Raw genomic sequence first — 142,359 nt, 5'->3', positions numbered from 1 at the left:
TTAACAAGAGTGTACACAATCTTACCCTGCTGAACCCATGGCACAGATAACCTTGTATTTGGAAAACTAGTTGTGTCTTGCTAACCGGAGACTTTACATCTGAAAAGAAGATAAATTAGATGTACTTCCTGTTTTTAAAGGGGTGAGCTTTGTGGAAGAGAGAAAGAAGGTGAATGCCACGTTTTGACAGGTAAGATTCACTTTACTGTTGTCAGTTGTCTTATTTTCAGCTTCCGAACTTAATGTTCTTCCTTTATGAATGCACTTCCTTTATGAATGCAGGTGTAACGAGTTAAACATTTCAAAGTAACAGAGAGACATGAGCACTAAGAGGTTACATACCTTTATTTTTGAAGAATGCACGCTCAGCTAAAGGTGACCTTGAGATTAGCTAATTTAGAGCACCCAAGCAACACTTTCACACATCACCCCTAGCCATGAGGGCAGCCTCTAACAGAAACCCAAAGATATGCCCTGCCCAGGGTCACTGATAAGACTATATGGGCTAATGCATACACAAGCCTTTTCAGGGCTTGTGGCTCTCAATGTGACTGAATTCTATTGTGAGAGAAGTCCTCATGTGCCCATTCACATCAAAAAGTAGTTAACTTCCATCGAATACCAGTTGGAAAGGGGGGTTCCCAAAATACTGTTGCTCCCTGGTCCTCAGAGAGCAGTGGCCCAGGGAGCAGCAGTAAAAAGGATGTTTTATTTCATGAGAACCGAGAGGAGCCGGCTGCACATGGCTCACACAGCGCACGAATACCAAGTGTTTCCCTGCAGCAGGGCCTTCCCCCGCCCGCAGGAGCGCTGCCAGCCGTAGCTCCAAGCTCGCTGTGACTCAGGCCTGGCAGCCGCATGGCTGTACGCGCACTCCTCGGTGGGGTTGGTCGCTTTGCCCGCAGCGTTAAACCATTCCCATCTTTGCTACCTCAGTGAGCCGCTGGGGTCTGTGAGCAGCTCCAGGCTCCAGAATGCGGCTGCCCGGCCAAGCAGGGCCGCTTCCCCTCGGCAGCACGGCCCGCTCCCCTGGCAGAGGTGGGGGGGGCACCTGAGGGGAGAAGCGGGTCGAGGCTCCCCCTGTGCCGCAGCACGCCCGGTGCCGGTCCCTTGCCGCCCACCGACAGCCATTTCGCGGCGCCGCGGGGCCGGTGCCTGCGGGCTACCACGGCAAACGGGCACCTGCCCGGCCGGCACTCGCTGCGGTCGGCCCGCACGCCCGAGGAGTACTCGGAGGAAGGGTCCGGCCGGCGGCGCCCCGTGGGCCCGCAGCGGCTGCGCTGTGGCACGGAGCTGCCTCCATCTTGTGATGGCCGCCGCCCCTCACACAGGGCCTCAAGCCCGCGAGCTGCGCTCGCGACCACCCATCCCCTGGCGGCGCGTGCGCAGAGGCGGCACTAGGGGGGCGTGCCACGGCCCGTGGGTCTCGCGAGAGCACCCGGACTATATCTGGGAGTGGGCGGGCACGGGGCTTCCTTTAGTGCGCGTCCGCCCGCAGCGCCGCAGCACGTCGTGGTCATCCCGCGCGAGCAGGCCGAGAACATGGAGGATAGCGCCATGGATATGGAGAGCATGGGCCCCCTGCGGCCTCAGACCTTCCTTTTCGGTAACGGCTCGCACAGGTTCCGCACTCCCGGAGTCAGTCGGCACCGCCGCTCCGCTCCTTCAGGCCTTGGGGTCGGGCGGGGGCCGGTGAGGGGCAGCGGCTCGCGCGGGCCTTGGGCCGCACCTCAGTGGCGTGGGGGTGGGGGAGGGAGAGGCGGGAAGGGCTTTGTCGGGGGAGGGGGCGCACGGAGGGAGCGGCCGCGTTCGGCGCGCGCACCACGTGGCGCACCGCGTGGCGCTCCGCTCGCACGTGGCGCGGCCCTGCCCGGCCCTGCCCCGCTTTTGTTAACGGTGCCGCCGCCGCTGCCCGCCCGTTCCTAAGGACACAGCCGCGCTCGGAGCTCCGGACGCTGCGCGAGCACATGGCGGGGTGGGGGTGTGGGAGCACGTGGAGGGTGGTTGGCCCGTGGCGCGACGCGCTTGCCTCCTGCTCCCGGGGGTGGCGCTTCTCGGGCAGCGCTGGACGTGAGTGGGCTTCGAAGCACCGCGTTAGGAACTGCGCTGTCGCAGCAGGCCGCGGGCGCGCCAGGGGTTTTCCGCACCCCGCGTGTTTCTCTGCTCGGATGTTAGGGGCGCCGTTAGTGGGTTTTCTGTGCAAGTACAAAGCCTCGAACCAGCGTGGTGTAAAATACTTAGCGGTTAGCAAATACCCTTGTCAAAACCGCAGGCATATAAGTAAATGTTCTTTTCATAGGTTGCGAGCTTAAAGCAGATAAGGATTATCAGTTCAAAGTAGATGATGAAGAAAATGAGCATCAGTTGTCTCTGAGAACGGCAAGTATCATTAAAAGTTTTTAGATACACACTAATGTTTTGTTGCTCACAGCAACGAATGCAAGGCTGGAAGGGTTTAAAAAAGAATTCAGAGTAGGTTAATAAAAGTATACTAAATGTAATTAAAGGCCAAAATTTATACTTATCTCAAATGCAATAGTTCAGATGCTACAGTAGCAAGGGATAGAGGGTACATTTATAAGAATAATACATGGCCATGTCTTATTACACTTTATTATAAACTTTATTTTGACCATGTATTTCCAGACAGAATTCCAGTGTTTTTTTTAGTAAGCACCTAGTAACTAAATCTGAATGGGGGAGAGACATTGTGTTTTAATTTGTTGTCACTGGTTTTGTTCTCTCTGCAGTTGTAACTGGGAAGTACTGTCTTGTCATACAGATAATTCTAATTCATCTAAGACTCCCTTCTGAGCAGGGTACTCCTGGAAATCAGGATTTGTACACAGAGAGTTAAATGTGTTGGGGCATCTAATCTTTCTGCTGCCACACAAGACACAATATTTCAAGGCCTTTGTTCTGGGCTGAGCATGTAGCAGGAATATATGTCCCAACTTCACAGGCAAGGAATTTGAGTTGTAGCATCTCTATGGCTTATTACTTGGTTTTAAGTACAAAGAGATACCAAAAAAGTATTATTTGGTTTTATTTAAATACAAAGAATTCCCAGATACTGGGAAATGAAAATCTTGTAATTGTGGATTACTTCATGCAGCAGAATTGTTTCCTACAGGAGACTTGCATAATAACACTCTCCATACATGCTCACAGTGACACTTATAATGCTTTGAATTGTAGGCATTATGGTTTTGTGAATCATGTGTCTTCAGTCCTTAAATTTTATGGCAATTGCAGCCTGGGTTTGACAGTGACTAATTAGTTCTTAATTAGAATTCCTTTTACGGGAAGAATATAACGGTAAAGCATGTATAGGGTAAGTTTATTTGGCTTGTTCTCATACGTGAATGTTTTAAAGACAAATGATATACAGGAGAAATGGTGATTGAAGTAACAAATAGCAAGCTAGCAATGTCCAAGAGACTTGGAAGGTCTTAGACAATAGCTGTAAACAGAAAACATGTTGGCCAGTACAAAAGATAAAGTGTGAAAGTAGCAAATGCCTGGTTACTGGTCTGTACACCTGATAGAAAGCTAGCTATGTAAAGACTGACACATCTCAGTTAAGGTACAGATGTGGTGATGGACTTGGGTACGAGGTACAGGAGGTGGGATATTAAAGTGAAAGGGGAGGAGGATTGATGCATGTAGAGTTAAAAGGGGCATGAGGCTTTCTGCAGATGTCCTACTAGTGATAGCTGAGAACTTAAGAGGGATGGTCACTGCTTCATTACCTATTTATTGCCAGTGTGCATTCCTCCATTGTAGAAATTAAAGCACAGGAATGGATGCTTGCCAGACAGAGTAAATAAATTACTAATAACTGCTATACTATTGCTTAAACTGATGCAAGTTATAGGAGTAACTGCAGGTGGAGGGCATGTTCCTTAGTTCTTATCCCAGTGGGTAGTCCTGCTAGCTGCATGGTTTGGTGATGTGGCTAACCCGTTTGAGATGTGAGACCAGCGCAGCAGTTTCACCTCTTTAAATTTACAGTAACAAATCTTATTGGGAACAGTGAATCCTGTATCCCATTTCTCAGTCTTCAGTCTGATACATTAGTCGTGGATCATAATATATAGCCTGCCTTAAACTTAACTCTTGGAGAATGGAAATTAAAGTTGTATGCTTCTGCCTGGAGCGTTTATACCCACATACTCCACAGAGGGCTGAAAGCTTTATTTTTCTGGGGCACTGGTCTTGGGAAATAATTGTTGTACTTCAAGGTTCTTGGTTTTCACATCTCTTGCATGTAACCCTGATGCAGATGCCAGAGGTTCACAGAACTGGAATTTCAGGCTTGTCCCATGTCTCACTAATTTGCCTCCCTGCAGCTATGATTTTTGACTTGTACTCTATGTAAGGAATCCAGGCACCTGTGTTCTGAAATGCTCTGGGAGAGCAGTTGTCAGTCTTTGGTGCAGAAGGCATATGCATATATGATGGTACTGAACTGAGCAGTTAAGGTCTAACTCCCCATTGAATGTCAAGAAAGCAGAAAGTACATAGTGTGAAGTGAAGCAATTGGCAGGTGTAACATAGCAGGAAGAGGAAGGATAAAGGCTGTGATTCTGTAGTAGTGTGGTTACAGTTTCCCTTCTTCTAGGCATGTGGTTGTACTTCCTGATTTGGGCCAGATTCAGTGCTGAATAGACTTGTCACTGACTCCATTTCAGGCAGTAATTTAGTAGCAGAATGTTACTTTCAGCCCTCCTCAGAACATTTGCCTTAAGTTGCGCCTTGCAAGTGCTGGTGTTAACAAGGAAAGAGGAGAAGCAGCAATTAGAGTTTTAGAGGATTTCAGAATACTTTGTAGGATTCTCAGAATGTATGCTGTTCTTCACAGGTTACTTTAGGGGCCGGAGCCAAAGATGAATTGCATGTTGTAGAAGCAGAAGCATTGGATTATGAGGGCAATCCTATTAAAGTGGTACTGGCATCTCTGAAAATGTCAGTGCAGCCCACGGTAAGTACAGGAATGTGGAAAAAACTCATAAAATTGGTCTCAGGTGAGGAAGACTGCTTAGAAAAGGTTTTGGTTGGCTGAATTAACTAAATATGGGGGGGCTTATGCCTAGGAGACTTAGCCTAATCATCTGGAGGTGATAGGCTTTTGTTCAAATCATGCTGCTTTTAAGGAACTGACAGTCATTACACATGTCATCTCTATATATACAAATGTATGCATTTGCAAGCAGGTTACATCTATAGCCTGTGTTGCTTTCTTTGAGCCTGGGATAAGAAAAATCTAGTTTTTTTGCAGGTGCCAAACTCTTAAGGTATTCTAAAGGTAACTGCTACCCTTTCTTGATTTTTAAGGGCCTGCTTGTTATTCCTGCCATCTGGAATGTAATTTGAATCACTGTTGCTGATGTTGTACAAATGGAACTGCACAATGTTGGGGGCAGGTGTGAGGGATAATGTTCAAATTGGTATTGCTGTCAAGTGGAGTAGAAAAAATTGTGGATTGGTTTGGATTTGAAAGGTGGGCTTTAATTATGGTAAGAGATGAGAGTGTAGTGAACCCCGTTGTGTCTTACCTTGATTTTTGACTAAGCAGTTCTGGAATATTCCGACAGATGGAAATATGGAGTAAGTGTATTTGCCTTGGAATTTGCAGGTGTTGGTGCTCTTGGTTACATTTGAATTGATTCTCTGTAAGAACACTTTGCCTTTAATGTTTGAATAAAAATAATGCCTTTTTTTTTTTTCCTGTAGGTTTCATTAGGTGGCTTCGAGATCACACCCCCAGTGGTCTTGAGGTTGAAATGTGGTTCAGGGCCTGTTTATGTCAGTGGACAACATCTCGTTGGTATGTATTGCTCTGATTACTAATCTCTGGCCTTGCTGCCTCTCAACACAGACAGAACTTGTATCTGCTGTCTCAAGCACTACTCTTTCTAATACTGACCCTGTGAATCTTCTAATTCACTGTCCTCAGAGGCATGAAGTAAGGGTAGGGCCACAGAATTCTGAGAAGTGCTTGCATACCTATTCTTGCCTCTGGTTTTATGTGCATAAGGGTTGTTTGTCAGCCTTGCAGTCTGAGTTCTACTTTTCCTCCTTAGAAGTGGGTGCTAGTGTCTCACAGCAGAAAGCTGTGAGCTTTCTGCTTACCACTTCAGAATGTGAGAAGACTGCCCACAAAATAGTTTTGAGTTTATACTAAAAACTATACCAGGACTACCCTTCTTCACAGAATTGTCTTTAAAACTGATCTTTCTTTCCAGAAGTTATCCTAAATGTGTCTCCTTAGAAATGGAGATCTTATTCTGTAGTTTTTCTGTGAGGAAGGTTAATAGGCAGTGTATGTATGGTTGTTCACACATTTGGATTTCAGTGCTGTAGTATCTACATATAGTCAACTAAAAAATATTCTGACCTCAGTGGTTAGTTCACTGCTAGAAAGCTTTCTCCTATCAATCAGTTCAGCACCTCAGTAAGGCCATGCCAATTTAATTGATAGTGGTACTCCTCTGTTTGTTTCTTGGTAGCAATTTTACTTTAACTGTTTTTAAATGGGTGAGGTTTTTATGCATTGGCGTACTTTTATCAGCATTAGAGGAGGAACCAGAATCAGACGATGAGGAAGATGATACAAAAATTGTGAACACTTCGACAAAGAGACCAGCAAGTGGAGGAGGAGCTAAAACACCACAGGTATGTGCATGTATGTGTGTGCATATAAATACATACACACTTTCAGTCAGCTTGTCTGAAGAATTTTCTGCCTCTACTAGTAAGCTGTGTACCGCAAGAGGTTTGAAAGGTTCATGTACTTAGAGCATGCTGTAAATTTGTCAGTAGCTTTTGACTTGGCATCTGTAACATGTTGGGTTTTCCCTAAATTGATAGAAGACAGTTTTGTACCTATGCCACAAATTGTTTTGCATCGAGGTTGCTGTTTATTAAGGCAGTGATACTGATATTTAAACATACTTAATCTTTTCAAAGAAAAAAGCAAAATTATCAGAAGATGATGAGGATGACGACGAAGATGAGGATGATGATGATGAGTATGTATTCTTGTTTTGAAAATCTATTTTGAGATATGGGGTTAACTGCTTTGGAATGGTTTGTGACTGGATGTTAAGTGGACAAGCTGCTTTCCTTTTTTTAATCTTTGGTGCAAAAAAGCAGGATTGTCTCAAGTTTGTCTCTTCACTGCAATTTAGTTATTCAAATATGCAATACTGGGTTATAAAATTCAGTATTGTATAGCTTATTAACTTCGAAGTGAATAGAGGATTGCTTTAGTAGTACAGGTCCCGAGATACACACCTTTGGTATTCAAGCAGAAGGTAGTGAATGCATTTAACATCTTGAACAGTAGAATTTGGCCTAACCTTGCCATGTGTTAATGCAAGGTATAAGGTAGACTTTGGGAGGTTACTTGCTTCCTTCATGAGTAAAATGTTGTGGGGGAGGGGGAAGTCTAATTCCCAACGTGGTTAAAGCTGTATGAATTTTCAGTTATGGTGACTGCCTTTCTAATTCTAGTGATGAGGATGACTTAGAGGATGATGAGGAAGAAATGAAAACACCAATGAAGAAAGTAAGTGGTGCATATGTATATACATATACAAACACACTGTGACCCTCCTCACCCATGAAGAAATAAACAGCCTGTTTAATGAATTTGAAAGGTAGTGATAACAGTAGGTGTACTTACTGTTTGCAGCTAAGTTTGTTCAGACAGACAGAGCAAGTGCTTAACTTACTGCTGGGTGCTAATTAACTGTCCTGATGGAGTCATCTTCAAGGATTCATATGAAGACCCCTAAAGCAGAAGGGAGGGAGGGGAAGATGTGTGTGTTTGACAGTTAACTGTTCAGGTTTGAATTCTGCATTTGTTGTAATGCAGAAGCTAATTGATGTGTCCTGCTTTGTGCAGTGTTTTGTTTAATAATGGACTGCGTATCAATACAAGAGATGATGGAAATGAGGCAGATGGTTCTTTAAATCAGTGCGTTTAAGCACAGCTATTTGGAATGTGTGAATGGAATGCTTTTGCTTTAGTTTAGGGTGTGTATTTTCCTTAGAAATTATGGTAAGGCTTTAGAACACTTCATTGTGAATATTACACTCATTTGATGGTAGCTGTTGGACAGTAAACAATCCTGTTCACATGTGAGTTGGGCTTTGCCATTTCAGTTAGTCCTGCATACTGTGAAAAGGTTCTTAGCAACCTAACTTTAAATAATAAAAGGGTATAAATGTGTGAGCCTGCTGCAAAAGGTTCACCTCAGGCAGCCAAGTGATAGAATGTGAAGTTTAATCAGCCCTGGAGTGCCATCTGGTGGCAAAATGAGCTCTAAGGCAACCTGCAGGGATAGAGATAGCAATTTTTAACTTCATGCTTTGGTTTCAATGTGTATGTTCATACCTGCTGTTAAGAATTTAACATTTTACTTCATTATGTGCTTCTTTCTTCTAGAAAATTTTATAGGTGACATTCCCACATTAGTTCTAAGACTTGGTAAAGACAAGTCTGGACTGCAGATTTCCTGCCACCTTACCAAATAATAGTGTGGCTGAATGAAATGGTCCCTCTATTTATATAGAAATAGAAGAATCAATACTCAAATATATATGTAGCACTGCCAACACATATCCTGGATAATGTTTCTGTATAAAATGTCAAATGAGGTAATGGTTGTGTTACAAAAAGCATGTATCACTGAGTCGGACTGTAAACTGCAGTGCCATCTAGAATTAGTCTTAATGTAATATCTGTCCCCAAAAGTCATACATGTGTATTATATATACATGTATATAATTGTATGTAATACAAGTATACATGTTAATGTATAAGTAAAGATGTAATATAAAGAAAATGTAGTGGAGGTCCCACATAACAAAACTTGATCTTGGTTATGTTGTGTTGTGCTCTACCCAGAGTATTTTGAGTTAATGTAGCATATGTGCTTTTTGCTTAAATAATGGATGCTGATCATGTTGCATGGGCAATGAGAATGTTTTTTTGTTTGAGGCTAAATAATACGTGCATTGTCACTAGGTCCCGATTGGTATTTTACCAAGCTAACGTACACTGGCAGTTTTTCATGGCTAGTGAACCTACATGCTTTCTTTTCAGCCTGTCCGTGAGGCTCCAGGAAAAAATATGCAGAAAGCAAAGCAAAATGGAAAAGACTCTAAGCCGTCCACACCAGCATCTAAGTCAAAAGTGAGTGAAGACAAATGAGTAAAATAAATGTTTCTTCTAGTGTGGAAGCTAGTTCTCTTGTCTAATGGTAAATTTAAATAATATACTAATGGTAAGTTAGGTTTTTTTGAATCTTAATATGAAACCTGCTGGGGGTACTGTTCAATTGCTTTGTGTTCCTCTGTGAAACCCTTCAGTGATCAATATGTAATTACAACAGCCAAGATGAGAAATCAGACGTGATCTCTTCTTGAGTATTGGAGATCCCATAATGTAAAATATTGTACATCCTGCTTGTACAGGAGGATCACTGCCAGCTGTGTTGGTGCTGCAGTACAGCACAAGGAGGCTACTGCTAATAAGGGACTTAATTGATCCATTTTAGAGCTAACAATTCTCTTGTTCAGTTACTTTGTAGTTGTTGAGCTTCCTTGCGCAGCTTTGTCCTGCTGCGTGTACGCAGGTATGCATGCCAGGAAAGTAGATGTAGAAACTTGTGTGGGGTGGATGACAGGACAGCATCTGGAAAACAGTGCAGATTTCTGCCTTTTTTAAAGCATGACCTAGTCCAGCTGCAGTTGTGGAGGAAACTCAAAGTGACTGAATGCTTTGGCTATTTTTTGTTTCATTTCTGTTGGGAGAAGGAGCTGTGTAGGCATCAGACCAGAAGCATAAGATGCTAGCTGTGGTAACTGTATTAACTTCAGACTTAGTGTTGTTCTTGTTTCCAAGAAGTGTGATGGGAAACACAAATTTAATTTCTGTGACTTCTTGAAGCTATCTGAAGTATCTGTGTGATGGCTATATAATTTCTACAGTAGCTTTTAACACTCTTATCATTGGAACTTGATCTTGTATACTAAGTAGCTTTACTTGCTAGTTCCTAACAAAATGAATAATTTTCAGACTCCAGATTCCAAGAAGGATAAATCTCTAACTCCAAAAACACCAAAAGTCCCTCTGTCGTTAGAGGAGATTAAAGCAAAAATGCAAGCGTCTGTAGACAAGGTGAGTTTTTTGATACTTCCTGCTTCCCAGCCTTACTTTTGCACTCCACAGATCAGAAAAATTGGATGTTTTTAAGAAATGGTTGCATGTTACGGATTGCTGTGCTTTTATACAGAGTATGTTGATGTTGAAGCTCAGAGAAAACTCACCAAGGACAAAAGGAAGTCTCTGGACTCTAAACAAAACCATGTTGTTTTTGCATTCCTCCAGTAGTGGTGAGGGGTAATTTGGTGGTTTTTAGGGAGCTGTCTCGGATAAACTTTAAAGGGGGGAAAAAGCCCAAACAACCCAAAAATCAAAGCAGTAAGTCTTAGGGGGTGACATTTGTCCTAAGGGTGACGTAACTAGTGTACGCATTTTATTTTAGGCAACTAGAGTAAAGCAGTTGTTCATGTGCCTGCAGTAATAGCATGATGTTGAAGTAATACCCAGCTTGGCTATCCAGATGTCCAGATGCTTGTAAGGCTTTATAACTTCCAGAAGGGGGAGATAGGTGCTCATGATACGCATTAATGAATCAATGAAGAATGAAAGCATTTGCTCTCTGATGTGGAGTTGTAGGGATAATTGAGCCTCCCTTCAAAGGATGTTTCAACTTTTGAAGGTCACAAAGGCAGTCCCTTGGCTTCTGGTTGTTATCAGCTTGAACTAGCACTTCTTGGTTATACAAATGAGTTCTCTTCTTATAAGAGTTACTGAAATATAAAAAAGAAAGTTGTGTTTTAGTTACAGGCTGGTTTGGTAAAAAGTGTAGCAGGCAATAGCAATTCTTTCCCTTCAGCCAAGTCTGGAAGCCTTTGTGCTAGGAGCACAGTGGAATATACATCTATACTGCAGAATAAGTAGTAGTGAGGACCTGGCATCCAGATTACCAATTCTGGTTTTACTTCACCTAGCTCAGGAATGCGCTTACAGATCATAATTTCATTTGTGACTGAACCAGGTTCTTTATTGGAAACTTTTGTAGCTAATGTCAGTGCTGTGAAGAATTCTGGCTTGCTGTTTGGTCTGAGATCAGCTTTTCTCCCTTACAGTGGCAATTAAATAATCTAAAAAGCTAGACTTATTTTAGATTATACTTAGATTCTTAATGTTTTGTGGCAGTTTTGACCCAGGAATGCAAAATAACACAAGAAGTGTTTCAGTACAGAGTGGATGTAGAGTGAGCAATGACAGATTGTGATCTGGATCAAAATGCATATCCCTGAATTACAAACCTGACAGTGATGGTAGTATAGTTCTGTTAGGTTAGGCTAACCTCTTGGATCTAGTGGAGGCTAGAGTGGTTTTTTGTGACTTGGAGGAGCCACAGTTTATGTTTCTGCGGTATAAGCAGAAGTGGCTGAGCTGCTCTCAGTAGACGGATGTCCCTATGGAGGGAATTGCAGCCCAGATAACTGGCAAGTAGCTTTAGAATATACTTCGTGGTGTTGAAGAGGAAGAGTGTTTTTACAGGAAAGTGTTTTGTAAGCACAAATATGTAGAAGCAATGGCAAGCAGCTTAATTCAGTGTTTACCAAGATGGTTCCATGGCATATCTCAGTAAGTTGAAAGGTTTATGTGTTGCCATATACAGTAGCACTGCTAGCTGCCAGCCAGCAAGTTAGCAGCTTTGAAAAGCATCAGTTTAGTAGAGTGGAACTGCTGTATTATGTACTAAGTAGATATCAACAAGCTAATATAAAAGCATAAGTACGTAAGAATCCAAAGGTAAGACATTGTCCAAATCCAAGCTTTTTGGTTGCAGCTTCAAGTATTTCTAATATAGCTTTGAATATGAAACCGCTGTTTTCTTAATGTGCCAACTAGTACCTAAGTGTTGTATCATAGTTGGCTAGGTGTATTTCAACTGATGCACCTGGAAAATGGGAAAAAACACTTCTCGTGGGCCATGTGAAAGCAAAATGGTGCCTTTTAAAAGAGCATGCTGTTATTTTGCCTGGATACATGAGATCTGAAGATAAGCTTAGTAGGTCCATGAATCATTACTGAACCTGCTTTCTACTTTTTGAGTATGTACAAAGACAGTTACAGAGACAGAGGCAAATGTCTCTAGAACAGTTCTTTTAATCCATAGAACTGTTTATTAGTCTTAAAAGGTAGGTGGGAAATTGCTTCATGTTCTACTTTATAGAGGTGAAGTCAAAAACCATCCTCTGAAGGGTAGTGGTGTCTTAAGTTGCTGTGGTAGGAATCCATAAATATGGAATTTGTTCTGGTTTATCTGGACAGCGTATGGATGTTGACTACAAACAAGGTTAATTTAAGTGGTGAATGCTGGAGCATGAGCAAAGATGCTTGTACAGCCATTTTAGTGTGTAGGCAGTCACTACTTCTCACTCTGAGAGATAACTGGGTATTGCAAGGAATCAAATTTCTTAAAATGGGTTAAAGGCAGGTTGGTTTGAAACGTTGCAAGGTAAATTCAGTAAGATTCCATATGCATTACAGAGGGTTTAAGCTTCAGAATGACCTGCATATGCTAAAGCTTGTGTGTATTTTTCAAAATAGGGTACTACCCTTCCCAAGCTGGAACCCAAATTTGCCAACTATGTGAAGAATTGCTTCAGGACAGAGGACCAGAAGGTAACTGCATTTATTGGAACTCGATAAAGTCCAAAAACTTTTATAACCTTAGGGATTCTTTTCCACTTCTTAATCTTTACAAGCTTTGGACTGCTTCAAAGGGTTACAAACCACGAACAATACTTCAAATTAAATAAATGGGAATGGTTTTAAGGGTTTAGTTGGCTAAGATGGGAAAGCTAATATTTTATTACATTTTTCCAGCTTTTATATGGTTGGTAAATTATCTCTTGCTTACTAAACCCACATAATTTTCCTTCTGGCACCCTATTGGCTAAGGAAATGAGCTGTGGTTTTCCTTGCTGCTGAATTTGGCCACCTAGGCCAGTCTGTTGTTCAGCCTTTTGTTAGGCAGGGTGTCTGGGAGGGGGAACTATTGCGATTGAGATTATGGCTTTCTTGCTTCTTTTCCTCCCAAAGTCAACTGAACTCTTGTAAGAGGGCAAGCCAAAAGGTGGTATCAGGAAGCAAGTTTCTGAATTACTTATTACTCAACATATACTAGGCTGAAATGTGTCTTGGATTTCCCCTGTCAAAATTCCTGTAAGTTAAAACTTTCTTCCAGTGACAGAATTCCTTATGCTTTCCTGCTTCCCTCAGTGGTTCAGAGTAAACTTGTCTGATAGACAAATTGATAGGTTCTTGAAAGAATGTTTCAAAGCAGTTTGCCTCAGCTACTGGAGCTGCTCTGACATTCACCAGGGTAGGCAGAGTTCAGCCAATGTTTGCCTAGCTGGTCCACACCCATCCTCTCGCTTACCTTTGCTGAATTCAGACTAAGGTGACTTACAGTGAATAACGGTCTTGTAGCAGAAGGACCTAACATCTTGCTTTCAGCTTGATTTTTCTCTGAAAGGAATGCATTTTGTTGTCATTTAATGCCAGTGTTTTGTGGAGTAAGTGGAGATAGTAAACTGAAAATAATAAGAAAAATGGATTTAAATTTATTTCTGTGCACTTCCAGGTCATTCAAGCTCTCTGGCAGTGGAGACAGACTCTGTAAGAAAAGAAAACAGTTTTGACAGTTCGTTAAAATCTGCCGTCTTACTCCTGTAACCGTTATTTGGCTGTTCTTTTTACAAATGCTCAAAGAGCTTTCCCTACTGTGTCTGATAAATGTCATCCAGATTACCTTGCCAAGAATGTGTTGTCCAAAATGCCTGTTTAGTTTTTAAAGATGGGACTCCACCCTCAGCTTCATGTTAAGTATGTATGGAATGTTTTGATAAGGCACGGTGGTGGTGGTGGTGGTCAGACAAATGGAAATGGTGGGGAGACTAAATGTATGTGGAAAATAAAATAAAATTTTAGTATTTTAATAAAGTACTATCGTTTCTTTTTTTATGGGTTGGGGGCAGGCTGCACACTGAACCCAGAAGATGACAGGGCTTTAAAGTTCTCATAGGAACTACTGCTAAGTAGCTGAGCTACTGCTTTTTACCAAGTACACATCAGATACTCTAATTTATGTTGTCAACTTCAAAAACAGCTCCAGTTCCATGAGCTTTACAACTAAAGAGCAGATGATTGGTGAGAAGACTTAAGTGGTAAGTTGGGCTTTATTCTTGTCTGGAAGTGACCACTAATTATATAATTGCCTAAACCAGCCTTTCCTGCATCTCAGTTTCTGACCAGCATCATTGCTCTTTAGTTTATGGTTTATTTTAACAAGTGAGTTTGTGGGGCTTGTGAGTCTGCTTGTAAAATGTAATACTGCTGATTTGGGAGTTGCTGGCTGTGGTGTTCCTCTGAGGGGCTGCAGTCTGAAGTTCCTGCTTAATGGCTTCTGTGAGTGTTTTGTGAAGGAGAGAATCAGCTTGAGTGGTGTAGGGTGTGCCTAAAGAGCTTGCTGAGGAAGACCTGTGCCAATGGATAAATTCCTGGGAATAAGGAGGAGCTAAACAGCAAATCCCAAAAGCATAGATGGGCAGGTAGTCCTCAGTTCCTTTGGTCTTTATTACCTACCAGTGATAAAACCAGAGCTGAAACAAGTGTTTGGATCATTCTGGTTGTTATACATAGTTTGGATCATTTGATTGTCATACAGAGTAGATGACTAAGGTATTACGGGCTCACCCAGAGGAGGAAGGATGCATGTCATGCCTGGTAGTGAACCAGCCTCAAGGCTCTTTTCTAAAATGCCGTATCATTTCAAATGCTTGAATGCCATGTCTGTGCGCAGTGACTGCAGTAATGGGGTGACAAAGGATGCTTAACATGAAACAAATTAAGTGGTTGTATGGTAAAAATACCTGTTTCTGTAGATGAGGTTCTGGGCATGATGGAATCACATGCAAATCTCCAGAAGCAAATACGTTTTGGAAAAATAAAGCCAAGCAGAGTGCATGGTGGAGAAGTGAAACACAGTGCAAGTAGTCTAGTGTCAAAGATTAATTTAAGCTTGAGTATAATTGCTGCATGTGAAATGGCTGAATATAAGGGTTTGAAATGCCTATTTCTGTGGGGTTATGTCAATAGATGATGTCACATGCACAAGTGAGAGCAAATTTCCCTGGTGAAATAGAGCTAACGGCACAGACAGACTTATTTAAGCAAAATTGCCCTCAATTTTGGCTGAAACAAGTGAAAATTGTACAGTAATTTCAGTAAGAGGCTCTCCAGCCAATAAAGTATTCTGAGTACTAGACTTTTAGGAAAACCAGGGCTGTTGTCTGTGGGTCACTGACCAAAGTGGGCCTCTGGGGCACAGCTGCCCTTGGCATAAGGCTTGCAGAGGAAAGGTGGAGCCTGTAAGGGGCAGTTCTAAAGAAAAAGGTTCATGTGCTGTAGCCAAGGCATAATCACAGAATCATGGACTGGTTTGGGTTGAAGGGTCCTTAAAGCTCATCCAGTTCCACCCCCTGTCATGGGCAGGGACACCTTCCACTGGAGCAGCTTGCTCCAAGCCCCTGTGTCCAACCTGGCCTTGAACACTGCCAGGGATGGGGCAGCCACAGCTTCTCTGGGCACCCTGTGCCAGCGCCTCAGCACCCTCACAGGGAAGAGCTTCTGCCTGAGAGCTCATCTCAGTCTCCCCTCTGGCAGGTTCAAGCCATTCCCCTTGGCCTGTCCCTGCAGGCGCTTGTCTGAAGCCCATCTCTAGGTTTCCTGGAGCCCATTTAGGCACTGGAAGCTGCTCTAAGGTCTCCCTGGAGCCTTCTTCAGGCAGAACAGCCCTAGCTCTCAGCCTGTCAGTACTACAAGTCAAAATTGTCAAGCTGCTGTGAAGCATGAGGCATCTTTGAGGCGTCTGCATCATGGCATTAAAACAACTCTTGGTCCTGGCTACCTTGCTGTGTTTTCTGGTTTTCATTCTTGGAGCTGTGAGAAGCAATCCGTGTGTTGATCCGCTGCCCTGCTCTCAGCGCTGTGGTGGTCTGCCCGTCCCTCCTGGAGCCAACCTCGCTGCCTCTGCCAGTCGTGTCACCAGACACTTTGCTCCTGTTGGTGCTGATGACTTAATGTGGGGCTGCTGGGCCATGCAGCCACATCCTTAGGCTACATCTGCCAATTCTTCTTCTTCTTTGAATAGAGTGTAAGAGATAGAATTAAAGAAGTTCTCAGTTAAAGCTCAGATGTGAAAATACCTGTTGAGGATCCTAAATACCGGTGTTCATCATTGAAGTACTGTTCTTGATGTTCTACAGAGCTGAAATATGTTTTTACCATAGCAAAATGGCACGATTGCAATAAAGCTTTAATGTTTGATAGGTATATTAGGGGTTAGAAGCCTGTGTTGTCCTGGTGTTTGAGGATGGCTTAGAGATCATGGAGGTATGTAATCACATGCATTGATGCAAATACAGGCTTTCTCAATCTACCTTCCCTTTGCAGGAGGGTAAAACACCTCTCCATGTTTCTGTCCCTTCTGATTTCCCTATGAATTTCCCCTTCTGTCTGTCTTGTTGTAGGACTCTTCTGTTCCTTCCTTTTCCATGCTTTGTTTCCTCCATGAGTTGTTTCCTTCAGTACCTGGTGGTGCCCACAACAGAGGGAAGGCTGCAAGCTGAGCAGGCCTGCACAGGGTGTGCAGCAGCACTGTCTTCTGCTGTGCAGCACTGGCTGCGGATAAAGCTGCTTCATAGGGGTCTACTTAGTTTCCAGGTTTCTGGGTTCAGAGGAAGTGATAACAGAGGATACTGTCCTGCAGGAAAAGATGCTTTTCCAGTTTCAGGTCTTGGCTTATTCCTTGGGTGTTAAAGAAAGGTGCTTCTGGTCATCTTGGGCCTGTCTCGGCGTTCTGTTCACTCCTGTGAATCAAACCAGCTTGCTAAAATGGTGTCTCTGAGCCCAAGCAAGCACTATGATCAGTATGGCACTGTGTTGTTTTGCCTGAGCTCAGCAGTTGTTGCAGCCTTTGGAGGGGAACCACTGGAGCACAGCTGGCAGAAGAGTGGAAGGGAATGTGTGTGGGCTGAGGTAACGGAAAACAGGGCCAGGATGGGTGGTGGTTCTGGGCTTCTTGCCACCCAGACAGTCCCTCGGGGTCTAAGTTCATGCTGGAACATGCTCTCTGTCCTCTCCTTCTTTAGTAACCTTGCCCAGATACCCAAAGCTATGTCCTGTCTCCTTCCCGTGTGCTGTTATTAATGGCCAAGCTCTTCCAACCTTTCCTTCCCTCTTTCTATGTGGAGCAAGCACATAGATCCTTATTCTTCTTGCCGTTTACCCAAAGGGGAATTGAAGACTGGATCCTACTTACAAAATGTCATAGAAAAGGCTGCAAATGAATTGGGTGGTTTGGAGCTAAGCATTGGATGGGGCGCCTTTATTCCCTGGCCTTGTCTAATGGGCAGTAGGTCCTGGCAAGCAGCAGCAAGTGAAATGGGTTGTGTTGAGTGAGGCTTGGAGGTTTTGTGATTTGGCATTTATTAAGTGTTGCTTTCTCTGAGTCCTGGCTCTCGTAAGGTGAATGAGGAGAGCAGAGCTTGGGCCCAGGAGTAACAGTGCAGGACTTTGAGCTGTGTCCTTCCCTTTGCAGACAGTGGAGGAGATCCCCTGCTCTTGGCTCCCTGTTTGTTTCTTTTGTATGCGTTCACAAGTCCAGGAGCAATTCCATGTTGTGTCGGATCAGCTCTTCAGTGACTGTTGGGTTGTCTTATGTAAGTGGAATTTAAGCCATGCCTAATTGAGACCAAATAAATTGATCGAGTATATCAAATGTTAAGATGATAGAATTGCCATGGAGATCACTGGGCTATTCTAATTGTATGGATGCATGGCCTGTGGTCAGTTGTATGGGGATGACTGCTCTTTAATTTCTACAGAAACCTTTTCTTCTCCCCTCTCACCACTTCTATCAGCTCTCCCTAACCAACGTACAAGAGCCTTTATAGGAAAAGGATCTTGGGAGAAAACAACAAGAATGAATAAAAAGAAGATATAAAGGTGTTTGAGGGTCAAAAGTGAGAATGAGAAAAATGATGATGCTCAGCAGGGGACCTCTAAGAATGCCCACCACTTCCAGAGGAGCCCATGAGGGCAGTGATACGCTGCTGCCCAGAGGCTTGGCCAGCGAAGGGAATGGAGATGGGCATACTTAGAACAGCAAGTGGCAAAAGGAGGGGACATAATTAGGCCAGTCAAAATAGAGTTGATATGCTTGGTTCATCTTAGACTGTTTGGTTTGTGCTGGTAGTAGAAACAGTCTTTTTCTTAAGGCAATTTAGTTAGAAGGCCCTACAGTTGTACTCACCTAATTGCTGGGGCCCGAAGCCTGCCGAGCCCCATCCAGTTCTGTTGAATTCTCTGGTATTTAAGGGAAAATACGTTCCTCTTGAATGAGGATAGACATTTTCAAAGCTATTTTCAAATAGAGCCCTAGGGCTTTTAATTGATTTTTTTAAATGAGAAATAACTGCAGAGAGCTGAAGGCGTCTTGTAACTCGTTGAGGTACTTGGCATTTCACTGCTGTAGCCACCTTTATCCCTTCCTGGTTTGTGTAACTTTTCCCATTACTCCTTACATTTGTCCCGAAGCTTATAATTGTGGTATTTTCCCAAGAACATCCTTGATGAGATGTTTCTGGTGACACAGATCGTGCTATACTGAGGCAATGCGTATTATCCCAGCACTGCTTTGAGTGTTGTTTCCCAAAGTACCTGCTGCTTTAGTTGTTCCCTGTGTGTAAATCCTTGTGTGTGGATGCTGAGAACAGTAGACAGCTACAGCTAGTAGGTGAAGCTCTCAATGCAGTTGTAAGGCCTCCTCTGCCTTTTAGGATAGTCTTCCCTGTCCTTTAACTCTTTTCCCCATAGTTCTAAGCATTTCCTTCAAATTTTCCACATGGGAGTAGGTTTTAACTAAATGACCTCCCCATAGCTGAGGGCAATAGTGTGTTATGAAATCACCATACTGAAGGGGACGTGGCCCTGGTGATCTCCACAGACCAAAGGACAGGGAGATTTGGGATCTTGGTTTCTTTCTCAGGGTCTCAAACTAGGAAAGATGCTTCTGCTTATTCCCACGAGCTTTATAGTTCTGGATGGTCCCTTCCAATCCATTCCTAGTTTTATATCTTGCCACAGCCTTCTCCTTGTTGATTTGGTCCTTTACTGCTTCTCTGTGTTCTGACCCTTAGTTCCTCTTCCTGTCTTTTCTCCCCAGTACTGTGGTGAGCAGTCTGTACTCTTGGTCTCTCGAAAAGGTTTGGACACCATGGTGCTCCATGAATCCTTCTGTGTTGCTTAGCAAAGTGTCCCTGGGAGCACATCAGAGGCTGCTGCCCTCGCTTGGATCACAGTGGAGAATGCTGCTGATAACAAACCCAGCCCTGCTGCTGTACAACCCTGCTGCCAGGGTACCCAGAGCAAGGCAGGGGCAGTGGGCAGGAGCCCACAGCATGGTGTGGGAAGGGATCAGACATCTCAGAGAGGAGGAGGCTCCACAGGCAGGGGTTGAGATGGTAGCTTACTGGAGACAGCTTAATTCAGGAGACCTCAGTCAAAGAGGTTTATGTTTAAGAGCTGTTGAGCTGAAAAGCCCCAGGTTAAGGAAATACTAACTTCTGAAGATTAACAGCTTGGATTTTTTTTATTTTTTTATTTTTTTAGAGAAAAATGAAACCATGGAGGAATACAAATCCAAGAAGCCAAGCCCTAGGATTTAATGCAGTGCAAAGGCTGGAAAGTGGAATTTCCTACTTGTTTGTGTAGGGTTGACTGCAGAGGTTTGCCTCTTGCCTTGATTGAGGAGCATTCAAGCAGCTACCATGTGATTTCAGAGGGGAGCTGCCGGGTGGTAGGACCAAGGAAAGCCCGTGGGCATCCTCCCTGTGCAGGACACCAGAGCAGGGGTGGCCAGGCCAGGGGACATGGGGTGACAGCATAGGCTGGCTGAGGGGCCTTGGGCTACCCAGCAGAGCGACATGTTGAGCTAGGTAGGTCCATCGATCTCTTCCTTGGCTTAAGATGTTCATCATTTTCAGGGATTTCATTTTCCGTGTTCCTCTGCTGATAAAGTGCTGAGATTTGTTTAGTGAGCATGCTGTCAGAGAAATCAGTTTCAGTTCCTGAACCCCACTGAAATTCAGTCAGTGTTTCAGTGCAGAAAAACCTTTGCAAACCCTGAAATCGTGGCTGCTGGATAGGAGGCTTTGTTAGCTGTTGGGGTTTTCCCCTTACAAAGTAATGATTCACATCAGAGTAAAGGCTGTGTGCTGAGTTCTCCCTTTGTATGGGGCTGTGAGATGTGCATCTGCTCTGGAGCTGGAAGAGACACTGCTCTTGCCTCCATTCCTGAGGAGCTGGGGAAGGGCTGTTGGCTGCAGAAGCTCTTGGGAGCGTCCCTGCTCTCTGGAGCTGGGACAGTCTCTTGCAGTGCTGTGCTGGCTGGAGGGGTTAGGGTTAGGGTTAGGGTTTCCCAGTTCCCTCTGTCCTCCCAGGGCTTGGTGCTCTTCCTTCTCCCAGCTCCCTCCCAGGCAGCAGAAGGCTGTCCCAGCTTGTTACCCCTCTAAATGCTACAGCATGCAAGCTGCCATGCTTGATAGACTATCATTTGTATTTCTTACTTTATAGCGTTCCATTATTCTGACAGTTTATGTTTGGTTGTATTTGACATGCATTATGTGATTCTTTGCTCTTCATTCTCCAAGGCAGCAGTTCCTGGTGGCCAAAAGAAGCCTCCCCTGGCTCATGGCAGGGAAAACACCAGCAGAGCTGGACTGATCATGCATCCATATGTATGCTCTCACTATTGAGGGGCTTCAGTTTATTTCTCACAGCTATCCTCTCCTTAATGCTGGACAACAGACGTATTGTCTTTATCTAGGCTCCAGAGACCTTCACCTCTTTCCACTTTGGGTTTCTTAGCAGATATTAAATAGCAAATGCTTCTTGCTAAAAAGAAGTCACCACAGGAACTGGTGCTTCTGTATCTGCAGGATTAACATCTCTAATTCTTTGTGCCATTCGACTGGCTGGCATGACGTGGTGTGCCAATCATGTTCCAGGTTGGCATCTGATTTGTAGGGCTTATAAAGCCAGCTCAACGGTCACAAGTGAAAAACTCAGTGAGCATAGGTCACCCAGCAGGAAAAGCACTGGTTTGGGTTTTCCTTTTGGTGTGTTGGAGGAAGGCTCTGTTATGCATGTTCTGATTTAATGTTCCAAATGCTTGGTGTGGGAATTTGGCATGTCAGTTTTCGCTGTATTTATGCCTTTGTTGAGCATTTCAGTTCATTTCTTATGCCTCCATGCGTTGTCAAAGCCGGGCAACCAGCAGGGTAACTGCAGACACATCTTGGGGCTGTGCTGATCTCCCTGGCTTTTCGTCTGTCTCAGGCTTGGTGAAATCCCCGTGTAAAAGCTTACAATGTATGGTTTGGGTTGCTTTTGTTCCTTCTCATATGGTTTGTTTATGTCCAGGGGGAAATTCCAGCCAGCTAAATCTAAATTCCATCTGAAGGTAACCAATAAATGAGCCTTCCCTGTGCTTTTGGTATGCAGTGACATCTGTGAGCTTCAGGGGTTGAGCACCAGCACCCAGCACCTTTCCAGCCTTGCAGCTGCTGTGTGATGCCCTGTAGTGAAGCAGCGTGCTGGGAACCAGCCATGTCTGCTAAGCACCAAATGGCTAAACACGAAGTCATCACATGCTGCTCTTGCCTTCAGACCACGCTGATGCAGGAGGATGGAGCTGCTGCCTTCTGCTGCTGCCTGGGCAAGGCAGGGTGAGCACTGCAGGGTGGTTTGCACTGTGGGGAGCTGCAGAGGGCTTGCAAAGTGCTTGCAGGATTTTCATTCAATTTAGATATACAAATATCTAAATATGTGTGCTTTATGGTTCCAGCACTTCAAACCAGGCCTTTAGCCTGGTGATTTGTGGCTGGCTGATTCCAAATCCTGACTGCTCTTCATGTTCCTTCTGCAAGGTTGTGGCTGAATGTCATGGTGCTAAGGCTTAACTGCTGTCCTCCCAGGTGTCACTTCAGGGTGGTTTTAAGGTGGCTCTTCGGGCAAACAGCAGTAACTGCAAAGCATCCCCTCCCTCCCTGCTGGTCCAGGCTAATGGCAAAGTCTTTCTAAAATCCCTTCTGACCTTGAGATGGAGTTGCCTTTTTGTGTGTAAGCTGGATGAAGACAAAATACACATCACAGCCCTTCTGAAAGCTGAAATGTAGAAATCTTCGTACATTAATTTTCGGTAAGAGCTGCCTATTGAAACAACTCAAGGATGGAGATGCAGAAGATGACAAGAGCAAACAGCACACCAGTTTGGCTGAGATGTAGAGCTGAACTTGTCTTTGTAAAATGTCAGCCCAGGTTTTTTCTTATTCCTTTAAATCTGAGTTCCAAAGCAGAAGGGGCCCTGGTGGCACGGTGTGCTAGATGCAATGGGGTTGTATGCTGTGCTGGCCTTTGCTGCCAGCTTCTCATTCACATCTCAAAGCGACATCCAGTGGGTGGGAAGGTTTCCTGCTTAAGCATGCTGCTAAGTCCTTGGGCCCTGTGAATGGCTTTCATGCTCTGTAAAATAGCCTTTCATTGGGTGCTATGGACTGCTGGAGAAGGGCAAGGGAAACCCATTGCACCAGGGGCACCTTCACAGCCCCACAAATGAAATCTAGTGTTGCTTTGATTTGAGCTGCTGAAGAGCAGTCACTAATCCAACCAGCCACCGAGGCAGTGTCTTAATAACATGGTCTTAATTCAGGCATTTGCATGGGTGAGTGCATGGTAGTAGTAACCTTGGGACAGCCCAGGGAGCACCCGGCACTGCAGAGACACTACCTGTCCTGTATCTTGCTTAATAAAATGTCATGAACATCAGGCTCTGGGGACCATGCTGTACTGGTCTTCGTGCCCAGAGCATGCTGCGTGAAAAATAAACAGCTTAAAATCAGGTGTTCATTTTCCAGTGGGAGTTAGCCGTGCTGGCTGGGTTTATATACCTGCTGCCCAGTTTCTATACTGGCCATGACGTGCTGTGGTATGGAATACCCCTTTGGCTAGTTTGGGTCAGGTGTCCTGTCTCTGCTTCCTCCTGGCTTCTTGTGCCCCTTCTCCCTGGCAGAGCGTGAGATGGAAAAGTCCTTGATCAGAGTAAGCATTACTTAGCAATAACTAAAACCAGGAGTGTGTTATCAGGGTACACTGTGCACCAGTATCTACTATAGCCTTTTACTCCTGTGGGACTGATGTGCCAGGCCATCTGATCCACACAGTCAAGTAACCCTGATTGTTCCTCTCCTCTGTCTGGCTGGAGGCAGGGCCCCTCTAGTAGTGATCATAAGATCACTGGGAATCTGGTCAAATAGCAGAGCTCATCAGAGAAGCAATAGGCATGGATGAAGAGTTGTTAATATTATGTATACACATATATTCATAACACTATGCAGCTAACTGGTGTTTCTGTTTTCCCACAGGCATGTGTGAGCTGCCTCACTTATTTTCTGTGCTTAGCTGTGTTCTTCAAGGCTGATAGCCTGAGATTCACTTAATATTGGTATTGTTCTCTGGGTAACTCTTGTGGTTTTAAAGATCAAAGAGCTTTGTCAGGCTATTGAGGCACAAACTGTGGATCTAGTTTAACAAAATAACTTGTGTGCGATTGCAAGTGAAATGTTTTCATCACTGGGAAAAGGAAAACCCAACCTGCCCTCTTTAAGCCCCTTCCTGGCAATTCTCCCCCTCTGGGTGCCTTTTGCTGAGTGCAGATCCAGTCCCTTTGGCAGCTGGAGGCCGAGGCAGTGCGAGGCAGCCGTGCTGCCGGCACATGGCACAGACTGGGCTAGCATTGCCTGTGGGGAGTTTTTCCATGCGTAGCTCACAGCTCTGCTGTAGCTGCTGTGATTGTCCCTGTTGTTGGGGAACTGAAGTGACAAGTGTTCGCAGCAGCTTCACAAATCACTTTTCTCCCAGGCCCTGCAGTCCTGGGCCAGCCCAGGTGTTGGACAACGACATCAGTCACTATGTGACTTTTCTTGGAGGTGGGAGACGGGGCTTCTGTGATGCAAAGCCCTGAAGTGGTGGGACAGGTGCTTGTGGACGCTGTAGGGGTTTCCATCCCTTTCCCACTGCATCACTAATGGCACTTTTTATAAGAGCAAGTAATGACAGGACAAGGGGAATGGCTTTAAAATGACAGAGGGGAGACTGAGCTGAGCTCTTAGGCAGAAGCTCTTCCCTGTGAGGGTGCTGAGGCGCTGGCACAGGGTGCCCAGAGAAGCTGTGGCTGCCCCATCCCTGGCAGTGTTCAAGGCCAGGTTGGACACAGGGGCTTGGAGCAAGCTGCTCCAGTGGAAGGTGTCCCTGCCCGTGGCAGGGGTTGGAACTGGATGAGCTTTAAGGTCCCTTCCAGCCCAAATTGTTCCAGAGTTCTATGACGATTCTATGATTCCTACATCAGGCTGGTCTTACAGTAGAAAAGCATGAACTCCCCTTGAGATACTGTTTGCATCACTGGGGTGCATGGATGTAAAACATGGTCGTACTTAAAGACTCCAAAGTCCCTGGGACGAGACCAAATGTTGGTAATGTAAAGCAGCTGGTGAGCTCAGGGTGTTGAAGGCTCTGCTCATGTGGGAGAGAGGGGAAGGTTGTCTGTGGGATGCTTTGAATTTGAAAACCTCACCAGTACATCCTGATTTCCGTATTATGGTTGCTGAGTGTTGTCTGTTCTTGTGGAAAGGGAAAAATTGGTGCTTTAAACTGGCAGTGTCATGGGTATGAGAGGCTGAGCTTCGTGGCTTGACAGGATGAACCTAACGGTAACAGCGCAGCAGGTTGGCATCATCACAGCAAGTTCCAGGTACCTGTTTTTTGTGTGGATCCTGATTCCTCAGGGATAACTGTGGGGATGGGAAGAGAGAAAGGTGACATGGGCTGTTGGTGCAGCAGGAGAAATCTGGTTTCAGCTGAGGACATTCTTGGTCCGGTGTGGCCTGGCAGGCACTGGCTGTCTGTGGGAGGCTTGATGGCCTTTCCAGGAGCTCACGCGACCTTCCCACAGCCACCCTCTGCCACCTTCCCCATCAGCACATGGCTTATGGCAGATTGATTTTACAGCCCTGCATCCGCGTCTAAGGAAGAGGTAAAGTGGAATAAAAACACCTGAGGAAGGCCAGAGAAACCCATCAGGGCCCTGCTCCTGCACTGGGGGTGCTCCTGAGGCAGCTCAGGTGAATTGTCTGATCGCTCTTTCAGTGGTCAGGAGAGGTGAGAAGGAGCAATCAAAGCCCATGCTTGCAGATGGCTAGGAGCAGCTGTGAATGTTAGGGAGGAATTACTGCATTCTGGCTTTGCAGAAGTTCTGTGCACACTGTGCAGGGTCTCCTCAGCTGGCAGACACTGGGATATACTGGACTATACTGGTGCCTTTCCTGTGGGTGACTGAGCAGCGCCCAACAACATGAGGTGGCGTAGGCTGGGTTCCTCCTCACCCACCCTGCTTTGAGGAAGAGAGCCACTGATGGTGAGTAGGAATATACTGAATGTTTTCACATCTAAGCTAAACGCTCTCGTCCTCCAAGTCCCCAAAATTCTGTTGGTACTGATTCTGTGCAGGTGTCTTGGTGAGCTCAACTTGCAGGGCTCAGGGTGGTGGCTCTTGGCCATACTTGGAAACTGCTTTCAGCTGTGGCATGGTGCTGTGGGACCCCTGTGACAATAGGGACATGTGGTGCCAATGGTGTCAGTGCCATCGGCAATGGACAGCGTTTTGGACTTCTTTTTTTCACAGAATCGTAGAATCAGCTAGGTTGGAAAAGACCTTTAAGGTCATCAAGTCCAACCTTTACCAAGGCTTTTGACTTGTGGATGCATAAGCCCTGAAGTGTGAAGTCCATGAGATATACCCATGCATATCAATATATTGAGGTTTTATGAGAACTTGCCTTGGTCACTTGCTTTCCAAACTTCTTAATGTTTCTGTGCCTCTTGGGCCTGAAACTGAGGCCTGAAACCCACTGTGATTTGGTGCCTGATGGGTCCCCAGTGCTGAACTCGAGGGATTAAAGATGCTGTGTGATTTGTGCCTGGGAGCGAGTGTGGAGCAGCAGGTCCCAAACTCTCTGTTAATCAAGTGGACAGTTGGGAAAGCTTGGCATTATGAGCTATGGTTATGTTCTCACTTAATAAGGTGTTAACTGACGTTAGGCTCTCTTCGGAGAGTTAGGCTATGCGTGGATGTTAGCAGTGCCTGGCGTTTTGTCTGCTATAAACCAGCTCTCGGAGACGGGACAGGAGTTACCGCGCGTTCCCAGCGTGCCAATGTTTGCCTTTGCCTGAAAAATGAATCAAGACCTGAGCAGGGGACCCCGCTCGGCTTCCGCGGCTGCCCGAGCTCCCGGCCCTGCCGAGCCCAGCCCAGCCGAGCCGTGCCGGGGTGCGCGGCGGCGGCGCGGCCGCTGGAGGGCAGGCGAGCCGTGCCGGAGCGGGCAGCGCCGCCGGGGAAGCGCCGAGTACCTGACCCCGGTGTCAATATCCCGCCGTGGGAGCGGTGCCGGGCTCATGGACCCGGACGGGCGCGGCCCGGCCGTACCCGAGCAACGCCGGGTGTCCCGACCCGGAGCGGGGCAGAGCCGGGGCTGGCGGGACCCCGCTGCCGCCCGCCTGGGACGCGCCGGGGACGGGACGTGCTCCTGCTCCTCGGAGGTAAGAGAGCACCGGCGCGGTGGCTGGCACGGAGCGGGCAGGGGCAGAGCGGCAGCCCCCGGTGTGCTGTGGGGGTGATGTGTGTGTGTTTCCCGTGGCGCTTCGGGCGGCAGCGGCACTGCCCGCTCCGTCGTGGCTCCCCCGCGCCCCCCCCCCCTCTTATTCTTTATTCTCTCGCTGTTTCCCAAGCCCCGGTGCCGGTCGCCCTGCGCTCCCGCCCATCCCTCCGCGCAGCCGGTGCCCGCCCCGTCCCGCCTCCCGCTCCGCGCCCCGCGCATCGCCATGCCGCCCGCGCGGAGCGGCGGGGCGCGGAGCGGGCGCGTGGCCGCCGAGACGCTTCATCCGCCTCGCAGGGCCGGGCCGGGGGGGCGGCGGGGGGGGGGGCACTTGCTGATGGTCGGAAGTTACTGACAATAAGCACCTTCATCCCCCCCAAAGGCGGAGAGAGAGAGAGGGAGAGGAGGAGGAGGAGGAGGAGGAGGAGAGACAGGGGGAGAGGAGAGCTGATGCCTAAGCGAGTCACTCGGAGGAGGCAAAGCGGGCGGTACCACAACTTCTCGGCGGCGCGGAGCTGCGCGGAACGGCGAGGAGCAGCGCGGAGCGGAGCTCGCCGGCCGGATCGCTCCCATGTCAGGGCGGCGGTGGGGGACTGCACTCCGCTAGCGTGAAGCCACTGACCTCCCCCTCTCCTCGCCCAGCGATGTATTCACTGCTCTCCGCCTGCACTTGCCTGTAAGGACTATGGCATATTTTGAAATATTTTTTATTATTTTTTATTGCTTTTATTTTTTATTAAACTCTCATTTTGGAGGCTCCGGTTGCGTTTTCCTTGCAATCAGGTGGTAATGGGGACTCGAGCCTTTCTATAAGCAGAGCATCGCTTTGCCGCCTTTAAAACATTACAAACAAAAACAAAGCTTAAAAAAAAATAATCAACTTTAACCATTTTACCGCATCATTTGATCTTTTGTTGCCTTTTTTGTTTTTTCTCCTCTCCAGATGTTTACATTTCCTGCTGCTGTGCTTTCAGGTACAGGTACGTGTCCTTTCTGTCCTCTTTCGCTTTTGGTTGTAAAATAGAAACAAAGGCGGCGTGCTGACCTCGGAGTGCCAGCCAGGTTTTTGCGAGGGCTTTCACTTGTTTCTCTCTCTAGTTTTTATAGCCGCATTAAACCGATCCCCGCGGCAGATGCTGGAGCGTCGCGCGGGGCTGCCCGTCTCGCCTTGCTGCCGCTGGGTGCCCGCTTGTGCCGAGGCACCGCTACGGGCCGCGGGCTGGGGCGCAGCCGGGTGCGACCGGTAGTGGGATCCTCTGGAGTGCATTAGCGTGGCTAATGATGTGAGAGGGAGTGCTGGACTCTCCTCCTTGCACAATGTTGATGGATGCACTTGCCTTGGAAGAGCAGGCGCTCTCCTGCTCGCCCTCTTTTTTTCCCCTTTGCTTCCTTTTTCTCATCCCCCCCCCCCCCCCCTTTCCTAAGGAACTTACTCCCAAAAACCGATACTTTGAAAAACACGAGTTTCCTAAGCCAGAAGAAGCAGGCTGCATGCTTCCCTCCCCATTATTCAGTAGAAAGCCGTCCAAGTTAGCTCCTGCCTTTGATCCTGCCTCGGCAGGAATGAAGCCGTTGGAGGAACACCCTGAGCGGCGAGGCTCTGCAGCCCCGGCGCCTGCCGGACGGGGACGGTGTCTGGGGGTGCAGGGTGGACGCTGCCCCCTGACACCTCCTGGGATGCGGGTTTTAGCCGGGTATCCCGGAGCAGACCCACCTGCGGACCAGGCAGAGCAGGTGCCGCTGTTCCAGGGGCTCCTGCCCATCATCCATCCCATGGGGCTGGGGACCACTCATGCACCCCTCAGTCCCATGCTGTGCTTTGGCTGGGATTGCACCTGCTTGTCCCTGCAGATACCCAACAGAAGTGAGGGATGGTGCTGGGTGAGCATCAGCAGCACAGCCTGGGCAATTGCAGCCGCAGCCTCCAAGGGAGCTCCCATTGCTCTGGCCAGGCTAAATCCCAAACCAGCCCCATCCCCAGCTCTTCCACCCCTTAAAAATAAAAAATTCCCAGTCACAGCTTTTTTTCTCATCCCCTCTGAAAACTGCAGCTGGAGCCTAGCACCAGCAGAGCCTCCTCGCGAGGAGAGGATCCACAGCTGTAAATTACCCTGCGGTTGGAAGGTGTTTGCTCTGTTTCTCCGGTGCGTTTTCAGCTGGGTGTTTTGGGGTTTTCTGTGGGTTTTTTTCCAAGCCCAAGGAATCCCAGGCTGTGCCGGGCTCGCAGCGACGGCACCTTTGCAGCGGGGAGACATTTTTGTGCTCTTGTGCGGTAACTGAAGTTAATCAGCCTCCAGCCCCCTCCCTCTCCCCCTCCCTTTGGTGCTTTTAGTGAATCAGAAAAAGTTTGGCTGGCTGCCTGGAAAGCACTTGCTAAAATCTGATCTCTTACTTCAGCAGCCTTAAAACAAAGTTATTGGCATTTATACAGTTGGAGCTTGCAGGCTTCCAAAGCAATAAAATAATAAGAAAGGGGGGGAAGAAAAGCTCTGCTCTCTGGTGCTATTAGAACCATACTTGCTCCATTCCGTGCTGATCTTGCAGCGTTTGGCGGGGTGTGAGGCAGGGATTCACTGCAGGATTGTGTCCTGGGCCGTGGTGGGTCTCGCTGGGTGTCACACCGAGAGGCGAGCTCTCTCGGCGATTAGCGTTGGGAGCCAAAACATTAGATTAGTCATACTCAAGGGCCTTCGAGTGAGTGTTTACAGTATTAATGGTAGATGAAAAGATGTGAATGCTGTAAGTTTTTATTGCCCGTTTTGTTACACTTTCTTTCTGGATTTATTCACAGGATTACATGTTTTGAGCCTGAATGGGAGCAAGGGATTATAGGATTTCTTTTATAATGATCAGTTTGGGTAGGAGTTAGCCTTTCGTGAACTGGAGTAAATTAATGCATCACTTAGGTTTAATATTTATTTAGGCTAAAGGAAGTTGTTTAGTTTTGCTTAAAGGGCTCTGTGTTGTATTGGGGGAATTTAAGAGTGCCTGTAATGGATTATATTCTAAGGCTGCCTTTCACCCTCCCATGCAAGCCATGATCAGCGGTCGTTCCACATGTACCGTTAGAATTACACTCCTCTGCAGTTGACTGTTACCCTGCGACTCTGCATGCAAAGGTAAAAACCGCTCCAGTCTGCACTGGGGCTGGAGGTATCCTGGGCAAAATGCCATAGCTTGGGCATTTTGGGTGCCTTCTGTGAGTTACTCATGGTTGAAGGCTGTGCTGCGTTGATGTGGAGCTGCCTTCAGTTATGTGGTGCGGAGGCTCTGCTGCTGGCTAGAAGCTTTCTTGTAGACCCGGAGCCCGCCTCTGCAGGTGACCCAGTTGGGTGCAGCATCACCAGTAGACAAGGCTGTGAATGAGGTGGTCTCCTCCAGGGACTTGCATGGGGTGAGATTTCCACTGAGGGATACCAGCAGGAATAGCGTGTAGTGGGTTGCAGGGGAGCGCTGCTGGAGCATTGGCATCTGCGTGCTGGCATGGCCATGAGAGCAGCCCTGAGGAGGACAGCTCCTTCTCTGGTCACTTCCCCTGTGTCTCCAAATCGTTTTCTTCTCTTGTATCCTGGGAAGTTCTGCTGCTGCAGTCCCAAAGGCAGCAGGGGCGCTGGATATCTTTGGGGACACTAGAGGGATTGTTTGCACAGGTTGTTCTTAGCAATGCTTTTGCTCGTTAGTTATCTCTCTTCTATCACTGATCTTGAGCATCCTTCAGTTTAATTCTCCCGCTGCCTTTTCACACTTCTGGAAGGAATCTGTTCTCCTGCTTTTTCCCTCCTAGTGTCCCAGAGCAGTTTCAGGTTTGTCTTTGGAGTCAGTCTTCACATGGGCAAGAAACCCCATGGGAAAGTACCTTTTGTGGATGGTGTGAATTTCCTGTGCTGTGTGCCATCTCTGGCAGCCCCTATGGCTGTTAGGACACTGGGATCATGGACATGGGACCTCAAGAGCACAGAGGTCCCTCTTTGCTGGGGCTGGAGGCAGCTTTGGTGTAGGCTGAACAGTAGGATGCAGGGGTTGGGGTGCTGGCGTGGTTTGCAGGAGCTTCCAGCTCTTCTGCCCAGGGCTACCTGCAGCGCATCATGAGCTGGGCTATGGGGTGATGCTGGCATGGGTTGCACCAGCCACACCGTAGAGTGGAGACTGATGCTGCCTCAGCCTCTTCTCTGCCCTGATAAACCTCAGTGTTTTCTTCTACATGAAGTGTGTCTGTCTTAGATTATGAAAAGGTCCCTGACAGGGCCAAATCCTTTGCTTTTATGGCTCTTGTAGGTTAAGATCTAGCTTTGGAATCTGATCTAGAAGCAAACAGGAGGTCAGAAGAGTGCATAAGGCAGCACTGGGCTATTTTCACATCTGCCGGTGTTGTGTAAGAGGCAGGCTGCTGCGTGCCATGCCAATAGCAACTTGTGTTTCTCCTAAGCTCCTGTGCAGCGACAGACAGTTATTGTTTGGGGCTTTGTAAAGTGAGACACAGAGCAGCGGTGCTTCCACGTGCTCAGTGAGCCAGAGCCCGCGGTCTGGCGAAGCAGCGCGCAGCACATGTCGGAGGCGTGAGCCTGCTGAGCCCTCCCTCCCGCTCCCCGTCTGCTCCTCTGCAGCCTCCCCGGGGCCACTGGACGGGGACACTGCTGTGGAGAAACCACAGGCCATGAGCCCTGGCCCTTACCACGGCTGGCTCCTGGCTGCCTGTAATGTGGCTGTGAGGTGGTGCTGGAGCCCAAGGGTCCGTGCTCACCCTGCCCTCGCCCTCCTGGCAGTGGTGCTGGTGGCCGGTACCCAAGGCAGGGTGGATCGCATGGCCCCAGCAGGGTTATTCTCATGCTTACCCTCCCTGCAGATGGGCATCCTCCTGCCTTCGCCCTCCTTGGGTGTGACATCTGACCTGAGATGGTGGCCAAGACTGCATCTGCTGCCAGGAATGGAGGTTCTGGGGCTTAAGCATCACTGCATCACTCCTAAAGCCCATGCTGTGGGATAGGGCAGGGGCACTTAGATGTCATGTGCTGCTCCTCATAGCAAACCCCTTCATGCTGAGGCTCAGTGGGGTCCCTGTGACCTGCAGCTCCCAGGCTGGGAGATCCTATGCTTGGCATCTCCCCTCAGCCTGGGCTGGGACCACCCTTCAGCTCCATGAAGGTGTCTGACCCCCCTCCTCCATGACAACATCCCAAGTGAGTTCCACTTTCCAGCCTTGTCTCGCTGTGGTTCCTGCTGTGCTGCTGTACCTGCCCAAGCTTACTCACCCTGCACTCGTGTGGGGCTGTGAACGCGCAAGGTGTGGGAGTGATGCTGTGAAGGACAAAATGTGGCAAAGGTGGCCTGGGAAAGGCTTGAGGAGTTTTCTGTTGATTTTTCCATCACAGCCAGCTCTTTATTATTAGGCAGTGAGAAGATAAGAGAAACTGCATAAGCAAAGCCTGATTTAATTAGAGGAGGATGAGCTCAGTGGTTTTGATGAAGTGCATAACCCCATCACGGGCTGGAGTTGATGAGCTGGTCCATGGCTCTGGGTCTGTGCTGCTGCCAGATTTGCTGTGGTGGAGGCAGTGCCTGCTTGCGTGGCTCCACAGGGGCTTGGTTGAGCTTAAAATCACTTGTTCCTGTTTCAACCCCTCTTCCTCTCCAGAACAACCATGCTGTTTGCCACGAGGGAGTTTTATTCCCCCTCTGCTGACTCATTGTCCCAGTGCATGAAGTGTTGTGTCCTGAAGCTGCCCTCGCTCCCTGCTTCTGTCTCCTGCTCTTTGGAGAGCCCAGGCTCATGGAGGAAGAGGAGACACGTTGGAGCGGTTGCCTGGATGGGGAAGTGGCACAGTGCTGATGCCCACTCTGGTTCTCCTATGGGAGAAATAAGACTGAGGTTAGCACAGGGTGAGTGCAGGTGTGGGTCTGGCTGCCAGGGGTGGGGTGCACAGCCCATGCCCCCCACAGCGTCTGTCCCTGCCTGTCCTGGGCACATGCTGCCTTTGCTTCCCACGGTCCCCAGCTCTTGAACACGCTGTGACAGGCCCGCTGCCAGGAAACCCCTCCAACACATGTTTAGCAGGAAGATTTGCAGGGACAAAGCTGGTTTTCAGATTCCCATCCCAGCAAAGCAGAAACGAACATGAACTCCTTTGGCATTTGGGGTCTTGGCATTTTCAGGGTGTGCTGTGGCAATGGCCAGCAGAGCAGAGCTGATGCTTGGAGGCTTCGACCCACATGCATTGCAGTTTGCATTTTCAAAGCTTTAGAGATGTACAAGATGCTTCAGAGAGGCAGAGAAGGACTTGGGGATTGTTGAGGAGAGCATGCAGAAGGGCACAGTAGGTGCAGGGCTCGGATTTCTGCTGTTTTAGATAGCTGGATGCATCGTGGGGTTTACATTTAATTACTGTTTAGCTTTCCTTATTGCCCATGGCATGTCCAAGCCTGGATGGAGGTGGGTGATGCTGGGTTTGGAGCAGTGCTGGGTTTCACAGGAGGGATGCCCACTCAAACCCTATTTGTTTTTTGCTTGTGGAGCAGCTTGGCTGTAGCACACTGAGGTGGGGAAGAGAAGAGCAGAAAGCATGAAGGGTTGATGCTCCCACAGCCCTGCGTGTGCGTTTAGGACATGGTGATGCAGCCGATGGTGGGCCCTTTGCTGAGGGGCCATTGGGGGCTCAGGGAAGAGGAACGGTGTCAGGGGGGACTCGGGTGGCCACTCAGAGGATCTGATTTTGCTGTAAGCTGATAGTGCTGAGCCGGGCAGCCTCCAGTGGATCCCTCCCTCTGCTGCGGGAGCCTGAGTTCGAGAGAAAGACTCCCCTGGGGCTGCAAATCATGGTTTTGGATCTGTGAAGCTACTTTCTGGATCCTTGGGAGTATTTTTACAGGTCTCTTCCTTTTCTCAAGCGCTGGGAAAACCCCTGTCACGCTTTCCTTCCCTCCTCAGTGAGATTTCACTTTGTTTTTTCCTGGATATGGACACTTTAGGTACCAGTTGTGATAACAGCAGGTGAAAAATGGGTTCAGTGTGATTTAAACAGGGAAAAAAACAAAGGAGTGGCTGCTGCTGGTGCCCAGGCAGAGCTGTGTGAGGATGGATACTTGCTGCCAGGGCCTTTGCTTAGAGCAAACTGCTCCTGTCCTCGAAGGCTGGGGTTGGTCACAACATGGATGCTGGGGGGTGGAAGCCTTGAGCACAGGGAGACACCTAAATACCCTCCTGCCTGTGGATGAGTGGACAGGAGCCCCAGATACTTTTGAGAGAGATGCTCTGCTGCAAAGCGTGACCTTCCTGTGCTCTGCTACTGAGACCAGGGCGGCTTCCAAGTGGGGATTGCAGAATTATGCAGAGCTGCGCATTAGGCTGCCTACCTGGTATGTCGCTTCTGTGTGCTGGTACCTCTCCAGATGTCCATGGAGGATTAAGCATGCAGCGAAGCAGCTGGAGGGAAAGTAAGAAAAAAAAAGAAACCCCGAAATAGAAAAGACTGTCTGGCTCTGCCAAAGTATTTTCCTATTGGCATTCAGCAACCTCGCCATAGCATGAAGAGAAAGAAAGGGGAACAGAGAGAGGAAGGAGGAGGCTTAGCCTGTCATGGTCTGCGTGTTTCCCTTTGTGCTTGCTCCTCGCCGTGCTGGGGGCTGCGGTGGGTGGGAGCCGATGTGCCAATCTTCCCAGCTTGGCCAGGGCAGGCAGCAGGGCTCGTGCCCCTGCGCTGGGCTCTCCTCCTTGCTGTGACACGGGGCCGGGCTCCTTGGGCAGTGCTTCTGCACCTCCCTGCCTCTTTGCCCACACAAACAGCTGGATTTCAAGCTAAACCACAGGGCAATGCTTTCCACGTAGCAGCAGCACATCCTCCCCAGGCACAGCACCGTGCCCATTGCCAAACTCCACTTACACCGTGCTTGCAGCACACAGTTGCTTTTTCATGAGGTTATCAGCTTTATCCTGCTGCAGTCAGTGGAAAATGGGTTGTGCTGCTGGGAAATCTGAAATGCCTTCACCTTAGGGTGCAGCAACAGCGTCTGACAGCACCCTCCCGTGTGCAGCTCCTATCTCAGTGTGGTGCTCCTGCTTCACAGCTGTGTTTGAGTGTGTGCCTGCTGGCCGTGCTGGCTGCAGTGAACTTTGCTTTGGAGGGAAGCTGGGATCTGAGGTGGAGATCACAGCTCCTCCCTTGGGGGGCAGAAGAAATGGGATAAAAGCTGGGTGGTGAGGAGCAGGTCCTACTCACCTGTGATGGTGGGAGATGAGGCAGAGCCCAGCCCTTGGGGTGGAAGTGCTCTCCCAGGTTCAGCAGGGCAGACATGGGGTGGTGGGCCACAGTCGTGACCAGGCTGCAGGGCTGGATCCTGCATTCAGTGGTGGGACAGCACCAAGGGGAAGCAGAGTAGCAAGGAGCTGGGTGTGCCCTGTGGTTCCTCTGTTAATGTTCCATCATCCGAATCACACTGGGACTCATGAATTCTAAACCTCACTGAAGGTCCCAGGGGACTGCATATTGCATGGATACACAGCAATTAGTAACGGGTTGCACTTCCTACAAGGTATTTCCAGTATTCCTTATTCCTCCCAGTTCCTTCTCCTGCTGCATATTTCAGATCCCTTTCTTTCCTGCTAAAATACTATCTTTGGCAGCAGTTTTAAGGACAGCTTGTTAAAAAGCTGTTGTATCTTTTGGAATACCCTGAGCTACTCTTCTGCAGCAATCCAGAATTAACAGAAAGCGCAGAGCAGTGGCAAGCCTGGTACATAACTGGGCTTGCAGCATGTATGCTGGGGGCCCATGGGCATGGCTGGTGGGATATGAAGCCCCAGGAATGTAACTTAGAAAATGGAATGAAGGATAATATTGATAGAAGGGCATCTTGCTGCTGCTTTGTTAATGCATTTGAAGAGAGGGATCGTCTGGAAAGCCGGCACAGCAGTGCTGTGATGGCATGGGTTCCCTCATTGCAGGTGGGACTGGGGTCACCAACCCTGGGTGGTCACTAATGCGCTGCTCCTTGGGCTTCTCCTATCACATCTGAACTGATAGCAGTACTTCTTCTCCCAGGCTGGATTCAAACGATAGGCAGAATTTGATTCAGTTATCCAAATGCACAAGCTAACGGCAAGCGCGGTGCCTACTCTGCTTCCATCCATGATTTCCAACTATAAACTAAAAGCTGATTTTGACCCCCTTAAGCTGCCAAGCCCTAAGGTTACAACCCTGTCTGAGTAGCGTCAGTCCCTCGGTGTGGGGCTGTACTGTAAGATTGCACAGTGCAGAGCAGTATTGATTATCTGTAGAATAAATTGTGATGTATGTAGTGCAGGTTTCTGACCCCATGGTCGCGACCTTGCTGTGATTGGGGAGACTTCCGACCAGCTGAGATCAGAATAGCAAACAGCCCCCCAGCAATCAATAGAGAAACCAGCAGGTCTGGTGGCTGGGGCCTTTTACAGGAGTGATGTTTGATCCCATGTACCCACAGCGTTTTTATCCTGGGGAACAGGCAGTTCTACAAACTCCCCATGAAATTAGATGTGGGACTGTGTGTTGGGTGCTCGGCTGTGCAAGAAGCCAGCCTGAGCATGGGGCAGCCAGGGACAAATAACTTTGCAGTGCAAAAGGGGTGAGCACGTTGTCGTGTTGGGGTTTTCAATGGGCAGCAGAGCTGGTACACCTTGGGTGGAAGGGAGGAGTGAAGGCACATGGCCAGCCCAGCACTGTCTGCAGAGCAGGCACCGAGGGTCCACCCTGGTTATGTTGTGTATTTATTTTGGGTTCAAAATAGCATTATCTCAGCCCCCAGAAGAGAACTCTTCTCCCTGTAAGCCAAACTGGCTCAACTGTCGCAAAACTGATAGCTAGATTGCAGGGCTGAGTGATTGGAGGTGTGCAGATTCCTGCAGATGTGGATCTGGTGAGCCTCAGTGCTTTGCTGTGGTTATCCCCCTAAACCTGCCACCAAAGCACGCCAAAGTGGGGGCTGATGGGACTGGGCTTCTCTGAGGCACCTCATCATGACCATCATCCTCACCCTGACTCTGCTGGTGCGGGCATCGTGGTGGTGCCTCCAGCTCCTCGGTCGGCTGTGCTGCATTTGCTGGTTTGGAGAGGGAGCAAATAAATGGGAATAGTATGCCAGGGAGGCAGAGGGCTTGCTCTTGTGCTGTTTATGTTGAAGGAGTAGGTAATATGAATTTAATTGCTGTTTGAATTTAGCGAACAAGAAAATGGAATTTATTTACTCAGTTTTCATTTCTTTCTGGGAGCCTGATTTCCCCAGTGTGCACCATCACCGTGCATGCCAAGAAGCTGAAGAACACCAGGTTAAGTTGTGGGGTTTCGCTGCGGAAGAAAATCTGTGCTAACTCTGACACAGGGCCAGCAAGGCAGAGCTTTCAAAGCTGCTCTATTAGCTAGGTGGTGGGGAGCTACAGCCATTCCCACACCAAACAGGGAACTGTTCCTACTGTTTCATGGGCACTGTTGGTGTGTTGGGGCCTCTGACTTGCTCTAACAGGTCCCTTGCAAAAGGATGCTCAGAGAGCAAGGAGTGGGGAGCCACAGTGTTTTACAGCATCCCGGTGCTGTAGGCATGAATGCCTGCCCTTCAAAGAAGGGGCTGTTGGGGGAACTCTGGCTTCATGTCACGAGGTCTCCTGTCTGTGTTTGCCCACAGCTCGCCTGAATTTCCCCCAGCAGCATTTTTTCCTACTGATGGTGCATAGTGATGGATGCAGCAAAGCGTGTCAGGCTCCCCCTGGTATCCACAAGCAGCACAGGGATGCAGCAGCCACACCTTGGAAGGTGCCTTTGCAATTGTAACTCCTCTTTTTCTTGTTCCTCCTCTATTTAAAATGTTTCAAAAAGGATTCATCTTCCAACACTTGAAAATTGTTCCCTGCAAATGGAAAACCTGTGATTGAATTAATTAAATCCAACTTTCCCCTAACTCAACAAAGCAGAAAGATAAGAAATACTATTTATTCTGTATTTGCAGCGTAGAGATCTCCAGGCAGAAGCACAACTAGGAGAGATCAGTACAAATGTTCTATTAGAAAGCAAACGGTGCTTGTCATTTCTGGCCCTGGGCTCACATGTTTGTTATATCGGATCCTGAAGGCAGATTGACAGTTTGCTTTGGATTAAATTCAACACACAGTTTATGCCATACTTTTGATAAGGCTCAATATTAATCTGGTTCTTTTTTTGTGTGCGGTCTTCAGTACACGAGCAGCAGAATTGTCTCTTCCTAGGGACATTTTTACAGTGAAATCATTGAGGAATTTATTTCTGGAGGGAAGATGAAATTACTGATTTGAGAACCTCTCAAGGTGGCAAGTAAATTTGAAATCCATTGACTGCAGGCAGTCAGCTGGACATGACCTATGCAAGTTTGGAGCTATTTCATTAACTGACACGGAGTTTTCTTTAAATATCTTTTCTCTAAATATCTTTGGAAAGGCAGCAGAGGAGGAGACTGGCTCATGCAGAGGGACCAGAGCAGGTTCCTCCTTCCATCAGCATCAGCTTGCAGTTCTGGTCGGCTGGGAATGGAGGTGATCACTGTTTGCACTTGTACATGCTTGGTTTTCCTCATGGGAATAATGGGCATTGCCACTATCTGCTGGTTCTCTGAACAACCTCTTTTGGTGTGTCCCAGAGATGAGCTTTTAGGTACGTTAACCCATGAGGTTCTGACAGTTATCTGTGTAGTATATATTTATTCTGTTTATCAATGGACTTCACTCTCCAAAGCTGGTGTCTTTTGTCACTGCTCTGTTCCCAAGAAAGCAAGCAGGGAGAAAAGGTAGAAGAACTGAGAATGGGGAGGACCAAAGGAGAAGAGCAAAGGAGGAATTACTTGTTGCCTTTGAACTCTGTGGCTCAGCAGTTGTGTTCCTGGAAACCTGGCTGCAAGGCTTTGCTGTAGGATGCAGTGATCCGCGGTGGCTAATGTTGGGGCTATATCCACCTCCAATGCAAATGTGGTTGTTTCATCAGGGGTGAAGTTGGTCTCAAAGCTTGCCTTTGGTGCTTGAAGGTAATCAGTGCTGGCAGGACCTGTTGGGTGCTCGTATGCTGCTGGAAATGGGTGCTGGAGAAGCTCTGATTTGATGGTGATGCTGAAAGCAGATGAGATCCTTATCCCAACTACATATTAACTTCATAGAGAGTGAAGTTAATGGAGCTGGAGATAAACATTGCCTGGGTCTGCATTCATTTGAAGCTGCCTCCAGCAGCGAGTCGCACCCAGTGAGGTGCTTAGGCAAGCTCTCCTCTGAGTGATGGAGCTCCTGAGGCACGTGTCTTGGGGTGAAGCCCTTGGGTTCTCCGCAAGACGGTGGCATGTTCCCTGCATCCATCCATGCTGGGTGAGCCTCAAACGGAAAACGTGTGTTTGCACAATTAGTGTGGCCCCTTCCTTCCCTGGGAGCAGAATGGTTTATTGATTTCTTTGGCCCACTCGCCCCCACCCATTCAGCAATAATGACCCTTCCACCCCAACCCTAAATCATCCCAGCCTGCCTCACCCATAAGCCCTCTAATCTTTTTGGGTTGTTGTTGGTATTTATGCTCGTGGAGGTTTATGATCTGTCGGCGCTGGCTGCTGAAATGCTTTATTTATCCATGCGCTGGGCCACACAGGGAGCGTCCTTATTCTGGTATCATGTTCAGGATGCTGTAGTTAAGGTTTGTGTCAGCACTTCCATGCACAAACCTTGTTATTCAGGGGTTTTGCAACTCTGTGGAAAAGAAAACCAGCGACCTGGCACGGCGAGGGGAGGCTCGGAGGCACAACATGAAAGCCCAGCAACCCACTGCCCATTTAGGGATTATTAGATGGGCAACCTCTCTCCTGGAGGAAAATAGCCAGAAACATCCGCCTCCTTTGGTTTGATTTTGTAAGAAGAAAAGCCCTCTTTTGTGGGCTTGTATTGGTGTCAGATGGGGAAAACACAGTGAGGTAGGACACAGGCTGGAATCCTCTCTGGATACTTGAAAAATAAACATCTGGAGGAAAACTGCCTTCTGCTCTGAAGAAATGGTGTGGAGGGTTTGGGGAGGGCAGTGGCTGCTCCCTGCAGCCTCACTTCACCCGGCCGGCCCGGCACCGAACAGTAGGCAATGGGGTATATAAACCTGATTTATTGCCCTGTTAGTGCAGGAGCTTGTGGGCTTATAAATTACTTGGAGATTTCTCGATAATAGAGGGAGTGTGGTATAAACAGGAGAGATAATAGGGCTTGAGAATGTATTTCAAAGAACTTTTAGGGAAGGAAAGGTTTTGTGGCTGTTGGCAGGTATGGGATGATGGCTGGCTGTGGTGGACAAGCCTTTACAGACCAGCCCAGCTGGGATGTTTTGTTATTGCTCCCTCTTAATGGCTGATGGGTTCTGTGGGTGCTCCGTGGAGCAGGCTGGAGTACAGCTGATAAGTCACTGAAAATGCCCGCAGAGCCCGTTAGCCCAACACAGCACGGTTTTCATGGGGGCAGCTTGTTTAAACAGGATTGCTCAGCCCCTTGTGTCTGCAAGCAGGAGCAGGCAGAGGTGAAGCACTCTCTGGCTTCCCTGGAAAGGGGACAGTGTGGCAGCAGGGGTTTTGTAAAGGGAAACAGGTAGTGCTGGACCCTTCTGTTAGCAGGTACCAAGCCTGTGTGACTGACAGCCCTAAATCACTGCTCCAAAACCATTCTTCTCATCTCCTGGATGGAGCTGGGAGGTGTCGCAGCTTCTCTGAGGGCTTGTGAGAGTGCCAGGCTTGATGAGGAGCATCTCGACACCCTTGGAGGTGTTGCAGCTGGCCACACATTTTCTTCAGTAAATGGGAACTTTTAAGCCATTTAACATCTTGGTCTTACTTGGGGATGTCTTTGGTGTGAAATCCTGCTTTACTGATTGCTCCTGGAAGCTCTGTAGTGTGTTACTGTGCAGCATCTCAGACCGTGGCTTTGAGGTAGGGCCACCCTGGAAATAGGATAGGAAACAGAAAGGTTGCTTTTAACAAGACTTAAATTGAGTTTTGCTAAATAAAAGTGGGTCTTCCCAAGTAAGTTGATGTGAAGAGATTTGATTAAAGTACGTGGCATGTTTTCAAATAGAAATGGGCTCTGTCCATGTCCCACATCAGCAGGGCTCCTGTGGTGATGTATGTGGGGTTCGGAGGATGTCCAGAGAACTCCATCCTGCCTTATAATTCATTAAACAGTTTTTTCAAGGCAAGCAAGACATAAGGCAAGATCACAAAAAAATGCCTCCCTTGCAGAGACGAAGGAAATTCTGCACCTTACGTTTCAAATAACTGATCAAATTACTGATGGAAATCATCTCTGGAAAGCCATGTTCCAGAAATAACTTGCAAGGCTTTTGTAAATAAAGATGTTCCTCATGTACATGGGAAGAAACTATGCAGGAACAACTCTTAACGCTGCAGGTGCTCAGTCCTGGTTGCCTGGGGAGAGGAAAAGGAAACTTGTCAGCAATGTGTTGGCGAAGTCTGCAGCTGAAATGGGGAAAAGCTGCTTGAAGGACAAGTGGTGACCATCTCCATGGCTGTGGTTTCACAATTGCCATTTGTTTCTAGGTAGTTTGCTGGCCTACGCCGCTTTTCACCCAGGCTGCTCTTCCTCAGTGCTGTTGGGCTTTGTCTTTACCAAGTCCCAGTGGGTTCGGAGAGCTTGGTGGCTTGCTCCTGGGAGCTGGTCTCCTGTTGGGTTGTGCTGTGCTCTTGTGCTGGCTCCCTGCTCTCTCCTCCTCAGGAGCTTCCAACATCATTTCCAAACCTAAGCCTTTCTTGTGACACAGCAATGCTGGGCATCTCTGAGCTCCTGCGTGAACAGGGCAGACAAATCTTATATCCCCTCTGTTCCTTGTCTGTGAATTCTGGGGTTTGATGCAGCTCTGTACATAGCTCTTTAAACAGTGCTTTTTTCCTGGCTTTTCCAACAGCAACCTAAGTCAGAGCTTGTCTGATAGGCTATTTGGATATGGTGGGTGAAGCCCAAGGACAGAGAACATGTCATTACATATTAGCAGCATCACTGACGAGAGGGAACTGGAAAGAGAAAAGAGATGCCCAGTGGTGGTTGGTATTTTATTGGGGGTTCAGACCTGAGGAGAAGTCCCTGTCTCTGGACCATAGGCTGAAGTTTGCAGAGGTCTTCATATGCAGCTCCTCTTCCTGTTTTGACACTAAAAGCTTTGGATCAGCCTGGCTGTTGGGGCAGGTCCAGAGTGACCCCTCTCAGTGCTGCCATGTGCCAGCCACATTCAGCACCACCAGCCCTGCTGCCTTTATTTCACTGGGTGAGGATGAAGGGCCCAGGAAGGCCGTCCCCCAGGCTGGGCATCCCCATCGAGTGTTGTAATTAGTCTCTGACAAAGAGATCAGTCCAGAGAGACAGGAGTTTTCCCTCTCAGTAACTAATACTCGCAGGCTGGCATTCAGGAGACAGGAAACCATTGAGGCTGCTGTATATTTCCCAGTTTCCAGTGATGCTTTGGTAGTTTCTGTAACATGGATTTGATACTTGTCCTGAACCTGCAAACATCTCCCTTCAGAGTGGCGCTGCTGGAGGTGGTGGGAGTAAAGAAGATGTTCAGCTGAATGATGGAGAAGACAAACTTTAAATGTAGGAGGAGAGGGTGCAAGGCATGGGAGGTATTTTGGGTGTCAATCTGCTAATGTCAGGCAGTCCTAAAAGCAAGCATGAAAAAACTGGAGGCACACTAGAGGGAATGAACACCAAGCAGAAGTGAGGTACTGGCAGTACAACCATTCCCAGTGGAATGACTCCTGCAATTTCAGTAAACCCCCGGATTGGCCTCCAGTTACTGTTAGATGGACCAACTTCCCTGTCCTTGGTCACAACCATTTTCTTATATTACAGCACTGTGCAGAGGCTGCCAAATCATGGGATGAGTGAGCAGTGACACCTGACGAGGTCCTGTCTCCTTGGCCACCATTCCTGTGTAGGGTCACTAGGTGTTATCTTGCCAGAATAAGCAGGAGTGGGACTGTTTGGAGCTTAGTAAAAGGTTTCCAGGGAGGAAACTATAGAGGAAAAAGCGGCACAGGATAATTTGACAGGGTCTCCAGGCAGCTCTGCTGAACCAGCCATGTGCTTCTGGAGAAGCCACCTTTCACATCAGATCAGTGCTTGGGAGCTGCTGCCCAGGGAGGCAGTTGTTGAGCCACATCTCTCTCTTCATTGCAGATGCAATGGGAAAAGGTGTTTTGGAAATCGTGTCCTGAGCTCGTGTGCGCTGCTCGGCAGTTGCCATGTTTTACCCTAGAGGGAGTTGCTTTTCTGCAGTGGGAGCAGGGATCTGTGTGTTCCTTGGACGAAGTCAGGGGACCGGGATGAAAGGAGCTACCAGGGTAAACATCGGATCACTGCTGCGGTGCTGCCGCTGCAGATGTTTATTTCTCTTATGGGGAGATTGGTCTCTGATCTTCTGTCTCCTCCTGACAGCGGTGTTTGCATGAGTATCACTTGGGTTTCCCATGTCTTGTGCTTTTGCTTCTGTTTTTATGGAGGTCCCAGCTGGGCTGGTATTAAGGAGAAGAGCTGGCGATGTCACCTGGGAGATGATGGGCCCGTGCCTTAAAACCAGCCTTGTAAGCCCTAGGTCTGAATCCTGAATCCTGGCCTTTTCCCAGGATTTGGAAAACGTCTGACTGTTTCAGTGGAGTGGGCTTGGGATTTCTGCTCTGCTCTAGTGCCGTGGCCAAATGGGTTTGCTGCTGGAGCATCTGCCCTGGGAGGAAGCTGCTGCTGTGGAGGGAAGCAGAGAAAATCTCCAGAGTGCTTTGAACCTGGCAGGTTTTCCAGTGATCAGGCTCAGGTCTCATTTGAAGAGACCAACAAATTGCTGGGAAGTATTTTTAGTGGGGTGCTGCAGCTTTTTTCCCAAGAGCACCCCGCTGGGACAACTGCCCTTGTCTCTGCTGCGACCCAGCTGGTGTGGCCAGGCTGGGCTCCTCCACCACTGCATGTGAAAGGGGGTAATGGGGACAACCCATGGGCTCAGCAGTACCCTGTGACGAGTGGGGTAGGGGAGGGGCAGCCCCTCACCCTGGTTTGTCATCCTTGCAGGTCTCCCTATGCTTTATGCAAAGGCTTTTACATTGTTCTAGGAGCATCCTGGAAGATGCTGCTGGGTCTGCTTTGAAAGGGGTGTACTCTGCAGCTCATTGTGCAGATGATGTGAGTTCAGACACGAGTTACTGTGCTGCTGCCTGGTCCAGGACCAGGCTTGCTCCTCATATGTTTTGGGTTGGAGAAACTTTACAGTTCCCTGTGGAGGTTTTGTTTCTTGAATGCCTGTTTCAGCTGCTAAAAAACTAATCAACAACTACTTACAACCATTTGAATTGCTGAATGGTTTTAATTCCTGTGCATCAGGGCAGTTTGGTTCAGAAGGAGCATTCCCTCCATTAAGAAAAGCTATTTGGTTAAGGAGGTAGAGACAGCTGCAGCATGCTGAACTCCCTGAATCCAACTGCTGGCATTGTGATCCATGGTCCCAGAGAGGTTGATTGGGGCTGTTCTCTTTGCAGCGATACCTGTGCTGCGAGGAGGGACACAGGCATGAAACTACTTCTGAAAACTGCTTATGCCCTGGTGCTGGCAGGAGGGAGTGGTGCCAGGGGCACAGAGCCATGCAGGGATCCTGAGCCACACACAGCCCCAGTGAAGCCTGAAGGATGTTGCCACTGGTCAGCAGAGCACGTGGGGAATTAATGAATATTGAAACCTCCCTCTGAGCAGAGAGTGCCCCCCTCGGGAATGAGGCAGTTATTCTGGGTTTTGTTTTACCCTCGTTGAACTCAATGGTGTTGGAAATAACTGTGGTGAAGCAGCGACTATGGGAGCGTAGCTCTTCCCCAGCAAAACCACCTGGGGAGAAGCCATGGCAGGAGATTTCAGCCATAACAGGGAGAATTTTGGAAAGCTTAGGCTTATGGAAGCAGTGATTTTTGTAGCTCAGGACTGTTGTGAAAGCAATTGTAGTGTAACACATCCTCCATAGCTGACCCTGTCTTCTCCCTGTGGGTTACGTGTCTTGGGATGGGTTTGATCTGGGTGGTAGGATGTGTCCAGAGCAATGTACAGTTCGGTCTCAGTCCTGGGGAGATACCAGGGTTTCTGCTGACACCAAGGTTTGAGTTGCTGTGATCACAAGCTGTCCGTGTGGTTACAAAGTGATGCTGTTCAGGCAATATTTGACACCAAAGAGGATGAGACCTGAGCTGAGGTTGGGAAGTGGCAGATGGGGCAGTGCCTGGAGGGGATGTGGGGGCTTCATCCTGTCCCTGGATGACTCCACCACGATCTAAGTTGAGTGGCAGAGCTAAATGAGCAGTTGGGTGACACGTGATCAGCTTATTCCTACATTTCTTCCAATAAAATTAGTGCAGAAGTAAACAGAACATTGTACATTTTGGAACACCAGGTGCTGAACATGGGAACAAATTTGGAGCCCTGAAACCCAGCCTATCCAGCTTCTGTCTGGGAGTTTATTTACAGCTATGGCATTAACCCTTGCAAATTCTTGCAGCCCAGGCTGCACAAAGATGCCCCATGGAAGCCTAAGGTGACCTCATGAACACCATGGAACCGTATTTCAGTAAGCAAGGGAGGAATCTGTTTGTTGAGCTGTTTGGTTTTACTTAAATATCCTCTATTTTCTTCCTCTAACTTCTCTTTTTGAAACTCTCTTTATTCTGGAATCATTACATTATTTCCTAAAAATATGGTTTCGCTAAGACAGAGTTGAATATTCTGAAATGGATAAGCAGTGGATCTTGTGGGACAGAGTTGTAGCACTCAAACAAAGCTGACTGCTCTGCACCAGTGTGGGCTCCAAGTCTCCCTGCATTCGTACCTCTTCCTGAGATACAGTCAGGTAGATAAACAACAACTTTGAGTCAGGATTGCTCAGGTCATCTTAAACTGCTATCATGGATGTCCCATAAGACGTTTTAAAGCTCTGCCCAGATGTGTCCCAGTTTGGGAACAGCAGAAAGGACAACCACAGTTAAGTGACAAATGTGCATTTCAGCGCGTCCATCTGCTACATGGAGGATCTCAGTTTTCCCCTTGAGACCTCAGTCAACTGATGGTGGTCAGCCAATGGCTGGAGCTGCAGAACCAAGCACCCGCAGACCTCTTTGGGTGCATGAGGGCATGCAGCGACCCTTCAAAATGATCCTGGGGCAAACTAGGTTCCAAAGCTGGAGTGGTCACATCTGCGTGGTGTCAGGTCGGACCTTCCTTCCAGGCTGACCTCCCTCACGAGCCCTGGCAGCAGCTTTGGAAGGCAGCGTTTTGCCAGTCACAGTGGAAGTCAGAAGGACCACCCAGTTCTGATAAGGGCAATTGAGAAAGGAAGGGGAAGATTGTGAAAAGAGGGGCAAAGGGGCACAAAGGGAAGAAAAAAACCCCACTGCTGAACAAAAATGAAGATCAAGACCGCTGTTAAACACACTGCCTGCGAGGGAGGTCTCCACCGTGCCTTTTCTAATCTAGAGCCAGCAAGGATTGTATTAACAGCTTCAACGCAATGGAACAAATTAATCCCTGATGTAATTGAAATCGGTGAGGTCTCACAATAGGTGAGTTTGACCCAGTGGGATAGAAATAGAACAAGTATTGGAATGAAGGAGTGAAATGAAGTCACACTGTTCAGCCATTGGTATTTCATTCCTAGAAACAAAGGCCAGACAAATGCAGAGAATACATGGCTCTGCTGGGCATGGTTGAAAGCTGCTCAATAATATCAAGCTTTGAAGGGATATTTCTGTGTGGAGAGGAAGTATACAGCAGAGATATAACAAGCATTAAAAAGAAAGACAAAGAAAGAAAGGAAGAAAGAAAAAGCCCTGCTTGCTCGTTGCCTGATTGATAGCTGTGGTAACAAATGCCAGCCCTGAGTTTAAAAATAACAACATATCACAACTGGAGAAAAATATGAAAAATAATTAAGGTCTGAGTTATATTTCTGGATAATCAAAACTGTCAAGAGCTCGTGGCAAGGGGGAGCATCCTGCAGATACCCCTGCATTGGAGAGGCATGGGGCTGGTTTGCTTTCTTTAGTACAGGTAGCAGGAGCTCGTTCCATGGGGAGATGGTGTCCTTTGGCACTGGGAGGTGGCTCATCTTGGCTGCTACATCCCTGCTGCACCAGGGCACAAGCAGACTCCTGTGGGGGGAAGGTGATGGCACAGGGGTGGGCTCCCCTTGCTGCTCTCACTCGTGGTAATTGTATTAATAATGTGACCTGGGGGCTGCAGCCAGTGACCTTGCTCTGAATCAGTGAGAAGGGGCAGATGCAGGTGGAGATGTGGTGGACAGGGTGTTGGAGCTGCTCAGGAGAGCTGCACTGCAGCACCTCAGCATCATGCTCTGTACCGGCTGGAGCACTCACTGCACGCGCTTTCTCTTTCTCTGCCTGCGCGTGAGCATGGCTGGGGCTTTAAAAGTCACTAATGAAGGCTGAAACCCTACTCTTCCCCAGACTGAGCCATTTCCCAGGGTGGAACAAGTTAAAATGTCACCATCTCACAAATGGTGCGTTTTCATAGTTCTGGCTATGGCTTACTCCATCATCAAAAGGAGAAATTTGGTTTTATCGAAGGCGGCGTCATCTTTCTCTAGAAAATGGCCAAATACTGACTGATGGGCCATAAAACATTTGTTTCCTCAAGCTCTCAGGTTCCAGGTTTTTGGCACTTGCTCCCGTCTTCCTTGTGGTTTCATACCAGGCTCAGTAACGCTGCTGTCTGTGCTCTGAGGGTTGATGGACTCATTGCGTTAGGAGAGATGGATAGCAGTGGTACATGGCTTGGAAAGCTGATGGGGTCTCGGGGAGGTGCTGGGCAGTTTGGCTGAGCACTAGCTGTATTCCACAGGGGTTTCAGAGGGAATGGAGATTTGGGGCTGCCAAGGAGGTTTAATGTGTGCCTCTCTGAATGCAGCAGGCAGCTCTCCGGACAAGAGGAGTTCCTCTTGCAGAGCAGCTTTTAGATCCAAGTATGTGTCACCTCGCTGAGCTGTATGTCCCCTTTCCTAAGCCCTGGAAATGTCTTCTCTTTGGGTCTCGTTTAACATTTCTGAAATCCAAAGGGATGGGCAGGCTCGACCCCTCATCACCCCGTTTCCTTCTTTCCATTTCCATCCCTACACACACTTCACTTAGAGTGCATTAAACAAAGAGCAAACATCCTTGAATTTCACATAATGCAGCAAATTGAAAACGCTCAAGCCAAAGAAGTGAGTGGCTCAGTTTCAGAGTATATCTGTGCAGGAGTGAGGGGAGCTCTGGGTTTCTCTCCAGGATGGGCTGATGTCTCCATGCCAAAGGGAGAGCTTGGCACCCATCCTTGGTGTGGGCAGGAGCAACTCTGTGATGAGGGTAGATGCAGGAGGGAAGGTGGAGGTGGAGGTGGTCTGGTGCTTGGCTTTCTTTCCCAGCATGGTGAAATGGATGTTGGGAAGAGAGTGGAAAAAGGAAATAGCCTGAATGCATCACAAGGAAAAACACACAGAGGAAAAGTATGCAAGCTGAAGGACATTGTTGGTACATGAACAAATAAAGGCGAACTGGATGTAAATATATGAGGTAGAAAATTAGGGAAGTGTTTCTGAAACAATCTTTTTCTAAGAAAGCAAAGACAAAAGATGGTTCATGACTCAATTTATGAATGGGCTATAAACTGCTACAGCTCTCATGGAGCAAGATCTTTTGGCATCTGGGTTTTAAATAGGACATTTGTGCTTCTCTGATGAAATATTTTTTCCCACTGAAAAAAAACCCAAACCCAAACGCCCCAAAACTGAAAAAGCATTTAAAGTGAAACACTTTGTAAATGCCATTTATGGAGTCTCAGGCCTACATCATTTTGAAGAACTGCTTCCATGGTGCACCCACTGCATTGCCCTTTCTCACAGTGCATCCTGGAGGATACAGAGTCAGCATCCAAGGTGATGCTTCCCAAGGATTGAGAGTGCAACTTAGCTTTTTGGATATTTATTTTTCAAGAAAAAAAAAAGTTTCTGTTGATTGCAAGAAGAAACAAACCCCAAAGAAAAGGTCTAAGTTCTGTTATTTCAAAAGGCTTAGTTACACTTGTGCAGTTCTGGCACTGCCATGCCTTAGACTCTCTCCAGTTGGATGCACAGAGATTCATTCCAAAGTGCCCTCTCCCTTCTCTCCAGGTTCCTGCTGTGCATCTGAATATGGAGGCACTTTGCGTTAGGTACATTTCCAAATGTGCTTCTAAGCCCAAAGAAGTGAATATGTCAGAGCAGTGTGCATACACTTCAATATGGCTTTGAACTAGGCTATGTAACCTGAAGGTAACAGTATCCTGGCGATGGATTGACTTTGCAGTTAAGAGGAGGAAAAAGCAGCAAGTAAGGAATGCATTGTGTTTCACAGTATGTCGAGGATGGATGTCATGGTGAGGTAGCAAATCCTGCTGTAATTGGCATAGAGGAATTTTGCCAAAGTCATGGAAGCAAAGTGGTTTGTTACTTGCCTTTGCGGACTTGAGAGAGATCTGTCTTGGATATCCTCTTGTTGACCTTATTGAGTTAACTTTCATGTGTTTAGAAGGTCATGGAGAAAATCATTAATATTAGGTTGATTTGATGGCTGAAAGGTAATAAGTATTTCCTGCTTATCAGATGGGGTTTGAAAGGACTTTGAATAGCTTGATTTGTTTATCTTACGCAATTGTTACGGCCCTCAGCAAGAGGGATTTTGTATTCCGAGTTCAGTTTGGGGAATGACATATGGTTTGCTCTCTGATGAGGCTTGGAGGCTCTGTAGGATAAATAGCAAAAAAATCAGGAAATTCTGAAGTCCAGCTCCCAGCTAACTTGGCCATGCTATGGGCTTTGGACATCTCATGCTGTAACGCTTTATGACATGAACAATAACAGATTAACATCCCCTTTTACTGGAAAACTTAAAATAGAAGAGTTGAAGTGTGTAGAGGCGGGTTGGATGGAAAGCCAAATCCTATAAACGTGGCTTGGCACCATGAGGGTTTCATTGACCTTGGCGAGGTGTGATTGCTTTCCGTTCACAACAAGGCATCGGTGTTTGCAGAGATGTGGCACAAGCTTGTGTAGGACTAACATCGCAGTGCTGCTGTCAGAGGCTTTTGCTGTTCTTGGGCGTTTCTTGGACTACTTAATGGTGAAGCCGTAGGCTGCATCAGCAAAATGATCTTTCCCTTGCTCTCCACCTGGGATTTCACAAATAGGAGAGTCGTTCTTTAAGATGAAGGGTCACTGTAAAGATGTTTAGAATGAAATCCACTCATTGTTTCAGAATCATTCAGCAAAAAAGAAAAGCACTTGAAAATCTTCCAGGTGGGCTGTGTCTGAAGACAGATGTCATTTCAGGTTTCTGTGGCTGTTTGGAAAGGAGGTAGGACTAAATGCTCCTACCTTGAATGATTGGACAAGTACAGTGGGGGATGGGAGAGCTGTTTCTTCTCAGGAGTGAGGCATTTCTGATGCTTTAGCTGCTTGAGGTGCTGCTTGTTTCTAAAGGGATTTTATTCACTCCCTTGCCTAGATCCGTATTGCCATCTATATATGTATGATGTCTGTGCAGCTGTATGTTATCCCTGAAAGACATAATGACAAATAAGTAAAATGGTGAGGAACTGTTTGGAAATGAAAAAAGAGCAAAAATAAAAATGAAACCAAATTTGATGCTCTGTTTTAACAATTGGGATTTTGTAGAGCATAAACTGTTGGCAAAGAACGAGATGGAGTTAAATGAAACCTACTATCCTGAGATGCTGAAGTGGTCCTGCATAGAGGGTGACCCATACCAGTTGGATATATTTGCAAAATAGTCCACAGTATAACCCCAAATCCCACCAAAATGCTGGAGGAGATAGGGTGATGCAGGAAATCCTTTTCCTATCCCTGGGAAGCATCCCACAGGGTATGTTGCTGGTTCGGAGCTAGAAGGTGCAAGCTGCTGTTCATGTCAGGGACCTGTTGTGTTGAACTCAAGATACAGGATCTTTAGCTTTTGCTATGTACAGTATGGACGTGTCGATGATCAGAATGAAAGACCAAAAAACCCCAGGTTGTCATTTTGTGTATCATGTTTTTGTATGCAGTAATAATATATTAATAGTGGGAAAAGAGAGGTTTTCTATTGCTTTGGTGAACAGAATTGGAAGCCTTGAAGTTTTCATGTGGGAATGGGACTAAAGATACCTCTGCATTTGTTTTTGTGTGGTTGTGATTGTTATGGAAATGCATTTGGGGGTGGAATGACTTGGTTTTAGGTGACCTTCTTCAGTGAGTGTTACCAAAGGAGGCATATGTTAACAATTTTTCTTGAGATTTGTGAAAGGGAGTCTCTCTTATGGTATATACCTGGACTTTCTTATCTCAGCAAAGTTAAGTGCTTGAGGGAATAGTCTTTAGGGCAGGGATACTGTGAGAATGGATTTCAACGATGATCAAGTAGGTTTTATCTCATGAAATCGACACTGCATGAAATTTTATTTTAGAGTATTGATGCTCTGCTGCGGGCTAGATGCAGCCCAGGCTGGCACAGCTAATTCACCTTGGCCACACTCCAGCAGAGCATCCTGTTTCAGCAGAGTTGATAAGTCTGAGCTTATCTTTAAGGAGCAGCTAAATCCTGGTGGTTTCACTGCTGCTCTGAACCATGGCTTCTTGACCAGGGGATGGGTCAGCTGCAAGAGCTTGTAGCACATTCCTCCTTCAGGATTTCTTTCCCCAGGTTAGAGCTGGGCCTGTTGCTGGGGAAGTGGTGAAGTCGCACACCCTTGGGCTGACTTTATTTGTGGGGTTTGTGTTCCCTCTGATCCCTGCATATCCGATTACTGCTGGGCTTGGACAAGGTGCTGGGGTTGTAGGTGATGCTGCCTGGGCAGGAGGAGATGTCATTCCTCTGGGCTGCAGCGTGCCCTTCTTGAGAAGGTAGGACATGCTTAATTAGCTGGTTTGGGGCAGGAGAACTGTGACAAATGTGTGCAGGCATGTTTGTGCCATGCTGGGAGCAGATCACAGTACAGGATGGGTCCGTGGGTGCTGCAAGGTCCACTGCAGCTGGGGCCTCTGTGGTGTGAGTGCCCAAGAGACAACTAAAATAGAGAATTAAAACATGTTTTGGAAAACAGATTGCCTGTTCTGTTTGAAGTTTCCAGGAAAGCAAAGCAACCTGCCCTTCCCCCTGCTTCAGATCCCACCTGTTTTGTCTTTTTTTTTCCTTTCCTAGAAAAATGTGAAATTCATTAACATGTGGTGAAAGCAATGTAGCGACGTCATCTTGATTTAAAATCTGTTTTAAATCTTAAAATGATGGAGCCAGAATCTTAACTGCAAATAGCTTTGCTTTTGTGGGTACGAGGCAGGCTGTCAATGTTTTATTTAAACATCTCTGCTTTTAGCAGTTTAGCATCCTTTGCAATAATAGAATTTGAAAAGAAAGTGAGAAAATTTGTAGAAAGAAGAAGAAATTAATATTATTCATGTCTAAAGCTGAGTCCTGCTTGCTGTGCTCAGACACAGCCACGGTGCCTGGGGAGAGGAAGGCAAGCAGAGCCTGGGTTAGGGACAGGGATGAGCTTGGTCAGCATCCCACGGTGCCCTCCTGCAGGTACCAGGGCTGCTTTTCCACTTGCATCGTCAGTATTGGATCACAGCTTCTTGGTGCCCTGAGAGGGGCACCCCCTTGGTTTTCTGAGAGGGGAAGCATCACTCCCATTAATTGTGCAGTTCTTATCTGTCACCTCTGTCATCACTTCCAATGTCTGGTTAGACCCTGAATTCCCTTTTCTCAGCCCTTGCATTTAGCTCCTGCAGTCTCATCCTGACTTCTGACTGTAAAATGGGAGAGTTAAATCTCTTTCTCTTCTAGGATTTGGGATTCAAATAGCATAATCCCAGCATTTCATAAAGGCAGCAACATCCCTGTGAACCTCATTGCTGTTGCCACTGTGTTGTATGTAATGTTTTTGTTTGGGTTGCTTAGTGAAGGTCTGGTGCTAAGCAGCACTGCCTGCCCAAAGTTTTCCTCCTGCTGCTGATCTGTGTGTCTACTCGATAACTGGAAATGCTAAAAAGTTCTGTTTGAGGTTTTGACTTTCAGGGAGTATTTGTCTTCAGGATATTTGCTGGTATGAGATGACATATGCAGGAGACTGAAGTGGGGCTGGTTTGTGTGTTGTGGCCACTTATGTGTTTTAGCCTGGAACAGACCTGAATGACGATTTATTGACCGTTTCTCATTTGTATTGCCAGCTCCATCCTCGCACCAATATATCAGAATGCTAGGTTGGGAGGACAAGTGTGCTGTAATGGGAATATGTTATGAGGAGAAGCAGTAACCCTGCTAGGAGTAAATGTTGGTACTCTGCCAGTCCCAAAGCTGGGCATCATTAAATTCCCATGTGATTCTTATTTTATGGTGGGTTTTGTCTCTTACATGCAAGTGGTACCCAGCTTTATAGCTCACCAGCAATGGATAGACTTTGACTGGTCTTTGTCTTGGTCAAATGAATATTGCCTATCATGTGGTGTGTGTGCCACTCGATAATCTTTTGCTTTTGGTTTCCAATTGCTTTATTGTCCTGTGAAGGAGGTCTGCCACCAAAATATCGTCCATCTGCGAGTTTGGAGCTGGCAGCATGGATATTGTAGTGCAGATGCCTGTGGGGACAGATCATGAAGCCATTTCTGGGCTTTCATATTGTTTGGGTGTTAAGTGCTTCTGGAGGTGTGTGCTGCCCAGCCTCCTCTGAGAAGGTCTGGGTTGTCTGGTCCTCTAACCTTGGGCAAGGCAGGATGAGTCTCTGGAAGCAAAAGCAGGAATCCTGTTTTGGTGTTTCCTGGGAACAGTTAAGATAAGAAACAAGATCTCCAGAGAAGTGTCAGAGAAAGTTTCTGGTAATACTTTAAGGCTGTGTTGAACTAAGATTAATTTAATCCATTGGTAGAAAAAGGAGATGCAACGGCTCAAGCGAGCAGACTCCTGCTGATACCGGCCCCGTGGCTGGATGTGCTGGTTTGGCTCTCACTGGTCCTTGTGATCTCACCCCAGGCCATGGCCCTGTTGAGGCGGACAGAGGTGCATCCATGGATGGTCACCACTGAGTTGGCTTCACTGAAAAGCAGAGCTGGCAAAAAGTTATGCAGGAGAGTGCCCATGTACAGATGACACTTTGATTGTAGTAGATTTTATGCCTGTGCAAAGCTAGAGTCCAGTCTGCTAATGTCAGGATGAATAGTTTTTTTCCCCCCTTGACTTTGTACCTGCAGTTAATTGGGGAATTAATGCAGCTGGTGAAGGTGAAGCACAAAATCTCTGAAATGGAGTTGTCCATCCCCTCTCTCATATGTGTCCGTGTATCCTGGTAGAACCTATGCCTATGCAATGGAGAGCCTAATTTATGACCAGCGTGACTGACCAGGATTAAATCAAAGCAGGACCCAGCAGAAGTTTTTACTCAAGAAAAGCCCTACAATTTGATTGTAAAACCCCAGGTATGGCTTTCTGTAGAGAGCCAGCTCTGGTTAGAGTTACATGTTGAGTGCCTGACACTGCAGCTGTCAAGGGAAGGGCAGCCAAATTAGAGTCCTCTTGTGCCATGTGCCTGTTGGCAGGTTGGTGTGTGATCTTTCTGTCGAAGATGCTTGTTTTGTCTCATGGTCTGTTCTGTTTTCTCCTTTCTCCCCATTCGCTCCCAGATGTTTGCTGCCGAGGAGAATGTAGATTTTCGGATACATGTGGAGAACCAGACGCGAGCGAGGGATGACGTGAGCAGGAAGCAGCTTCGGCTCTATCAGCTCTACAGCAGGACAAGTGGGAAACACATCCAAGTGCTCGGCAGGAGGATCAGTGCCAAAGGAGAAGATGGAGATAAATATGGTAAGAATATTTACTGGGATCCCCCAGCCTGCAGGTCAAAGGCTTTAGTCCTGGATGTTGGGCTGAGAACCTCTTGGGAGAGAAATAAGAAGAGCAATAAAAGAACAGGATAAAAGGGGAAAAAACCTTTCCAGGTTAAGAACATTTGTTGTGTCGGAGCAGGCCGTCAGCCCAGCTCCCAGCTGCAGGCAGCTCCCACAGTCATGTCATGCTCCAGTTTATTAGGGTATGATGGTGCTTGAAGGGAAAAATCTTTTTCTGCCCAATGGATGAGCTCAGTGTTGTTGACTGTAATTCATGCATGATACCCCGGCTGGTGATGGGGGATGTTCTTGCTCCATGGACTCTGGGCTCGAGTTGGGTGAATCTAGTGCTTCAGTAAAGCACTCTCATCTTTCTGGATGGAGGGATATTGGGTTTGACCTGGAATTAACCAGACGTCGGAACTTTGAGAGTACCCCAGAGCATAAGTTGAATCTCAGGGCATGTGGATCCTGCAGGAACTTGAATAATTGAACCACTGCCTGGGCTAGCACCCTGTTCCACTACTCTCAATGTGATTTGCACACAAGCAACGTGCTACAAATGCTGCTAGCAGGCTGAATTATGAGAGAACTCTGTAATTGTAGTACGTTTCAGGATGGTTGTGGCAGGGATGGTTTTGCTCAGGTTGGTTGCTGGAAGGATTTTAGGTCTGTTCAGAAAACTGGTTCTTTTTCTCTTACTGTGTACAGCCTGTGTGTTCACACGTTGCTGCAGAGATGTGCGTGTGTGTGCATTAGCTGGCATCATGTTCACGTGAGGCTGATTTAAGGGCAGCACTGGTGGGGTGGAGGTGGGTTACGATCATGGCAGGTCAAACTGTGGGAATGGTTGTTCCCTCGGGGAGCTCCAGGCACGATGAGGTACACAACTGTGCCTGGCATGGAGGCAGCTGCTGCCAGTGTGATGCCATGGGAGGTGACAGCAGAGACAGCACCTGGCTGGTGTGAAATGAACCCCCACAGCTGTTGTGAAGGGTTGTTGTTGTGTGCAGTTACCCATCTCTCAGAGAAAGCCCTGCCCTGAGGTCTCATCAACTTTGTCTTTTGTCATGGCCACATTTCCAGATAAAACAGGAGTAGAAAGTGCCACTTGGCTGCTAATTATTGTGTCATTTTATTGCATTCATCCTCTTAAGGTTTGATATGTAAACCAGTCTCTGTGTGCTGGCTGCTGGCTTCCCAGGAAACGCTCCTGCCCACAGTGACTGTCAGGTAACGAGATGTCGTTTTTCCTCTCCATAAAAGAAGGCAGCATTTACAGTGGGGTGCAGCAGGGAAGTGTGCCCGTGAGCAGCTGACAAGTGATAATTTATGTGTCAAAGCCCATCTTGTCCCCTTCATACATATGCAATCGTGTCTGAACAACAAATCTTCACACAGGAGCGTGCTTGCTCGTGACCGGTGGTGATGCTGCACAATTGCAGAGCCTCAGATTGCCCGTCTCGGGAGCTCCCCCGTGCCTGTGTCTCTTCTTGCCACCAAATCCTCTCCGCTCCTGGTTGCTGGCATCCTCGGAACAACCCGGAGTTCTCTGCTCATTTGCTGACATCCCGCCTGCTCCCTCCCCTGCGCCTCCTAATAAAACTCCTTGAGGCGTCAAGCTGCAAAGCCTTCCCATCCCTAGCCGTGTTGAAAGGTTACAGAAATCTGTTGAGCATCATCTTGCTTGGCACGGGAACACGTAGAGCATGATAATCGAGGAGACAGTGAGGTGGGACACAGAGGTCCAGGATGTGACCACGCAGAGCTCCTAGCTGTGATAATGAAGGGGGGAGAGATGTCGGAGTTAGTGAAGTGAGAACCATCTGTGTTACAGCCAAAACTGGATACAAAGGCAATGACACAGGATTCATTATGTGCTGGGAACCCCTCCCCCCGCGGCATTATTATGGAGTAACCTTTGATCAAGACCAGAGAGAGGCTTAAACCAGGTCTGGGGATCTCAACAGTTGCAGACTTTTGATCCACATCTCTGTCTTGCTGGTTGGATTCTCCTCCGACGGAGGGCACCTTTCCTCTCAGGCAGCAGATGGCTGCCTTTCCTCCTGCCCATTTTCTCTTCTCCCCTTTTCTAGTGCCTATGCTGGCACGGTGGGCCACAGCCATGCTCAGAACTGGACAGTGCCCAGCTCCTGTCTTGGCCACATCGCCCCACTGCTTCTCCACTCTTTTAACCCTGTCTCCACCGGCAGAGGAGATGATGTTGGAGGTGATGTGGATTGATGTCCTAAGGATTGCAGCCTGGGGGAGGCTTTGGGAGAATGAGCAAGAGCCAATGTCTGAGAAAAGAGATGTGGGGAAAGGTGCTCATGAGCTGGCTCCAGCCCCGAATTCTCCTAACAACTCAGTTCCATTAAGAGAAGGTAACATTAGGCAAGGGTGACACAAAGTCACTCTTAATGCGGGAAGCTTTGTGTGGCTGGGGTCCACAGTGCTCATCACCAGCAATTAGCACCACTGAGTTGTAAGGATGAGGGAGCTAATAACATTTTAGCACCTCTTTCCCCTCTCCTCCCGTACATTCACAACTGGTTACAGAACAGTGTCCAAGTGAAGAGGTGCTTTTTTTTCTCTCTCTCTCTCTCTCTTTCTTTTTCTTTTTTTTTTTTTTCACATATACAGCTTCCAAAAGGCTGGCGTGGGAGGGTTGCCCTACCTTTGAAGGGAGGTTAGTTTTATTGCAAGGTTTTATTGACTTCTGTAAAACTTCTCACCTCTTGGTAGAAGAGAATGTCCAGAAAAGAGGGGAGGTGGCAGCTCTCAGGCAGTGAATTGCTCATTTCCAGGCAGCCACCCTGAGTGCAGCACAATGACCTTCCAGCCCTGGTCTGGGGGGAGAAGGCTGGGGGAATCTGCCCTAAGGAAACCCATGGAATATTTTACCCAGGTTTGCAAATGCCACGTGCAAGGAAAAACGCGTGTGCTGCAATGCATAGTTCTGTTGGCATAATAATTCCTGCATGTAATTTTTGGTTTGTGTGTTCTTCAGGGCCAAGATCTGGCCCCATGTGTCGAGTTATTAAATAGCAAATTAAGTCAGTTAATAGAATTAATTGAGTCGATGTAATTCTTTTAATCAGATGGATTTGAGCCCTTCTCAGATGAATTAGAATCCCTTAATAGATAAGTCAATTATTGGACTAAATTAAATCTAATAATAATGCTCACAACAATGCTAATTAATCTAAATACACTTACCTATCTCCCAAGGTTGGGTTTTTTTTAAGGCGTAATTGATGTTCCTAAAATGCTCTGAGATCTTCAGATAACAGATGATCTATGTGAGCAAAATATTATCTCTTAACACACTATAAACTAATTAGAGGACTGATCTATTTACAGATTGCTTTTTTACTTTAATCTCTTCAACCTATTCAGAAAGTTTGCACTGGCCCAGAGAAACAATATTCCTGGTATAAGCTTATTATTACTTTACAGGTTCCTAAGTGGTCCTTTCATTAAGAAAATGAAAGGGGGAAGGAGAAAAAACAACCATTAAAGTGTGGACAAAAAAAAAAAGAAAAGGACCTGGAACCTTTATATTCTACCTCTGATAAATGGTACAGATAGGGAAGAGAGGGATCAGTGACCTGAAACCTTAGATCCTTTCATTTATTTTCATTTCACAAAAGGCAGAAGACATTCTATCCTGTTTGCTCACGATCTTTGTATCCGGTGCAGTTGGGGAGACAGAGCTCTCTTGGTTGGGTGAAGGCATTTTTTGGCCTCATTTGTATTTCACGGCCACATGATTTTTGTTTTAGTTTATCCCCAGCTACTGCTGTCCTGTGGGGCAATGAGAAGTGATAGCCATCAGGAGAGATGAGGAGGGCCTGAGGGGTCTTTGGGTTTGCTCTCTCTGTGTAGGTAACTTATCCTGGCAAGTGCTTGGGTGTCCTGAAGGCTGGGACACGATATACGTATGTATATTATTAGTCTGTAAGTTCCAGGTTGCTATCCGGTGGTATTTTTTCCATAGACCTACTCTATCACAGTTTAAACAAAACCTCTTGGATCCCCTATAAGGTTGTAAACCATCAGTTTTATAGAGCTTCTTGTCTGCAGCATGGGAGGCTTTGTTTGAAGCCACCCCAGGTGAGGGGCAGCACACAGGTATGACATTTTTCCTTGTCATCATCTTCAGTCACCCAGGGGATGGACCCTGAACCAGCGAAGTCCACTTGAAGACTCCCCCTGAGACCAATAGGGTTTAGGTCAGGAATGAAGGTGTGCTCCTGATCCAGGAGGTTAACAAAGCATGGGTTTGCTAGTGGGTTGTCAACAAATATGGGATCAGGCACACTGAGGAGGAAAGCAAATTCAAGAGGTGGTGTGCATGCGGCATCCAGGCATTACCTCTATGTCCTATGGGTGTTCCTGGTACAGGATATCAAACCCTGAACAGATGTGCAAGCGACTTGGGGAGATGGGTGGCTTCTTCTTGGGGCCACCCCAGCCTGGGTGATGCACTCCACAGCTTGCAGTCCTGCCTGCTGTTCTAGCGGGAGCTTCCCAGAGGTGCCAGTGGACAAGCCCATGTAGAGCCCATTACGGCTGTCTAGACATCAGCCACAGTGCAGCCCGCCAGAGATTTCATTTGTGGTAGAAGTGGGCTCTGTTCCATAAGGAGGTGTAATATGTGTGGAAAATATTATAGTGAAATAGCCTCCTTTAATTGACTCTAAAGTTTACAGGATTCCTTCCTAGGTCTGGGTAATCCCGTGCTCTCCAGAATTAATGGCTGACATAGCACTTCTTGGGGCTTGGCAGCCTGACAGCTAATTTAGAACTCCCTAAACTCATTTCACTAATGACTCCCATTTGTTCTATCTCAAAGCCTGGAAACAAATGCAAAATACCAGTGCCATTGTCCCATCTTTAGCAAGTCATTCTTCCCCCTTGGTATTTCTGGCACCTTAACAGCAAGCAGCCTTGGGAAACCTGATTAACCCTTTCCCTTCCTAGAATAGTTAAAAATCAATTTTGATCCCCCTCCTGGGAAGAGTGGGAATTAAAAACTAAATTCATTGTGGCTGGAAGGTGCAGAATTAACCTGTAAGAAAGGCAGGAGATGTGGCCTAAGTGTGACTTGGGTTAGTTAAATATAGCTGTATTTCCACAGGCTGGATGTTCAGAAGGCTACTTTTCTTCCCAGGAACTAGGTACGTCCAAAGGGGCTGTTCTGCTCAGCCCTATACCAGGCATGACCTGTGATTTGCTTTGTAATTTATTCCGCTGAACCATCAGGATGGCTGTTTCCTATTTAAAGGACGTATCGCTACCTCCAGTCTCTTCCCATTACAGTTTTGACATGACAACAAGACAAATAATTTTTTTAAAAGACCTTTTATCTTCTCAACCATTTATTTTCACTTACTTAGCCCGGGGGCAGAGCTGACCTCAGCGCAAGGGATGATCATTCACCATGGCAGCTGTACAGTCATATGGGTCCTGGGGACTGGCCTGAGCTGGAGAAGCCTGTGCCGTCCAGCTGCTATGTTGTGGCTCTGTTTTTCCCCTTCTTGCCCAATATCACCTTCTTGATTTATTTTATTTTGAATTCATTTTTATTCCTTAAAATGCCTCCTGTTCTTGTCTGCAGCAGGGCAGTGGTGCAGGCGTGGGGATAAACTGATGTGCTGCAGCCGGCTCCTGCTTTGTTGAACCAGAGCTGGAGCTCTGGGGCTGGGCTGGGCAGCGAGGAGCCTGGGCTGCCCTCACCTTCCAGGCCACTGTGAAAGGCACAGCAGCTGTTTGAATTGGCATTTAAGACGTTTTTGGTTTTGATTCTGGGGTACTGTGTGCCTGTGCTAGGGAAGGGGAAAACTCTGCTTAGGTGGGATGAAAAGCTTGGCAACTAAAATCGGTGCCTTTTGCTTTTTGATTAGCGACAAACCTATTTCAAACAATGCATTTGTTGCCAATTTCCTTTACTTTTGGTTTTGATAACTGGTAATCCAAACTCCCACTGTGGCCAGCTTCACATCTGAAGTTCAGCTCTTTCTGCAGCAGTCCCTGTTTTGTACCTGTAGTAACAGCAGAAGCTGTTTATTTTCCCTCTGACGCTATAGTGATTTTTTTATTTCTCTATTTCTGGACCTTGAGATAGCTTAAAGAGCCTTGACTTTCACAGGGGAAAAACCATCATCACCTTTTAGCTCTGTGTCCAAACTTCAAGTCTCCGTAATCACTAATGAGGGTTTGGGAAACAGGCTTGTCTGTCAGTAAATATTAGGGGCCCAGAAATAATGAGGAGAAGTAATTTTGAGGTCTGCTGATAATTTGTTATTTTTGATTTCTGTGTGGAGTGGGAAGTGAGCTACAAAGTGAAAAATCTTTATTTTCATGCAAGTCATAAAAAGGTTTTTGTTAACAGTTTGTGTGTACATAATTCTGTGCTGTGATTTAAGTGTTCCCATTAGAAATGCAGAATAGGAAATAGGATCCCATCTGTGAGCAATTTAAGAGGAAGTGAGACAATGGAGTCGATTGCTGCTTCAGTTTAGATAATCAATACAAATATTATTAGTATAGTGATTTATCTTCCAAGACACTTTATGAAAATGTGCATGCCAGACCGTGAAGACAGGTCAATATGATATTATCTGTTCCTGCCTTGCTGTGATAAAGCTTCTTTCCCATATAGCTCAAGCAGCTGCTTCACTAAATGTTCTTCCTTGGCTGTGATGAAATAACACAGAAACAAAGTTAAGGCTTCTCTTCCTCTTGCATAACTCTGAAAATGCACTGTGCATATTAGTGCAAAGATTGCTTCTATCTGAAATTTGTACCTGGGGTGGATACTAGGAGATGATCCTTAAGGTCCATTCCAACCCAAACTTCTTCTGGAAGAAGTTTGCATCATTTTAAATGTATTTCCCGGCCATGAGTGATTCTGTGCACAAATGCTGGGAGAGCTCCTTTGAGTTTATTGCACTTGTTTTATGTTAGTGTCTATTATCAAGCGTTGCATTGTGGTATTTGAGGTTTTCCCATATCTAAGCATTAGGCCAGTCATGAATTCAAGTCTGGATGCAATTAAAAGTACCCTGTGAACAGGATAGTCTTCATTTCTGAAAGGTTCTTAAAATTGCTTTTATTTTGAAAAGGGGAAAGTAAAATTTCATCAACAAACTGTCCTGTAAATTTTGGCTTTGGTGTACATTACCACGCGTGCTTGTCAAGTGGCCACTGAGATCTGGCCTCCATAAGAAATGTTTGGAGCAAATGAAGAATGTCAATAACTCTGTTAAGAACATACTTAATTAAAGACAGGATGAGAAATTCAGAACTTGGTGTGCAAAGAGCACCCTTTTGCTTAATGATAACATGGGATCTCACAAGGTTGTGTTTGAGACCTGAAGTCACTAGCTTGCTTTGCAGGAGACTTAATGCTGGTGGTGTTGGCCAAGTCACTCAGATGGAGCATCTCAGTTTAGGTGGTGGGACACTGAGGCTGGGATCTCTAGGCAGCGGAGAGAAGGACCTTTGCTCTTCACATACAACAAAGTGAATTTCATCTTCTCGATGTCCTGATGTGTCCTTCCTTCAGCTCCAAACCAAGGGTGTGCACCATTTCCTCACCTCTTAGGTTTGCTGTCAAGATAAAAGCATTGCAAATGGAAAGATGCTGAAGAGACGGTGGTAATGAAGACCACATCAGTAGCTTGGTTAGAAGTAATTACTTGGTGATTTTAGATGCTGTGAGACCATTTCTGTTTCCAGGTTGGGCTTTCCTCAAGAAAGGTGTTAGACTTTCTAAAACACTAAGGCACTTCAATTGCTCAGATTTCACCTTGGCTCTTGTGAAAACCAGATAGTCAGGAATTTCCGCAGCTGTGAGGTGAAGTGCAGCAAACATTAACAGCACCAGGAGCATTGCGTGGCTGTCTGGAAAAGGAGGGAAGAGCCTGGTCCCCTACAAAACTACACTGAGCCTCAGGACCAGCAGAAAGGTAAAAAATAATGAAGCCCCTAACAGGAGAGATTGCTGATGCATGACACTTGGAAATGTGGAAGAGTCCAAAAAGGGAGCTGAAAATACCCCCCAAAAATGACTATCTGTGGCTTGAACGAAATAGTGTCTGATCAGCATTCAGAAACCGCTGAATTCAGGCCGTTCCAATACTGGCATTTTCCAGACTGCCTGCCAGTCGGATGCAGAGGAGAACACATGTAGAGCGTCTGCGGTCTCAGGGCTTGCTACAGGGAGAAGGCAAGCTGGAAGTGAAGGGAGGGAGAAGGCCCAGTAAAAAATAAACCCTTATTTTTCCTTACTGTTAGGAAGAGAGGGGATATTGGGGTTGGAGGGAGATGGTCGTGTAGCTGCACTCTGTGAGCATCCCTTTTAATGAGCTGTGCCAGCAGTAAGTAGCACATGCATCGGTCCCTGATGGATTTTAAGTATTTTCTGAATGCCCATAGCAGATTCATGCTTTTATGGTGACACAGGAGCTGTGGCCTTCTAAATGTCCCCTGAGCTTTGCGTCCCTGACTTGTGCTGTAGCCACTTTGGGGGTATGTCTGTCCTTTGCTGATGCTGCTTGAAGTGGTTGAGCTTAAGGAATCACTGGGTAGTGCTCAGATTTATTTTGCTCTCATATCCGAGAGCTGAAATGAATGCCTAAAAGGCCTTCTCCTCCTCTGCATTCACAGCTGCCAAAAAGGTCACCTTTCTTCCCAAAGCAATAAGAAAAACATCCAGCTGTCTGCCATGACCCTGCCTTCTAGCTGCAATGTGTTTTGGGTCTTCTCCAACAAGCAGTTTCCCTGCCATCACGACTGGATGGCAGCAGTGCTGGATGAAGGGAACCAGCTCCAGGTAGTGCTGTGGAGAGGAGTCCTCTGATGCTGCTTGGTGGCTTCTGATCCTCATCCAAGAGATGGGCTGCTGGAATGGAGAAGGAGCAGATGTTGTGCCTAAGCAGCACGATGGTGACGCAAGTCACTGGCATTTGAGCATATGGTAGGTGATGTAGGCTTGGGGTCCTGGCTTCTATTTGGCAGGGCTGGTATGGTTTGGTTTATACCTGATGTTTTCTGAAGGAGAAGCAGGAGAGGAAATGGGTGGTGGGATGTGCAAGGGGAGCTTCAGCAGCAGGGAACATCACCCACAGCTGCTGGCAATGGTGAAGACCTCAGTGTGTAGGGAAAGGCTAAGAATAGGATTGCATGTAAATACCAGATAACTATAAAAAGATAATATTCAAATGGCCCCAGTGCTTGGCCAGGGGCAGTCATGAGGCTCAGTGTGTCCATGGGTATGGGTTTGAGTGGTATCCTGACCACAAAACCCCTGTTACTGCTCTGACAGAGTTTTGCAGGGGTGAGTGCCGAAGCAGCGTGATGGGTGCTTTGGGTTCCTAGTTTCAAATCACACAACGTGGAGATGCAGAGGGTGAACTTCACAGCTGCTGAAAGCTCGTCTTGTCCTGTTGGCATCAGCGATGTCCCATGCTCCAGCAGCAAGGTGCTTGCCTAGAGGCAACTTCAGTATAAATCCTAAATAACATTTCTGCTGGTTGCATGGAGGGATCACAGAGCTAGGTCTCTGTTAGAACTAGGGCCTGATTATCCTCTTCCACACACTCATGAAACTCCACCGCCTTCAGCAGAGCCATTCCTGGAGCTCCTGTGTGAGACTGAAAGGAGATTAAGTGCCCAGCAGTGCTTCCCATTCCTCCTGTGTCTTGCACCTTTGTTAAGACCTTGCATTTCAAACCGTTTTAGCCAGTGGGAGGCAAATCAAAGCTGTTAGGTTTTAGCTGGTGACAATGGTCCTGTGCTGCGTGGTGTGCCCAGCCCCTTGCCTTTGTGCAGCATTTGCTCAGCAGTGATTCTGGCCTTTATTTCATTTGCTTCTGCATCTGCATTTGTAACCATTCTTTTTTTCAAGTTAAGTTTCTGACTGGTGACTCATTAGGAGCAAATAGGCAAAAGGATATTGACTTTACACCTACTAATTTGGGGGTGCTAACAAGCAAATGTAAGAGCTCTATAGTTACCGGGTGAATTGTTCCACCTGGGAAGACTGGAGGAGGGGAGGCAAAAAGCATTGCAAAGAAGCCGTGCTTTTGTTCCCAGCTACCAGCCTTGGTTGTTCTTGCAACCACAAGTTAAGGTGAACATTTGGCGATCACTGTTGCTGTAACCTGTTTTGAGCTTTGCCAGGATTTTCTCATGCTGGAACTATCAAGCCTGTGTGGGCACAAGAAGAAGCTAAGATCCTAATAAGAAGATGCTAAATATGTTCACTCAGAAGTGAGGTGCCCTTTACACAGCTGGTGGAACAAACCCTTCTTCCTGCAGCATCTGTGAGTGCAGGGTGGTGGGTGAGTCAGGGTGCATGTTGCTGCTGGTGCTTGTGTGCTGTGTACTGCACTCAGAATGGGAGTAAGAAATATATGGTAGCTTTAGTAACTAGTATAGGTACTGACAGCAGCACACATCAGCAGAGTGGGATGCCCATTGGGTCAATGTGAGTCAGTGTGGCTCTGTGGACCATGGCTGCAAGGACAACGGAGGCTCATGGTCATGGCCATGGCCATGGGCAGCTCACTCCTGCTGATGTCTGTTCTCTGTTTCACTAGTGCTGGGGCCCAAGTCAGCTGCAGATGTGTCTGTCCTTCCCCAGCCACATCTCTGACAGTGATGTGAACCCTTAGGTGCAAGACAAAGATGTTGTTTGTCTTAGGAAGAGCACCTTGTTGCAGGGGAGCTGGAGCACAGCTAAGGACCCCTTATGGTCCTACCTGCGGTAGGGGGTTGAACTGGATGAATTCTGGAGAGCCTTCTCAGCCTACATAATTTTGTGAGCGTCTTTCAACACGGGTTGTCAGAACAGAACTGGCAGATAAAGCCATCAGTGGTGTGTTGCTTTGAAGGCAGTGGTTCTCCTTCAGGATGCGTTCAGTCAGACCCTTAGGAAGTGGCTTTTTGTGGTTTGTCCCTCTGTTTTCACCTTGTGATTGCTGTATTGAGGTTTTAAAGAATTTGTATGATTTAAAAAAACAGATGTAGGCAAAGTTTTCTGTTCTACCACTTTGGTCCTTCTGCTCTTTCCCTCAGCTTGGGGTGACTAACTCACACATGTAAAGACAATACCATCTGCAGAGGGGTATATAAACTGTAGTTTATCTTAAAAGGTGCATACTGTGGAGAGGAGAGGCACACTTTGTACTGGTGCAATAGCCAGTTACTGTCTCAACTGCTTTCTGGACACAAATCTGGTTTATTGTGTAGTTTGAGTGGAAGGAAGGAGTCCCAGTCCTGCTGTATCCAATGTCAGGCTCCCTTTCACAGGCTTACTCTGCGCTGTGACTGCCATTCTCACTCCTCCTCCTCCTCAGTGCCTGACCTGTCTGCAGCCAATATCTGTCTCTCAGCAGGAGGAATCTGAGGAAACACAGCAAACTTCAGCTCCTGGGGCTAAATTGTTGTGCTTTGTAACAGCAAACTGTGTTGAACTAATTGACAACCAGCTTTAAACGTACCACGATCAGGCAAATACATTGATTTATTTTTTCCTCTCTAACCGAGTGTTAAGCAGCTTCCAGCTTGGTTTCCTCCCCAAGAATGGATAACTCATCTATTGTGTAGTAAAACTGATGGGCAGTTTTGACCTCTATACAATCCTTTCAGTATGTTGCAGGAGGAAGGAGTTTCTTATACTCGTATGAATGTTTGACCACTTAAAAAAGGCAAAACAACAAAAGCCCAACCCAAACCACACACAACAACAAAAGATGATCCATTTTCTCTGGATGTCTTTGAAAGAAGCTTAGTTTAGAGACAGACTGGAGAGAAAGGCTATTGATTTTGTTTGACCTCCAAACAGACTGTGGTCAGTATATTTTCCCTGTTGGAAGCGGTTCAGGGCTCTGAATTTCCGTGTCAGCGTTTGTATTCTGAAGTGCATCGGAGCTTTTGCTGCCTCTTCAATAAATAGCAAGCTGTAGGGAAAGGTAGTGGTGGTATGTATGTGTATTTCTCTCTGGATCTGCCCTTCCTTTTCTTTTTCTTTTCTGTATAACTCAGTCGTAGTGCTGATTAAGCATTTACAAGTCGTTTCCACAGAAGTCAGGTAGGTTAATGGCTTGAGCTGAGGCTACAAGCAACAGTTTTGTAATCCCTGTCTTGCTTTTTCCAGTGCTGAGCCCAGGTCCTTTCACAGCCTCTTGCCTGCACCCATTGCTGTACCTGGTGTGAGGAGAGAAATGCCTTTGTGTACACAGTAATAAACCCTCTAAAAGATACCATCCCCTCTTCTACCCTTTATTCTTAAGCTTCACGTTGAAAGCTTTCCTGATTCGCGCTTGGTCTCTTGCAGTGAAACAGAATATTCTGTTTGGTGGCTCCTGTAGTACTGGAAATGCTCTGCTCAAGTACTGGTTTGCATAGTTTTGTAGATGTTCTTGTGAAATGGCTCATGACAACTGATGTGCCCTTTCTCTAGCAGTTGTCTGTCGAAGAGTGGCTTCAAGGGATCGAAATACCTGTAGGATATATTGATTGTTAGGTTTCTAAATGAACATGTCAGAGCTCCTTTGAGATGAGCAGTACCACTGGACATCTCTCCATGCTGAGGTGTTGATTGTGTTATCTCCTCTGAATTTAACAATAATGTTCCACATTGGTTTGTACGCTTCTGCTACTTTATGGTGAATTCAACACAGCAACTTTGATGTTGGCGCATCAGTGGGCAGCCTGATGCTGTAGGCAGAGGGTTGCTGTTGTTGGATACTGATTGCTGAGCTCCGCTTTTGGCTTTGGCAGCAGGAGCTTCATCTCTAACTCACATGGACAGGTGTTCCTCTTGGTCCTAATGGTAACTTCCTCTTCTGAGAAAGGGTTGCTCTTATTGCCACTGCCGGCCTCACGTCTGCTTCTAGCTGCCTTATGGGTCAGGGTGGAGGCTGCTGGTACAGATACATCAGAGGCTACGATGCATGAGGTCTGCTGACAATTACACAGCATCAGTTTCTAAGTGAGGCGCTTAATTTCCCAAACAGTAATAACCCACTGCATCCCTAAAAAGTGATGAATGGTGGAAGATGTATTTGCACAGCCTGTGCCAAGTCAAGCTGAGGTTGCAGCCTGATTTGCGTGTGTAACTCTAGTGACTCCCTGGAGCAGGACTTTAATGGTTCCCTGGAAGCTCTTCTTGCTCTCTTTAGCCCAAAACCCCCTCTGAATGTTCAATTACATTAACCCTTTGCAAATGGCTCAGCAAACACCTCAGAGTGGTGAGAGAGACCAGCAACTGTTAAACATCTGCACAAACAGGAAGGCAAGGAGCCAATGGGGGGAGATGGTGGGAGGTGATGGACGTATCCCCATGCTGGAGCTGCTGGAGATGGGCCCTATGGGTGCTGCCTCCCTGGCTGCCCAGCCACGCTGGCTGCTCACCTGTACCCTGGGTTCTGGTGCTGCCAATTATCCCTTGTCTCCAGTTCCCAGGGCTGGTGTGGTGAGTGGTGATCCCAGTTTGTACTGGGCCACTGGGCAGAATAGGGCAATGCAGAGATGCTGCCATGCTGTCTGGGATGACACATCTCTGGCAGTGTTCAAGGCCAGGCTGGAAGGGGCTTGGAGCAACCTGCTCTAGTGGAAGGTGTCCCTGCCCATGGCAGGGGATTAGAAATGGATGAGCTTTAAGGTCCCTTCCCACTCAAACCATTCTGTGATACAGCTATAGTATTCATCAGCCTTCTGCTTGTCTCAGGAGTAAGTAGTCACAGGCTTGCAGCCTGAGTGTAGACTGGTTTGTTTAGGTACTACCCCCCGAAGGTCATCATGAAGCTTTGTTAATTAATAAGCAGAAGTTTTGCCAGAGCCCTGAGTGGCAGGTGATGTATCAGTAAAACATGTAATTGGAAACAGGGAAAACAGCAAAGCTGTATGTTATCCTATTGCAACAGCTCCTATAGGTGGTCTCCAGTATGCTTTGGTGGTGGATCAGGAATATGACAGTTTCTTGTTAACGATCTAAATCAAAAATTAAGCACGCGTAGAGAAGCAAAGGTGTCCTTCTGTTTTAACTGCCTGTAATCTGTTTCTAAGAGCTGGGTACCAAAATATCCCTTTGATTCTCAAAGGTAATTATACCTCTTAATTAGCTGGAGGGAAAAAAAAAACCCACCAGCCTGAGATTTTGCTATATAAATTATAATTAACCCCTTGGCACTGGAAGTTGAGATTTCCTGCCCCCGAGCACAAATGCAAAACGCATTAGCAGCACTTAACGTCAGGCACTCTCGCCCACCGCAGCCGCAGCCGAGGGGTCAGCTTGCTACCCCATAAATACTGCCGTGCTCCCGAGTCCGGGAGGAAAATGGCAGGGAAGCCGTGGAAAGCCGAGGGGAAGCGCTCAATGCGCCGTTCGGGGATATTTGACCTGCTTTTTTGTCAGAGCTGCGAATGCCCCAGCAGGAAGGACAACACAGAAGAATAAAACCCCAGCCCTCGGTGAGGAGATGGGAGCAAGGAGAGGGACGCTTCCCGGCGGGCGGCTTTGTTGCCGGCATGGCTGGTTGCCTCGCCAGGAGAATGGCTCTCAGCTCTCCCGCCTCACACACCTCCAGCGAAAATAATTGTCTGGTGCCAGACACACTTGGCTGTGCCTGTTGTGTGCAGAGCGCCGGCCACCCACTGCTGGCATTCACCAGCATCCTGCTTTTTTGTCTTCTTTTCATCCGGGCCTGCTGGGGGATGAGCTTTAACTCTTCACACTGGAGGTGGACCTGCGGTGGGACACCGGGGAGCTGGAGGCTGGCCTGAGCCTGCCTGTGCACAGGATCTCTGCTCACTTCACCTCCTCAGTGGAGGGCCAGGCCTGGTGGGTACCAGGATTTAGGGAAAGCCATCTGCTTCCCCAACCAGGAGCTTGCACAGAAGCTCCTTAGTTTAAGTTAGCAGGTTCCTTTGCTCCTTTGGAGCCCAGATGAAGAAGTGAGTCTCTTACGTGGTGCATCAGTGCCAAAGTGGCTGCAGCTCTGTGCTGGGCTCTTGCACATAAGGTGGTGTTTTCTAAAGGCTGTTTCTTGCCCCATGGGTTGTGTGGTGTGTCCTCAGGCTCCTTCATGTGATGACAGGTGTCATGGGCAGTGGCAGCAGTGGCTCACTGAGCTGAGGTGGTGGCAGCAGGTGTGGGGTAACTTGGCCACAGGCAAGGACACCTTCCACTAAAGCAGGATGCTCCAAGCCCCATCCAACCTGGTCTTGAACACTGCCAGGGATGGGGCAGCCACAGCTTCTCTGGATACCCTGTGCCGGTGTCCTGGTGGGAGGAGAGATGTGCTCACCGATGTGGGGTAGCAAATGCTGGAAAGAGGGCTTGTGCCTTGGGTCTTATCCTTTGTGTGCCTGGAGGTTTCTATAGTGAATGACATGCTGGTTACAGAGATGTCTGAAGAGCCCTCCAAGATGAACATGCTCTGTTCATGTTGGGACAGTTATAGGCTGGACACCAGCAGCAGCGTCACCTGCAAGCATGGCACTCACTGTCGCAAGGGACTGTTCCCTCTGCAGGTCCCCAGCGCCACCCCCTCTGGTATGGGGAGAGGAGAGGAGGATGCTCCAGTGCAGGGAGGAGAGAAAAGGGCTGAAAAACCTGGGCTGAAAACATAGATCTGAGTCTGAGCTTTATAGGTGGCCTGGGTCTCTACGTAAACTAAAACTGGGATAAGTAACAATAATACAGCTCAAATTTTACATTGCTAATGCTGATTCTTTAAATCCAGAATACCCCCAAATAATACCCCAAAATTAGAGATACTGCCTTTTTTCTTTGCTGCTCTTGGTTATAACACCACAGATGTGGACTGCCTTAGTACTGTACTTGATTTACTTTTTATATAAAAATCTAACATGGGATCTCCTTTTCTTAATCCAAACACTTATGGTTTGAATGCAGGATTTTATTTGAGATTTTTAAAGTGCCTTTATTAAAACATAAAACTAATTTTACAGTTCTGAGAGGTCTTATTGAGGTACCCAGTGCCAGATGCTTTTTTTCCCAAATGACACTAGTAAAAAAAAAAAAAAGCCCCAAACATTTAAAACTTCTCATGCAATTAAAATGCAGTAAAAAGCAAGTAAATAATCTTACCAATGGGGGGTAATAGTTTAAGAAAAACCCTGTGATTAATGTGTTTCCAAAAATAAATATATGGAACCAAAGGTGCTAAGGGAAAGTTAATGGGGTATCTGACTTTTTTTTTTGTTATTTCTGTTGCTGCTGCTCTGAGAATAGTTGGAAGAATTGTGCTGTGTCTGCTAGGGAGAGACCTTTTCAAACGGACACTGAAACAAGGTGCTTTGCAGTTTGCTCCAGATGATGCTTGTCCCCACACAAGCTCAGTTCTTGTCCACCTCTTTCAAGCCATGCGCCAAAATAGCCATATTCTTACTTTAGAATGGCAATTTTCTCTATTTCATTTAAGAATATGTCAAATATCTTTGAAATTCTGTTTGCATCCATTTGCAAGAACAAACTCCGGTTAGAATCTTAAAATATAGAGGAATTTTCCCCATGTGCCAGAATGCTCTTTTCTGGTAGGTTGTGCTGCTGCCTCTCCTCCTCTGGGTTCCAGAGCCACAAACATCCCATTGAAAATACTGGAGCATCCTGCAACTTTATTTTCAGCATATTATGTTAGTTACTGGAAGAAGGTAAAGTTGCAGTGAGCCCCTCCCTTATATTCCTGTCCATAAAATTAATTTTCATAATTTCAGCTCTTAATGGCACAGAGTAAGAAACCTTCTTGGTGGAACTTAACATCTTTGTATATAAGGAATGGCTGATAATCTAAATTCAAGTAGCACTGCATATGCTTTACGCATTTCTCCTGATTAGCCCTGTTTTGGAGCACTCACAAATACAACAATGAATCTGGATGGGACTAATTTTTGGAGCATATGAAACCATCATGGTGTTGGCTTACAGGAGAGATGTATGTGTTTGGGACTTCTTGATAAGTGGATATGGTGGTGGTAACATCACACCTACTTTATTGCTCAGGATGAGTAGCCAACCTCTGGGCTGCCCAAGAGAGGTGGGTGAGTGCTTCAGAGTAAGTGTGGTCTGTCCTGTGCTTCTGGGGTCAAACGAAGTGGCTTTGGAGAAGCGAGAGTACGTGGGGCTCCCATAGTTGTCATTCTCTGCTTATTGTTATTTTTGTGTGCATCACTATTTTCATTGGGTTCAACTGAGACTGGGAACACGAGAGTCAAAATAACTTGAGCAGGGTTTGTTCTTGTGGTAATCCTAACCCTCCACGGGACAAGGGAAGGTTCACTTTATTTCCAGACCCAAGAGAGTCCAGTGCTTTGGACGCGTTTCAGCTGGGCGCTCAGGGCCAGGTCCTGAAGTCCTTGTCTGTTGGGCTTGACTGTGTCAGTAGCAGTTTATTCAAATGAGAATGATCAAAGACATGAGGGTTTGGCCCTTTATTTTTCATTTTAGGTGCTTTTTCAAGCATAACAGAGCTTCTGAACTTTTTCTGAGGCTCATCCTTCACTAATTCCAGACTCAGAGCCTGGCAGCTTGTCAAGCAGTTTTCCTGCCTCTGTAGAAATGCTGTCCACTTGAGCTGTGTTTGGAGGCTGCAAGACACCCTGGTGAGATAGAGGAATTTCTGTGCTAACGTTTTAAACGTCTCTCTTTCCAGGCCTACTTAGTCGTTGCGAATTTGCAGGTGGCAAAGTTCAGGGCAGAAGTTGTTCACTTCTGCTCCCTGCCCGGGGTTTTTTAAAGCACACAACCTATCACCTCCAGTTTTACTGAATCTTGTCTAAATAAGCTTATTCACCATCATGGAAGCAACTGCCAAAATATTTTGTGTCTCTCATGGTGAATTATGTATAAAACATCTGCAAGAGGCCAAGTCTGTTTCCCCACTGCTTAATCCTGTTTTCTTAGATCTACAAATGGGTGCAAATGGCTTCGTGTCAGAATGACAGTATTTTACGCTCATTTTTCACATGGGTAAATGATGACTGGCCACTGGGTAGTGTAGGCTTGGGCTGGTAATATGGTACAGATAATGTCCACTTTGTCCTCAGATATGTTTTATTTTTCATAGAATCACAGATGCAGGGATTTATTAAGCTTGTTTTTAGGTTGGGCAAAATCTCTAGGACCTACCTTGGTATTTATTCTGATCTTACATCAGCTGAACTGTCAAACAATTTTTATATGCACGGACTGATAAAAGACGTCAAATTAGCAGATTTTCATATAAGCTTCTCCCAGGATGTGGTGAGTAGAGTTAGTTTATAGGGACTGTCTGGAAGCTTTGCATCCTTTAGGAACCTGGGCAGTCCTCTCCAGGTTTCCTGTAGCCCCTTTAGGCACTGGAGCTGCTCTAAGGTCTCCCCTTCAGGAGCTTTCTCTTCTCCAGGCTGACCCAGCCCAGCTCTCTCAGCCTGGCTCCAGAGCAGAGCTGCTCCAGCCCTGGCAGCATCTCCGTGGCCTCCTCTGGACTCTCTCCAACAGCTCCATGTCCCTCTTGTGCTGCTGCCCCAGAGCTGGATCAGGACTGCAGGGGGGGGTCTCCCCGGAGCCCAGCAGAGGGGCAGGATCCCCTCCCTTGACTGCTGCTCACGCTCTGGGGTTGCAGCCCAGCACACGGAGGGGGGCGGTTCTGGGCTCAAGCGCACACTGAAGCTGGGTCATGGGGAGCTTTTCATCAACCAGCACACGAAGTCCTTCTCCTCAGGGTGTAACGATTTGACACATTTAAATAGCAGAGGCTTTGCTAGAATGCAAGTGATATTTTATTACTCTAATATCCTGGTCTGTGCACTCTACTGGGTTAACTGCTGCAGCAGCGTGTCATGCTTGCACATCTGTCCTGGGCTGGGTGCTCAGGCTGGCGTGGTTGGCACTAGTGTGGAGATTTCTGCATGTCTTGGCCTCGTGTCATGCAGACGTGCCCAGTGGGCACTGTGGGGATAGCTCAGCATCCTGGCAGTGGGACAGGACGTCTTCTTGGTGTTCAATGGTGTTTTGCAGATGGGAGAGCCTGAAAGCATCTCCCAGAGACTGAAGCTCTTATTGGTAGTGCTGTGTGGGTGAAACCCAGAGAGGGGTGCTCCTCAGAGGGGAACAGTAGCCCTTGTTTCTCTGTTAAAAGTGCTGTGATCCTGCACTTGTCTCCATCACATCAATGGATGTGCTCCATGGGGTGATTGCAAGTAGTCAGGGCAGGAAGATAGCCCCGAACAGGGCTGGGGAGGAGGGGAGCTTACGACTGTGTCCAAAGCTGTGTTCCCAGCATGTCCAGCCGTGCAGCTGGTGGCAGAGGCGGGACGCTGAAGCCAAGTAGGGTCTTTATCAGCACTCGAGACTTCCGATGTGTGTGAAGTTCTTTGTGTGAAAGTATTTGCAGGATCAGGTTGCTGCAGTGTAAGTGCCTTTGAGGTCTTTGCTGCATTATAGATTTTCTTCTGATGTCTCCCATGCAAATATTTAACCTGTCTGGTTCCTGAGAGCTACTAAGACTGTTACATGGGTGGCAGGTTGTCTTTGCAGTCATTCTTTTGTTCACACAGAGCCCTTGGTCCTGTTCCCCTTCCCAGCCCAAAATCTGGCAAGAAGTACAGTGGGACTTGGCACTTGGTGTATATTGAAGTGTTGATGCTCTGAGGGGCTCATGCACTCTAGATGATGCCTTTTCCCTCACTGCATCAGCTGACTGAGCAAAATATATGATGTTTAATGGAAAATCTCATTTAGGGAAACAGCAGTCTGGGGTAAGACTGGGTGTGCTGCTCCCTGTGCTGTCCCCCTGCTCCAGCACCTGGTTGTTCCCTTGCTTGTGCAAAGTGGTGCCTTAAAAAAGCAAATATCTGGAGCCTAGATCTTGGAGCTGCTCTCACTCCTCCTCCCCTCGACCATCCCTTTTAATAATTTGACATACATATCCTATGCTCGCTGAAGACAGACTGGATGAGCTAATTGCAGTGGTATGTGGGTCAGAGCTCTGCCCTCCTGAGCACCAGCCTTATTGACTTTGGTGGTTACTCCTGATTTGCACCTGAATAATTGAGAAGGCGATTGGGTTGTATGAGTTATAACTGTTTAAAATGATACAGTTTGGAGGAATATACAAGTATGCAAACAGAGCTGGAGGATGCAGCCTACATTCCCTCACTTGTTCGTAGCCTGTGGGCTTTATTAGACCCTCCAGACTTTACCTAATTTTGGAGTTATTCCCTTGTCATTACATCAGGAATGGGAAGTGGAGACAGGGTCATTCTCTCATATGTTGTCATCACATAAGGGTCTCACATGATTTTGGTAGGGGGTAGGCTGTGTTTGCACAGGTTTCAACTATTTTAAGAACCCTTGGCCATGCTGGGGTTCAGTCTTACCAGAGAGTAAACTTTACTCTTCCATCAGGTACAGTATATGCTGGGAGCTATGGAAATGTGCTTGTCTGGGTTCATAGCACCACAGTAACTGAACTGGAAAGCCTCTGTCCATCACAGCTCCCAGCCTTGGGGTATCTGTACATCCTCTTTCTTCATTAATTGGAAATGGTTTTAAGTGCTGAGAGTGGCTTCCACAACTTTATAATTTCATCAGACAAAGGCAACAAAATCTTGGTCTTCTCTAAGCACCTTTGACCCAGGAAATCTGTGTTCTCTGGCCTGCTGCAACATGCCAGTGGGCAGCATAAGCAGCGGCACTTTATTTCTGTCTGTGGTTCATTTTGTGGGATTTTTACCTGCAAAAGAAGTTAAAAAAAAAAGTGAATGGTGAATAGACTGAAAGTATCCAGTCCTTCTGCACCTTCCCTGTTTTCCCTTTTATCTCTTCATTTGTCTGAAACTGGCTGGTGCTAAGGATTCTGTGATAGGTACATGTAAACCTTACTCGTCTTAGGTGCCCTCTTTCTCTTTTCTTTGCCTGTGCCTTTCTGGCTCCTGTCCTCCCACTCCCAGGATATATTTGAAAGATAATTTGGCAAGTTTTCTGCCACCTTCACATATCTCCCTGACTTCATGTTTTCTTAGCTGGAAGATAGCTTTTCAACATATATATGTAATCCTTTTCACCTAGACTTGTGAGGAATTCCAGTCTCTTCCAGTGGGAGTTTTCAGGAAGGTTTAGGTTAAATGGGCCAATAAGGCAAAAGCATGTAGCAGAAGATCTCACCCTTTAAAGACATCTTTTCTCTTTTGCTCTTTCTTTCCCCCGTTGGAAAATATATCAGAATATCTAGCTGTCAAAGAATTTAAACAATAATACGTGATCTGAAGGCTGGAGTGCAGGGCTGTTGAAAATAAAGATTGTAATCTCTCTGATGTATCCAGGGACTCATGGAGCTGGGAGGCAGGTGTCTGGAGCAGCAGACTGCTGTGGGGACACTGCCCTGGCTTGATGGGACCTATTTTACCTGAGTCTCAATGGAAATTCCCTTTGATTTTCCCTAATGCTTTAGTTGTGGCTGTAGAATATCGTAGAGACCAGACATCAAGCCAAGTTTATGTGAACTTAACTCCTTTTAGTGGTGACTGAGCTTTTCCCCCATCATGAGTGAGTGCGGTGGGAGACCTCAGCCACCCCTTCTGCTGGGGCAACCTCCATTCCCCAGGACCTCCTGTGGCAGTGTTCAGGGCTGGGGTTCATCCCTGCTGTTCTTATCTGACTAGATGTGCTGCCTGAAGTCTGGCTCCTGAGGGCATTTAGGGAGATGCCTGTTGTAAAAAGGAGAAATCAGCTGTAAGAGATGACTTAGGCTGGAAGCCAACTGAGTTATGAACCTGACCCTAAAGCCACACTGATCTATCTTGTAGGAAAGAAGGTCAAGGATCCCTAGAAATAAGAACACATTCCCAGCATCTTTAGACTCAGATTTTTCAGAAGCGGGTACCTACGGGTGCCCTTAGCCTGTAGTTTAGCAACCAGGGTCACAGCGGGGAGCAGACAGTGTCAGCAACCTCCTTCCTCTGCTTCCCACTCTTAGGCATTGGGTGCAGGATGACTCCTGGGGCTCGCAAGCCCCCCTCAGGGTGCTGGGGGATGTGTTTACTGGGGTGGATGTCACACTGAATGCTGACCCATCCACTCCTGCTTGGTCCATGCTGTGCAGGAGGGATCTCAGCACTGGTGTAACCTCTGCAGCTCACAGGAAAGGTAACTTCCATTTAGTTTTAAATTATGACATTATTTTTATTAGCTCTTTAACCTTTATTTAAATTATTTATTTAAAAACAAGGGGGAGGGAGGTATCATATTTTAATTAGTAGTGGTGCCAAAGGAGACCTAGATTGATTATTTGAAATCACTCCATCCAGATGGTTTTAATTTTCACAGCAGGGAACCGGCATCTTTTTAAGGTGATATTTTTCAAATTAAAATCAGCTTGGATATTACTCACACTGGCTGCAGAGGGAGGGGGTTTGCCCATTTGAGCGCAGGCTGCCATGGGGACCTGTCTTGGAGAGATGCTGGGTGCCAACTGTCCATCACAGCTCAAGATCTCACTTTGGAGTGTTTTATCTATGTTAGCTCCTGCTTGGGCTGGCCACAACTGGTATCTAATGTGCAGCATTATGCTTGGCAGCTTTAATCACAGCACTGAGACTGGAATGGACAAGGAATGCCTTGCAGCCTAATGGGGAGCTTGCTGTGTCTTCTTCTTGCTTGTGCAAGCTGTGGAGCCCTCACTCGATCCCTTTGGTGGGTGGCCCTGGGTGCATTTGCTGCCTGGCTGGATTCAACCCTGTAGATCTGTGGGTGACTCCTTGGTGGTTCTTGGGCCAGTCTCTGGGACCTTTTCCTCTGTGTGCAGGCTGCTGCTCTCCCCTGTGAGACTGATCATTAGTCCTTTGCTTCCATGTGGGGAAGACCTTTCACAGTCACCTCTTTAAAGGTTGTCAAGGCCAGGTTGGAGACGGCTTGGAGCAGCCTGCTCTAGTGGAAGGTGTCCCTGCCTATGGCAGGGGTTTGGAGCTGGATGAGCTTTGAGGTCCCTGCCAAACCAAATCAATCTAGGATGCTATACCTTTGGCTGTTCCCTTGTCTATTAATGCTGTGTTGCATCTGAGCAGCCTCACAGGACTTCTTGGAGCAGTCAGCATTCACCAAGTTATATGCCAATATTGGTCAGTCTCTCCTTGAAGACCTATCTTTGAGCTTGTGCCATCATTCCCCCTCCTGGCTTGGCTTACCTTGATATCCTTAAAATGATGGGATATTTCTGGTTCAGATGGCTCTTCCTTACTTAAGTGGCTCCTGGTTCAGTTCCCCCTTGACAGGTGTGGAGAGAAAAGCCTGCAGCACCCAGTTGTCACCTGCAAGCTGCTTTCCGTCACAGACACCCCAAAACCATGGTGCAATTCTGAAAGACTTAGATAAATTTCCATATTTATGCTTGATTGCAAGTAATATTCTGCTGTAATAAAGGCGTTATCCCATCTGCTGTCAGAAACAAGCTTTAAATATGTCCCCCTTGACTACGGGTTTAACAAATACATCTAAATAAATGTAAGTAGCTACTAACTGGAAAACCCTGAACTTGCATATATGACTGAGCTGCAAAGGGAAAACTCTGTTTGGGGCCCTTGTGAATTAAAGGTTTGTGATATTTGCACTGCTGCAGAAGCCAGAAGCTGACCTTACAAGTGGGAAAAATATTAATGTGTTTAAATGAAACAAACTCCTATTTCTATCCCCATGGTAAATCCTTACAGTGAACGTATTTGCTCTTAGAGAGTTTTGAAGTTTGAAATATGAATGCCAAAAAGAATGTGACTTTTTGCAGCACAGATCAAACATTCTCCAGAGTTTGGCAAAGGCTGCGTTTCTACGGTACAGCTCAGGTCTTACAAGCGTGAGTATTTCCAGAGCAGGACCGTGGATTTGCACTTGCTGACACTCACACATTCTTGCATTGTGTTTCGACCATGTCTCCTTTCTCCCCCTCCATATCGGAGGTAGATCTGAACCAAAATGTCCAGTCTGCTTATTCCTTCCTCTCCAGGGAAATTCCGGGAATCCGAACCTTGAGCATGACTGGAATGTGTGTTTAGATCAGAGGTGGAATAAAACACTGAATTTGGCCATGTCTAGGCTTTTGAGATGATGATGGCATGGTGCATACACATCTGGGTGGCAGCTTGGCACCTCTGAAAATACAGTTGTGTCAGGGCAGGTAGTTTATGATGATGCAGCAGAGATCTGTCCTCTACCATGGCTCATGGCAGTGCTGCAAACCAGCTCTGGCCTCAATAACCATGTGAGGCACTATGAGATTGTCCATGTTTCTCCTAGCTAGAGAAGGAGTCATGGACCTGGACTGCCAGAAGGCAGTTGGTGACCTCTGGGGAGCGTGGCTAGACACACAGAGGATGTCTGCAGGGCAGGTCTTCATCAGACAGAACAGGAAGCACCAAATTTCTCCCCCGCTAGCTGTAGTGGTGACCTTCAGGAGATCACTGTGATGTTTTGAGCCACAGGCGTGTGGCTGGACCACTTCTGTGCAGTGTTTGAGGGCTGCTGGCTGTGGGGAAAGGGGTTTTATTCTTGTCATGCTAACCTCTTTTCTTCATGAGGATAAAATCCATGTTGTTACCCTCTGAAAACCCTCCTGTAGTGTGAAGGGGAACGCTAGCAATGAGCTTTGTGTTGCTGATGGGAAAGTGGGGTTGGTGTAGATAGATGGAGCACATGTGTATGTGCATGCTCTGTGCTAAACTGGCATTAAACCCAGAGCATCCATACAGGGGTCAGTGGAGACATGCTGTGTCTGCACCTCTGCCAGAGCCTGGAGCTCAGCCCTGGGTGGTTCCTTGGGCTGGTCACTTGCAGAGCATCCTAGTGTGGTGTGGTTCAAGTGGAGGTAATGGGACAATGTGCTGATGAGCTTTGCATGCTCTGGCTTAATTGGACCACATTGGTAAATGCTTTTCTTTCTCTTCTTCCTTTACAAGCCCAGCTTCTAGTGGAAACAGACACTTTTGGCAGTCAAGTCCGGATCAAAGGGAAGGAGACAGACTTCTACCTTTGCATGAATAGGAAAGGCAAGCTAGTGGGGAAGGTAAGTGTTTCCTATTAATTCATTTGTAACATGAGTGTACCTTTAGCAGCCTCCTCAAGGCTGTAATGATGTGTCCGAGCTTTGCCTGTCAGCCTCAAATGAGAAGCAGGACAGAGGGGATGTGGGGTTTGCGAGGCAGTCCGTGCTCTTCCCCAGCCCCCCTCTATAATAGTTTGCTCTGCAGCCAGCCCTGGGATTCCCTGATGATGCTTTGGGTACGGATGGGTTTGTGCTTTGCCATTGTGCTGATGTGAGATGTCATCTTGGCATCCCACTGTCATGGCTGCCTCCACGATAACTTCATTACTTGAACCTTCTTTGGAGGGGAATTCAAAAGAAAAGGACAAGCAGAGGGCTGTGTGGGGAGGTCAGCACCAGGGAGGTAGGCACATAAGGCTCCTTCCAGTGGTGAGCCAAGAGATGTTGTGGCAGGGCTCTTGCAGGAATCAAAACATCACACTGGGGCTGGGCCTTGCGGTTCTAGCGTTACAGGAACATTTTATTACTTTGGATCCCTGCACCATGGAAGCATGCAACAAATTACAGCTATTCACCCACCTAGCTGAACTCCTTTGCTGAAGTCATACTTTTTTGTCTATTAACTTGTTTTTGTAACTTAGGCAGTTCTTCTTTATTGCTGGCAAACCTAGGAGCTTGCTAACCAGGCAGGAGCTTGCTCAAAGCTAAACTATCACTAGAACGTACATGTAAAATAGAAGATCTCAAAGGCCCCTCTCCTCCACTGCCTGCACTTTACACCCCAGGAATTAATAGATAATCTGGCATCTCTGGGGCTGAGTTTTGTTTTGAGTCAATGCAGTTAAAGCCTCGCTCCCCAGCAGAAACCAGAAACCAGGTTGCTCTGATGAAGCAGTATTTACTTTTGCGGTCCTGAGAGTGACACCTGCGGAACAAGTGCCTTCCCCTCCTGTCCCTGTGTGTGGTGTGGATGCTCCTAACCCCAGATCTCTCACAGCAGCCCTGGCTGAGGCATCCAGCTCCTGAACACTGTGGAGCTGCTTGGCAAAGCAGGCAGCATCCAGGATACTGCTTCAGATTGGTAGGGACTTGGGAATTGATGCTGCAGGAGGGCTGGGATGAAGCAGTCAGTTCTCTCTGCTTCCTGCACTTCTGTGGTGCAATGAGACACTGTTGTTTGATCTTGGACAGGGAAATTTGGTGTTTAACCGGATTTAGCCCTCTCAGGACACATGTGGGTGCTTTTAAAGATTTCACTGAACACAAACCTTGCCTTTGATTTTGATTTCTTTTTGTGCTTTAATTTTCCACCCTTTAAATGTGATAATGGAGTTTTGCCCTGAAGCATTATAAGGATAATTTTGTTAATGTGTATGAGGTACTGATACCACAGTAATGGAGACCTTAGAAGCATTCAAACTAGACATGGTAAAATGAGCATGAAATCTTACCTTTTTCTTCAATTGACTTTAGCCCAGGATGGATCAGCAGTGGTGCACAGTGCAACCCACATCCTTTTCTGGTCTAATCCAAGTGTCTAGGAGCATCTTGGCAAAGTCAGAGGCTGTTTTCCAAAACATATAGTGTATTTTGGCAAGATTCATCCCTTGATTGGGCCCACTGGGCACCAAGGCAGGACAGTTCTTTAGCTTGTCACCTTTCGTGCAGCATCATGATGCTGTGGTTAGTTTTCTTGGTGTGCTTTTCATAAGGTTAAGCTGGCAAATGGGTTGTTGTTAAAAACATAACTAAATTTGTTCTTGTCAGTATGAGCCTTCCCACCCCAAACTGCTGACAAGTTCACAAACCAGACGACCTGAGCAGGAGGGGGTACAGCGCATGGCGTTTGGAAGGAAAATGTTCCAGATGCGTTGTCCGTATTAACAGCTTCTCATGAGCAAAAAGAGAGCATAATAGCATGGCTTCTTGATACCAAGGAGTGTGGTTTTAATTAGTATCATAGTTTCAGCTCTTTTTGTGGCAAGAGTCTGAGGGAATGCTTTTTAGCTCGAATGCTCGAAACATCTAGTAAACCCCAAGGAAAACGTTAGATAAAAGTTATGCCTGGGCTTATAAAAATATTTAAGTTCAGTCTCGGGGTGAAGGGGAATGAGACCCATAAACTGATTGTTTCATGGTCACCGTGGTATGTTCATTTGGCAAGAGAGGAGCCATGGGACCAACCCGGGTCTTTTTCTCTGCTCATTTCCTATTGCCTTACACTGCACAATCCCTAACAATACCAGCATATGCCATCTGGCTTTGTTCTCCTCCTCAGTCAGCAGTTTTGGACAACCCCCTCACCCCCCACTTGAAAACCTGCTTTGAATTTAGTCCTTTTTGTTTCCCATAATCACCTACAAAGTGTACTGCAGGCTGGAGCAGGTTGTTGCTCTCGGCTGGAGTGGGTGATGAATGCAAGAGCTGCAGAGATGGGGCTTGCTCCCCACTTCAGAGCCGGTTGTGCTGCAAGCAAACAGACTAACCCACAGGGCTAAGAAGAGCAGCCTTGTGTCTTTTCATTCATTTATCAGCAATTGCACCCATGATAGCGTTTCTGAGCAGGAACCATCTGATGGAGCTTTCTCAGGAGGCCCAAACCTGGTGTTTTCTCCCTTGCTTAGTTGCTGCTGCATGTGTGTGTTTATGGCCAATGTTGACCAAAAGAGTTGTTGTGGGTTTCTAACCCAAATAACGTTTCTAACTTTATTTATTGTCATAGCACGCCACTGCGAGGTCACTGATGCTCTATGTGCTGCTTGTGAAAACTGGAGACAGGGCAAGCGTACAGGGAGTGACTTTTCTGTTAAACATGACCAGCACCAGGAGAAAACAAATGTGATTGTGTTTCTTCATTGATTCTTGGTGTTACGTTGAAGAAGGACCAAGAAACATTTTATGTTTTTTTCCTTCTGACCATATGCATATATATGTGTGTGTGTGTGTGTATATATATATATATGTGTGTGTGTATATATGTATATATATATTGCCTGTGGGTTTCTGGTACCTTTATGTAGAAATTGTAGGTCCTGAGTTTTCTGATTTTGCTGAAGTTTTTTGTGGACCACTGAAATTTATCATAGCGTCATAGAATAGTTTGGGTTGGAAGAGACCTTTAAATATGATGTAGTTGAATCCCTCTGCAATGAGCAGGGGCACCTTCCATTAGATCAGGTTGCTCAAAGCCCCTTTGAACTTGGGCTTGAGTGTTTCCAGGGATGGGGCATCTATGACTATTCTGGGCAACCTGAACACCTTCATTTCACCACCCTCGTTGTAAAAAATTTCTTCCTTATGTCTAGTCTAAATCTCTTTTAGTTTGAAACCACCACCCCTTGTTCTATCACAGTGGGCTCTGCTAAAAAGTTTACTTCCATCTTTCTTGGAAGCCCCCTTTTGGTGCTGAAAGGTTGATCTAAGGTCTCCCCAGAGACTTCTCCATTCTTTATGGTGGAGTTGTATTACAAGGGGAGAGACTAAAATATGAAAACTCAGAACAGAAATGTTAGGTGCTTTACTTGAAAACCTTTACAATTATTATTCCTGTGTATTTATCTCAGGCTTCTTACAAATATGGGGGAGAAGGGGACTGAGAGGTTCAGCTCCTCTTCCACAGAGAGAAGCAATGTGACTTGTCCACTTGTGACAAGGCACAACATGACTGGTCACCTGGAACTCAAGAACTCTGGATATTTGCAATAATTCAGTGTTATGGGCGAAGAGGAGCTGAGGATCTCTTTGGAGGAGCTGTGAGTTTCTAGCTGTGGTTCTCCTGGGGAGTCCTGTGTTTTTTTCTCTGCCTCAGCTTCTCTTATCTTATGCATTGAGATAAGGATGTCAATAAAGTGAGGACTTCGTGTTTGTAGAAGGCTGTCAAAGATAAGTCTTTGAAGTCTCTGGAGCAAGGAACAGCAGCCCTAAGTGTGAGCAAGTGACTCTTTATGAGATCGGCCACCTCTAACTGTTCTTGCTGAGCCTGTCCTTACAGCAAATCCATGCTCTCCAGAGCTTCGGGATGCTATAGAGGTTTCCCTGTCCCAGGCCCCTGATCAGGAGAGCATTTGCAAGTGGTCAGAGATATCTCTGAGGCTTAAATGGATCTGTTGGCCCCATTACAGGGTGATCAAAGCTCCTCCCTTTCCCAGTTCTGGGGCTGGTGGCTGAGACATGGTGATCAGAGCATCTCCTACTCCCAGGCACTGTCACCAGGGAATTCTTATGGTTCTGTACCAGCCACCCATGGGATCACACAGTCTGGTCGACACTAGGAGACTATAAAGGGAGAGAGTAGGCCTGTTCTTCTGGACTGGCCAAGGGGCAGAGGAGAGTGGACCCTGGCTTTGTCCAGAGCTACGAAGTGGGAGGAAAGGCTGCTTATTGCAGACTGTGGCAAGGGAGACATCGAGTTTGAGAGCAAGATATATAAGTAGGGAATGCCAGTAATGACTGGAAGGAATCCAGGAGATTTGAGAAGAATGGGGAAAAAGCGAAGCACGTCTTTGATCCAGAAGTTTCTTCCAAAGATGCTCCGAGTAATCCCACTAATGTTCTTCCATGACATTATGTAGATTAAGTCTTTTCTAGGTTCAGCAGCAATATTGTTCCCTGTTGGTTTCATTTTGAGAGTAGCTCTGTTAGTGCATTAAGTCACTCCTTGAAGTCTTCTAAGGAAGGAGATGCAGGTGGCGGGTGCTGGAGCTGTCTCCTTGGGGTGGGATGGGACTCAGTATGCAGATGGCGTTGGTAGAGCGTGGTGACTGTCAGTTGTGTGCTGTGCTCCTATGTGATGCTGCTCCATGTATTATGGCTGTAATCTTGATGTGAGCCTATAGGAAGCTCCCACACCACTGTAAATGGGGTGAGTCCTCCTGAGATAGGATGTGGCTAAGGAGAAGATTCCAGAAATAGGGGCAGAGTTAGAAAAGTGATAGACACGATGGGGTCTATCACAGGTATCGTCCCTGCCAGCTCTACAGAAGGTGAGAGCAGTAAAGTCGTATCCCAAGAAGTCCCAGTTCATTACCTCAGTTCAGCTCTTTCTATGGATTCAGGCCTGAGAGTGCACAATACTATAAAATGGGTGATTTTCCACCAAATCCACATGCTGGCTTTCATCGTCTCTCTTTGGGTTTTCTTTCACAAATCCTCAGTGACCTGGCATATACACACTCAGAAAATCATTATATACACGTTATTCTTGAAAAAGCACCATATAGGTGCGTTGTTTTTGGAAAAGGCGATTTAATGAGTTTGGGTTTATTCTTCCATTCTCTGTGCTTAATGTGAACAGTGGGAAAAAGCTGTTTGGTGAAAGGTAGGAACCCCCCGACCAGTCAGGGTGGCTGCACATTGCTTCAGATAGATGCCAGGCATCTGGGGTGCTTTTTGGGACAGCTTTGCTGATGTAGCACAATGCACAGGCAAGCAGTGCTCAGCTTGTGCCCTCAAGCGCAGTCCAGCCTATGAAGAAAAGCTGTGCCAGCCAAAGCGTGACTGTGCCAAGGGCTGCAGTGGCATGGCTCTGCTGACCAGTGTTGCCTCTGACCAGCACCGGCACCAGCACCATGCTGACACCGCTTACAGCAGAGACCTGCCCCTCAGATGTAAGATTTTTTTCTGCTGTGATAACTGCTTTCCAAGCCAATATATTTCTGAATGTTACCAGAAAGTTGCTAATACCATATGGCAAGGCTCTCTGTATTTTTGCAGGACAACAAACAAATTGTTGCTAGATGCCAGACTGCTCTGGCAGAGCTTTATCACTGATGCCTGCCAGCAGTAGCCTTTAGGGCATAGTAATAATTTGGGGTTGTTTACATTACAGCTTTAAAATAGGGGTTTTCTTGAAGCATGTGTGTGTTTAGTCAGGAAAGTTGGCTAAGAAACCTCTGACAGCATCAAAGAGTGAAGGCGCTCACTATGGCCAACGCATAGGATACCTCTGGCTCTACAGAAGGTTGTTATGTTACAGGAGCTCCAGGTGGTTCAGTGGAAGCCATGCTTTGTAGGACAAGGAGATTTACCTGGGTAGGAGACACGAGGTTGGTTCTCCGTGTACCAGCTTTTTCATCAGTTGACTTCGCCCAAGGCTGAGGTTGAGCTTTCTTGAGAAAGCTACCTTTGAAACACTGGTGGAGGGAAGCCAGTGTCTTGCTGTAAGGTCAATGGTCTGTGTTAGCCTGACACAAGGAGACTCAGGGATAGCTCCGAGCCTCAGGCCTGCTGCATGCCCCAGTCCTGTTCCAGGTCTTGCTGGGGTCTGTCCTGGCAGCCGAATGTGCTGCTGAGATGTTGGGAGGTAAGGGGCAAGCACAAGGGGCACTCAGAGGTTTGCAGCTTGAAACTGATGCAGTAAATGAGGTGGTTTTCCTCTTCAGCTGGTATATTGAAATGCATGCCTAACTGCCTTTTGGATTTGGGGCAGAACTCTGCATTTCCCAGGGTTTTGATGCTTATCCAGGATTTTTCCCGGAGTTACACAGTATTTGGGTTGCTTGAAAAGGGCTTGTAAAACCTAACATTTTCTGTGACTGAATGCTGATTTTGCAACAAAAACATGACCAGAATTAGCGGGGTTTTGGGTTTAACAACATGCATTTTGCAGGAGTCTCTCTGACATGTGCAGCCATAAACTGTTCTGACTTGGCATCTCATGTGGAAGCAAAACTTGACATGGCTGTTGCTGGATCTTGCTCAGATCTCATTTTAACTGCAATCTGGTTCTTCATATAGGGTGGGATTGATCCTTCTGTGAAGTGAACTCTTCCCAGGCTTTTGCTCCTCTGTGAGTCTGTTTTACTTTAAGTCATCTGAATAAATGGCTTCAGTGGAAATGGAGCCAAGCAGCCTTGGACACTGTCATACTTTGAACAGGGACCTGATCTGAAACCAGCCTCAAATGTCAAAGAGTCTTGAATCTGAGCCTGCAGGATTGCAAATTAGATGTCAAACCCAGTTTTCTTTCAGTTGAGCTGTTAGGATCTTCTGTATTCACCTCATCAGGCTTTTTCCTGCAACCAGCACAACAAAAAACCCACCTGAATTATTGCTCTGAAAACTTAGAAGCTGAGATTGAGAATGAAGTAAAAGCAGAAGTGGATGCTAAAATCAGCAATCATGCTCCTCCATTCTCCAAATATTAAGAGGCTTTTGGTAACACTGCAACCTCTCACAGCTGCTCCTTTCCTATTAGTGGGTGATCTGAAGCATCCCATCCAAACTTTGGTGGATGCTGGTGGAATTTCTGTTGTCTGGTTCATTTACTGAAGTTTCAAATATTTACAGTGCTGGAAATGTCAGAAGAATTCCCCAAGGAGGGGCTGGTATATGTTATAGCAGGGGTGTTGTTACCCCGCATGCTCAGGGTGTGTGGACACAATAGTTGTGTTACCTCTTGGTAGGTGTAATGTGCTAAGACCTGTCCAAAGGCCATTGTGCACCTTCCCTGAGGGGCTGCAATGACTGCACACCGTGATGAGGCTGTAGGTGGCACAGGGATGGGGTGTCACTACCTGAGGTGGGTACTGTTGTGCTGGCTTCCAGCCCCACAGGAACAGCTCCTGCCCTTGAGCAGAGGCAGCCATCAGAACTTGAGCGTTACCTGGCTTTTCCAGGAATCCTTGCTCTGGATGGCACATCAAGTAATGATTCCCAAGAAGCCATTTATGGTTGAGCCCAGTGAAACTACTTTCCAGTGTTTATTGCCCTGAGGCTGCCTTGGCACAAGAGTGGATGGGTTCTGGTGCTGCCGCGGTTCCTTCAAAGTGGTAGCAGTTTGTGTGAGCTCACAGGACCTTTGCAGCGTTAATGTTTGCTATGAGCAATGGGCCTTGTCCTGGTCCTGTAGTTGTGATGATCTGTTTACAGCAGTGTTTTGCACAGACGTTTCTCTGGAGGTTGTGGGAAGGAGAAGGGGAAATGATGTGAATTGGGTAATGGATATTGTGGAAGAAGCCGAGCTGTTCTGTAGTGCTGTGGGATAGCAAGGAGAGGAGAGAGGTCTTTTGGAAGCTCTGTGTGCAGAAAAGGGAGAGCAGTTTGGTGCATACTGCTAAATACTGAGCAGCTCCAAGGCTTGGGAAGGAGACATGAGGGAGTTTGCAGAGAGAATGGGGTAGGTGGGGAACACTGGCAGTGCTTGGGCACAAGAAGTTGAGGAGGTGGAAGAAACATGCTGGTATGGGGAAGAAACATGCTGATATGGGGAAGACCCCTTTGTTTCACAAATGGTTAAAACTGCATCAATTCTTAACAGAGTCTGCGTGAGCACATAAGCTTGGATGCCAAAGCCCTGAAAGCTGTGTGAGCCAGAAGACTGTGGTATTCATGGCACTGAATGAAGAGAGAGGCTTATGCCACCACACAGGCATTTGTCTTCCCTTTGCTGACCAGTTGTTAGTGCTGCGTGTTCATTTTACCTGCACGGTCTGATGGATTTAGGTCACGGGTTTCATAAATGGAGCACATCTTTAGGCACATTTATGTCCACAGTGTGCTGCTGCGGTTGAATTTATCTGCTTTGCCAGGCAGAACATGGACAGTGTTGGTTGGACGTCACCTAAGATCTTGTAAGAGTAATGTGAATATTTAAGATCTATGTGAAGCCCTTCTGTGCTACCTTTGTTTCTTGCAGTCTCCTAAGCACGCCGGGTGGATGCTGATCCTCTCAGGCTGAGCAAGGACAGGAGTTTTTGCTTTAACCAAACTGTGGATAGAGGAGCTCTGCATAGCTTGAACTGTGAATCCTGTGAGCCAGGCTTTCTTGGATGGTAGTGGGAACATCCAAGATGGGACCAGTACTTAATACATTCACTTCCTGGGCCAGTCCATGTGATCAAGAGGCTGTTGTAATAATGTTTTAGCTGTATATGAGCATCTTCAGTTAGCATAGGCTCCTTGGCACAGCCACAATGCTCTAAGGGTCAGCTCTGAAATAAAGCTAAAGGTCGCTTTATTTTAAAACCAAATTTCTTCATTATATTGGTTTTATTCTAGAGAGTCACAGTTGCTCAGCTGAGGATGTGAATGCTGGCCCTTTATCTCCAGGCTGCCACACTGCAGACCAAACCTGCAAGCTTGACCTTACATCTTTTTCCTATTCCATGGCTGGTAGCTGTATATCCCCTGCCAGGTTAAAAATACCACTTTCTTGAAAGCTACATGATAATTTAATTTAATCCTTTCTGTGTTCAGGGAGCAAGTGTCACCATAATGCTGCTAACGTCCTGTCCCCTGTGGTTCTTGGTGGCTGCAGCTGTGTGTCATGGTGGAATATTTCAGTTCCCTAAGGTTAAATGTTAATTAAAATTACTGAGAGGGGATCCCTGAGCCCTGGTCATGTCTCAGCCTCTTTTGGTGGCGAGGGTATGCTGTATGCATCTTGTGCTGACAAGTATCAAGTTGAATTTAATTGCTTCCCTCAGAGCATCTTATCTGCCAATTGCAATTTTTCTTGGTCTTGAGCATCTCTAGGATGAGGGTGATGTTTCTTCTAAACTTTACTTTGCAAATATGCTGATGTATTTAACTTGCAACAAGGAACAAAGCAATGCAGTCTTGTCTTCCTCAACTGGATGCAGCTGAGATGCACAGTCAGGTGGATCCTGCTCTTCAAGGACTGTTCTACTTGAATCTCAATTTGGTTTTGGAAATGAAGTGAGAACAGAGGCTAATTTTGAGATAGAGAATAAAACCTATGCTCCAAGAGTAGCAAAAGATAGTTCATTTGATACAGTCATTACAGTGCCAGTGAAGGTCAAAGAAAAGTAGGTCTTGCTTAAACACATTTTTGTTCTTGACATTTTCTGTCATTGTCTTTCGGGTACTTAAAGATGCTAAGTTTTCCTAAGGGAGGATAAATATGGTAAGCCTTGCATTTGTTTTATACGGACAGAAGCTGGTCATTCATGGGCTGGAACAATTCTGTGTGATCATTTTTATGGATGTCACTTGATTTGATCATGGATTTCTCTTATTTCTTAGTAATGTAATTTGACATGAAGAGAACTAATGCCATCCTGCAGACAATCAGTGACCTTTCTTGGACCTGAATTCCACTGATTTAAACTTGCCCCAGGGAAACCGGTGTCACTCCCAGAATGTCATCTGAATGAGATTGCACTCATTTGAGATGATAACTTAGAAAGTTGGTGTGTATGCTTGTTTTAATGTGTATAAATTTGGGATTTACCAGACCTGCTATGGGATCAGCAACTGTTCTTGTTCTTGCTCCACTCATCATCTAGACCTGATGTTTTAAAGAAATTAAAAAATCCCCAAACCCTATGGTGGCATAGGTACCTATATAATGAATTTATGCTTACACAAAATATGCTGCTGCTCTTAGCTGGCTTCTAGAGAAAGTTCAGGACTAGCCTGTGGAGCTAAAATGTCTGCTCAAAAAGGAAACACAGCAAACCCCACCAGTGCATTTAACCCACAGGTTGTACGTGGCATGGATGGGTAAAAATGCTTTCCCAGCTCTTACCATACTTAGCACCTAGAAGCACCTAAAAGCATGTGTGTAACTGAATCAGGTAGGCACAAGTAACAGTAGATGCCATAGATCTGCTCAGATGTCATGCCTGAAACTTGCCTGTGGTTTCAGATCTCCTGAAGCAGTAGCTTCCTATTGCAGGAGACCCACCGCTTTGACTCAGGTTAGGTTTTTCTACATTTTTCTATTGGTTTCATGAAGTCCCTTTTAAAAGTGAGTGATGTTTCTCATCACTAATAGTAAGTACATGTAGCTATGTACTGGGAATTTCTATTAAGCCAATGTGCATCATTCCAGATGGTGCCAGCCTTGTTTGCTCTAATGATGGTGTGTGCTGTCCTGATGTACTGTTGGCAATAAAAGTGCCTGTGATGGAAGGATCAGGTTAGAAGGCGTGTCCTGGAGTAACCTCAGCCTTGCTTCCTTCTCCTTCCAAACACTCCTTTCAACTCTGTATCCTCCTTTTATCCTGTGACAAATTGCTCTTCCAGGGCAGTGTGGGGGTTACTGAACAAATATTAGTTAGACATAAGTAGTGGAAATGGAAAAAGTAGAATTTCTGAATGAAAGGTAGAAGGAAAAAAAAAATAAATGAAGCCAGTATCTTCCTTCCTTGGTGCTTGCAGCTTGTGTCTGGCACAAAGAGGGCCAGGGCTCTGCAAAGCCTGCAGGTCCTGCCCCATGCATGCACAACCATGCCCATGTTGGTGTGCTTTCAAGAGAGGGGGATGTACACCCAGTGCACATGGGTGCAAACCTGGGTGATGCCACTTTGCAACTGGGCCTCTGGCTGGAGATGCGCCCTCTTCAGAGAGCCTCCTCTGCGTGGGTTTTGTGTTACTTCTCCTGCTCCACGAATGCACTTAGATGTCCTGTACACATAATTAACCTCTCCACTGCTCTGGCAGACACTTTTATTGAACTGCCCATCACGACTCCTAAGTATTTTCCTCAGAGGATTGTGCAGGTTCAGAGGCCAGAGAGCTGGAGGAAGCACGCACGAAGCTGAGTAACTCTTGGCAGTTATAGATGCAGCTTCACTGATTTACAGCCCCGTCTAGGAGCAAGAATGTGCATTTGGGTCAAGAGGTGTCTCTGTGGTCAGGATGCTTTGTCGTAAATCCAGGATGCTGAGCATCAGGATGCATATGATGGATCTGTTCTGATAATGCCTACAAAGTGCATGAGGATGGCTGGGTCCAGCTTACCAGCAGCCAGAGCACTCAGATTTGCTGGTTGTATCTCCCACAGCATTGCTGGATCTGGCAGCCACTGTACCCACCTCTCTGTCATGCTTTCTGACTTACCTCTAAAAGGTGTTCATGTGAAGAGGAAGAGGTGGCAGTGCTAAGATCTTCAATGTTAACATGGCTCCTGCCTTACCTTCTTCCACTCGGGATTTTCCAAGCCACATGAAGTGGGTCTGAAGGAGGCTCTGAGCATTGCCTGTCTGTGCATAACCAGAGAAATAATATGTTTCCTGAAAATCATATATCACTAGGAACATGCTGTGGAAACAGCTCTGGGGTTTCATAGGGTTTATCAGTGATGGTGGGTGCACTGGCCCTTGGCCTTCAGCTGGGGATGCTTCAGGAGGGGTTTACTGGGACTTCTGAGCTGCACATCTCCCTAAATCCCTGCTGTTACCACACTGAAATTTAGGGAATAGAGGGCAGGATTTCTTCCGGATAACACAGCATGTGAATGTAACAGTGCCAGTGTGCAAGGGGAATTTTAACAGCCCTTTGTAGTAGTTGCAAAGCTCAGTGGGTGAACCTCGCGCCTGGGGGTGGTGTGAGATCCAGCATGGCAGGGTACCACTGCTCGGGAACCCCCCTGTCTGTCTGTATAGCGGTGGAGGGGTAGGAAGGGATGCAGAAAGGATCTGTTTTCAAGGGTTTTCCTTGGAAAAAACCCTATGTGCTCTTGGAAACCTTTTGCTCAGGCATGCTCCAGGGGTTTTAGGAAGAAGGGGTTTGTTTTGCTTGCTGAGGGAATCGGTCCCACTTGTATGGAGGGCTGGTATTTCCACAGTTTGATTTTGAGCCTGGGGGGCTGAACTTGCAGAAGGGTGATAATTAGACGGGAGAGCCCCCCTCCTCTCACTTGAAAGGTGGAGTCTCGCTGTGCCCTGTGCCCAGCCGGCATTCCCGGGTCGTCACAGCCGCGTTCCATGCTTTGGTGTTTGTTATTATTTGCAGCACATCATCAGCACATTCAGTACCCAGAGAGCTTCTAATTGCGGCATCGTTTGAGGAGGGGGGAAGTGTTTTAACATCAGCTTAGCTAACAACAGCTTAACACAGCCTAGCTCATAGGGCTTAATTCATGCCCTGATCTTTGCAAACAGAGAAACCTTTCAGTCTTGGAGGCATCTCTCCCGCACCGCGGTGTTACCGGAGCCGCTTGCGTGAGCTTATTGTTGCTGTAAAAGCCGAGTGAAGTCTGGATTTGCCGGTGCCCACTGAGCCAGATTTGTGAAGCACAAATGAGAAAACCTGCCCTGGCCTCCCTTTCCCATAAAAAGCTGCTCAGGTGGCTTAGTGTGGCAGGCTAATGGGGAGGAGGTGGCTGCTGCACCTGCTAATGCTTTGGCTCAGGCTGGTGGCACAGAGGCAGCCGTGAATTCCCCCTGAGCAGCAAGCTGTTAGTGGCAGGAATGCCTCGCTCCGAGGAGCGCTCCTGCCACGACAACAAAGAGCCCTTTGATCCTTTCCATTTGGAGAACTTAAAACGAGAAAACCAAACTACAATAAGACCAAGTTGGGTCATAAAAAGGAGAGCAGGAGCACCAAAGCGCTCCAGAGTGTAATTGTAGAAGCAGCAAATGCTTTGGCACTTAATTCTGCTTTAGTGTCAGTTCAATGTGTTTCACGTTTAATACTGGAGAGCCTGTCGCCAAATGCTCTGCACAAACAACCCGGTGCTGCTCCTTGGTAAACTCAGGGCACTTTGAGCTGGTTCCCAGCTATTATTTAGAGGAGATGCTCTGCTGGAGCCCATGTTTCATGCTGCCTAGGCTGTGCAAGTTCCTGGTGTCCCTTGCCTCTGCCTGGACCTGGGTGATGCCCTAGGGGTTTCTGTGGAAGGTGTCATTTAAAGCAGGCATTTTATAAGGCATTTATCAGGAGCCTGGCTAGTGGATACCACATCTTCCCATGGCTGCCCAGGTTGTCCTTAAACAAAAAGTGCTTTGAATTACCTCTGCAAAGAGCTGAGCCTGCAAGGTGTCGCCTCCGTGGTGGCATGGTCTTGTCACAGGGTCAGGCAGCTGCTCCTGGGGGCAAACCTGGCAATTTGGGGGTCACTTGTGACAGGTATGAGGAGGATCTCACCCCACTCTGAGCAGGGAGCTCGGCTGGAGATGCTGCCCGTGGGATGGTGGTGAATGAAATGCAGGAGCAGCTCATCCGCCATGCACATGTGGGACACCATGATGGTGGGTGTGAGTCCTCATTGTGTGGCTGTGGCATCACACCAGGCCAGGCGATTCCTGCACAGCTCCTAGGCTTTCAAGAGCTCTTCTTTATTTTAAAGCATCAGTTCAAAACAAGCCTCCATGTTTTGAAGGGCGAGCGCTCTGCAAGGTGCATCCTGATAGCTAAGTATGCATGAAATGTGGCTTGGCAGCACCTCCCAGCTGAGGATGCAGTGGAGGGTGCAGCCCCATATTAGCAGCATTTGCACTGGGAGCTCCTGGGAAAGGGCAAGCACGGGGAGATGGTCACCCAGAGCTGTCTCCGTTTTCCATCCTCCCCTTTTTGGAGGGGCAAGGGGATGTGTGACAGACCCAATGAGTGTTTTACTGCCATTTAAACAGGGACATGATAAGACCTGATGTGATGGTCACTGATGAAAACAAAGTGACACTTAAAAGTCATTGAAAACCCTAGAAACCCTTTCCCCCTAATGGAGCTCCAGCTCTCCATGGTGTAGGTAACGTGTGTGAACGATTTATTCTATTGGGAATTACAACAGATGCTGTAAAATCATCTTGTGAATATCTGAAAATCATTTGTCTGCCTCTGACGTGTCTTAGCACATACAGGAATGCTCTGTTTGGGGAAGTCAGGTCCTTATCCTGATTTATCTCAGGGTACTTGTAAATGTTACTGCAATTTCGTGTTATCAAATCATTTAGCTCTTCCTCTTCCAGAACCAAGTTATTTTATCTCATGCACCTTGTTTACTTCAAATTAGCCCTGAGGTTGGCCTGAAGTTGCACCTTGTTATTCCTCCACCTCCTGTCTCCGTCTTAGGCTCTGTCGGCAAATTTGGAGGTATAAATAAATACTTTTTTGTTATTAATAGAATAACTCCCCCTCCTACACACACGTTTTCTTTTCATTCCGGTCTTGGTTTTCCATGAGAAACTGACATTGCAGTACAAGCGGAAACCTCCCAAATTGCACAAAAAAAGCGCTTTAATTCTCCTAGCAACAAGGTCAGGGCTCAAATCCAGGACCTTTCCACGAGTGTGCGGGAAACAGCCCTTCCAATTACCTGCTCCCCCTGCGGTACGGATCCGGTCAGCTCATCAGCACCTGGGTTTGGGTGGATTTGAAACTTAGCCATGGTATTGTTTAAGAATTCGCCATTCACTGGGGAAGGGTTTGTAGTGGGCTGAGCCCTGAGAAACCTGGGGCTGGTTTTATGTCTTGCCATTGAAACCTGGTGGAACCCCGTGGTGTCGACTGATTTCCCCCTTCCCCACTCATGTGGCTTTGATCAAACTAGGGCTCAGAGAACACCCACCCCCACCCCCACCCCCCCCCCGGAACTGGAACCACTGAACTTTGCCCAGTTCTGCCATTCATTAAAGCACCTGTGAGCTTCCAGTTGTAGATGATAAAATTAGGACCTTTGTGCCTAGCCAGGGATGAAGAATGCTGGTCCTGTGGCAGAGCTGGTTTTGCCCTGTACGAGGGGCATGTATAGGGATCACGGACCCTGGGTTAGTATGTGTGATGCAGAAGTTGCTGTGATCCTCCCATGCCCCCTTAATGAGACCTGCCCATGGTAATGAGACCCTTTAGGCAGGATGGTGCATTAATGATTTTAGGGTAAGCATCGCATACTGTTGCATGGATTGAATTGAAGCTCTGCTAAAAGTATTAAGGGATGGCTGGTCCTGGAGGCTGGTGATGGTAAAGCTTTTCCTCTCTTGTTGCCTGTGTGACTCCAGCTTGGGTTGCTGTGCCTGATGGTTCCCATTTCACAGATACCTCTGTAGCTTGTACATGGTTGTCTGGGAATCAGAGGTGCAAGCATAGGCCTGCAGTACTGAAAAACTAATTATTTTACTTCAGCGAAGAGCTGGTTTGGGCTAGTACTATGATGAAAATCTTTCATTTGGCTTTCCTGAGCATTAGATTAGGTTCTGTATGATGCTCCATGCTGTGCTTATCCTTGTCTGGGTTCCATAAAACACCCAGGGCTGAAGTAAGCCTGTGTCTGCTCTGTAATATCTTCTGACACATAAAACAAACTGTACACAACATATGATATTCTAGGTGAAGCACCAGTATCTCAGCAGTTAAAGGGCAAAACATATTTTTTGGCAGAAGATTATATGTGAAAATAATTTTCTTTATGCTGAAGGGCTTAAAGATGCTGTTGAGTGATGCTGCAACTCTCTCCAGTGATGTGTAAAGCCACAGATCCATGTGCTGCTGCATTCAAAGTCCAGTTCTGGGTCTGTTAGTCTAGATCACCAAGCTGAGCTGAGTCCTGTTTGCCAACATCTCAATCCAGTGGCTGCACTGGGAAAGGAGTCAGGGCAGTATGGGTGGCTGGGGAGCCGCACTCATGCTCAGGAGCTTTTGGCCTCCAGTACTGTGCTAATCCTAGCTCCCTCTGCAAGGAGGAAAGTAATTTAGGGGCATGCCTTGCTAAGTCAGGTCCTTGAGCTTTGTGTGGCTGCTTTTAGGCTGAGATTGAAAGTTTGGGAAAGGGGAAGGACCGTGTCCCTTTTGCCACCAGAAATGAAACCCCCTTCCAAACCAAAGCCTACTCTGAGACACGGTGTAAAATCAGGAGCTTGGGTCACCCGCTCTGGCAGTGAGGCTGTGGTGGGACTGGTGGCTGAGAACACTGCTGCACTCCGTCCTGTAGCTGCAATCCCATAAGTGTGCTGGTGGGATGCTGTTTCATCGGGGCAGTCATTCCGTCATGGAACAGCCCTTTCCACTACTGTTGTAACAACATCAGCATCAGGGATGTGAGTTGGAGCTGAGCCTGAGGTGTGCAGTGTGGCTGGGAAATAACTGCTGGCTTCAGGGCTCTGCAGGGTCCCAAGGACTTGAGTGGGGTCAGGGATCTCAACATGTCTTGCTCCCCGCTGGCTCATGCCTGGAGCTCCACATGAGGTTCATTTGCCAGGTATCATGTCCAGGATGCTGCCAAGGGTTTGTATTCAAGGCACTGGGAAGACTTAGACTAAGGCTTGTAATTATTTTAGTGGGATTTGGGTAGTATGGATGCAAGTCCATAAGATTTTTCATAAAACATAGCAAAGGGGTAGAAGGGGAAACACTTTTGTTTGGCCTATATGAAATTCTGATTTGTTTTATTTTTTCTGATGAAGGATGATATTTTCCTGGCACAAGTTCAATTCATCCTCCTTTCTTAGTGGAAAAAGCAAAGCTAAATATCTTGCTTTCCTTGGAATTGAAGGAGCTGGACTGGATAAACTCAACCGTCTTTGAAACATCTTTCTCTCCTTGGATAGCAGTGTTTAAAAAATGAAATGATGATCTCATGCTTTCATACTTTTTTATTCATTTTTATTTCAGCTGATGCTCGTTACGGCTCCTATTAACAATGTTTGAACGCAAAACAAGGTCCAGATGTGATGATTTTATTTATGCCAAATCGGGTTTTGGTCGCTGGGCTTGCATTTTGGATAATTAATTTTTTCCTCTTTTTTTCCCTTTTTCAGCCCGATGGCACCAGCAAGGAGTGTGTCTTCATCGAGAAAGTCCTAGAAAACAACTACACGGCACTGATGTCAGCAAAGTATTCAGGCTGGTATGTTGGATTCACCAAAAAAGGGAGGCCACGGAAAGGGCCCAAGACCCGGGAAAACCAGCAAGATGTACATTTCATGAAGAGGTACCCAAAGGGGCAAGTGGAGATACAGAAACCTTTCAAGTACACAACAGTCACCAAGAGGACTAAGAGAATACGACCCACCAACCCCAGTTAAAAATAGACAAAAAACAAACAGTGTCACAGTAATAAACCATGAAAAAGAAAAAAAAAAAACTGCACCAGAGGAATATTTTTACATTAAAAATAAGGAAGAAGCTCTATTTTTGTACATTGTGTTTAAAAAAAAATAAAAATAAAAAAAAAGGAATAAAAGACTAGATGGCAAACGCTGGGGAAAAGCTGTTAGGGATTTATTGTGACTTGAAAAACAAACCGAACTGCTCTATTTAAATTGACTTCTTGTTGTTGATGACACACAGGTGCTTATGTTGCTTTTGTTTTTTTGGAAAGGACAACTTTTCAAGCAGATCCCCAGAGGAGGAAAAGAAAAACAAACCAACAAACAAAGTAATTATTAAAGATAAGGAAATAAAAAACCAAAGAAAACCAAAGTTCTTTCCCAAAGTTAGAGACCCTGCCCCCAAAAGTGCCGGTTTTTGCAGTAATCTATTTATTGTCTGCTGCCCGCCGGCCCAAGACAAGATGGTGTGTGCTGCAGTGAGTGAGTTTCCGTGGAGTTCTCGACGCATCGATCTTCTGTAACCTTTCTGACGACATAAGGTGTCACGGCTCCGTGATCCTGCATTATGCTCAGTTCTGGAGAATGCTGCTAACTACATTCAAGTGACTACAAGATGACCTAGTACACCAATGATAAGGGAATATTTTAAAACCAGCTATATTATATATATTATATATATATAAGCTATTTATTTCACCTCTCTGTATATTGCAGTTCCATGAACCAAGTATTACTGCCTCAACAATTAAAAAAATTATTTAAAACACATGTACATACTTTTGCTGTTCACACTTCTTTCCCCTTCCTGAGTAGTGGGTTTTCTAATGCATATTTATCTTTCATATGAGGTCAGCAGGATATGTTTGGGATAGCTTCCCCACTATAATCTTCATTGTTAATTCTGTAATTCCTCCTTTTCCTTAATGCTGTCTTCTTCCCTTGTTGCTCCCACAAGGGAGAAATCGTACATGGGTGATGATGGACTGAGTGGGAGAATCCTCAAATCCACACTGGTATTTTTCAAGAGCAAGAGTTAAATTTGACCCTTTTCAGCCCAACAAGTATTTCCTAAAGCTTTGGCCAAGCAGAAGGTAAACTGGAAAATTAGCACCTGACTCAATTCACACGTACTGATGTGTGGCTTGTATTTCCTTCACCAGAGGTTTTGAGAGGGGCTGTTTGTTTCAGCTATTTAATCCAACACTGTATCTTTCAAACCTTGCCCTCAGTGGGACAAATCCCTCTCCCTTCCCTGTGTAGTTCTCCCAGGCTGTCAGTAACGTGTTTTCCAGGTTGGTCCAGCCAGCTTTGCCTGGTGTTTTGCAGATGATGTGGATGATGTAAAGCCACATATAAACGCAAGGTGTGAACCTGTATCCACAGACCAACCCATGTGGTCAGAGCGGAACAGCAAGGGGGGCAAAAGAAGTAAGATGAGCTAACTAACCTCAGATTTTGGTGAAAATGAGAACTGAGCCCAAGTGAAGCTTTAAGGAGGAGCTCGTTCCTTCTCTCTGTGTGCAGACACGGCTACACTCACTGATGCCAGCCAGGCCTGAAAATGCTCAAAGCCACTAAGAAAGCTTTTTCTTGTTAATCAGAAGAACGACTCTCCCCGGAACAAGCTTTCTCAAGATAACTTTGAGAGCTGCAGCCAAATCCTGCAGATCAAAGCTGTTTGGGAGATGGTGCAGATAAGCATGCAAGCTTGAGGATGCTTATCTGAAACAATCTCCAAACCTTGCAAGCCTAGAGAAAAATGGATAGTGCTAAGCAGGGTCACTCCAATGCTGCTCCACAGAAAGTTGGGCAGCCTTACAGGTGATGTCTTCAAGCCAGGTAAAGCATGGGTGGTCACTTGAGCAGCCCCTCTCCCAGGGAATATACTGGGAGCTGCTTTCCTGGTGGACCTGGAGACCAGCATGGAAGCAGGACCTGATGGCACAGTGATGGAATTGGTTGGTGGGGGCTGGAAGGCTTGGCCAGCTTTGCCTTCAGATTGATTCATGTGGGAGAGATTTTGGGGAAGTTCAGAGGAGTGCTGGGGGTGGAGGATTGGGAGCGGCTGGAGATCTGCTGTGTTAGTACCTCCAAGAGGAGAAACCCAGTTAATTTCCAGAGCAAGAAAGGATTTATGGGTGCCTTTTTTCTCCTTGAAATATCGCCATGGCCCGTGGCACTGATGGTTTCACAGTCTGAACGACAGGGTTGATTTGCCACTGGGGAAACTGAAGGGGTGGAGGCAGTAAATGCTGGAGGAGGCTGGGTAGAAGTGATCTCTGTGAGCAACCAAGGAGGATCTTCTCCCTCTCCACACTGCTCACTGGTTTTGGAGACCAGTACACTGGAACCAGGGGTCATGCAACTGGCAGCAGGGGCTTCTGGCACTTGTGTTGCTGGTTTTTAAGAGTATTTCCTGGAAAGCAGTAAGGTGGAAATGTGAAAAGTCAGTGTGGTGAGGAGATAGGATGCTCACCTGGGTTAGGTACCGTTTGAGAGATGTTGGCTGAGGATGATGTGCATCGAGTATTTGTGTTTGAACATCTGCTCTTCAGACTTTCTTAACAGCAACAAAAGCAGGGGCAGAGACAAGAAGAATTCATACCCCTCAGAGTACCTCCCACTGGGCAAAAGTGTGCTCTGGGGACAAGGGGCTCAAGAAATGAACCGGAACATGGGATATCCATCAAGTGCTACGTGATGGGCGTTGTGTTTGTGGCCACCAGGCACATGGTGTTTCTGTGCCTGGGTTGTGCTTGGTGGTTAGGCCAGAGGTTGCAAGTGGCTGTTGACAGGTCCCTCTGCTGACCTCCAAACTCTTGAGAAGCAGCTTGTCTGTGGTGTTTAACATGTCTTCCTTTAAAGTCTTCAGGCTCCCTGAACACAAGTTGAGAGTCCCTGTGTAGGCTATTGCATTTGATTTACCTTACAATTGAAAATTGTTAATGAGGATCTAATTACTATTGTGGAAACAACCTCAAGAGTGAGGGGTGTAACACTCGGTGATTGCTTGAAGCAACTGGTGGAATGAATGTGTGTGGAGCACTGGGTGGGCACACTTTAAAACAAATACATTACTTAATCGGGTTTAATAAGAGTATATTGCAGCTTCTGTTTCAGAAATGCTGCTAGATTTGTAGCAGTGTTTTCATAGGTGAGATCAGATAGTGGCACGCTCTGATAACGCTGTGGTTGGGTTTGTCATGAAGCCGCTGGGCATGCCGCAGTGTGAATCCATCCCAGGAGGGAAGCTTTGTAGGTCCAGGGAAGTTTTTGTCAATATGTTGAGCATGTTGCCCAAACCAGACTGCTGTTTGATGAGACCTTCCAGGTGGTGTGTCTCCTGTGCTGTTCCTGCGATGGTGAAGGACGGGTGGTCAAAGCTCAGCTATGCTCTGTGTCTAGTTCAGGTAAGGCAAACCCTTCACCACAGCATTGTCTTGCCCTGCCTGAGGCTCACCACTGGCCGAAAAGACAAAGTGTCCTGGTCCCTGTGCAAGGTTTCTTCCAGCTCACTGGCAACTTCTCCTGGCCCACAGAGCTGTTGGCGGGTGGGAGCGGTTGATCATGTTTGACATCCCTGCAGCTGGTGCCCTGAAGGTGGTGTGGTCTTTCCTGCTTGACAGCCAAGTAGTTTTGTTCTGCCTCTGCCTTGTTGATGAAGACGTAGGTGCCTTAGTAGGCTCTGGGCTGCAAAGCCAAGTGGTTGCTGCACCTCATCTGCCCTGTTTGAGCCTGATCTGTCCCTCTTGCCAACAGCTGGCTTTTGGAAACGCATCCTTTGGGAGCATGTGGAACTTGGTGCTGGTTTTTCTCGTCTGTCCTTGCAGTTGTCTTTAGCTCAGGATCATCCTCATAGCTCTGCTTCACAGACTCACAGTTAGAGATGAATTTTTGCCGATGTGAAGCAGGAGAGAAGCCTCTTCCAGGAGCACAGCTGCAGTTTTAGCTGTGCCCTTCTGCAAGTGGGAGGTTATGGCACCTGCCCAAAGGTGTAGCCTACCTTTGAAAGGGAACTGATCCCTTCAGCTACATCACTTACACATCAGTATGTATGATATCTACACAATTAATACTAGCTTATGGGAGTGTAGCTGATAGACTCGAATAAATTTCTCAAAGTGGGACTATGTGAGAAAGAAGCAACTGGATAAAAATAATGAAGTCTGGGGGTGGGATGTTGCCCTAATGCTTGAGTGATGAGAAGACCCAGTTTTTATGTCCATGACTTGTGGAGTTAAGGCCATAGCCTTCATGAGCTGGGTGCTCTAGTGCCTGTGAACCCATTGTGTCTACAGGGAGATGTGTGTGGGAGTGGAGCAGAGCTTGGGAGGAATCCTGGAAAGCACCATGAGGTCTGAGCTCAGCAAACCCCTGCCATCTGCACTGCCTCAAACTGTCTTGGTCTTTGCAATAGCTTATTTACCCTGGCTTATGGAAACACGTCAAGGTAGAAGTTAGGTTTGGTTTAAACAACCCTTTGAGCCCAGCCTGTACCAGCTCTTGGTGCAAGGCTTGACTAGTGCGTAGCGCTAGGACCAGTGTTTTGCCCCATGGACGTCCATCAGCTTTCCTGGATTCACTGAGAGTTTTGGTGCCTCCATAGTTTTGCAAAAGCAGTGGAATGAGAATACAGCCAGGACCTCAGACTCCGGATGGAGAATATGGTCTAGCAGTTTGTCTTGTCTAGGTGAGTTTGTCCACCAAGTATGATCTGATTGAGCAAATGGACCTCTGTTTTGGTGGGATAGGTTGGGTAATGGAAAACATGCAACTTTGACTAAAGGAGCATGCTATGTTACCATACCTGCCTTTGCAAAATAAGGTTGTAATATGTGGAAAACTGTGTGTGTGGAGCAGTGATTGTTCTTTGTAAGGCATTTCAGTGCCCCAGAAAACGCAGGTATATGCCAATGAAGGAGGAGAAGGTGTGTGTATATTCATCTATCTGCAAGTGTTGCCCTCAGAGCCCTTTGCAAGTCGTGACACAGTCCAGAGCCCCCCTTGGTCCCACTCATCCAACCTAGCAGAAAAGATCAGACAAAGCCTGGTTGTCCTCTAGGAAAAAAGCTTTTGTCTCCTGTCCACTCCCAACATTAAACGCGTATTGTGTTAAACATCGTGATTTTGGTCTGCTGCAAGGAAAAGCAGGTAAATTCCTATGCATAATTTCCTGGTGTAGTGCCAAAGGGTGGAAGTTTATACTTAAGATTCACAACAGCTGTTTCAAGTGCCTATGTCTCGTGCCAGCCATACCACCTGAATGGCCAAGGGATATATATAAAACTTCAATTATTTTTTGACTGTTCGTTGTTATTCATTTGGAGATGGATGAGAGGAGATTCCTCACGGATGATGTAACCTACACAGACTCTGTTATTTCCAACGGTGTGAGCTGAAAAATTGGGGAGGAAAAATCAGGTCAAACTGAAACTTCTTTTAAGTGAGACAAAGTACGGGGTGGAGAGGTTTGGGTTTACCAAAGACATTTAATTCACTGTATTTAACAATTTATTTCATTTATTTATATATAGGGGACTTTAAAGGGGGGAAAGAGAAATCAGAAGCTTCACTTTGGATGCAAAAGCGGGATTTGATGTGTAAAAAAATTTCCCCTGCTTGTTTTAAGCAGAGCCTGTTTTCAATGTTCCTGAACAGATTGGAGCACTCTCTAAAACTCCATTTCTGTGGCAGTTTACTGTTTCTTTAGCAAATCCCACCTTGCTCCACTGGATGAGACCATGTCTGGTAACTCCTACCACCATTCCGCAGGGCCTGCTGAGGGGTCCATATACCAAACCTCTGGGCTGGTCCTGTCTTACTTGTTTCTGCTGCACCCCCCCCCTCCCCCCCCCAGCTCCCCCCGCCTTTCTCCAGAGGCTGAATTCTGGTTGATGGGAAAAAAGCTGATAACCCATTTCCTTCCTCCCACAGCATTTCAAGCTTGCAACACTTGTGTTAAGGTGCCAACTCAAGGAGACCTAGTCCACGAGCATCCCCTCTGGTTCATCACCTGCAGCATCCCTGTCCCATGGCAAGGTTTGGCACATACTGAGGTCTCCCCATCAGTCAAGACCTGTGGATTTAGTGATTACCCTCAGATACCGGTGGCAACCATTACCATACCTGACCATGTTTGTTTTGGGTGGGACTTGTTTCTATTCAGTTATGGAAAGTTATACTCCAAAGGTGGCTGACACCTGCCTGGGCAAGAACCGGTTTCCAGTTTTGTGGCAGACAGCAGGGTAACTGTCTGCACATCCCCAGTGGCTGCCAGGCTGGGGGACCCTTGGCTGAGCCACAGGAAGTGTAATTGAGTTATGCCAGGCTTGGGAAAAGACTGGTTGAGTTTCCCAAGCCACATCAAACCCATCTGAAGAGAGATGAATTGGTCTGCTCGGGCCTAAAGGATAGAAAACACTGCCTTTGTTATGAAAAAAACAACCACGGCGGCCAGGAATAACACAAGATGTAACCGCATTGGAACCTCTAATGGAAGTTTCTTCCTTGGTTAACCAGCACAAGTGTCAGGAGATTCCTGGTGTGTTTTGAGGGGTGTCCTGGATCAAGGAGAGTATGGCCTGGCCAGGGGAAGCACCACAGGTGATGCTGCAGTTCCCTCTTTCCAGACAGGCACTGAGGACCTACTCCTCCTCTGGGTTATGGTTTCACCAGCTTGTGCACTCTAGGCTTGTAAGGGCCATTTCAAACCTGCTTCCACCCTGAGTGGAAAAGAGCTATGGAAGCCTTGGGAGAAATCTGTAATTGGGAGATTTTACCCCAAAACCTCAGAGCCAGGGGATCTGGAGACACGTGTCCGTTGTGGGGTACATCACCTCTCCATCGGTAGCTGGGAGAGATAGGCCACAAGAAACCCTGGCACATGGAGCAGAAAGGGAGCAAGGGAAGGCTCTGTGAGGGTGTATGAGGCTATGTGCAGAGGTGGTTGGAAGCAGATCCCAGCTCAGAGCCAGCTGTCTGCTTGACGGATGTTGTGTGCAGGGACAGGAGGAAGCAGCGTCAGGAACAAGGAGGGAAAGTGATGGTGTGAGATAGGCCATGGCCTGCAGCACGTCAACGATTAGTGCATTAGTTCCTGGGAGGTAGCACATGTTACTTTGATCAGATGATCGTATTTGCATGAATCAGAATGTAAAAATCTTGGCTGGGGTTTACAAAGGAGCCTAGAGGAGAGAGCTGCCTATCTGTCTATGTATCTGACACGAGCACAGAGTGAAAACCCTTCCACTTCTTCATGGGACTATTTTCCAAGGAGAAACAGCTATTTGGAGCTTAAATGTCATTTACAGCCATGACAGGCTTTAGAGCTGTGATCATCTCTGCCCGAGAGCTTTCAAAAGGATAAAACGAGCCTCCTATTATAAGGGCTGAAAATGATCCTAAATGAATAACACACATGCAGCCTTCACAGGCACACATTTCTGAGCCATTGGAAATGTTGGCACATGCAAACAAACAAAAACACATGTCTGGGGTCTCTGGTTTTCATAGTTTTCTGCATGCCATGACATTTTGAGGGTTGGCATTGCCAAGAGCTAATGAACCAGATTCCCAAGCTTGGCTCACAGAGCTGGCTCAGTATTGCAGGGACTAAGAGAGGAGGCCTTTGAGCTGTGGACAGGCTCTGGGATCACAGCACCCTGGGCAGAGCCTTCAAGAGGTGCCTACCTGCAGGAGGATAGGGCAGTGGGGAAGGTTGCTGCTTCTAGAGCAAAGTTTGCAATCAGGAGGATCTGGAGCAAGGTTTGCAATTGGGAGGCTCTCTGCAGACAGTGAGAGACCCAATATCTGCACCCATCTCTGTTTGAAGGCAAAGAGGTGGTGGAGAGCAATTGCTCTTAAACTCAAAGCCAGTGGCTGTGCTCAAAACAATCCTGGGAGAAAAAGTCTGAGTTAGTTGTCTATGTACAGCTCCATCTGATCCTAAAGTCACAATGACAGCAACATTGGTGATCGTCACCAGACCTGGCATCATCCTTGGGGACCCCAGGGCTGAGTGTGGGGGACAGGGACCCTCCATCTGCCTGGGGCCCCTGGAAAGCAGGGCTTGTCCAGGCTGCTCCCTGCAGAGCAGCTGGTGGGACCCAGGCTCTTGTGTGAGCTCCATCGTCTGCCCGTCTGTCTGTCTGGGTTGCTTGGGAAAGGTAAAACGCCGCGTCCTGCAGGGTCAGATATTTTGGAGGGGGAAGAAAGCAATTTGTGGCTGTGTTGTCTGCCTGATCAAAAGTGTTACCGGACTCGGCTACACAATGTGCGCTTTAAACCAGTCCCAATTAGCCCTTCTTGCTAATGCTGCGTTTCATTCCTGGGAGACTGCACTCGGAGAGCTGTTATGACTTTGTGATTGTGCACATACCTTTATGTGCTTTCATTCTTAATCCCCTTTTTGCAGAAGCCAAAAGGTCTTCCAGCCAAAAAGGAAATCAAAACCTTTTGTTGGCTGCTTCATAAGAATTAAGGGTGGGATGAAGGTTGTAGCAGGATCTTAATTAGCCATTGTAAATAACAAGAGCGGCAGTGCCTGCAACCATATACCACCTTGGGTTGAGATATTGTCAGACCACACAAAGCTAGGTGAATGGGCAGCACAATGGCAGATAAAATTCACCCTTGACAACTGCAAGGCAAGGCACGGTGAGGAATAATTCAAGCTACACATGCACGTTGTCAGGCTCCAAGTTAATTGTAATCATTTATGCTTTTATTGAGCTATCCAAGGAGACTCGGGGGTCTTTTTTCCTTTTTGCTGTAGGGAAAGTAAAAGAAAATATGAGGATGGTTGAAGAGAGGGATGTAAAATGTTCCCGACAGCCTGCCTGTTCACAGCAGAGATCGGGAGGAGACCCTGGCTAACGTGTCGAGCTCCTCTCTGGATATCTGATCTCAAAAGGGGATATAGTGGAAATAATAAGTGTTCAGAGGTTGACAATGAAAATGATTAGAGGCCTGGTGAGGGAATGCTTTATGGAGGTATTGAAAGGACTGCGCCTGCTTCATTTAGAGACAGGAAAGTAATGAATAGTCTAGACTGCAGAGAAAGTAAATGGGGATCTCCCACTCACCTGCTCTCCTAACGCAGGCGGGGAAGTTCAATGAAAAGAAGCAAACTTCAAAACTGGTGAAAAAGAGAGTTTCTTGACTTGGGGGAAATTAACATGTGGCCTGGTGATTAGCCTTGGGTTCAGACTATGGGAGCCTGGAGATTGGCCTCAGGAGGGCAGGGCATTGGGCAGCATATTCCCTTATGGACAGGTGCTTCTCCCATCCCACGCAGAGAAAGCTGGAGTGGTTCAACCTTGTTTTGTCCATGTTAAACAGCTCTAAACAGAGCACAAGATACCTCCAGGTGTGCTTTGGGCCTTTGTCTGTCCTGTCACATAGGCCTGGCATTTCTCACAGTCCTTTGCTACCTGAAGGAGCAGCAAAGACACTCCAGGGTGGCCTTGTAGGACCCTTTGAGGGGTCCATTCTATCTCTGGTATTTCCATCCCCACAGGAAGCTCCACAGGAGACCATTGCCCAGGTGGCAGCCAGCCCGCTTGCAAACCCTAGCTTGCATTCTGTCTTGGTGCTTTTTGGATCCTGAAGTTCTTCCCATGTCACTCAGGTAGCATCCCATTTGCACACCATTAAGACAGTGCCCACACTGGCACCTGGCAGTGCTGTATGGCCACCCTCACCAGCTGGTTGACGTTGGAGAGAAGTATCAGCCTCTGCCTCCATAGGGTCACGCCCTTGTTGCCTTTCACACCAGCCACACAAAGCAGCTAAAAGTGCAAATGGTCCCAGTCTGGGGGTGGAGAGGTTGAGATTACTCGTTTCATCTTGAACATGGCAAGTTTTGAGCTTAGTGTTTCACAGCCTGATTGTACAAGCTCCTCGCATACATTTGGGCTGAGATCTTTCGTCGCCCCGAGGATTTGGGTGTTCAAGACCCATGCATCTGGCAAGTTGCAGCCAGATTTCTCCTGTGATTTCAGGAGAAGATCCATGCACATGGCAGGATGCTAAACTGCAGGAACCTAAAGAGGTACGTGATTTGCTGGGAAGCATCAAATATAGCTGCTGGGTGGGAGGTGAGTCTGGATCCAAAAGCTCCGGTTTGCTTCAGAGGAACTGGGTGTCCTCTCCATTGTCTGCACAGGGAGCAGGTTTGGCCTGGCCAGCACAGCAGTGGGGTGCTGCTGTCAGACGTCGCAGTAGGTGGTCTGAACCAGACCCAAGGTGTTCTAATCTATGATCTGCTGCATCAGCCAAGTGATTCAGGGCTGGATGTTTGCTTCTTCAAGGTGTGAACTGAGATCATGTCGTGCTCAAGACAATGAAAACAGACCCTCATCCTTTGCAGGTGGCTTCTCCAGGCAGACAGCAGCTCCACTCTGGTGGTGGGACTGACCCAACTGTTGCCAGCTCAGCCACAGGTCCTGGAGAAGTCTTTTCCCTCCCCAAGGTATTGTTTTTCCATATGTACGGGACAAGCCAGATACCAGCTCACAGCCACCTCTGGAGGCAAGGGAATCACCTTCAAAAAGTGACTGACTTGGGGAATAAACCAAACCCCTGCCCTTAGGTGGAATTAATGACACAAACATTTATTAGGTGGCTTCTGTATAGTGCCACGTTGCAAGGGAGCTGGGAGTGGGAGTTTGCAATGGCGTGTATATCTTTACAGTATGTGCTCCATTAAATACCTTTCCACACAAGCCAAGTGCTTCGTACACCAGAACAGCAATCAAAGCCTTCCTTGGCTTTTCACAGCCAGAGCAAAAAGGGCCATGCTGTCCCCTGGGATGTGGAAAAAAAGCTCCAGGGAAGCAGAGAGGAGCTTTAGCACTCGGAGCAGCCCTGCTGCAGGAGCCTGTCCTGTGCACAGGGTCACCTGTGCAGGCAAATGGCAAAACACATCAGTCCAGGAGAAACTATCCCAAAGTTCTTGAAAACAGCAGCGACAGAGGAAAGGAAAACAGATCAAAGGAGCATGCAAAGATGAAAGATTAGCAAAAGTTATTTGGTCTGGAAGCTTCCAGAGGAGCGGTGGTGGGTGCAAGTGAAAAAGTGGATGGAGGTGGAGAACCAAGAGAGGGCTGTGCCTGTGTCTGCTGGCAAGTACCTGACCTGGAGGATTTCATTCCATTATCTGCTTTCTGGGGGTTTTTTTTTGGCTTCACATCTGTCCTGCAAGTTCTCCTCTGGTGTTTGAAGCGTGTTACTAGTTCCAGACCAGGAATAGCTGCGTCTTCCCGCAGGGCACAGGGATACCTGTTAGAGATGTTGCGTCTAATGTGCTGGGAAGATGAAATGGAAAATGAGCACCCACCTGCACGGGCAGAAGGCTGGGTCTCCAGTGGGGTCCCTCGCTCTGGCTCTGCTGTGTTTTATCTCACACATGTGCAAGTGCCCTGCACCTATGTCAGGAGTAAATTGAGTCAGTTATCTCCCACCATCTCTGTTGAAAGTGGTACTTAATCCTTTCCTCTAAACCTTTTATCTGGCATTAAATGGTCATCAGTTTAAAAGAAAAAAGTTAAGCTGACTCACTTTCCAGTTGGAAAAACCTTTATAATTGCAGTAAAAATGCACTGAGGGCATGTACTGATAACATTGGTTTACAGAACAAACAAAAGCCACCATCAGTTTTGCATTAATTATTTTTCTGGGCAAATGAATTAAACCAACAGGACCACTGATTTGCAACTCCTGGGCACATTACTGTATTTGATGTTCGACCTTCCTGGAAATTTCCTGAGTTAGAAAAACCATTTAAATTATGACCAAGTACATGTTTCTGGTGGGAATCGTTCCCAACCATAAATAATAAAGAAGTGTTTGGGCTGATGAGAAGGAATTCAGATTCATCTCCCCAGTGTTTCCAGTCAAAATCAGGAATCCAAGATCCTGCTGCTTTGGGTGGAAGCGCTCAGGTGGAGAGGGATGCCAGTGGGGAGCGCTGGGATTGATAATGGGATGAGTAGGCACCCATTCTGCTGGTGACCATGGCATGACCCTGGACAAGGATAGGAGACAGGGCAGCCCATGCCCTGGAGCAGCCCCTGGCACCATGTGCACCCAGTGACCAGCCCAAGGTCACATAGTGACACCCTGGTGCTGGCAACCAACTCAGCCACAGCTGAACATGGGGTTGGACTGGGGCGATTAAACAAAGACTAAACATTAAATCAGGAATCAGCTAGGGGTTTGGTGAAATATGACTAGGAAGTCTGTCCTTTTTGCCTTGAAAAGTACAGCTGAAGGATTAGGTTTTGATTTTTTTTTTTTTTTAACCAGAGGTAGTTTTTTTTTTTTTCCCTTGGAAACTTCTTTGCATTTTTCCAGCCTAGAAACAAAGTCTAGAAATACTGAAATGTGAAAAGAATGCATTTCAGCTTCCAGTTTTTCTACTTTTGACAAAAAATGCAGGTTTTCTTTAGTGCAAAGATTTTGCTTATCTGTACATGTGTGGAACTTTGCAGCCAGTTCTAGCCATAGGTTGTTCAGTTTGTAAGTTTTGAAATGAAGATGCTGAATTTTCCCATGGTTAGCAGCGTAGTGCCAGGACCTCTCCTCCTGCCCCCAACATTGCATCATGCCTGGCAAGGCAGCATGCATCCAGAGTGGGGCACAAGTGAGGAGTTCAGCTTCGGAATGAATCAGAGCTGTGCTGACATGGCCAATCCAGCTGATGCTATCAGACCAGCCTGTGTCTGAAGCCCCAGAGCAAGGTGTGCTGTGACCCCCTTCCCAGGACCCTCGACACCACGTGCTCAGCACTGCAGACATCACTGCCAGAAAGCAATACTGGTCGTATTTATTTTACTTGTAAATTATAGATTGTGTGGGCCATCAGCTGCTGCACCAGAGCTGTTGAATTTACATGAAAAGGATAAAGTTTCTGCAGTGAAACCCCTTCTGTAGGCATGGGAGGTCAACCATGGCATAAGAGGTCCCACTGATGCCCGGGGAAGGTTTGCCACCAGGTAAAGGAGTGGGAACTGACTCCATCCTATTAGGCTGCACCCTGTGTCCTGGCCTGGGTCTGTTATCACTTGAGGATGTTTTATTAATGGGGCATGTGACAGCTGTGGCTGCCCCATTAATGCCAGGGTTATTTGCAATTATTTGACTGGTTTGCTTATGCTGGCAGCAAGCGCTCAATTGCTACCTGCTCTGTGAGCAGAGGCCAGTGGCTTCGTGCATTGTCTGCTATAGCTGGGGAGCTGGCAGGACCAAAGGCTCATGTACCACGGGGTATCTCATAGGGGCTCAGTCCTGCAACACTTTGCAGAGTTATGTGACAATAACAGCAAATAAAACAGGCAGACACAAGGACGGGGAGAATGGCCCCCATTCAGGTGCCATTGCTGCTTGCGCATGGCTGCAAAGCTTTGGGCGGGGATTCATTGAGACTAAGCTTTTTTGGGCTTAGCATTTAGCACACCGGGGTCGTTGCCTGAGGAAAGTCATCATGACTAAAGGGTAGGACAAAGCAGGGAAGAAATGATGCGGCGTGAGAGCCCCTTCTCTGTGCAGCAAGAGCTGCTGCGGGAGGCTCCTGTTTGCATAACGAAGTAGCTCGGCTTTTGCTGTCTGCCCGCCCCATTTCTGCTTTTCCCCAGCTCCCAGCCCCAATCCAGCCAGACTTGACATTAGCAGATGCCAAATGAATATTTGCACAAATGTTCACCAGCGAGTTTTTGTGCCGCTCCCTCCCTCAAGGTGGCAAGTGTGGGTGTGGAGAGCGCTGCCCGTGTTTGCGAACATGTCCCTTTGAACTCCCTGGCAGGGAGGGTGAAAGAGAGGGGAAAAGGTTTTCCAAGCAAGAAAATAAAAATAATTAAGGGGAGAAAAAAAAAAAAAAAAAAGAGAGAGAAAACCATCTGAACAGGTTCCAGCCTGTGCTATTTTGTTGTTAACCCAGAAACCTGTGGATACTGGAATCTGGGAAAGGAACAGAGGAATGGAAACGGACTCAGTAGGAGTGGGAATGTGGGGAGAAATCAAGCAAACCAAAAAAGCCCCGAATCATGACTTTGGTTTTGTTGATATGAAAATTAGACACATACAAATTAGCTAGGAAATATCCTGTTTCTTTAGGGGTCTGGGGGAGGAGAAGGTATTAACCTTATAAAGGGAACTCTCTGGCCACCCCAGGGAGGGTGTGAAGTAAGTGTTGGGTGATGTGTTGACTTTAATGCAGGAAAGGAGTCTGCTGCCGAGAGCAGCATTAATCCTGCATCTACATTTGGGCTGCAGTTGTCTGCATCCTCCCTTGTCTCCCAAATGTGAGTGCCCTCTGTAAAGCAGTGCCCAGAGGATGCTGCCCAGGACACAGTGCCTCCCAGCCTGGTTGGGGCTGATTGGAGTGTTTCCATCTGAGGAACCCAAATCTGCTCATCCAGCATTGGGCACAACAGTGGGTATTTTGCCGCAGACAGGGATTTGGTGGTGGCCCCCATGGGAGCAGGATGGATCCTTCAGCAGCGCAGGCAGGAGCAGCCCCATCCCTGGGCAGGATTTGCTCACCTTCCCCAGACCTTCTTGGTTTGGAGAGTCTAGGCAGGATGCAGCAGAGCCTGTGAAGGGGGAGCAGCAGAGAAACGCCTGAGGATGGAAGAGTTAAGTGCACCCTGGCAGCACTCCCCTGCCTCCCCTCCCCGAGCTAGTCTAGCAGATGGGGGAGATACTAATTATCCCCCAAGCCGGTAGCTGTGTGGTGAGGGCGATGCTGTCCTGGAGCCGTGCCATGCAGTGCGGCAGCATGGAGCATCACTTCAGAGAGAGCTGGGTGATCCACAGGGACACGGTGTGACCAGCCTGGGAAGAGCATGCTGCTGTGTTCAGGAGTAAAAGCAAGGCGTTAGCAGGGCTTGGGTGGAAATAGGCTTGGCATTTCCTGTTTTGCCATACCCTTGTTTTGGGCATGCCGATATCCTTAATTTCTCCTGGGAACTCCCAAAAGAACAAGTAGTTTTTAACTGCTGCAGTCCATCATAGCAAGTAAATGGAAAGCTGCTCTAGCAGAGACTGTTTCCTTAAAAATCATTCAAACAAACAAACAGAAATCCATTAGTTTAGTGTATCTGAGAGGTGCCAAAGGTGCCTCATCAGCAGGGAGCTTGTCCCTAGCATTTGCTGGACTGGAGAGACTGGTTCCAGCTCTGTCTTTTGGGTTTGGGTCTGCGCATCCCCCCCAGCACCACCTTTCTCCCCTGCAAGCCCCTGGCCCCGGCACTGCTGCGGGCTTTGTGGAAGAAAACTGCCTTACAAACAAAGCATTATTGATTATTATCCCCTCGAATTTCAGAGCAAGCTTGCATTTCATGTGCACGACACAGTCCGTGGGCTTGCCTGGAATAAATAACACATGGGAGCTTGTTCGTATGCCGAGTCAATAGGGAGCTGTCGGCTTACATGTGATTTCACACATTTTTTCAGCTAGCTCAGCAATCCAAATGAAAAAATCCGGCAAACAGGGACATCGTGTTTATATCTGACAATCCCTGGAGAGGGCTGGATCCGTAAACCAATGAATGGATTACACTCACCATAGATGATGGGTATTTTTCCATCTGTGACAGACATTATATGGAAAATCTCCCTTTCATATCTGATCCAAGAATAATTCAATACAAGTGAGTAATAGAAGTTAAAAATATTGTAAATTCTTCTTAACTCTTTCAGGGCAGCATGTGAGGGTGGGAGGCAGGAGCAGGTGGAAATCATTTGTGACATGGGGGAAGGGGAATGGTGCTTTGCGTGTGGTAAGTCAGCTCAGAGACCTAACATCCCTACAGCTGTTGGGAATACAGGCTGTGATTAATTGATCTGGTTCTGACCCTTCTGAGGGGCGTCCTAAAAGCCTGGCTCAGAAATTAAAAAGGGGTCTGAAATGCAGAGGTTGTAGGTAGGTTGCAATTGGTGTTCTTACAGCAGTAGGTGGTGGAAAGCTGCTTTTCTGGGCTAGTCTGCATCATTGTGCCTGGATGGATCACACAAGGTATGGACCAGTGGCTGCAAGATTGAGGTAATGTGTGATCATCAGTTTGGAATAGGTGCTTGTGGGTAAATAATTGTGATGTGGGTTGTGCCCCTTCCTGGCATGGCTGTCAGCTAGGTCATGCCAATGATTCCCTGCAGAACAAATGGAGTGATGAGGCTACAAGATTCCTGAGCAGCAAAGCAGGAATCAGAGGGAGGTGATGCTTGTGGCCAAAAAGTTTGGAACACTGTGATCTTGGGCTCTATGCACCAGCTCTTCCCTTTTGTGTTTTCAAAGGGTGGGTTCCAGTAATTCCTAACCTGGTTTGGGCTGGATGAAAAAAGCAGTCTGGGAGTAAAAGACTCCAGCCCTGAAAACTCACCAATGTGCCCTAGAAGCAAGGGGCTGTGACACGAGCTGGGTATCAGAAATGGAGATGGAGGGGATCAGCTTCTGCTCTGCTAGCCTGGCACTGTTAAAAATTAATGTAGTCCTGAATTTTTACCAGCATGAATGAGATCTGATCATTAATGACACATATTAATAGGCTCTCACTGTGGTTTTTAGCTCATAAAGCCATTAAATGATAGCTTACTGTTCCTGACATGCTCTGGTGCTGGTCAGAGGGGCAAGCCAGGATAGTCCTAAACCCATACAGTTACTGAGGGAGCAAAAGCTACTCTTGGCTGAAAAGCCAGTGCAGGAGGGCAGAGTCAAGCCCTTGGTACATGGCCTGCCCTGGGATGGCAGGAGGTATGGGATGGCAAGCTGCTTTCTCCATGATGAAAGAGATGCTGGTAGGCACACACAGTAAAATTCAGAATATTGAGACCTCTGACCAGAGCTTAGACAAATGCCGTTATCCTGTGCTGTATCAGGTCATGCTGATGTTACCCAGTGTGTCCCCAGAGCTGCTGGGATAGCTGGAAATGTCTCTTGGTCCAGCATGAAATGAAATACTTTGATTTTCTGCTTGAAGAAGCTGCTCCAACAGAACCTGTTCTGCAGACATTTGTATTTCAGTGAAGTCCTGTTTTCTGATGGGATTGCTTTGGTGGGGGCTTTTTTCTCACATAGCCAGGAGAAACAAGGTACTGATGGGCAAAGGCTGGACCCCACTGGGTAGAAATAATAGAAGTAGGAATAGAAATGAGTAGCAAGAAGTAGAAATACATACACATGTATGCATACACAATACACACAAACTTACACACGTGTATGCACCTCTGTCTTTATTGGTACCACCACAGCATCCCAAAGCTTTTATCCTTGACCTAGGCAACATGCAGTATGAGCACTCCGAACCCGAGCAGGAGAGGAAAGGCAGCAGATGGGTGCAGACAGAGATCGAGCGCAGGGAAACGATGAGCCAATATTGCTCACTATGATAGACAGTGGTCTTAGCACACCAGCAGCCTAATGCAGTTTTTTTTTTTTGCTGTCAATTCTTTGGTAGATAATGCTGGCAAAGGATGGATTTAAGGAGGAATGTGAAGCAGCAGAGCTTGCTGCTGTGTGCAGAGATGCTCCTTTGTGTGGAGGGTGGGCTGGGGCCCACCAGGATCTGTAAAAATGAGCAGGTGCAATGGTTTATGATGCTCAACACCAGCAGCATACAGGTGAAAGTCAAGCTGAATTCAAAGTGTGTTTTACCTGCCTGCAGACTAGATCCCCATCAGATGAACGGGTGGATGAGATCTGGAGTTGGCTCTGGTGAAAAACAAGGAGAGGGAAAAACAAGAAGGTGTAAATGTAATCATGGAATTTCATACGGGATAGACTTCTTTAAATCCTAAGCAATCACTGCATCAGTACATGTATGTATCTATAAATACAGAACTTAATGACAGAGTTTAGCATTCAGAAACCAAGATATGAGTGAAATTCCTCCCTGCAGAATGTCCTTCTCTCAGTTCCCATTCTCAGCCCTATGTGTCAGACAGGAAAACCCTCCATCCCTGCTGGTCACTTGCCCTCTTCTAGCCCTGAGTGTTGCACCCCGGGGAGGCTGCCTCTCATCACTGTGCATGCCAGATGCCTCATGCCTTTTACTTCATCTTGGTACCATCTTAGAACACAGCAGCATCCTTTACTTGAAATTATAGTCCTCTGGACCTTTTAGCTCCCCCAGATGTGTTCCTTGCTCTTACTGCAGGAAATGGGCTCAGGATATGGGATTTTTTGCCTGAGCTGGAGTCTGCCATGAAAGCCTCCTCTCCCAGAGGGGAAGCCCCCTGAGCCCTGCATGCCCCCTTCCACCACCATGCAGCTCATTCCCCTATATACCTGCAACTTCTCTGAGGTCATTTAACTCTTCCCTGGGCTGTGTTGACCTCTGGTATAATTTCAGCAGCTGTTTCCAGCTCCTGTCCCAGTTGTTTTAGCCTTCAAGCTTAGGTTCAACCTGCTTGGCACAGATGCTATTATGGACAGCAAATGCTGGATTCTGTTCTCGTCTCCATACCCTTGGGCAATGCTTTTCATCTTTTTCTGCCTTAAGTATAGTTCTTCTAATCTGCTGATTTCAGTGGCACTCAGATACCTCCTAGGAATCTGATAGCATTTCCCCTTTTTATCCTACCCAACTGCATTTTGATACCCTCAGTGTGTTGGACAGTATCCTACCATGTCCTCTCAGCCATGGACTCCAAATGACTATGCAGAATTCAGCACTGTTTTGGAACCCCCACCTCTCCAGGGTCACATATTTCATTTTGCTTCAAATATCAGGGAGGAAGTAATCGATTAACCTGTTCATTACTCATTTCTGGTGCACCACAGTCTAAACATCTTGGGTATAATCTGTGCTTTTTGCAGTGAGCGCCATATAAACTCATATTGAAATGAACTGCCGTTGCAGCACAACACTTTGGTATTTGAGAAATTAATACAATTTTGTTTTCCTTGTAAACAAAAATAATACAGTCATTAATGTCATGTAGATTTGGATAAACCCAGTGCTGCCTTGAAGATGCTTGTTTATGGTTGGAGCACTGCTAACTCTTGCAAAGCTTGTATTGAGGTTTATAGCGCAGTATAATGTTTGTGTGTGTCCTTATGCTTTTACCCTTCTATCAGTGAGCAAAGAAAGAGGAAATAAGATTTGTTAGCAATAAAGCAGTATACAATAGCTATGAAAATGGGGTAATTACATAATTAGCACAGTAGTGGTAACTCGCTCAGCATGAACAACAGTTAAACAAGCCCCTGTTTCCCTGGGTCCAACTTGAGCCGGGACTCTAACAAAACCTCCAAAATGGCTATTTAGTTGAAACACACACGAAAAACTTAAAAGCCATCATAAAACTGAGAAGGGAGGCCCAAAAAACCACAGGGAAGCCAAACACTTTCAAAGAAACAATAGTAAATTAGGTGTTAAAGATATAAAAGCCTGTTCCCTAACAATTTAATTAGGTAGCATGTCTGTTACAGACATTATGCTGCTAGTTTTGGAACCCATGGCAGGGCCTCACAGCTCTCAATTCACACTAGCCCCCAAGAGAGGAGTTTGTTATGAACGACTGATGGTTTTGCTCTACAGAAAAGTGTGATGGTAATCGAGTGAAAATGGCAGGTAGCACAAGAAATTACTCTTTTTCTTTCCCTTTGCAACTTTCCTTGACATATACTTACAGTAATTAAAAGCCCAGTTTGAAGCATAGACCTGGTTTTAATTAGCACCTGCTTTAGTTTCATCTGAGCTCATTCCCTTGAAGAAGGAACAAAACAACAAAACTCTTGGAATGGGCTTGAGTTTGACTGACATGAGATAAGCCTGCCTCCAGCATCTGTCCCACATGCTGGAAGGGGACTCCATAGCCAGACACAGAGGCAGAACCCCAACACACCTCAGCTGAGGTTTCCTTCAGCTCTTCCTGCAGCTATATGGCATGTCTTGTGCTTGGTAGTGAACCTCTTCTTACCCCTTCCTAAGTCTGGCTGGTGGGGTTCTGGGTCCACCAAAGAAAATGGAAGTGCTGGTGGCTTTGCTCAGGCTGGGTCCACCATTAATGACATTGGAGAGTAAACCCCAATGGGAATTAGGTGGCACTGGGGACAGGAGTGCCTGGGGAGGGAGGAGGATTGGTTGTTAAGAGGCTGTAACATTGCAAGGACAGTTCTTGAAGCCTTACTGCTCCTCAGTATATCACCCCATGACTAGATACTGCAATAAACTCTCCTTGGAAAGGCTGTCTTTCACCTCAGAGGCTCTAGTGATGCATTTTTTTCTCTATCTGCAAGGATGGTTGCATTTAATGACTGTTGTAGAAAGAGCAAGATCTTGTGGGAAGACTCTTCCTGACCTCTTCTCAAAGGCAGGATACTGAGTAGTATTCCTGCTGTGCTCAGGGTAATTTTCAGGGATAAAGTTTCCATTGGAGTGTTGCTTGACAATTTGTTCTTCCATCACCTCCCAGCAATGTTTATACCCAGGAGTTGGGAGTCCATCGCGAGCCAAGAGATCACTTATTTTTAATGGGGTTTCTTTGCTAAAGAATGATGGCACATCCATGATGGAGCTAACCAAACCAACGGGACAGGTCCTCACGTAACCTTTCTGTTGGTTTGCAGGCTTTGCATTAGCAGTCTGGTTTTTATATCCTCTAACAGTGAATGTGCCACAGAGCCTGTGCAATTAGCACAGCGTTTTGATGTTGCCCTGGTCCTCTTGGAGTCAATGCTTCCCTATTTCTCATCCAGCATATCCCAAAACAGTGCCCTGCAGTCCCCTGCCCAAACAAGATTAAGCCCCTTGAAGAACTGGCCCTGCTCCCTCCAGAAGTGTGGATCTTTTCTGGTTTGATGTTAGAATCACAGAGTGGTTTGGGTTGGAAAGGACCAAGCCAGTTCCAACCCCCCTGCCATGGGCAGGGACACCTCACAGTAAACCATGCCATCCAAGGCTCTGTACAGCCTGGCCTTGAACACTGCCAGGGATGGAGCATTCACAACCTCCCTGGACAAACCATTCCAGTGCCTCACCACCCTCACAGTAAAGAACTTCTTGTATCCAATCTAAACTTCCCCTGTTTAAGTTTTAACCCGTTACCTCTTGTCCTATCACTACAATCCCTAATGAAGAGTCCCTCCCCAGCATCCCTATATGCCCCCTTCAGATACTGGAAGGCTGCTATGAAGTCTCCACGCAGCCTTCTCATCTCCAGGCTGAACAGCCCCAACTTTCTCAGCCTATCTTCATATGGGAGGTGCTGCGGCCCCTGATCATCCTCGTGGCCTCCTCTGGACTTGTTCCAACAGTTCCATGACCTTTTTATGTTTTTATGTTTGTCCATCTCAGGATGCTGAGATGTGCAGGGCCACTGTAACATCACCAGCTGGAGAACAGAGCAGAGTTTTTCACCTTCTGAGACTGCTTAGGGTTGTGCAGGAGTTGCTTTTGGCAATCCATACACCCCAGAGAGGAACAATGACACTTCTACATCTCTTTCTGAGGCCTTTAATAATCTTTTATTATGCCTTTACATGCATTTCCACACCTGTACTGCTGTGCTCAGCTGGAAAAAGGAGTAACACCTTAAAACAGGATTGTGCCTGCTTTGAGAACTTACTTTTTAAGGGCAAGGTGATGCGGGAAATGCAGGTCTCTTGGGAAAGAGCTGCCTGAGCGTGGTCCCCATGTGTTGAGAGCATGCATCCCCTCACAGGGTTATGTGCCAAAACCAAGCTTGGGCTATACTGCCTCTACACAACGCAGGACCTGGGGATGCTCCTACAGAGCTGTGGGGAACTTGTGCAGGCATAACTGAGTCTCAGCAATAACGACTAGGCGGATTGGATGGATGGCTTTCTCTGGCCCAATGTCAGCTGCTCAGCTGAGCTGCAAGGCTGCAGATCAGGAGCAAAGATCCAGCGACTTCTCTTAGTCTGGGATCCATGTCCAAAACTTGCTTCCGGGCCACTGAGATTCCTCTTCTCCCAAAGTAGCTGGCAGCAGCTCCTCTCCCTGGGGAGCAAAGGCTCCTCCACTTCCACGCTGTGTGCAGTTTGTGAAGGGCTTTGGAATGAAATCTTTCTCACAAGGCTTTTTGGTTGTTGTTGTTATTGTTTTTTATTAGCACTTCATTGTTTTTTCAGGGCTGGAAACATAAGCTCAGCCATCCCGATGCTATTTTGGACCTCACACCTCTACTTGACCTAAGAGAACTAAGGACAGCTGCAAAAATACAAACAAACAAATAACCTGGAGCATTGGGTATGCTTTAAGGAACTAATGAGCTAAGCCTAACAACCCCCCCCAGGAGGCATATGTTAATTTCTATGTTTTCATTGAGTCTAGTCTTCAGCCTCCCAGTTGTCTGTGCAGTGTGCAGCATTGCAGGGCCCGCGGCGAGCAGGGGAGACAAAGGTGGGACCGAAGCTTTGGCAAGAGTGGTTGAGATCAGAGTGTTTTCTCATACTGACATCTGATTATAATGGACAGGGGCTGTGTCAGGGCAGTGTGATGGGATGTTCTGGTCACTGCATGTGCAGATACAGCAAGCCAGGCTGCAGAGAGCTGAAATAACACACGTCATGTGGGATAGCGGGGTGGAGGATGGCATGGATCCTCAGCGAGCTGCCTCAGCTGTGCACGAGAGCCTCCACTGACCATCCCTCTGCAAGACTCTTTGCCAGAGCTGCAAACCCTGCCTATCTTGCTCCATCTTATTCCAGCTGATTTCCCACATCCAGGCATTGAAATAAGGGGACAAGAAATCATTCAAGCACACCTTGCTTTTTGGTGTTAAGAGATGACAAGTGGTTCTGGTATGAACAGCATGTTCCCCCCTTGTAGCTCTTTCCAGCCTGTTCCCAAGAAGCTGCACTTATTCGTGACTTCACTCCAGATATATTGCTCTGGGATTTGGGAAGTGCTGCCACTCCCTCAGCCCACATTGCTGCTGGGGTGGGTGGGGAGAGGAAGAAATGGGGAATAAACAGGGCTGTCACCTTGCATGAAGTGGGAGATGGATCCTGCTTCCACTGACATCCCAGCTGCACCACAGGGGTGGGACCAGAGGGGCAAGGGCTTGCGGGAAGCTATAGGAAACCATCCCTCTATGTAGAAATAGCAACACGAGATACTCACATAGCAGCTGTGATTGATAGTGAAGCACTGGACACATCCATGCCCTGCAGCTCCTCCTCTGTAATTCCTTGAGGCTAATGTTGTGTGCTGGGTGGTGCAGCAGCAGGGTCAGCAGCTGGTGAGGCGATGCAGCAGGCTCCATCACATCTCCAGCTACCCTGTTGCTGGCACTTGTGCTCACCATGAGCTACTTGACCCATGGGAGATCATTCACAACCCATCTTGCTCCTCTCACACAGGGCAGATATGCCCACTGGGATTTTTGGTTTGAATGGTCTGACCTGTGGAGACAAAGGTGATGGTCAGAGGGGTGTTGATAGAGTGGGGACCCAGGGGCACTGCTTGCCCAGCCCCACAAGAGGACACCTCCAGAGGTTGGTGCTGGCATGACTTGGAGCAGAGCAGAGGCTCTATCCAATACTTTTACCCATCTTGTTCCTCTAACCAGAGACTTCTAGCGTCTGGTCAGAGGAACAAGATGGGTAAAAATAGCAGCTTACTGTTGAGGAAAACTGCTTCCTGTCTGGGCCTTATTTCATCGCCCAGGCCAGTGCCATGCAGCTGGGGAATCACAGCCTGGCTCCGTCTCTTTGCCCCCTACTTGTATGTGGTCAGTGCAGTGCAATCGCAGTGCTTCAAGGGGACACCTCTGGTCCTCAGGGCTCTGCCTGAGGGTAGCCAGCCTCAAAGATTTGGGGTTTCGCACCAGTCACATTTGAAATGTGTTCTTCTTTGTTTGTTTGCACTGAAATCACCCTCAGAGGCTTCCCAGCTCTGCAAGGAAGTTCCCACCCTGTTTTACTTATGATCTAACCTTGTAGTTTGTAACCCTTTGGCTGGGGGTGGGCATCTGTGGGCTGAAAAGTTTGGTGCCCCTGCTCTTGTCATGGGAATGTGGTCATTTCACGACTGCACTCATCTCCAATGGGATGTCAAATGGAAAAGACTGTAGAGCCTTTAGGAGGGTGGTCAGAAGAGCAGGTCATAGATTAGACATGTTCTCCTTGAGTGTGATCCAAAGGCTGTAGCTTAGGTACAACTGAATACTAGTGGCTGTAGGAGCAAAAGCTGAGGAAAGAGGAACAACCTTGGATTTACCTGATCTTCTAAATTCCTTTGCCAACGGTGGGCAAGGTTCTTCAGCTCCTAGAACTACACGACCACACTTTGTTTGCCTTGTGGGGGTGAAGTCATCTTAGAGGTGGTCTTAGAAACAGCCCTAACCTTTAGGACAGGTGCAAAGTTTGGGGATTCTTTTAAGGCAAACACTTCCCTGGGTACTGCTGGATTTCTGGGATAGCTCTTCTAGCAAAGTGTGGAACCTGCAAGGACAGAAGAGGAAAGCAAAGGAGAAAACGGTGGTTGATTAGTCAACGTTGGTTTGAATGTTGGCAGGATTAGATCCCTTCCTTTACTGCACCACCAGGTGATCATCAAATACACAGGAAGCAGCTACATCATCCAAAACCAGAAACCTTGAGAAAATGGTAGATGAATTCCAGCAGTCAAGAAGGCACCTTCAGGAGGGAAGGAACATCTCTGTCCAAGTGAGTGCTCCTCTGGAAGAGGAGGGACTGGCTGAATCTCACCCAGATATGCCTCTCTGCACTCAGTGGTCTTGTGTTTCACAAACACTTGTGATGTGACTCATTCCAGGAAGGGTTTCTTTTGCTTGTGGTGGGATTTGGTCTGGGTTCTAGCTCCTCAGCCAAAGCCTGTGGGAGGCTGTCTATCCACTGTCATGTGGTATTATTACTTTGGAGGCCTGAATTTCTTCGCATTCCTGTATCTATCTCCCTCATTTCTGGTCAAACTATATTCAGATATTTATGGTTTTTTTCCCCTACCATCTTAGGAGTAAAATAACTCTGAGGATTTATTCCACTACAGGTCATCTTCCCAGAAGAACAGTAGATAGATATTTCAAGCTGCATCTGATTTAATTTATTATTTCTGTTGCTGAGGTACATTTTCCTTGCAAGAAGGGCAGGCGGCATCAAAGCCATGATGATTCACTGAGTTTCACAAAGGACTCATTTGCCAGTTGTGTTCTCCAGCTGTTGCTAGGCTTGTGAATCAAATCTACCTTGGACCTTCCCACAGAGCCAAGGGTTTCAGCTGGCTGAGCCCTGAGTGGTAACAAGATCTGGTCTTGAAGGTGGAATTTCCACTTCAGGGGAAGCTCTGACACTCCCCGTGTCTTTCTGTTATGAATCAAGATGAAAAGGTGAAATTTGGAAGTTTCCTGTGAGATGTTAATTTAAGAGCTATTCAGAAAAGAAAGCCTCATTTCAATGGCATTGGTTTTGTTTCTATTTTCCTATTGCACAAAAATGGAAAAACTAAGGCATTAGGCAGTGCAAAATACAAAATCTGTATGAGGTTTGAGTCAGTATTCAATTATGTGCAGCAATGGAAGCAAAAAGGACCATAATGAAATGAAGCACGGCAATGCTGTTGAAAAGAACCACTGCAGCGGTGATGAAACACCATGTTTTGACATTCTCCTGTTGTAAAATCTCATTGAAATTGACAAACTGCCGAGAAATATTTTGATTTTTTTGAATAGACTTTACTGGATGAGAAACTGCTCTGTTGAAAGATTTTCAGCTGGCTCCACTGCAAAACTGAGTCACCAGCTGATGAGCAGACCATCGTCACTGCTGGAGAGGGCCTGAGGCAGCGAGGCAAACACGCGCGGGTCAAACCCTGAGCGTTTTAGCAGTCACTCATCAAAATACCATTTGACTTGAGCAGGAAGCAGGACTAAATGAGAACGACAGTGTTTGGCACTTTGTGGGTGTCCAGATGGCCTAGCATTAGGCGCTGGCTTCTAAGAGTGAATGCAACCCAAGTTGTTATCAAGGCTTCTTGCAGCAGCCATTGCAGAGACTGACAAGTCGGAATGCTTCAGAGGAGCCAAAATCAGGTCTGCTCAATCAGCCTCTAAATTTCAAGCAGATGCAAGATGTAAAAGTAGGAGAAAGATGGCAAGAAGAGTCGCTCACTGGAACAGATGTACTGGAGTGTGCTCTCATGTCTTCGTTGGAGGGGCCTCTGCCAAAGAAGAACATCAGCTTTGAGGAACTGCCGGTCCAACCCGATATTTAATCTCCTCAAAAGGGATCTCATGTACACCCATGGCACACGGATCTTAACTGAAAGTGCACATTGTTCTGTCGTCAGCTCCAGGACAAGATGAGACAAAAATGCTGAAGTCCACAACTGCCTCACTTCCAGTAATTCCTATTAAACTAATGAAAGTATATACTGGAAGAGCTAAAAAGAAAAATAATCATTGAGCACTTAAGGCTGTCAGTCAGAAAAATGCATGCCCTGGTTTTGGGTACATCACGGTATGCGGCTTTGTCTGAAGTGAGAACAGCCCAGGCTGAACTCAACATGACGAGCTGCCACGTACATCCACATAGTGTGTACAGCCTGACTGGGGCTGCCTGGAAAGATGTAGGAAGACAAAAGAAGTAGAATAGCACCTGACTTTGTGATTTCCTCAACTGTCATGCATTCAGACTATTACATGACAGCAGGATTTGTCTTGGGAGCTTCACATTTGGAAGACGTGTGATAGATTTATGGTAGTAGATAAGACCGGTTTTGGATGCATGAGCAATCATAGAATCCTAGAATGGTTTGGGTTGGAAGGGACCTCAAAGGTCATCCAGTTCAAGCCCGTCTTGCCTGCTGGACTTAATGGTTTTATGGATGTTGCCTTCTGACAGCAGATCACACTCTGATACACAAGCACTCATTTCTGAGAGCACAGTGGTGTTGATACTGCTCTCATCCAGCCTGAGCTGGCCACGACCTTGTTATGACAAGGACACCAGGAGATTCCTGATTTCCAGACTGGTGCTTCTTATAGCATGGGAATACTGAATGAGAGCAAGTGTGATCAAAGCTGCTTCTTGAAAGAGTGTAAGCACAGTAAAAACAAACTGATCTCTGAGGGAGGACCTCTTGCACCTCAAGAAGGTTCAATGGCTTGTTCAATGGGTTGTGCAAGTCCCTCCTGGTTCCCGGTCTTTTCATCACCCCTGAGGCTGATTGTGTGTTGGGCCCCCACCACAAGCAGGCTTCGGACTTCTTGCAGGAGTCTCCTGGTTTGCTCTCATGCTGCCCTTGCTGCTGCACCCACCCTTGTCACTGCAGCCTTCTCCAGCAGAGTCTGCACCTTGCTCTCCAGAAAGCTACACCTTCTCCACAGAGTGGCTCCACCTGACCTGGAGCACAGAAGCCAGGACAAGGTCTGTTGCCCAGTAATAGCCTTTCCCACAGCAGACCACAGATATAACACAGATTCTAACACAATGGACATGTTCCAGCCTTCACCTCGGCATTCAGTTTGCTCCCCTCCCACAGCACATCTTGGGAGTCCAGACCCAAAATCATCCATGCTGTGTCACTGTCAAACACTTCCAGAGTCCAGCTGTTATTCCCTTCCAGGCTTGTCTGGAAAGAAATGGGGTGAAGGGAAGGCAGAATGGGTGATCTCTCTACAAAGAGCAAGAGGGTATTTTCTTGCTGGAGTTAATGCATGCATACTCAAGGAGAGACTGAAAAATAGGAAAGAGCCCAGCCTACATAGCTGTGTGGATAGCCGTGGGTTAGCCAGCACGGAGCAAGAGCACTGCGCCATGACAGAAGGCTGGCATAGTATCATCTCGGATTATTAGTGCCTCTTGTTTTATACGCTAAATTCTGGGGGAGGAAATATGTAGTGAAGTGAAACTGGTGATTGTACAGGCACGCTGGCGATTAAGGTTGAAGTGGGTGGGCAGTCTGTGGGGGCTGCTGTGTTAACTCCAGCCAAGGAGAGGCACATGCTTTCCAATCTATGCTATCTCAGTTTCAGTGCTGCAGACAACCCATCAGGGTGTCATTAACAAGCAGTTACTCCGCTCTCGTTGCTGTGCTTTAAGGAAATATGTCAAAGGCATTTCTGGTGAGAGAGGGCTCGGTGCGATCAGATTGCTCCAGCCTTCTCACAGCATTCCATTCAGATTATAATACACAATAGTTCAGACCCTGCTGTGTCCCATTACTCAATTATGAAATTGCTTTAGAAGTTGGGAGCTTACTGATTGGCTCCGAATGATTTCATACCCATCATATTTCTGTGTGTTTGTGCTCTTGGGCTGATTGCTCTGTCTAGTTGGTTCAAGCAATTTCACCCTTCTGCTTCATGCACTAGAATATATTTTATACGTTTCTGTATCACGAACAAAATCTCACTCAATGTGCTTTGCATCTTCAACTCAGGCACTGGAAGTCCAAATGACCCTTGAGGTCAGTTGTTGTGGGTATGGAGCCTTCATGTTACTGCCTAAAAGCTGGAAGTGGGAAGGTGTGGTGAACTGAAGCACAATCTCCCAGTGCAGAGCTCTTCTGCCTTCCCTGTGTGGCAGATGTGCAGCTCCCTGTGGGGGAGCAAAACGGGGAAAGAAGGCTGGAATGGCAACTGGATTTATTTGTGCAGTTTCTACCACTCAGACACAATTCTAAAGCATTTATCATCTAAGAATCACAACCTTGTAATCCATTCAGCATCACAAGCAGCCTGTGTAAAATCTAACTTTGCTCTCAAATTACATGCAAGAGGCAAGGGAAAAGTTCTATTGATAGTTTGCGCAGATATGACCCACTTTTGTGTTTCAGATCTTTATAAACATCTGTTTGCCTTTCTGCTTTGTTTGTTATGGGGTGGAAGACTTAAAAGAGAGAGGCATTACTGCTTTGTGTGTAAAACAGGGATTTTACACCTGTTTGAAAGACAGCCCATGAAACCTGCATGTATGTGGTTTGATTCTATCAATGACCCAATTTATCATATCCTCTATAAAAGGGGAGTGAGCAAGGATGAAGCCAGGAGGACTCAGCTTACGCATCTTCAAGGTGTTCAGTCCTGTTTATATCCATCTGTGCAAGAACTGAAGTGAGGTCCTCATCTAATTTAAGGCAATGTTGTGTGTTCTAGCTTGGAGAGCCAAACCAAACTCAAGCTTTGAACTCTGCTAGAACTTACTGCAAGTGATCACTTTGAGCACCTATTGTTAATACCAGTGTCCATAGTCAGGAACATTTTGTACCACCCAAACCAGAAAAGCTGAGGCTGATAAAACCGAGAGTATGACACATTGCCAGAGGCTGTTAGAATCAAGTTGTTGACAACTCCTAGGGAGATGCTGAGCTTACAAAAAAATTCTGGGTAAAAATGTCCTTGGTATGCAATTAGTGATTTTCTCCCTTCTCTGTCAATAAAGGAATGTGATTTAGAGTCAGAGGGAACTGCTCAGGGGGTTGGATGAGTTTAGAAGCCTGTGGATGTGGCCAAGCAACTGGATGCCATTGACCTTGTGCTGAAGCCCTCTATCTGCTCTTCAAAGGAGAGAGATTTCTTAATAAAAAGCCTGAACTCTGGTGGTCCCTCAAATTTCTCTTGGGCCAAATCCTGAAATCCTCTCTAGGTTAAGTCCTCACTGGAGACGTTTTGGTACATGCACAAATGAAACTGAAATGAGGACACTGGATCTGTCTGGCTTGTTTTTAAGGAATGATTTCTTTCCCAGAATCAGCGTTTACCATTTTCCCCTCCTTCTGTTCAGATTAGACCACCAGCAGGTTTGTTTCACCCTCTAGGTGTTATCAGGGAATTACTGGAAAGAAGCACGACTTTTTATACCTTTGATGCAGTTAAAATGATAGTCCCTTTTGCCTACATAGGGATGTAGCTAGAAGGTCTTTGAAAGGTTTCAGCTTATGTTTCCAAGATGAGTTAAGGCTTTGGCAGTGGCAACAGGATTCTCTCACCTGCCAACAGATAAGGATCACTGTAAATGTTCACCGTTCTGGGTTATGCTATTCAGTGAATTGAATACTCAGCGCTCCCCCCCTCAGAATCATGCCATCTGAATTTACCCCTTTTCAGGCTTTCCACTGGATGTGATTGTTCTGACAATCTGCCATGCCGCTAGCACAGCGAGGTGCTTATCTTGCAAAGTTATTTCATGTATTTATTAACTCATTGTGTTTACTTATTTAAATATTCCCTGCAGATGAGACATATGGCAAATGCTGGCCAGCTTAGGCTCAGCTGCTTTTCAGATCCAGATGCTAATATCATTTCATAACTTGGCTTGTGCAGTTCAGATCTGTACCAAAAGACTCTGTTTTGAATTACCATTATATTTGATATTAATACTAAGCATACTCACAGCTGTCCTACATTGCTATTTCCACCCTCCCTGGGATTCAGCTCTCAGACAGAGGACATAACACTCGTATGTCTGCCTTTCAGGCTTTTAGATCTGTCCTGGACCTGCAGCGTATTGTCTACAGCAGAGAAGATGTGCTAATTGCCACCACATCATTCTCAACCTGTGAGCTTGATGTCTTTTGCAAGGTCAAGCTTAATCTGAAAGGTTTTTCCAGCATCATGATAGTGACCTTCATCTGGGCAGCACAGAAAGCCTTATATGCAGACCATCCAAAGTCTCTGAGGGTATTTGGAATGGGATTTTGGAAGTATTTAGTCACCTAAAGATGAGGAATGGTATCTAGTGGGATTTTCCAAACCACACTAGGCCCAGATCCTCTATGGTATTATATGTCTTTGCCTCAGTGAAGTCAATGGGGGTTATGCACTGAAGCATGCTGAGGGTGTAGGTCTCCATGCCTCCTTCTCTTGGACACATCTGTGTAGGTATCTGCATTTTTAGGAGCACAAACACCTTTGCAAGCTGGAGGTGATGAGCACCAATGAGGCACCTGAGCACATGGCTTGATCCTGCTCCTGCGCAATGGGCTCACCTCTGGACCCCAGCATTGCAGAGGTACCTGGACAAAGCACCCCAGTGTGTGTGTGTGTGTGTTCAGCTGCTGTCGAGGGACACCATACCCACCCCTGGCTCAGGGTGTGGAGCATGCCCAGGATGGCATTTCCAGCTTGCTAAGGGCAGTGCTCCACCAGCTGAGGCTGCACAAACATCCCTTGTCAGCGGGAATGATGCTTTGGTCAGTTGTATGACTCAAGTATTTTCTTTTTCCCACAGAGGCAGAGTTGTCAGGGAGAGAAAAACGTCAAATGGTTCAGTTCCTTGTGCTCTCTCCATCCTGGATGAGCATCACTCACAGTCACCTTTTTGTCCATGGCTTCTGATGTGCCCTTGGCACTGCTCCTTTAGCACAAGAACAGAATGTGGTCTTCTGCTGGTGAGCAGGCCAGCAGTTACTCTTTCTAGAGAGAAAGGGTCTTCTGCTTGTACTCAATAAAACCTAAGTATTTCTTTTGGTGGCAAACTAGTTTATCACCTCTATGGATGTAAATGGGAGAAAAGCTGTCAATCCAATGTAAAACCTATCCTCAGCAAGCCCCCTGGGATTCTGGAATCAGCCCAGAGATGTTAGGCCAAAGGCTAGAAAACATCTTGGGTGCCTCAGATTTGAACAGGTTGGCAGCCTTGGCACAACCCCGTTAAAGTCTACAGCGCTGCAGCAGGCACAAATCCGGCCCCAGCAGTGGAACGTCCTGGCCAGATGCGGATTTGAGGTGCACCTCGCCTGGGTATTTTCCAAGGTACACCGAGATGCATGCTGCGCAGTGCAGAGCCAGCTCCTCTCCCTCCATCTTCTGCTTTCTCCTCAGAGAGGATTCAAGTTTATTTAATCTCAGATTTCTCGCTGAAAAACGCTCAGTGAGCATGAAATGCCTTTGAACTCTGGGAGTATTGCTACTGCCTGTAATAAGGCTGGGTAGCAGGAGACAGCCGCTTCCGTAGCTATTCCAAACACATCTGTACAATGTGATGCACAAAGCATCTGACTCCTCCACAGACTTTGCAAGCACATCAGGAGATACAAAGGACAGGGTCTGTGACCAGCACACCCCACACATGCCACACAATGGGGGCAAACTCTTGGGCATCGTATAAAAGTGTTTCCAGCCCAGACAACAATCAGCTGTGAGGGACTTGGAATGCATTAGAAAGTGGATAGCCAGGAAACCCTTTCCATGAAGTGAGGAGAGGATTTAGTTGCTGAGTGCTGCAGAGATGCATACATTTTCCTAAAAAAACATTTGTGGTGCCAGCATGAGGATTCAGTGCATTGTCTAAACAAGCCAAGATTCTTATTAAAACCAATTGCTTTGGTTTGTTAGGCTACTTTACTTGGGTGCCTCTAAGCCAGCATACGTATTTGGGTTTAGAAGAGCTGTTTCAGCCAAACCTTAGGTGGCTAGAAATGAATGTGAACTGAACAGATGCAGGGTATCATTTGCCCACTACTGTCCTTGGGAAGCTGTTTCATGGTGCATGGTACGTGGTGTGTCAGACGTTGGCTTGCTCTGTGGGAGCAGATGGCCTCGTGATGGAGCTGTATAGTATAACCACCTAAGAGGTACAGGCAATGTGGTGGGAACCCTGTGTTCTCTTTGCTTTATACACAGTAGTGTAACAGAAGAAAATAAGACAAAATACACATGCTATTTCTTGTAATCTTTATTTCATTTGACTGAATGTCATGAATAGCAAAAAACATTTTGAAGAGAGAGGTAAATATCTTTTATTAGGCTGTAATAATATCAGAAAAGCAGAAGCCTTTGTACCCTTGAAAGCTTGTCTGTTTTTTCCAGCTACATTGGTCCTGCAGAAGCCCATTGTGGCTACAGTGATGCTACTGCTAGCACAGCAGATTAATGGTGTGTGCTTCTGACCTGAGGTTCTGCTCTTCATGGTATTGGGCTTGTTCCACCCATGTAAATGAGGACAGGTGGAGCAGATGAAATTGGGCCTGGGCTTGGTGTGTCCCTGTGGATGAGCCACTACAAATATTAATTTGCTACCTAAGCAAATAAAATAAAATCCTCTCAAAAAGATCTCTTGAATGTATATTTGAAGATGGAATTATTAATTTTTGCTTGGTTCAGACTCTGGTGTTGGAAGATTGTCTCTGTCTTAAGAGTGCAAGCCAAAAAAAGGCTGAGGCTTTAAGGGGGATAGGTAGAGATTACAATTCTGAGAGTAAAATGCATCAAAGGTCATGAAGCTTAGAAATAGGGATTCCTCTTTTCCTGTTTCTTCATTGAGCCTTTTAGTTCCTCTCAGCTCACATCTATATTGTATCAGTGCTAATTTGTTCCCCCAGACAATATTATTGCTGTGTCATGGCAGACACAGAAGGAAACATGAAAGATCCTGTTTGCAGCGGAGATGTTGAAAGAAGGGTCTTTGGCTTTACAGTAATGACAAGATGAGACTCAGAAAGAGCAGTTAGAGATACTCATCCTCCATGGAGCTCCATTTCTGCAGCACTTACGCATAAGCTGGGCTCCTGACTCTGCCTTTAGCACACTTTGTGACCCTGATCCCATCACTCTGTGTTCATTCTCTGTTTCCTAAAAGAATTTAGCAGACCAGTGATGCTGTCATGAGCTGGCTGGTGATGCATTCACCTGCACCGGGTCCAGCTGCCATGGTTAACAGTTTGGGAGCACCTTATTTTCAGGTGTACTGAAGCAGACCCAAGGGCAAGATGTATTCTGGGAGGTTGTTTGTAGGCTTCAAAATAGTGACTCAGTGTCCTTGATGTGCCCACCTGTGCTGAGAGATGTGGAGACCAGACACTGGACTCTTGGGTGCTCTCCTCCATCTCTGAAGAGGGATGGAGCATTGGCACCTGCCATTCCCATGGGCTGCTGAGGGGCACTTGGCACAGACAGTGCTTTAAAAGCAAAGGCACACAGCAAGTCCTAGATTCCCATGATCAGAGCAAAACCTCAAACTCAGCCTGCCTTCCGCGAGCGGTATTCTCACATCTGAGCCTCAAGGCAAGCTCCCAGCTTAACTATCAGACTCTTGGCAGTAATTCCCACACCGGTTTGTTGTATTTGGACTCAAGATTCCCCCTTGACCCCAGAAGTCACACTAAAACGCTAAAAGTATTTTCTTTGCTTGCTAACGAAAACACAGAGGACTTTATTTAGTTATTCAGAACTCCTCAGCCATTCTTCAGTCACTTCATGATTTCCAGAGATTGTATCTGCGCTGTTGTCTCCCGGCTCGGGTCGCTCACATGGCTTGGAGGGGAAGGAAAGCTGTTACATTTCATTGTCCTCAAAAGAGGGGAGAAAAATCCGACCTGTGCTCCCAACCCAAACAACTCCGCTGCCTCGCGCATTCTTGACAGCCAGCAAGGCTCCATTGAAAACTGTCTGTAGCCTTTAACTCCCTACTAACAAGTTGGCCATTTCCAAAGAGAGGATTTTTTCTCTGCTGATTTATGAGCTCTAATTCATATGCAAGCCTGGAATACTTGCTTTGGGAAGAGTGCTACATCGAGCCAAGCGAGTGCTGAGATGCACAGCACTTCGCATGGTATGTGCGGTATTTTCACGGCCCAAAACCTCCCAGGTTAGGAGCAAGCCTGGTGGCAGGTGGTGCTCAGAGCTCCTGCTCCCAGCCTGGCTGTGATGAAAGGTGTGCTCCTGCCCCGGGTGGATTTAGCAGAGTTGAGAAGCCCTCGTGCGACCCAGCAGGCACAGTGCGGAGCATGGCAGCGCTGCTGCAGCCCGGGCTCCCCGGCAGCCCATACAGGGTCTGGGAAACTCTTTAACGGTGTCTCGATGGGTGGTAATGGGATTTTCCAATCCAGAGCTGACTCGCTGGGTGTAGGCAGGATTGTGCTGACTCTGCCGTTTCCTTTGGAAGGGATCGAGAGCATTTGGCACTGTTTTGTATCAGGTCAGGAGCTCCTGACTTTGGGCTTCTCAGCGGAGATATGGGGATGTGCATCCTGTGCGGCGGTAGCATCCCATCTTGCTTCATGTTCATACCTGCTGGGAGGATCCAGACTGCTGCTATGGCATCTCAGCTGAAGGTGGGTACATTCTAGCTGAACAGTGGTGAGTTTTATGTGTGCTTTACTTAGTCGTGTTGCAGGAGCAACATGCTTTTCATCCATTGGTTTGTTACCACCATCTGATGCACTGTGCTCTACACACAGGTGAAGGGATTGGCTTCTGTATGCTTAAAATGTGAGAAGCTGTGGAATGGCTGAGGAAGTTGGGGGGGGGGGGGGGGGAAGTCAGTCTGGAGAAGAGAAGGTTCCAGGGGACCTTATCGCTCCCTACAACTGCCTGACAGGAGGATGGAGCCAGAAGGGGCTGGGCTCTGCTCCCAAGGAACAAAGGATGGGACAAGGGGAAACGGCCTCAATCTCCACCAGAGGAGATTTAGATGGAGATGAGGAACAATTCCTTCCCCAGAGGGTGCTCAGGCATTGGAACAGGCTGCCCAGGGCAGGGCTGCAGTCACTGTCCCTGCAAGTGTTCACACACTGTGTACATGAGGTCCTCAATGCCATGGGTTAGTGGTGGCCTTGGCAGTGCTGGGGAATGGTTGGGCTGGATGAGCTTAAAGGTCTTTTCAACCTGGTTGATTCTGTGATTCTAAAATTACTGGAGTTTGGTGGAGCAAGGAAGCACATTTGTTACACTGAGCCCTTCCTGCCCCCTCAAATATAACTTGTAATGCCCAAGAAAAGTGCCCCACAGGCCCTCTTGTTTCTTCCACAAGAGGAAGGGCATTTCCTGCTGTGTCAGGAGGAGCAGGCTCAGCCTGGAGGATGCTGAGGGGACTGAGACCCCAAGGGCAGCACTTGTTGCAGGGAAGGCACTGGTAGGAGTTGCCAGGCAGTGACATCTTTCCTCAGCTGGGTGAGCAGGGTGAGCGTGGTTGCAACCCCAGGACTGCTCAGCTGTGTGCCCGTGCTCTACAAGCACTTGTAACTGTCCCACAGAGCCCAAGGCTGCCCCGCAGGGAGCTCCTGGTTCCCCTTGCAATGGCCGGGAGTGAGCACGCAGGGAGCAGGTACATGAGCACCCCTCGGGGCAGAGACGTGGGGTTACTGTGGTTCAACAGCTTACAGCAGGTCAGCCCAGGAAGGTGATCAGACCCTGATGTGTTTGGGTTTGCCCTCAAGGGCACACAGGGCTCTTGGTTAACTTGTGAGCTGTGGTAAGGGACTAGAGCCGAGCCGCAGGGGCTTGGTCCAACAGCACAGCCAGAAGCCATGCAGACAAGCAATTAACTGCCTGGTTGAGTCCCTCTATGGAGGCAAACACAAACATGCTGACAGTGAACAAAGCTAAACACTGTGGCCTCAGGCCAGGCTCCTCAAGGATATCCTCCCTGATTCCCGTTGATTGCACCTTGAAAGGCTTGAAACTTGATTGCTGGCTTTGGAGGATGGTGATGAAGGTTGGATTCACTAGCAGCAGCACTGGATGGTGATGCTCACACATCTGGGAGGTAGTGGGACCCGTAGGCCTGGTGGGTCACCTGTGCAGAGCTGTGTGCTGGCAGCAGCAGTGTGCTTACACATTGTGGTTGTCTAATCTTGACTGTTATTCATTTACATCAACTCCTTCACAAGCCTCAAAATGCTTTATCCAGCACCTTGAGACTGGGGTCTTGCTAGCAAGCATTACGTACCTTCATGTTCATACAGGAATAGAGACACTGCTCCAATATATGCTGTGCTTTCAGTAAACCTGAGAAGTGCATGGGTGGGTTAGGAGGGGCGGTGTCTTCACAGATGAAATGGTGAGGAGTGTCCACAACAGCGCTGGATGCTTTGCGGCAGGTTTGCTCTGCTCTATGGCCTACAAGCTGGTCAATGGCTGGGTCACCTCTGACTCTTGATGATGGAATTAATAACAGATCCCTAATGGGATCTGAAGCTTGGAAAGATCCTGATACCCCTGAGAACCTCATTTCATCCTATAAATGTCTTCTCTGACAAACTCACGGAGCCCCCCAGGTTAACATTGACTGTGGGAGGACTCCCTGAAATACACCTAAGAAGGTCCCCCATGGGAAGTGGGGTGGGCTATATGGACAGCCCATACCCCACAGGCGGGTGTGTGTTCAAGTCCTGAGGATGCATGTAGGTCTGAGTGCGATAGCGTGATGGACATCCCAGGAGGCTGGGAGTGCGAATTTGGATCCAGGCACCAAGGCTTACTCACACCCTTACGATAAAAAGGCCTGAGGGAGAGGCACAGGGTTATTTATCTTTTAGTTTGGCTGTAGACAAGGCAATAAAAGGTGATCTCTGAGCAAGCTCAGAATGAGGAAACCTGAGTCAGAGTCAGCGTGAGCCTCCTTCGCCGTTATCTGTGTTGTGCTAAACAGAGCAATCCATCGCTTGCCCTGGCTTGTGTAAAACCCCACTTTGGGATGTGACCTCCCTCCCAGGGCCCACTCCACCCACTGGTACCTCCCTGACCCCATCTTCCCTCTCCATTCTCCACCCTCTCAGTGGGGCCAGGCGCTCTCAAGGTGGGCTCTCTGTGGTTCTTTATCTCCACCCGTGAGTCCCCTCCCCAGGCCAGCTCTCACCTCACACCTACCTCCAGCTTCCCAGCACTTCCCAGTCCTCCCCGACAATCCCAGCTCTGTGGGCTGGGAGTTTCCAAACAAACACACAGGATCCAGGGGAAGGCTGTGGTTTCCGCTGCTTTCCCTTCTCTTCCCTAGGGTGAGAAACCACCTTCCGCACACAGACACCGCTGCGCATTGCACAGAGCCAAGCCAACGGAGAACACAGCAGGCACGGCACGCGGGCACAGGCACAGGTGTGTGTCCTCTGAGCTGGTCCTAGCAGAAGGGGGAGCCCAGTCCTTGTAATGCCTCTCCCATCCACACCCTTCTGAGCTACAGCGGTACGTGAGCTTTATATAAAGCACAATTCAGAGGTGGTCACCAGAGCAGCTTGTTCCTCACGCAAGGAATGTTGTTCTCCACTTGGCCAAGCAACATAGGATGAACTGAGCACTCTGGGTTGTATTTGCTGTTGGGAAGCAGATAAAATGTTCGCTTGAGGTGCGACACCTCCACCGTCTGAGCAGCTCAGAAGCAACAACCACAGAAAAACCCAAATATGTTAGTATATATACATATATATATGTACATATGTGATGTCTCAGGAGTAAAACTTGCCTGAAATTAAAATCCCCTATTGTCAGGGTCTCTCCTGGCAGCTTCCTGGCTCTCTGCTTCCAGAGGTGGACAAACGTGGGAGTCTCAAGGACTCTCCTGGCATGACAAGGTGCCACTGTGACTACAATGGGTGTCTGGAGGCTTTCAAGCAGTGACAGCCCCAGTGAACAGACCAAATCCTCCTCATCTTATTGACACCAGCTCAGAGTGAAGAAAGATTTGGCTGAATTTGCTTTGAAGTTGCTGTCTGGCTGCCCCAGCTGTTGGGTTGCTTCTGCCACCTCTTGCTTTATTTTACAAGTTCCACAGCACTTTAGTTTACTCCTTCCTTTAGCCTCTTGCTATAGGCCAGTGTCTGTCAGGGATGGATTTAGCTACGTAATGGCTGTGCTGGTGCTCCCATCATCAAACCCCTACAGATGCTGCTGCCTGAAATGAGGACATGTCCAACACTGTCCCCGGGGAGCCTGCAGCACACAGTGTGCTGGAAGGTTTGACCTGGTGTGAACAGGGCTGTACCAAGCATGTGTTTGTGTGCAGGAATAACCACCCTGGTGCAAAGGCCAGGCTGGTGCTGCGGTGCCCTCCCCAGTGCTGACAGACCCCTGGCCCACCCTGTGCGCCCCTGCATCAATAAAACCAAACAGCAGTGCAGAGTGTTTTGTGGTGCGAGTTTTCCACATGGATCACAACGATCTCAAACACAAACCAGACTGCACATCCTCAGAGAGAACGTGTTCTTTGGGCCGCTTCTGTCACGAGTTGTCCTCCGCTCCTTCTGCTGATGCTCATTTAAAGGAGGAAGTGTTTGAACTAGAAGGACCTGTTTGCTTTTCATGTAAGGGAAAAGGGTAAGAAATTCCCCTGTCCTAAAGCATTAGCAATTGTGTTGTCACCACGATTGGCTGGGGCAATAAAACCCGAAACTTTTTAGACAGAAGTAGTATAAAGTATCTGTCCTGTAGGCCTAAAGGCTTGGCAGGATGTTTTCACCTGCATCTGTCTGATATCGTATCCTACCTTTATCTCTGCAAAACCTCCTTTCCAGAAAGCTACACCGCACAATTTCCGTGATTCCTATGGATTATGAGATTAATGGAGCAATCCCTGACCTTTGATGTGTAGGAAACTAGCAAGGTATTGCAACACACTTTGTTACTCGGCATTCCAGGATGAAGGCTGTCCCATCACCCGTACATCATCCTCCTTGTATGTATACCTTTGCAACTCCTGAAGTCACAGAGCTGCATTAATGTTATTTCATTGCATTTTGCAGCTTGAAGAAGAAACCCCAAAGCCTCAATTCAAGAATCCCTCATCAGTCCCTTCCTTCACCTTCACCTCAGGGGTCTGTTTTCACATGCTTCCATGGGAGCTGAGTCGTGTCAGCAACCAGAGCAGCTCCCTGCACTGGCAGTGATTAGTATTGATGGTGCGCTTCACTGTGCGATGCCAGAAGAAAAGAACGAGGAGGAAGAGCAATGAATGGGAGCCAGCTCAGGATATTTAGTTCCTGACAGGCAGCACAAGCCTATGGTTAGCTGGGATTTAATTTTTCTCACAGAGTCACATTCATTGAGATGAGGCAAATACAAGCCAGGCTTGTCCCTGGGTTAAATTTTGCCCCCTGGAACTCAAGTAACAGGAATAATCTCAGATGCATTTGAAACCTCATTGAGTTCTGAACTATGGTGGCTTTATATCCTGCCTGGGATGATGACACTCTACTGAAGCTAGAAACCAGTGAATTTTCTGGCAAACAGGAACATACCTGAGCATCCACACCATGCCATCCAAGCCATGCTGTACTGGAATGTCCTGACTGTTTTGTGGCTTTGAGGAGCAAAGATGCACAGCACGGCTAAAACAGAGTTCTTTTATTTTCCATGGTACATTATGGTGTTTTTAGCCACTGGGTTTGGTGCTCTTTGAGAGCAGGCAGCAGTGACAGCTGTATGGCCACAACTGTGGAAGTACGGTACATGGCAAACATTAAATGGAGCTTTTCATGCGTCAGAGAGCTGAAACATCAAATGAAAAAGTGTGGGGAACCAGGACAGAAAAGGGTTAACCATTGACAGGATTGGGTTAAACAAAATAGATCTGTGCAAGAGTCTCCCCAAGGAAGTGGCTGAGACCACATCGCTTGGATCATTTAGAATTGGACTGTACAAAGCAATAGAGGAAATTCTGCAGGGAACAATCCTTCACTGGCAGGTGGGATGGACTCAATGACCTAATAAGTCTTTTCCATCTCTATGAGATGAGTCTCTAACTAGTGCAATATGGTTTTGCCCAGAGATCCCATGTGTTGGCTGTGCACAGAGCCAAGCTGCACCAAACTGTGTCTTATTTAAGTTAACTATTTACATGGCTCTTTTTGCCCCACCTTGGTTCCTTTTTTAGCAAACCCTCTCCCCAGACAGATGATTCTTTAACACTTCCTCCAGTTTTGGTATGTCAAGCATGTTAAATCACAGACTGTGTCATATATTTTCCTTAAAATAGAACAAAAAAAGCAGGAAAAAAAACCCCTTTTTTCTCTTCCATTTCTGCAAGTGGCCCCCTGACCCTAATCTTGGGGAGGATTTGGACCACCCAGATCCTTGATCCAGTTGTCCATCAAGCAGTTCCCAGCATCCATCTACCCCGTGGCAGAGAAATGCCCCTTATTTCTACACGCGTGATGTAGCACTGGCCATAGCCCTGCATGTCCAATGTGGCACATGGTCACCCTGCCCCAGTGTCACTGTTTGGGTTCCCGGAGCTCAAAGCACATTTGCATTTGCTCTCAAGTGACTGAGTGTGAGCTTGATGAACTCGGGGTCTGTGTTGTGTGTTCTGTGCACCCAGACCCCTGAAATTTATGAATGGAAAGGCACTGGGGGTGTGCAAATGGCAAATCTGCAGCTTGCCAACATCCCTGCAGGCAGGGGATTCAGCCTGCATCTCCAAGGGTGCCCTGTGGCTCTTCAGGGAAGAAAGAAGCACCCCTGGATGCAGTAAGCATGTGAGGACTGCGCTCAGCACCCAGCACAGTACAGAGATGCTGTTGATCACTGGCCCTTTGCAGTGGCCAGGAGAACTGAAGAGTTTGCTTGCAGCCCAGAGGGACTGGCGATAAAGGGTTTGAGCTGTTTGGAGTAAGGGCTAGAAAGCTGCTCTGGCACCACTAAAGGATCCCTTTGGATGTTCCGGGACACTGACTCACATCACCTGATCCCCACAGGCTGCGAGGATCCCTATCCACCAGGGATACTTTCCTACCGTGATGATTTTAAGGGATATTGAGGCTCCTGTGTGCTGTGCCCATCCCTAGGAGAAATCCATCATCTTTACTCTTCCAGAGTCTAGTAAATACACAGGCACACACACACAGTGGAAACCTGGGAAGAATAAAAGTCTTGGTGTAATCCAATTGGATAAACACCTTTGGCTTCTACCTGATCGTATATGGGTACTGGGGAGAGGGCTGCAGAAAGCTGCTCCATCCCACCTCATCCAGGTCCCAGCACTGGAACAGAAACAGCTCAGCTGTCCTGCCATTCCCTAGTGTCTCCCTCGGGGCTGCTGTGCTGCTCGTGGGTCTTAAGCATGAAAACCTCTTCCCTCTCCCTGTTATGTTTTTTCAGGTTTTATCTTGTTGGACAGAATCTTTCCTCCCAGCTTGAGGCAAAGTGAAGGGAGAGATCGCAGCAATGCGGTACAGAGAGCACCAACAGACCCCATGTCTAGAGACAGCCCAGGGCTAGGAACGGGCATGGCAACAGGATGAGGGAACCCTGATTGGTACCAAGCTCCCCTCTGCCTGCGCCGTGCTCCCGCTGTGGTGTGAGGTGTCTCCAAGGTGAGTCATTCGTGGTGCATGGGGCGCGCGCGGCTCTCTCCGAGGAAAGCAAATTTCCCTTCACAGCTTTTTAGACCTTTAAATATTTGTTGTGCTTGTGGCACTAATTAAATTCAGCTGCCGCAGGTAATATAACTCCCAACAGCTTTTTTTTTCTTATTATTCTAAGTTATTTTCTCCCTTTTAGAGGGCAAGTGAGCAGCACTTAAAGGTATACGGGCTGTCCACTGGGATGGCTGCTGGCAGAAGTGCAGAGCTTTGATTGAACTCTGAAATCATCGCTTTAAACCGTGCCAGTTCGCCTGCATTTGGGGGGGGGGGGGGGGATATGGAGACGCAGTGCTCTGATGCGAAGGCACAGACCACTGCCTGCATCGCCCACACTTTGAATCCTGATAGACTGAACAGCCAGTGTGCAAGATGGGAGGAGATGGTGTCCACTGAGCTCTTTCCTAGGTTGACCTTCAGACCCAAACTGTGCTATGATTTGGGTCTTTCTGGACCTCAGCACCATCACTTCTTCAGCTTGCTGAAGCAAGCTGAGCAGCAGGCTCCCCTGCCATCTCTGCTCCCTCAGAAGGGTTATCCAGCATTTAAGCCTTTGGCAACATGGTTCAGATTTGTGGGCAAATTGCACAGATGAAAAGTCAGTGTCTTAGGAGAAAACAGCATTTTTGTGGTCTTGTTCTGATGCTGTTCTGCGCCATGTGTGCGGTTCAGGCTTCCCAGTGCTCACCTTTCAGGTTGTCAAGGAGAATTTCTGCTTGTCAAAAATGATTCCAAACGCCCTCTCTGTGTGTCCTCCAATGTTTTGAATTTTAAAGAGTAGCCCCAGGGCAGTATATTTAAAACATGATCTCAGGGAAACTGGTTCATTGCATTTGTAAGCCTAAAAAGCGAGCTCAGAATGACAACGATAAATAGACATTAGGGTCTGTGGAGTCACACTGGGGTCAGGCACCCACCTCCCCGGCCCCATCCCCCATGATTTGGGCTGGTATTGCATTTCCTAATTCAAAAGCAAGCCTCTTACGTTGTGCTTTACAACTCATCCCACCAGCTCTTCGAACACAGGCACAGTGGCTGCTTCTGATGCAGAAGGTTAGTGCCAGGGCGTTGAAACCTGGGTACCGAGCACAGGGCTGTATTTGGCCATCTGTACAGACCTGCTTGATGTTCAGAAGGCTGGAGCACCTGCAAGCCCCATTGCTGCCTGTGGGACCTGCAAGCACTCCCCAGCCTCTGAAAAAATCAAACCACTGCGTTACAGAATAGAGATTGGGCTGATAGCGGGTGATTGAGTTATTGCAGCTTAATGAGCTGCCGCTCATCTGCCAAGCCACAGCCACTCTGTGTGTGCGTGCATGCACACCCCCATTCATCCCAGCCTAGGATCTGAACTAAAATAGTTCCTGTGGATTTGCACTGGTTTGGCAGCAAGCCTGAGGTCAGTTACCAGCGCTGCTGCTGTGTCTTAACCAGTGGAGTTTAAAGCACTTGAGTTTGAGCATCCCTTCACAAAGCACAGCAGGGGTTTTGTGCTCCTAAGAGCTAAAGCTGGGCCAGGGATGGGGAGTGGGTGCTGCTCGTACATGTGTATTAGATAACCTGGATCCTGGCTTATTCTGAGTTCTGGAGTAAACAGTGAGCTCAGAGAGAGTTAGAGCTGCTCTGGAAATGTGAGTGAAGCCACATTTGCATCTAGCAAAGTGCCAAACTGCCCCAGCAAACGCCAGCACATGGCTAAGACTAAGAACTGAGACCCTGGGGCTTCCTTCAGGTGCTCCTGACCCTTAGGTTTGCCCTTAGGGTTTCAATTACACTGATGAAGAGTCAGAGGCCCTCTGCAAGAGTGACTCCTGGCTCCTTATTCCAAATTTCATTCAGTGTGACCCTCAGCTTCTGATAAAAGCCCATCCACTATGGAACAGGAAGAAAAAGAGCCGTCTAGTCTCGCTTTCAGGTGTCCACAGTGCTTGTCTTTCTAGCACAAGTCTCCTTACTGAACCATCACACAGTCAGGGAAAGGAGCACCTGTCTGGATAACAAGCCATCATTTTGTCCCATGCTTAAAAGCAGCTTTTCTGTGCTCTGAGGAGGCCTAATGATATTTTCCTCCATAATTTTTTGACTTTGGGCATCTTTGCAAATGACTGTGCTGGCTGGGATGGAGGCGCAGGGTGCCAGAACACCATGGGAAGAGGCTGCTCTGTGATCCTGCCAGTCTGAGGAGGAGGAAACGCTGGAAATCCCCTGAGCACGCCTGTTTGCTTGAGATTCCCAGCTCAGTTCTGCAAACTCAAGATTTTCTGTAACTTGGCTTAGTCAGTGCAGGGGTTTCAGGCACTTGGCTGTGCATCTGGGTCCCATCTTGGGGGTGGGTGATCCAGGAAAGAACTCGGAGCACCTGGAAATTTAGCCATAACTAGCAAAGCTGCAGGAAAACAAGAGCATGGGAAGGGAGCTTCTGCTTTGCTGCTTGGTATGCTGGATCCCGGATTTAAATCATCATCTGTCTCTGTACATGTTTGATCCATCAGGTAGTAGAGGAAAGGAAGAGGGTGCGTCAGCCAGCTCAATGTGCCACAAACCACCAGCATCTCGTCCAATACCCTCTTCAGCGCAAGTGAAGGAAACCTAAACCTCTGTAATCTGCCTGTGCCACCTGAAGGTGTTCAGAGCAAGAGAAAAACATCAACAACAGATGGAGAAACATCTTCTAAACGTGCACATGAATCTCCCATCCAACGTGCAAGTGGAACTA

General features: G+C 47.2%; 2 protein-coding genes across 3 annotated transcripts; both read left to right on the top strand.

Annotated features, from left to right (window-relative positions):
• The first annotated feature begins 1,450 nt into the window (after window positions 1-1,450).
• On the top strand, window positions 1,451-14,104 carry NPM1 (nucleophosmin 1). 2 transcript variants are annotated; one of them, XM_061348400.1, is made up of 11 exons: window positions 1,451-1,606; window positions 2,300-2,379; window positions 4,865-4,984; window positions 5,737-5,830; window positions 6,575-6,678; window positions 6,973-7,034; window positions 7,519-7,573; window positions 9,116-9,205; window positions 10,091-10,192; window positions 12,704-12,778; window positions 13,743-14,104. In XM_061348400.1, the coding sequence occupies exons 1-11, from the start codon at window positions 1,543-1,545 to the stop codon at window positions 13,779-13,781; spliced, it is 885 nt and encodes a 294-aa protein (XP_061204384.1). In that variant the 5' UTR covers window positions 1,451-1,542; the 3' UTR covers window positions 13,782-14,104. The 2 variants fall into 2 exon arrangements, with proteins under 2 accessions (XP_061204384.1, XP_061204385.1); XM_061348401.1 differs by lacking the exons at window positions 6,973-7,034; window positions 7,519-7,573.
• A 13,124-nt stretch (window positions 14,105-27,228) lies between these two features.
• On the top strand, window positions 27,229-98,416 carry FGF18 (fibroblast growth factor 18). The gene is made up of 5 exons (XM_061348399.1): window positions 27,229-27,604; window positions 27,872-27,908; window positions 54,660-54,840; window positions 79,827-79,933; window positions 97,351-98,416. The coding sequence occupies exons 1-5, from the start codon at window positions 27,573-27,575 to the stop codon at window positions 97,615-97,617; spliced, it is 624 nt and encodes a 207-aa protein (XP_061204383.1). The 5' UTR covers window positions 27,229-27,572; the 3' UTR covers window positions 97,618-98,416.
• Window positions 98,417-142,359: the final 43,943 nt, after the last annotated feature.

The sequence above is a fragment of the Neopsephotus bourkii genome, unplaced genomic scaffold, assembly GCF_033783945.1.
Source record: "Neopsephotus bourkii isolate Nb327-2 ecotype Australia unplaced genomic scaffold, CSIRO-AGI_Nbou_v1 NB_357, whole genome shotgun sequence".
Taxonomy (NCBI): Eukaryota; Metazoa; Chordata; class Aves; order Psittaciformes; family Psittacidae; genus Neopsephotus; species Neopsephotus bourkii.
Note: the sequence above shows the minus strand (reverse complement) of the source record. Positions and strands in the feature narration are given on the sequence as shown.

Excerpts from the sequence above, each read along its gene's own strand:
- NPM1 (XM_061348400.1), top strand. The coding sequence starts at position 1,543 with ATGGAGGATAGCGCCATGGATATGGAGAGCATGGGCCCCCTGCGGCCT. Across the intron at positions 7,574-9,115 it reads TGAAAACACCAATGAAGAAA|CCTGTCCGTGAGGCTCCAGG; the intron begins GTAAGTGGTGCA and ends CTTTCTTTTCAG. Across the intron at positions 10,193-12,703 it reads TGCAAGCGTCTGTAGACAAG|GGTACTACCCTTCCCAAGCT; the intron begins GTGAGTTTTTTG and ends TTTTCAAAATAG.
- FGF18 (XM_061348399.1), top strand. The coding sequence starts at position 27,573 with ATGTATTCACTGCTCTCCGCCTGCACTTGCCT. Across the intron at positions 27,605-27,871 it reads CTCTCCGCCTGCACTTGCCT|ATGTTTACATTTCCTGCTGC; the intron begins GTAAGGACTATG and ends TCTCCTCTCCAG. Across the intron at positions 54,841-79,826 it reads AGAAGATGGAGATAAATATG|CCCAGCTTCTAGTGGAAACA; the intron begins GTAAGAATATTT and ends TTCCTTTACAAG.